Source organism: Coregonus clupeaformis, chromosome 12, assembly GCF_020615455.1.
Source record: "Coregonus clupeaformis isolate EN_2021a chromosome 12, ASM2061545v1, whole genome shotgun sequence".
In the NCBI taxonomy this organism is placed as follows: Eukaryota; Metazoa; Chordata; class Actinopteri; order Salmoniformes; family Salmonidae; genus Coregonus; species Coregonus clupeaformis.
This window is the reverse complement of record NC_059203.1, coordinates 6,957,296-7,101,474: the sequence shown is the minus strand read 5'-3', so window position 1 is coordinate 7,101,474 and position 144,179 is coordinate 6,957,296. Positions and strand designations below refer to the sequence as shown.

Sequence of the window (144,179 nt, the reverse complement as noted above, 5' to 3'; positions counted from 1 at the left end):
ACACTGCTCAAAAAAATAAAGGGAACACTTAAACAACACAATGTAACTCCAAGTCAATCACACTTCTGTGAAATCAAACTGTCCACTTAGGAAGCAACACTGATTGACAATAAAAAAATTATAGGCAATTAGCAAGACACCCCCAATAAAGAAGTGGTTCTGCAGGTGGTGACCAAAGACCACTTCTCAGTTCCTATGCTTCCTGGCTGATGTTTTGGTCACTTTTGAATGCTGGCGGTGCTTTAACTCTAGTGGTAGCATGAGTCTACCATCCAGGATGGCACATCAATGCGAGCTGTGGCAAGAAGGTTTGCTGTGTCTGTCAGCGTAGTGTCCAGAGCATGGAGGTGCTACCAGGAGACAGGCCAGTACATCAGGAGACGTGGAGGAGGCTGTAGGAGGGCAACAACCCAGCAGCAGGACTGCTACCTCCGCCTTTATGCAAGGAGCAGCAGGAGGAGCACTGCCAGAGCCCTGCAAAATGACCTCCAGCAGGCCACAAATGTGCATGTGTCTGCTCAAACGGTCAGAAATAGACTCCATGAGGGTGGTATGAGGGCCCGACGTCCACAGGTGGGGGTTGTGCTTACAGCCCAACACCGTGCAGGACGTTTGGCATTTGCCAGAGAACACCAAGATTGGCAAATTCGCCACTGGCGCCCTGTGCTCTTCACAGATGAAAGCAGTCTGGAGACGCCGTGGAGAACGTTCTGCTGCCTGCAACATCCTCCAGCATGACCGGTTTGGCGGTGGGTCAGTCATGGTGTGGGGTGGCATTTCTTTGGGGGGCCGCACAACCCTCCATGTGATCGCCAGAGGTAGCCTGACTGCCATTAGGTACCGAGATGAGATCCTCAGACCCCTTGTGAGACCATATGCTGGTGCGGTTGGCCCTGGGTTCCTCCTAATGCAAGACAATGCTAGACCTCATGTGGCTGGAGTGTGTCAAAAGTTCCTGCAAGAGTAAGGCATTGATGCTATGGACTGGCCCGCCCGTTCCCCAGACCTGAATCCAATTGAGCACATCTGGGACATCATGTCTCGCTCCATCCACCAACGCCACGTTGCACCACAGACTGTCCAGGAGTTGGCGGATGCTTTAGTCCAGGTCTGGGAGGAGATCCCTCAGGAGACCATCCGCCACCTCATCAGGAGCATGCCCAGGCGTTGTAAGGAGGTCATACAGGGACGTGGAGGCCACACACACTACTGAGCCTCATTTTGACTTGTTTTAAGGACATTACATCAAAGTTGGATCAGCCTGTAGTGTGGTTTTCCACTTTAATTTTGAGGGTGACTCCAAATCCAGACCTCCATGGTTTGATACATTTGATTTCCATTGATAATGTTTGTGTGATTTTGTTGTCAGCACATTCAACTATGTAAAGAAAAAAGTATTTAATAAGATTATTTCATTCATTCAGATCTAGGATGTGTTGTTTAAGTGTTCCCTTTATTTTTTTGAGCAGTGTATATTTCCACATTATGAGGTTGGAATAATACTTATGATAAAAATTATGATAATGCCCTTTTAGTGTAAGAGCTGTTTGAAATTTTGGTGGGATGGAGTTTTGGCCTCCCCAGGGGGTAAATTAGGTCCATTAAGGTAGGCTACTTAATTGTTACCCAGAAATTATTTTTTATTAAGATAGAAACGTCTGCATTGGACCTTTAAGTTTTTTGTTTCTGTGGTTTAATATACAGTGGGGGAAAAAAGTATTTAGTCAGCCACCAATTGTGCAAGTTCTCCCACTTAAAAAGATGAGAGGCCTATAATTTTCATCATAGGTACACGTCAACTATGACAGAGAAAATGAGAAGAAAAAATCCAGAAAATCACATTGTAGGATTTTTAATGAATTTATTTGCAAATTATGGTGGAAAATAAGTATTTGGTCAATAACAAAAGTTTCTCAATACTTTGTTATATACCCTTTGTTGGCAATGACACAGGTCAAACGTTTTCTGTAAGTCTTCACAAGGTTTTCACACACTGTTGCTGGTATTTTAGCTCATTCCTCTATGCAGATCTCCTCTAGAGCAGTGATGTTTTGGGTCTGTCGCTGGGCAACACGGACTTTCAACTCCCTCCAAAGATTTTCTATGGGGTTGAGATCTGGAGACTGGCTAGGCCACTCCAGGACCTTGAAATGCTTCTTACGAAGCCACTCCTTCGTTGCCCGGGCAGTGTGTTTGGGATTATTGTCATGCTGAAAGACCCAGCCATGTTTCATCTTCAATGCCCTTGCTGATGGAAGGAGGTTTTCACTCAAAATCTCATGATACATGGCCCCATTCATTCTTTCCTTTACACGGATCAGTCGTCCTGGTCCCTTTGCAGAAAAACAGCCCCAAAGCATGATGTTTCCACCCCCATGCTTCACATAAGGTATGGTGTTATTTGGATGCAACTCAGCATTCTTTGTCCTCCAAACACGACGAGTTGAGTTTTTACCAAAAAGTTATATTTTGGTTTCATCTGACCATATGACATTCTCCCAATCCTCTTCTGGATCATCCAAATGCACTCTAGCAAACTTCAGACGGGCCTGGACATGTACTGGCTTAAGCAGGGGGACACGTCTGGCACTGCAGGATTTGAGTCCCTGGCGGCGTAGTGTGTTACTGATGGTAGGCTTTGTTACTTTGGTCCTAGCTCTCTGCAGGTCATTCACTAGGTCCCCCCGTGTGGTTCTGGGATTTTTGCTCACCGTTCTTGTGACATTTTTGACCCCACGGGGTGAGATCTTGCGTGGAGCCCCAGATCGAGGGAGATTATCAGTGGTCTTGTATGTCTTCCATCTCCTAATAATTGCTCCCACAGTTGATTTCTTCAAACCAAGCTGCTTACATATTGCAGATGATTCAGTCTTCCCAGCCTGGTGCAGGTCTACAATTTTGTTTCTGGTGTCCTTTGACAGCTCTTTGGTCTTGGCCATAGTGGAGTTTGGAGTGTGACTGTTTGAGGTTGTGGACAGGTGTCTTTTATACTGATAACAAGTTCAAACAGGTGCCATTAATACAGGTAACGAGTGGAGGACAGAGGAGCCACTTAAAGAAGACGTTACAGGTCTGTGAGAGCCAGAAATCTTGCTTGTTTGTAGGTGACCAAATACTTATTTTCCACCATAATTTGCAAATAAATTCATTAAAAATCCTACAATGTGATTTTCTGGATTTCTTTTTCTCAATTAGTCTGTCATAGTTGAGGCCTCTCTCATCTTTTTAAGTGGGAGAACTTGCACAATTGGTGGCTGACTAAATACTTTTTTTCCCCACTGTAAATCACAGTAGTTTCACAGTTCCAGTACATCTCTGATTTTGTGCTGGTTGCTTTGCTTGGAGTGGGCTTTTCAACTATTATTTTCAAGGCGGCTGGTTTACCAACTTTACTGCTGGGAAGTAACGCAGCCCATGGGGGGAGTCACCCCTGGAGCTCCCCCACAGAGGAACATGATCAAATCCATGGTAGGAGGGTGAAGGCAATATAACAGACCCAGAATCAGTGGTGGAGATGTGGGTTGGCAACTTGCTGTGTCTGGCCACTCTGGCTGTGGCCCTCTCCTTACCTACCTTCTCTGATGCAGCTGCACTACATGTGTTGTCAGCTCCTAACCTGCTGCATGTGGGCAGTAATGAGAACATCTTTGTGGAGTCTCAGGACCATACAGGAGATCCCCTGAACGTAAAGTTCATGGTGAAGAACCATCCTACCCAGAACAAACTTCTGGCCTCCAAATGAATAGTTCTGAAAGGAGCAAACAACTTCCAGGCTCTGACAAAACTGTTCATCCCAGAGGGGGACCACTTTGTGTATGACTCCAAGCAGAAGCAGTATGTGGTCCTGCAGGCCCTGTTCCCTGACCACATCCTGGAGAAAGTTGTCCTGGTCTTCTTCCAGTCTGGATACACCTTCATCCAGACTGACAAGACCATTTACACACCAGCCAGCGTCGTCTACAACAGTGTTCTGTATAACTCCTGGCCTGGAGCCTCTGACAAGGGAGATCATTGAGGACAAGGAAGTCGCCAAGAACAAAGAGATCGCTGTCTCTGTGGAGATCATGACTCCTGACAACATCACCATCTTCAGGGAGATCATCAACCCAGACAAGTGAATCAGTTCTGGAAAGTTCCACCTCTCTGAAGTTGTCAGCTTCGGGAAATGGCACGTGGTCACAAGGTTCCAGAGCACTCCTCAGAAGACCTTCTCATCTGACTTTGAGGTCAAGGAGTATGTTCTGGACGGCTTTGAGGTTAGTCTGACCCCAGCTAAAGCCTTCTTCTAAATCGACGACAAAGATCTGACAGTTGACATCACTAACAGGTATATGCTGTATATGGTAAGGAGGTGACAGGCTATGTGGTGTTTGGGGTCATCACAAGAGAGAACAAGAAGATGAGCTTCCCCGGCTCTCGGCAGAGGGTAGAGATCAGAAAAGGTAAAAGAGTGTGTCGTCTGAACAAATACCACATTACACAGACTTTCATAGACATCCATCAACTGGTCAGTCCATCTACGTATCAGTCAGCGTATTAACAGAGAGAAGGGGTGAGATGGGGGAGGCAGAGAAAAGAGGGATCCAGATCCATACCATCCACACCACCATCCTTCGACGTCTCGGTTTATATTACAAATCCTGACAACTCTCCAGCCAGTAGAGTGGAGATCGAGGTGACTCCAGATAATGCTAAAGGGGTGACCAGGGCCGACGGCTTTGCCAAGGTTACACTCAACACCGTAGCATCGGCCACCGTGCTGCCAATCTTTTGAAGACCAAGGACCCGGCTATCCTCCCCACCAGACAGGCTGAGGCCAACATGAAGGCTTTCCCCTACAGGACTTCCACCAAGAACTTCCTCCATGTTGACTCTAATAAGCTGAAGATAGGAGACACCATTAAGATCAACCTGAACCTTGGATGCCTCTCCATATATAACCATGACTTTACATACAGTACCAGTCAAAAGTTTGGACACACCTACTCATTCAAGGGTTTTTCTTTATTTCTACTATTTTCTGCATTGTAGAATAATAGTGAAGACATCAAAACCATGATTTCCACCGGTCTAATGTCCATTGGTGTCCTTTAGTAGTGGACTTGGTATTTTACCAAATAGGGCTATCTTCTGTATACCACCCCTACCTTGTCACGCCCTGACTCAGGGGACTCTTATATGTTGAGTCAGGGTGTGGATATTCTATGTTGTCTATATCTATGTGTAATATCTAGTATGTGTAGATCTATGTTGGCAGGTGTGGTTCCCAATCAGAGGCAGCTGTCGCTCGTTGTCTTTGATTGGGGATCATACTTAGGCAGCCTGTTGGCATGCATTAGTTGTGGGATCTTGTTCCGTGAGTAGGCTTGTTTTGTGTGTAGCCTTAGGACTTCACGTTTTGTTGGTTTGTTGTTTTGTCGTGTGTTTATCATTTAAATAAACATGTACGCATTTCACGCTGCGCCTTGGTCTGACCCGTCCTTAAACGAACGTGACAGAAGATCCCACCAAACACGGACCAAGCAGCATGCCCAGGAGGACCGAACACCCTGGACACAGGTGGGGAAGATTTGGTCTTGGGAGGACATATTTGCAGGAAAAGGACCCTGGGCGAAGAAGGAAGCCCAGGCAGGAGAGGAGCAACGGCAACACAGAAGCCGGCTGAGGAGGAAGCCTGAGAAGCAGCCCCAATAAAAAAAAATGGGGGCTAAAGGGGTGGTCGGGGAGCGAGAGAGAAGAGCCCCGACCACTGCACCCGGTGGGTTTCCAGATTGAGTCCCTACGACCATGGGAAGAAGAGTGGGAACAGTATTATACTGAGGAGTCGGAGGATGATGACGACGATGAGTTTCTGTTCCCTAACTCGTGGGGGCTCCCGGAGGAGTCCTCACTGGAGGAGGAGTGCCGAGAGAGAGAGAAGGATCGGATCGGCAGGGTAAGAGAGGAGGCCACCATATTACAGGGGCTGATAGCTAGAATAGAGCAGGTGGGATCCAGTCACGAGGAGGCACTGCAGGAGGCTCATAGGGAAAAGGAGGAAGTAGAGGCACGGAGAGAGGAGCTGGTTAGGCAATATAAGGAGCGGGGGTTAATAGAGGAACCCAGGTATGCGGAGAAACGCACTGTATCGCCAGTGCGCATGCACAGCCCAGTGCGTTCAGTGCCCGCGCCCCGCACATGTCGTGTGAAAGTGGGCAGCCAGCCAGGACGGGTTGTGCCAGCTCTCTGCTCCAGACCTCCAGTCCGCCTCCACAGTCCGGTCCGGCCCGTTCCTGTTCCTCGCACCAAGCCAGTGGTGCGTGTTCCCAGTCCAGCCCGGCCCGTTCCTGTTCCTCGCACCAAGCCCGTGGTGCGTGTTCCCAGTCCGGCCCGGCCCGTTCCTGCTCCTCGCACCAAGCCAGTGGTGCGTGTTCCCAGTCCGGCCCGGCCTGTTCCTGCTCCTTGCACCAAGCCAGTGGTGCGTGTCGCCAGTCCGGCCCGACCCGTTCCTGCTCCTCGCACCAAGTCAGTGGTGCGTGTTCCCAGTCCGGACTGGCCTGTTCCTGCTCCTCGCACCAAGCCAGTGGTGCGTGTCGCCAGTCCGGCCCGGCCCGTTCCTGCTCCTCGCACCAAGCCACCGGTGCCCAGTCCAGCTCCGGTCAGCGGCTCCAGTCCGGAGCCTGAGCAGTCCGCTCCACCAGTGCCCAGTCCAGCTCCGGTCAGCGGCTCCAGTACAGACCCAGACGTCAGCCCCTCTCCAGGTTTGGGGTCTCCCACACCAGGGTCCAGACAGGGCTTGGAGTATCGTGGGTGGAATTAGAGGGGAAGCAGCGCGCTGAGGTCCAGACCAGACCAGGGGTGCAATAGGGAGGCGGAGAGCATGTGGTCGTCCGCCTCCGAGGCAGAATGCCCACCCGGCCCCTACCCTGTTATGTAAAGGTTGTGCGGTCGGAGTCCACACCTTTGGGGGGGTACTGTCATGCCCTGACTCAGGGGACTCTTATATGTTGAGTCAGGGTATGGATATTCTATGTTGTGTATATCTATGTGTAATATCTAGTATGTGTAGATCTATGTTGGCAGGTGTGGTTCCCAATCAGAGGCAGCTGTCGCTCGTTGTCTTTGATTGGGGATCATACGTAGGCAGCCTGTTGGCATGCATTAGTTGTGGGATCTTGTTCCGTGAGTAGGCTTGTTTTGTGTGTAGCCTTAGGACTTCACGTTTTGTTGGTTTGTTGTTTTGTCGTGTGTTTATCATTTAAATAAACATGTACGCATTTCACGCTGCGCTTTGGTCTGACCCGTCCTTAAACGAACGTGACATACCTTGTCACAACACAACTGATTGGCTCAAACGCATTAAGAAGGAAAGAAATTTCACAAATTAACTTTTAACAAGGCACACCTGTTAATTGAAATGCATTCCAGGTGTCTACCTCATGAAGCTGGTTGAGAGAATGCCAAGAGTGTGCAAAGCTGTCATCAAGGCAAAGGATGGCTACTTTGAAGAATCTCAAATATAAAATATATTTTGATTTGTTTAACACTTTTTGGTTACTACATGATTCCATATGTGTTATTTCATAGTTTTGATGTCTGCACTATTATTCTACAATTTAGAAAATAGTAAAAATTAAGAAAAACCCTAGAATGAGTAGGTGTGTCCAAACCTTTGACTGGTACTGTACATGTTCCTGAGCAGAGTTCAGCTGGTGAAAGCGGCCAGATTCAAGAGACAGGGCAAGGAGATGTTTCCGTCGTTCCATATTGTAGCTTACCACCACGTCGGAAAATCTGACCTGGTGGCAGACTCTGTCTGGGTTGACGTAAAGGTCTCATGCATACACTCGCTGAAAGTGACGTCGACCAGGCCCAATGCGTCCGATATGCCTCGTAGGGCTTTCAGTCTGACCATCACTGGAGACCCGGGAGCTAGAGTACAACTGGTGGCTGTAGACAAGGGAGTCTACATACACAACAACAAACACCATATTACACATACCAAGATCTGGGACACAATAGAAAAGCATGATACAGGCTGTACAGCTGAAGGAGGAGCAGACAGTGTGGAGGTGTTCTACGATGCTGGTCTGGTATTTGAGATGGACACCGTTAAATGGACTAGGATCAGAACAGACCCCAGCTGTCCTGATAGTGACAGGTAGACGAGTGGTGACAATCAGTGACGTCATCACTACTATGGCCAGTAACGAGATGGCCTCCAAGAAGGACTGTTTCAAACACGAAGCACTGCTGCTCCGACGCAGTGTGCGTTCTGAAGACTTTTGATTTATATGTGTGTTCCCTGAGAGCTTTATGTGGAAGGACGTCATACTTACTGAATGACCAGCCCATGACAAGCACTGCAAGACCACATCTGTGATAAATTACAGCTTCCCTTCGGATTCCATCACAACCTGGCAGAAAACAGCCATCAGCCTGTCTAAAACTCACAGGATTCTTCAATGACCTCAAGCTGCCCTACTCTGCCGTCCGCAATGAACAGCTGGAGGTCAAAGCTATCCTCCACAATTACTGCAAAGACCCCATCACTGTGCGTGTGGAGCTGATGGAAAATGGTGAGGTGTGCAGCTCAGCTAGCAAGAAGGGTAATTACAGTCAGGAAGTGAACATGAACCCCATGTCCAGCCGGGTCGTCCCTTATGTCATCATCCCTATGAAGCTAGGCATGCACTCCATCGAGGTCAAGGCTTCTGTGAAAAACTCCTACAACAATGGCGACGGGCTGAAGAGGGACCTGCGCGTAGTGGCTGAGGGAGTGCTGGTCAAGAAGGAAACCACAGTGATCAGTGTGAGGTGGAGAGCAGATCAGTGTGCTGGTGGAGCAGGCCGTCAGTGGAGACTCACTGGGCAATCTGATAGTTCAGCCAGTCGGGGGTGGGGAAGAGAACATGATCTACATGACCCTGCCTGTCATTGCTACACACTACCTGGACAACACCAAAAAGTGGGAGGATATTGGCTTGGACAAATGAAACACAGCCATTAAGTACATCAACATAGGTTATTAACGTGAGCTGGCATGCCGTAAAGACGATGGCTCCTGCGCTGCCTGGGTCAGCATAAAGAGAACCACCTGGCTGACAGTGTATGTAGTGAAGGTGTTTGCCATGTCCAGTACTCTGATCAGTGTTCAGGAGCAAGTGCTCTGTAGTGCAGTCAAGTGGCTGATCCTGCACACACAACAGCCTGACAGCATCTTCAGTGAGTTTGCTCTGGTCATTCATGCAGAGATGACGGGTAACGTGAGGGGTTCGGACAGTGACACCTCAATGACAGCCTTCATTCTCATCGCCATGCAAGAGGCAAGCTCACTGTGTGAGCAGTCTGTCAACAGCCTACCAGGCAGTATGATTAAGGCAGTAACGTACCTGGAGAGGCATCTGCCCACCCTAAATAACCCCTATGCTGTAGCTATGTCCTCCTATGCTCTGGCCAATGCAGGAAAACTCAACAAGGAGACCCTACTGAAGTTCGCATCTCCACAGCTGGACCACTGGCCAGTCCTTGATGGTAATCAGTACACACTGGATGCCACGTCGTATGCTCTGCTGGCCTTGGTCAAGATGAAGGCCTTCGAAGAGGCCGGCCCATCGTCAGGTGGCTCAACAAGCAGAACAAGGTGGGAGGGGGATACGGATCCACACAGTCCACCATTATGGTGTTCCAGGCTGTGGCTGAGTATTGGAGCAACGTGAAGGACCTAAAGGACATTGACCTGAACATCCACATAGAGGTGGCCGATAGGACATCAGATACAAAGTGGTCCATCAACAACAAGAACCAGATCCTCACTCATAAAGACAAGGTCAACTCCATAGACAAGAACTTGACAGCAAAAGCCTCAAGAAATGGTGAGGCGACTGTGTCGGTGGTGAAGCTGTACCATGCCCTGCCAGAGGAGAAGGACAGTAACTGTGTCGGTGGTGAAGCTGTACCATGCCCTGCCAGAGGAGAAGGACAGTAACTGTGAAAGCTTTGACCTCTCTGTCACCCTCACTAAGATGGACAAAACAAGCCACGAGGATGCCAAGGAGTCGTTCACGCTCACTATTCAGATGGTTTATCTTAACTCGGAGAGAGATGCAACCGTTTCTGTCCTGGACATCGGCTTGCTGACAGGCTTCATTGTAGACGCAGACGATCTGAAAAAGTTGTCAGAGAGGAGGGAGCGCTACATAGAGAAGTTTGAAATGGGCAGAGTTCTGTCTGAAAGAGGCTCTCTCATCCTATATCTGGATTAGGTGTCCCATAAGCTAGCAGACAAAACATCCTTTAAGATCCACAGAGTACAGGACATGGGAGTTCTAAAGCCAGCTGCCGTCTCTGTATACGAGTACTACAACCAGAAGGACTGTGTGAAGTTCTACCACCTACAGAGGGAGGGTGGTACCCCGAGCAGACTGTCTCTCTGAGACGTGTGTATGTGTGCTGAAGAGCGCTGCAGTATGCAGAAGAAAGTTGAGTCACAGAGTGGGTGATGACGGACTGCTGCAGTACAAGTATGACCTGGGAGAACAGACATGGATAGATGACTGGCCCTCATAATCAGACTGCCAGTCCAGAGACTACAGAGAAGTCTGTCTAGGTATCGAGGAGTTTCTCAACCAGATCATGACCTTCGGCTGCCCTGTCTAGTTTCTCTCCTTGTTTTGTTATATTTCCATTTTTGTAACATCGCAATCCAAGTTCTTTGTGTTCACCAAACATACAGTAGACACAGTCAGTAGGCTAATAATGTAGTTAGAGGAGTTTGACCACTTGGAATATATTCTGTCAGAAACTGACCAGTTAATTATGTACACTGTGCATTGTGCATAAGAAAACCATTTGGAGAAATAAAAAAATAAACATATAATTCTGTCTCAGCTACAAACACCAACCCAACAGTGATATGTGCAGACTGACTCAATTTAGACTGTTTGTCAAAAGATTGATGATATTTGTACTTTTTGAACTATAACCATTAACATTTGCATAAAAGCTCCATAGATTTCAAAGGCACATTTTGGATTCACCACTGCTCTTGATCCGTTTCAGCTACAAACACCAACCCAACATTGAAATGTGCAGACTGACTAAACATAGATTGCTTCATCACAGCTTTTCGTTGCCATTTATACTTCATAAACAAATTCATTTAAATCACGAAATGCAGGCTTCAACATTTCAAACTGAACTAAAACATTTTGAGAGCTTAGAAACACATTCTATGGCTTATGATGCTATAGTATGCTCTAGACTATTATTCTAGCCCACTAACCCACTATAATAACTCCACACCTACAAACCACCCAAAAATAGGTCACTATGGGCTCTATTTTAATGTTAAATCTAAGCCAGGCGGTAGCGCTATAGGTTCAGTGGTGTGTCAGGAATATTTTTTCTTTCACTATCACAATTATCGGTGCTCTTGCTGGCCTTGGCGTGAAAGGGCTGGGTTTTCATGAATAAACAAGTTATGGGTGTGTCGAGGCTTGACTTCTGGTCGCCACAAGTATAGTTAAACATGTCCACACACAAGCACGCACGCACATACACACACGCACACACACATGCACACACACACACACATACACACACACACACACACACACACACACACACACACACACACACACACACACACACACACACACACACACACACACACACACACACACACAGAGTGACAGGTCATCAGGCCCCATCTCTGCCCATCTTCTGTGTCTCTCTCTACCTGTAGTGTGTGAATACAAAGCAGGCCCGCCTCGTCACCACAGCACAGCAGAATGCCATTATGTTCTTATCCACATTACCTTAACCTTCCTTTACTCCTGTCTGGTGTCAGGCAGGCACAGATGCCAGTTTCTTGCATTTTCTCTCTCTCTCTTTCACTCTCTTTCATTGTCTCTTTGGCTCTCTCTTCCTCCCTCCCTCCTTCTCGCTGATTCTCTGTGAGCAGCTGGCCGCAGGTATGGCCTGACCACGGGACCTTTCACAAACGCCGGAAATTAGGTGTCATTTGGTCGCAGTCAAACCCAAGGGGACTCAATTTTTGTGTTCAGGTTGAAACATGTTGGACTCTGCACAGGTGTAAAGCAATGATGAGCCTCTAACCTCACAATGTGAATAATATTCACTCTGTGATTAAATGCCTAATTTGACACAATCAGAATTAAAGTTTTGTCAGGGATAATCACGATTTGCCACAGAAGATTGTTCTGTAGTTCAAGTTTTGCGATCTACATCATCATGGGGCAAACACGGGTGTTTCTTTCCGAATTACCACAAACACTCTACACACTAGGCCTTCTTGTAGTAGGAAGCAAAGAAAGAAACAGTCAAAGACAGAAAGGAGGAGAGAATGTGAGAGGGGAGAGGAGAAGCTCCAGGTCCATTGTTTTAGTGATTGCAGCGTGACTGTCCTTCCCATAAAGAATGGTGGAGCTGATGGTGTCTGTCAGGGGCTAGCAGGTTGTTATCGAGCCATTATATCAGATTTATCTTCATTCCCATTCACCCGACACATGCCCTGAAAGCTCATTTGTCAAGCGGAGGGAGCGGCTTACTTGCATTTATAAACCCTGTCTCCTGGAGGATGTACTGGAAAATACAGTGTGACATGCAAGGGGGGCGGGACGGGGTGGTACTGGCATCTGGCTGCCACTTAACTTGGCACGGCCTGGAATAATCCATGCATCACCTCCCAGAAGAGAAGAGCCTGTGATTTATTGGCCGTCTTTAACTACAACTTTGTAACGCATTGCCCTCATCTCTCCCTCTTCCTCACCCTTTCACCCTCCCTCCTCACCACTTCTCAACCCGCCTCACCTAGCATCAAATGGAGTTGTGTTTCAAATTGGACGTATGATCAAAATGCGTGGTGTCAGAGGGAGATTGGCTCAGCCATATGTAATATGACTACCCAGCCTGTTCCTGTTGGTCGTCCTGTGTAGAAATTGCCCAGTGTCGTCTCTTACTGATGTGTTTCTGCAGGACTGCTCCCAGGAGGCAGGAGCCTCCTCACAGGTTCAAAAGAAAACAGATCTGTAGGATTTCAGAGCCGAAATGTAGTTATTTATGCAGGCACAGGTATTACTACCCGAAGGAGATGGGCTAAGCTGGATGTTCTGATAGAATTCTGACTTCCTGTGGGAAGCACTGCTGGGCGACTGAGGAGATCAGGGATGCTCCGGAATGTTGTATTGGTTGTCTTCCTGATTCTGAAATAACTTTAGGGGAGACAGACTGTGTGTGCTGATTGCCAGTGATGGTCTTATGAAAATTCGACTGAAATGTGTGTTTGGGGACAGCTAAAGTGAGAGTATGGAAGAAGATAAGCTGCCCTTTATGAACTATTGAACTACAGTGCCTTCAGAAAGTATTCACACCCCTTGACTTTTTCCACATTTGGTTGTGTTACAGCCTGAATAAAAAATGTATTAAATTGAGATTTTGTGTCACTGGCCTACACACAATACCCCATAATGTTCAAGTGGAAATATGTTTTTTGAAATTTTTACCAATTAATAAAAAATGAAAAGCTGAAATGTCTTGAGTTAATAAGTATTCAACCCCTTTGTTATGTCAAGCCTAAATAAATTCAGGAGAGAAATGTGTTTAAAAAGTTGCATGGTCTCACTCTGTGTGCATATAGTCTTTAACATGAATTACTACCTCATCTCTGTTCCCCACACATACAATTGTCTGTAATGTCCCTCAGTCTAGCAGTAAATTTCAAACACAGATTCAACCACAAAGACCAGGGAGGTTTTCCATTGCCTCGCAAAGAAGGGCACCTATTGGTAGATGGGTAAAAATAAAAAGCAAACATTGAATATCCTTTTGAGCATGGTGAAGTTATTAATTACACTTTGGATGGTGTATCAATACACCGTCACTACAGAGATACAGGCGTCCTTCCTAACTCAGTTGCCGGATAGGAAGGAAACCACTTAGGGATTTCACCATGAGGCCAATGGTGACTTTAAAACAGTTACAGAGTTTATTGGCTGTGATAGGATAAAACTAAGGATCAACAGCATTGTAGTTACTCCACAATACTAACCTAATTGTCATAGTGAAAAGAAGGAAGCCTGTACAGAATAAAAATATTCAAATTTTGCAATAAGGCACTAAAGTAAAACTGCAAAGAAAATGTGGTAAAGAAAGCGTTATGTTTAGGGCAAATCCAACACAACACCATCACTGAGTACCACTCTTTATATTTTAAAGCATGGTGGTGGCTGCATCATGTTATGGGTATATTTGTCATCAGCAAGGACTAGGGAGTTTTTTAGGATTAAATAAATGGAATAGAGTTAAGCACAGGCAAAATCCTAAAGGAAAACCTGGTTCAGATACTGGGAGAAAAATTCACCTTTCAGCAGGACAATAACCTAAAACACAAAGGCCAAATATACATTGGAGTTGCTTACCAAGACAACATTGAATGTTCCTGAGTGGCCTAGTTACATTTTGACTTAAATCGGCTTGAATATCTATGGCAAGACTTGAAAATGGCTGACTGGCAATGATCAACAAGAATAATGTGCAAATATTGTACAATCCAGGTGTGCAAAGACTTACCCAGAAAGACTCACAGCTGAAACGGTGTCAAAGTAGATTCTAACATGTATTGACTCAGGGGTTGAATACTTATCTAATCAAGATATATTGTTTTTTATTTTTCATTAATAAAAAAATATATATTCTTTCACGTTGACATTACAGAGTATTTTGTGTGGGGGGAAAAAGTACAATTCAATCCATTTTAATCCCACTTTGTAACACAACAAAATGTGGAAAAAGTCAAGGGGTGTGAATACTTTCTGAAGGCACTGTACTTACAGTGCATTCGGAAAGTATTCAGACCCCTTGATTTTTTCCACATTTTGTTACGTTACAGCCTTATTTTAAAATTGATTTTTTTTTTTTTATCCTCATCATTCTACACACAATACCCCATAATGACAAAGCAAAAACATGTTGTGGGTATTGTGTGTAGATTGATGAGTAAATTGTTTTATTTAATCAATTTTATAATAAGGCTGTAAAGTAACAAAATGTGGAAAAAGTCAAGGGGTCTGAATACTTTCCGAATGCACTGTATATCTTTCACAGGCCAGATGGTCACTGTTTCGGTCTGTGTTTACTGCAAGATCCCCAGTGCTGCAAAATGTACCTTTTAGATGGGCCTGATTAGTTATTCCATCTGTTTGTTATTTCATCCAACATCACATTGAGCCTGTCTCTCTCTGCTCACGCCTGAGGCTGCTCCATATGTGTGGACTCAGCGCTTTTGCTTTCTAGCCAGTTCTCTCTCTGTGAGGTTGAGGAACTTCTTTTAGAAGTGGCAATGCCAAAAACGTTGAATTACAAATGAATCAAAGTGTTCTTATCTGCTGTATGGAGCCTTGCCCATTCCCATTGTCTAAGCCCTCTGTTCTTCTACCTGTGGCTCTTTGTGGAGTGTTTCAGTCATTCTGACTGGCCACAAGACAGTGGGCAGGGGATTGACTGGCCGTGAGTTGGAGAGATAGAGGAAGAAATGAGGGGATAGAGGGAGGTAACGACTTGAATCCTGGATTAATTTGCCTGCATGCTGATTGGTGCTGTGAGACTGCGTTAATTTCCCTTGTTCCTTCCGCAGCCTTTTCCCTGTGATTGAGTATGGGCTCTGTTGTTGTTTGGCGACGGAGTGGAAATGAAAGCAGTCATCATTAGGATTTACAATAGCAGCCAGGCAGGCAGGCAGGCAGGCAGGCAGCCAGTAAGGCAGGGAGGCAGGCAGGGAGGCCAGAGGAAACATGGGTTCCGATCACACGCTGCCTCTAATTAAGGCCACACACTCCAAATTGCTTGTAAATAAAGATAAATGGCGCCGGGAATGTAAAAGATGCTGGCAGTGGATTTATCATACCATTAGCCTACCAAGCCAGTTTGAGGGTGAGGTGGGGAGGGGGAACACATGTCTGTCACAAGCCCACACCCCTCCCTCTAAACGTGAGGTAACAACCCAGTCCCAGACAATCCAGTGGGGGACACCTAAATCTGCCGCCCCCTGTCCCTCCCCCATCACTCATGAGTCTGGTCTCAGATAGTGCTTTCACAAAACCATCCTCTGAAATGGTCTGCTCAGTGCACTCACCCTCTCCTCCTCTCCCCATCTTTCCCCGTAGCAGTCCTTAAATTACTCCCAAATAAACAGTGTCCCTAATTGATTTGGAATAATCTCTGTCTCATTCCGCAGCCTCCCGTAAACTGATGTGAGAGAGCGCACGCCACCATTACCATCCCCCGATTCAATTAAGTCAGGAATTACTTGTCATAGACACTTTTCTATCCATTTAGCAGCATAATTCTGATCCTTTGGAGAATTACGTGGGAGAAACATGATGTACAATGTATGATAAATGTTAACCCAGCCAAAGGGAGAGTAAATGAAATCTTGGAAATGGATCCTGTCAGGTTGGATAGCAGACAGATTGTGGCTGGTGCTCTGTTTCACCACTTGGTGGCACTGTTGCACCATGCTTTGCAGGGAGAACAGAGAAACTGCCCTCTGCATACTGTAGACCAGGGCTCTCCAACCATGTTCCTGGAGAGCTACCATCCTGTAGGTTTTCACTCCAAACCTAATCTAGCACACCCAATTCTAATAATTAGCTGGTTGAATCAGGTTGAACCAGGTTAGTTACAACTGGGGTTGGAGCGAAAACCTACAGGAGGGTAGCTCTCTCTCTCACCTAGGTTGTTCCTGGTTCTGGAACAAGGGTTTGTTGGTTTGTGTCTTGTTTGATATAACATTTCAGAGTCAGAAGCATTATCCATCTAACCTCAATCTAAGATTCAGATGAAGTGAAATAGTTAGTTCACCAGGACCTGTTAGAATAACATCATACCCACCTTCACCACATGCTGGTCTCACATACTTGGTTGACCTTGAAAATCGCCTTACACAAATTGGCAACTGCTGGTCTCAATTCATTCACACATGAACAGTAAAATGACTGGCTGTTCCCAGACAAACTGAATTCTCCATCTCTCAGTCTCCGGTGTTCACCCTCTCTCTACTCTCCATCCCCCTTGTCTAGTCTATACATACATTACATGTAATGACCTGCTCTAGCAGAGGGGTGGAGTGGGGAGGTGGAATATAGAGCAGCAGTAAGTGTGTGTGTGTGCCCACAGTCAGTGTGCCACGATGAGGGCAGAAGAGCAGGGATGTGTCCCAAGGTGCCCCTGGGCTCTATCCCGGGTAGACCCTGCCCTAGACCAGAGAGGGCTGACAGGGCTGAGAGTTGAAGATGTCCTACCAGCCTATCAGTAATCTCCAGGGTGTCACTGCCACCTCAGTGCCACATTTCCCTCTGCGGAGTGAGATTGCCGCAGTGATGGTAACGACAGCCGTCTCACACCCGGGGGAGTCAGGCGTGCGGTGCGGGGGGCTCCTCACCTCCCTCAGTCTGGGAGATTGCTTCCCGTTACCGGTGCTCCCTGGTATTTCCGCCCCATGCAGCATTAATGGGAAATCAATCAGATGAGCCCAGCCTTAACCGAGCAGGAGGCATCAACCATAAATATTCATGTCCATTTTGAGAAGTTGTTTGCACTCCATATTTCTGTTGACATATGGGGGCTGTGTTGGCATTTGTATCTGGAGGTATGAGGGGTGGTGGGCCGGAGGGGTGTGTGTGTTTTGCAGTGAGGGACACAGATGGGAAATGAGGCGGTGACAGTGACCTATTTACCTGCTGCTCAGGTGTCATGTGATTAAGAGTTGGTTTGTCAGTCACACAGGCCAGGGCTGGGTCATTCAATTGGTTCACAGGAGCAGCAGGCCTACACTAAAACAAACACCAGGTGGTCTACTCGCACTGTAATTGCTCTACATAGTTCATTTCCTGCATGGCACCTTTGCTGTCTGGTAGCTTAATGTTTTACAGTTTTATCTTTATCTAAATCAAACATAGGCTACATACAGTGCAGGGGAATAGATAACAATTGTATTTCTCATCTGTTGTCTTATGAATATAACTGTTCTTTACGTGTGTCTCTGTGTTTGTGTGTGTATGATCTGTTCTGGGTGTTGTTATGTCTTATGTTCCTCCCCTTGGTGCCATGCCTGATCAGGGTGCCTACTGAGGTGGTGAAACAGAGGACTCAGGCCATGCTGTCCTCCAACACCTACCAGGTGCTGCTGGCCACCCTCAGAGAACAGGTAGGTCTACACCATGACCCATCAACACTAGCACATTTGTTTTTCCGTTCTCTCCATGTGTTTCATGCATGTGTGTATATCCAGACTGTGTTTGTGTGTGTGCGTGTGTCCTAACTAGATATAACACCTATTTTGTCTCTGTGCAGGGTGTTAGAGGCTTGTACAGGGGCTACAGGAGTACGGTACTCAGAGAGGTAGGTCTGTTCTACCAGACACACCTTCCCTTTTACACTGAATTGAACAAAAGTACATCAAAGCGTTCTCGTTGCATTAGCCTCTATCACACATCATTGGCAGGATCATGGACTCCTCTTGATTGTTTTTTTGGCAGGTGTACCAGTATGCTTGTATGTATGCAGCCTGTACCACCATAACATGTCAGGTACTATACTTGTAAAATGGGACTATTCAGAATTGATTAATTCATGATAAAAGACGGTTGTATTTTCTCCCATTATTGCTCTGAAAGCTTTCTAAATCCCCCTGGGCAGAGAGGGGAGTGGATGGAAACACTTAACTATTGGGTTTTTCTCTGTTTCATTTTGCACAATTACTTAACTGAGACCAGTTCCATGTGTTGGAATCGCTTGATTAATTCAAGTAATTAGAGATGTTATAAATGCAAAACAAAATGAGGAGAAAGAAAGCAGAGATTGAACATTGAACTAGTCCCCTTGATGAAGGCTCACCTTTGTAATGGAGCGCCCGCTCTGCTCCATCCCTCCCGCTCTTTGATTCATTATCTGCTGGTTAATTGCACCTGCAGAGCATGAAAATGTCTAATGGATTCAGGCACGTTGCATTTATTTCCACAATATTTTTTTTCTTTCTCATTTTGAATAGATTGAGAAAGAAACAGAGAGAGGGAAGAAAAGTTATATATGAAGGTGACACTTGTTTTTCTCTCTCCTTTTGGGGTAATATAGTCCCCTACCGCTGTGCTAGCTTGGACTTATTTTCTGCCTCACTAAACCGATGTTATTCACACAAATTCCATCTGGACAGGGAGGGAAAAAAGGACAACAAGGCTCTCTGATTTCTCCAAGGGGCTGTGAATAAATGAATACATTTGGAGGCTGGTGCCCGGCCTGTGTGCATACTAAGGGCCAGATGAAACGGGTGGGGAGAGGGGCAGAGGAGTGCCTAGGATCCTCCTCGCGATTGGCTTTGACGTGTGTCAGGAAGGTAATTCATTTTCTCAGCCGGCTATTCGCTATCTCATCCTGCTCGGCGACCCTGTCAAGATAACTTTGTTTAGCTCGAGCGGCGCTCCCCCAGCACGGCCATCTAATTGGGGTCCTCTCTATGATGTATATTCAATAAGTGATTTCTGATAGCAGAGATCTCACAGGTTACAGCAGGAGGGGAGTGTGGCTGTGTCCAGGATGAGGGGTTAGACAAGTAGGGAGTGGTGGAGGACTGATTCACAACTGACATGATTATGTTAGGAAGCACATCAGCTTTCTGATTTTTATTTATTTTAATTTATATATATATATATATATATATATATATATATTTGATGTATAGTTTCTTAATTAACTATTACATTGTTTATATTTGTAAAGCTGAGGTAGGATTTAAGTTTCAGACAGATCCCGTATGAAATAGCCCTAAATGAGAAATCCAGTGCAAGCAAAGTGATTTTGATTTGTCTGTGCCAAAAGAAAGCACTTACTTGAATCTAAATACATGTTGTAGTGAATAATTAGTTTGGATTCCTATGCACTAGGCTGTTAGCTGCGATTGTTGTCCATTTAGATCAGTGTTTCATTGTAAAGCCCAGTAAATCACCACAATCAGTATTATGTAAATGTGTGTGGTAAATACTTTTAATTAAACCCTTGCTTAGGTCTTTTGTTTATGTACTTTGGCATGTTCCCCAGTTTGGTGGTTTTATGGTTTTCTGTCATCACCACCTTTGCTTCTCTTCACCACTAGATGGCACAATAAGAGTATTCCACTCAGACTCCTCTGTTCCATTTTACATTAACTTTGAGTTATTTAGCAGACACTTTTATCCAGAGCAACTTACAGTTAGAGCATTCATCTTAAGATAGCTAGGTGAGACAACCATATATCACATTTGTACTAAGTACATTTTCCTCAATAAAGACGTTATCAGAAAAGTCAAGTGTTATTTACAGTTGAAGTCGGAAGTTTACATACACTTAGGCTGGAGTCATTAAAACTTGTTTTTCAACCACTGCACAAATATCTTGTTAACAAACTATAGTTTTGGCAAGTCGGTTAGGACATCTACTTTGTGCATGACATTGCACATGACATTATTTCACATATAATTCACTGTATCACAATTCCAGTGGGTCAGAAGTTTACATACACTAAGTTGACTGTGCCTTTAAACAGCTTGGAAAATTCCAGAAAATGATGTCATGGCTTTAGAAGCTTCTGATAGGCTAATTGACATAATTTGAGTCAATTAGAGGTGTACCTGTGGATGTATTTTAAGGCCTACCTTCAAACTCAGTGCCTCTTTGCTTGACATGGGAAAATCAAAAGAAATCAGCCAAGACCTCAGAAAAAAAATGGTAGACCTCCACAAGTCTGGTTCATCCTTGGGAGCAATTTCCAAACGCCTGAAGGTACCACGTTCATCTGTATAAACAATAGTATACAAGTATAAACACCATGGGACCATGCAGCCGTCATACCGCTCAGGAAGAAGATGCGTTCTGTCTCCTAGAGATGAACGTACTTTGGTGCGAAAAGTGCAAATCAATCCCAGAACAACAGCAAAGGACCTTGTGAAGATACTGGAGGAAACAGGTACAAAAGTATCTATATCCACAGTAAAACGAGTCCTATATCGACATAACCTGAAAGGCCACTCAGCAAGGAAGAAGCCACTGCTCCAAAACCGCCATAAAAAAAGATAGACCACGGTTTGCAACTGCACATGGGGACAAAGATCGTACTTTTTGGAGAAATGTCCTCTGGTCTGATTAAACAAAAATAGAACTGTTTGGCCATAATGACCATCGTTATGTTTGTAGGAAAAAGGGGGAGCTTGCAAGCCGAAGAACACCATCCCAACCGTGAAGCACAGGGGTGGCAGCATCATGCTGTGGGGGTGCTTTGCTGCAGGAGGGACTGGTGCACTTCACAAAATAGATGACATCATGAGGAAGGAAAATGATGTGGATATATTAAAGCAACATCTCAAGACATCAGTCAGGAAGGTAAAGCTTGGTCGCAAATGGGTCTTCCAAATGGACAATGACCCCAAGCATACTTCCAAAGTTGTGGCAAAATGGCTTAAGGACAACAAAGTCAAGGTATTGGAGTGACCATCACAAAGCCCTGACCTCAATCCTATAGAACATTTGTGGGCAGAACTGAAAAAGCATGTGCGAGCAAGGAGGCCTACAAACCTGACTCAGTTACAGCAGCTCTGTCAGGAGGAATGGGCCAAAATTCACCCAACTTATTGTGGGAAGCTTGTGGAAGACCACCCGAAATGTTTGACCCAAGTTAAACAATTTAAAGGCAATGCTACCAAATACTAATTGAGTGTATGTAAACTTCTGACCCACTGGGAATGTGATGAAATGAATAAAAGCTTAAATAAATCATTCTCTCTACTATTATTCTGACATTTCACATTCTTAAAATAAAGTGGTGATCCTAACTGACCTAAGACAGGGCATTTTTACTAGGATTAAATGTCAGGAATTGTGAAAAACTGAGTTTAAATGTATTTGGCTAAGGTGTATGTAAACTTCCGACTTCAACTGTATGTATTTTATTTTGGGGGTGGGGGAATAAGACTGAGATGTCTAATTTAAGATACTCTTTTAAGTGGTAGGCTTTCAGATGTTTTCGGAAGATGGGTTGGGACTCTGCTTTCCTAGCATCAGGGGGGAACTGGTTCCACCATTGGGGTGCCAGGACAGAGAAGAGCTTTGACTGGGCTGTGTGGTAGTTGACCTCCGTGGCAAAACGGAGTGCTCGGTTTGAGCATAGCCTGAAGGTAGGGAGGTTCCCCTTTCTGCTCAGGAGACCTCCCTTCCCTCTCCTCTCCTAACTGGCTTGATAGGCTTTTTATTGCATGACAGTAGTGAACATTTTGGATCGAGTGCCTGCAGTATGAAAATGTATGCATTCACTAACTGTAAATCGCTCTTGATAAGAGCGTTTGCTAAATGACTAAAATGTCAAATGTAAAAATGAGTGCCCGTATACTCTGGCCTCAAACATAATATTTGATCTAGGAGTTGATCTAGACTGCTTCTTATTTATTTATTTTTTTGAGTAATGAACGTCACTTATGTTATTTTATATTAATTTAGTCATTTGCTAGTGTGTGTTGAGGAGGGCTGTGTAAGTGAAGCAGACAGTCATTGCTCTGATAAGGTGGATTGATGGAGCTCTCTCTCTCTCTCCCTCTTTCTCTCTCTCTCTCTCTCTCTCTCTCTCTCTCTCTCGCTCTCTCTCCCTCTCTCTCTCTCTCTCGCTCACTCGCTGTCCCGGTCTCTTTCTTTCTTTCTTTCTTTCTTTCTTTCTTTCTTTCTTTCTTTCTTTCTTTCTTTCTTTCTTTCTTTCTTTCTTTCTCTAACCACACTGTGGGCTCTTCTTCTGCCCTAGGGAGTTGCTGTAAGAGAGAAAGAGTGACAGAGAGAGAGAGAATGGGAGAGAGATCCAAAAAGCGAGAGAGTGAGTGACCTGTCTTTGGTGCGTCTGTCTGACAGGAACAAAAGTGGGATGGTTTATGTGTCCTCGGTCCTCCTCCCAATAACACAGGGTTAGAACAGCCGCCTGGAGCACTGAACTGACAGACAACCTGCAGCCAGCCTCTCTCTTTCTCTTTCTCTCTCTGCCTCAGAGAAACCACTCTTAACAAACACCTCCACTCCTCTCTATCCTGTTCCCCTCTCTCCCTTGGGTCCTGTGTCCCTCTGAAAGCACTCATATGTAACTAGAAATTGTCACCAAAGTAAATACAGTATAACTGGCAAAAGGGCAACTTTGACTGTAGAAATAACTCCCCTCTTTTCCCTCTCGCCCTCCCTCCCTCGCTCAAGCCCTCTCCCTCCTTTTCTCCCTCAAACACTGTTGACATGAGAGAGCCTTTGGCCCCTAAGGCCCAGGTCTAACCCCACGCCCAATTTGTTTGAATTACTCTGTTGTTTACCTTCCTGCTCTGCCTTAGTCACACTGGATTGTGCTTCAAACAGGTGGAACGTGTGTGAGTGAGTGTGTGTGTGTACTGATACATGTCGTATGTATGCGTGTGTGCGCACTTGCGTGTCCGATTTGGTACGCTAACAACGGTGTGGTATTTCCACTCCTGTTATGATTGGAATTAAGTCACTAAACAAGCGTATGACAGACATGACCCTTCTGTGGCTCTTTGGAGAGGAACCATGTTTGTCCGTGTGGCACATTTTGAGAAAAGAGGTGAGGAGAACAATGCAAGAAAAGAGAAGCGAGGAGACACTCATCCAGTTTTCTGTTCCTGTGCTCAGTGATCCATAAGGGCTAGTGTTTATATATACCCTCATCCTCATCTAGCACAGAGAGAGACAGGAGAGAGAGAGAATCTTCTTTGCGTATGTGAGACAGGGAAGATTTACTCTGTTTACTACTGGACGGTTGGACTGTATATCTAGTCCAGGGTTCCCCTCACTAACGTCAATATCTACAGTCCAAAATACTCCTCTAACACCCCCAATAAAAGGGAGATAAGACTGGTACACATGTAACTGTGGGGAAATCTAACTTGGTGTTGTTGTTTAGAAGATGGAAACTTATGGTTTCACATCTGCTTGTATATTGCTCTGTTTAGTCACAGAATGGTATCAATGATTAGTATGGGAGGCCTGATGTATATAATAGGCCCTGTTGACCTTTGTGTGCTTGACCTTTGGCCTGACCTGGCTGTGTGTGTAGAGGTCAGTGTTTTGTGTGTGTGTGTGTGTGTGTATGGTGTGTGTGTGAGAGAGAGCGAGAGAGCGAGAGAGCGAGAGAGCGAGAGAGCGAGAGAGAGAGAGAGAGAGAGAGAGAGAGAGAGAGAGAGAGAGAGAGAGAGAGAGAGAGAGAGAGAGAGAGAGAGAGAGAGAGAGAGAGAGAGAGAGAGAGAGAGAGAGAGAGAGAGAGAGAGAGAGAGAGAGAGAGAGAGAGAGAGAGAGAGAGAGAGAGAGAGAGAGAGAGAGAGAGAGAGAGAGAGAATGGAAAGAAGAGGTGTAGGGTGTGTGTGGGGTGAGGCGACCATGTGTGTTTGGGGAGGTATCTGGTGTCAGCACATATTTGGAGCTAGTATTGCCCGTGCAGACAGGCTGAGGGAGAGAAGACAGCTGTTGCATGCTGCTCCTACCAGGCAAGGAGGAACCAACCTTCACACTACAACCTCCTCGTTTCCCTTAGAACCTCCACCCTGCTGGGACCAGCTCCGTTTGATAATCCACCCCACACTGGAGCAGTTGGCCTGAGTTAACCCACCGTCACCACCTGGATTAGCACCCCATGTTTATACCCCACTAACCATGTGTACTGAGGTATTTGTTGAGGGAGTAGACATGAAGGTATCCATGTTGAAAGAGCATCAGAAACCACACATGCCAGTAGCCCTATAGCACTAAGTAGGCCAGTAGAATGAGATCAGAGGCCATAAAAAGGCATCATTGGATAAGGCATAGAATGGAATTGCATGGTCACAATGATGGAATTTGCAAAGCCTTTACTAACTCAATTTCTAGACTGAAAGTAGTACACATTGAAATGAACACATTTCAGGAATACTCATTTTGATTTAACGATTAAATGAATGTCCTGTTTAAACCTTTACTCTTCTGTTGGTAGCCTAACCCATTTAACGGACTCTAGAAGTCTGTGCTAAACTCTTGGATGGTTTTCATGAACATGAAGTCGTCCCTGTCAGTGGATGTGGTTTATTAACTTGACCACACTCATCATGATACAGTCACATTAACTGCTCTCTATGTACATGAGTGGTAGAGCGTGGCTAATTGTGTCTGTCTCAATCAGAACCCTCACATTGGATATTATTGGCCTAGTTTTGCCATGGTTGGAGATGACAGTTTATGATATCTGTTTATGTAGTCCTATCGCTCTCCCCTATCTTTTTGTCATTAATCTCGCTCTGGTTAATGTGTTTGGCAGGACGAGGGTCTATGTGCTATGTGCTGTACACACACACAAACACTCCCCTCACACACACTCCCAGTGGGACGCAGTTTGGCAGGTGCTCCTCTACAGCTCCTGGTGTATATCTGAGAACAAGCCTTGTGTCCTCTGCTAGAACAACAAGCAGAGGTACTGATGACTAATAGACTTGGATGAGGAGGTGGACTCTGGATGAGTACACAGGCAGGATGGAGACAAACAGACACCCCATGTACAGGGCCAAGGCCCAGAGTCTTATCCTTGGCTGAGAGACAGGACACGGCTGTGTTCAGCTGGATGAAGAGAGGAGCATGATGATCCATAGGAGGTCGAGCCACAGGCACCCATGGATCATACATCTCATGGTGTTATGTGTCTATGTCTTTGCTGCAGAGTATTCCCCATCAGGGAAGTGATTCATAAAGCAGTCCCAGATTGGGTCAGGGCATGTCATAAGTGTTTGTGCTCATGTGTTGATATAATGGACTCTCTGAAGGGCTGGGGCTGCTTCAGTATCAGCAGGATTAGTGAATTATGTGGGGTGATTGTGTGAGGACTGACTTGATCAATGTTTCTGTCCTTCTAGAGAGGTACTTTATGTGCTAGGATAACCAAACAGTGATTCATATGTGTATCTATTGCATCACTGCAGTAGTTATGTGCATTGGCAGTGTTCATGTTGTTGTATTTAGATTTATTGACATTCAAAGATGACAGTTGTATTTTACCACAGTGAGAGAGTAAAAAAGTATGTACTTTAAATCTACACTAGCCTACACTATGTGTCTAACTACCCACTCTGATGGGTATTAAACCCAAACCAAAGAGAATGCAGTGATTACAGCTTTTCCTCCATTTATGATTATTGCCCAGAACTGAATGATTTCCCAGGCCTTTGACTTTTCAGAGAAGCTGCAGGGACACCCTAACTGGAAGTCAGTGTTCATTAAACCCAGGCCTTTAGGCCAGAGGGTCTCTGTTTGTAGCAGACACACACAGGAAGCACGGATTCACAACCAATACTCCCACTCTGACAAGGTTTTTTATATCTATTATCCAGGGCTAGGAGACAGTTATGTTTGACAGCATTATTTTTTTTTTTGGGTTCACCTCTGTGTTTACTGTACTGTGAGCTGAGCATTGGTGTCAGGGTCGAGGGTGTGGACGTGACCAACATGGCTGCCGTCAGCGGTCGGTAACAAGCGTATCTCTCCAGGTCCCGAGGCTATGTTTGCTTCCCACAATTTTCTGCGTGATTAGCTCAATCCGAGCAGAAAACGATCCGGGCCCCCACGTGTTTCCAATAAGGACCCTCGGCCTGGCGAGGAACCCAGAGAATCAGAAAGTGGGGGGAGGGATCTAGAAGGGGGGAGAGTAGGAGAGACTGGAGGGCGGTCGAGAGAATGAGAACAGGGGGAGAGGGTAGGAGAGTGGTGGGGGATCTCGAGAAGGAGAGAGGGGAGAGTAGGGGGGAGTAGGAGAGACGGGGGGGTCAAGACAGAAAGAAAGAAAGAAATATGAAATATAAGCTATACATGCATAGAGGCTGAAGAAATCAATTTCCACCATGTCAGGACTTTATCACCTGAGGATGGGGGGATGGGAGAGCAGAGGATAAGTACTGTAAATCTCTATCACTGTAGAGAGACGTCGGGACGGAGCACCCTGTAATTAGAGGTTAACCTCACACTCGTTTAACAGCGCAACCACTCGTTCATGAGGGGAAACTGCTTAGTTACACCCCTCTCTCCTCCCACTCTCATCCTGCTTGCTCTCATCCTTCTCATCATCACATGGCCATCTGTTTCCATTTCAGCCAATTCATGTGTTGAATTGAATGTAATATTAATTAACAGTGTGTTCTGGCCTGGGCACTTTTCAAATAATATTTTCACTGCATGGATTTGAAAATGAATAACATAGAATAACTCAATCTAGAATAGGTCACTCTTTCTTTAGATAGCCTGGATAGTGCATCTGTAGATACTCTACAGATGGTCATACTATCAACAAACTAGCTATTGATAAGCAACTGCTTGGTAAGGTTACGGTTAGGTTTAGGTTTAGAATAAGGTTTAGGTTAAGGTTAGGGCTAAGGTTAGGGTAATATTTTTCTGAAATTATTTTCTGGAAGTAAGCTCCTGTATTTCTGAAGCACGGATGTGTAACCTAGTTCAGGGTTCTCAAACTTTGTGGGGCCGGGGAGACCTTTTGTGATAGCAAATTCATCAGGGACCCCTTATAACTCGAGTGAGAGACATTTTATTGAAGGAGTTTTACTTCGCCAGTGCATGGCCGGAGGAACCAAGTCTCGGGCCCTGGGAAGGAACATTTTAAAGGCCCACCTCTTGGCAGAGAGAAAATGTAGCAGTTTTCAAGCTAATTTCCTGCAATTCTACACTGCTCTGTTTTGGTAAAAAGCTGAAGGAATGGTCCTGGAGAAATATGACCACTCTCAAATTCATAGACAGAGCTATGGATGCAAGGACTGACTATCCATGATATCAAAATGATAGTTTTAACCATTTACATTGTTTACAAACGTTGGAGTAAAACAAGCTTATATTTTGGGTTCTGATGTAAAAACAAATATACAATAAGTATTAAGTTGAAAAATGTATAATTGGTGGAGCACTGTGGATACCAATATCCCAGTGTACCTCGCAGGCCCATGTTGCACAGGGTTAAGAACATAAATTGTAGATTACATTGTATTGTATTGTATTATACCCTCTAAACTTATTCCACGGATCCCTTGGTCAAAATGACTTTAATCTGTTGTACCTCTGCGTACCCCACTTTGAGAACCCGTGGCCTAGTTGTTCCCTGGAGGCTATAGTGCTGTGACGTTGGCCAGATGGTGGCACCTGCTGCAGGCTGCGAGCCCTGGTCCCTGGTCTCTGGCCCTGTAGGACCCCACCAGCCTGGCCTGGCCTGGGAGAGCAGAGCACTGCTGACATGTCTGTTTAGTTTAGCTCAGCTAAAAGCTCAGCTAACAGCTAACCCCCATCTGGAAACATCTGGACCAGCCCACAGGGGTCAGGGGTCAGACAATGATGTAATTTCTTCATGTCGAATGGAGATTTTTTTTTTTTACATTGACTATGTAAGTAAGACAGCACTTTTCACCACACCCCACTGGGTGTGGAACCGGTGAAAGGCTGAGTCATGCCTCCATCTGCTTCCCTGGAGCATGCATAGAGTCCTGTAACATTGTAGCTAAGCTAATAGAGCATCTGCTTCAATACTGAAAGGTAAATGATTGCTCTATCCATCCATCATCCATTCATCCATCCATCTATCCACCTATCCATCCAGTCAGTCAGTCAGTCAGTCAGTCAGTCAGTCAGTGATTGCATCATGCGGCCTGTTTCTGAGGAGTTCTGTACAGGCTTGTTGAGGAGTGATCAGGTCCATACTGTCACTGCCAGTCAGACCTGAGCTCTCCTTCTGATGCTTTGCTATTGCCAGCTGTGCTGAGGTTATCTGATTCTCATAAACTTTGTACTGTAGTGGAGAGTATGTTTAGAGGATCACTATAACAGACACCTGTCCTTTATTAGCGTTGAGATTAATTAAACCTTTCCAGACTGCTCAGGAGTGATGGCTTCTGAGAAGCCCCTGATCCACCGCTGATTTATGCACAGGTTTTACACCTCTGGAAGAGATGCAGCGTGTGTGTGTCTAACAGCTGGATCTCCCTGAAGGCAGTGATTGGTGTGTTGGAATGGTTCTGCTCTGTGTGTCATGGCTCTGGGCTCGGCTCCCACATTGCACTCTGCTGTGTGTTTGAGGGGGATGCGCCAAGCCAGAGGGCTCTGACTGTTGATGTGTAGAGCTGGCAGAGGTGAAATGACTTGTTCTACTGGACTGAGCAGCATAATCTGCTGCGATACTTTGACAACATCTCTCCCTGGCCCCTCACCTCAGTGTCCCTCTACCTGGCACCTATCCCCTCTATCCACTATCTCCTCACCTGTCTCTCCTCTCCCCGAACCCGTCTCCTTCATAACCACTCACTCCCTCACTTTGTAACCCTCCGATTCTCCCTCCGCTCTCTACCCTTCTACTTTCCCTACTCTCCTTGTCTCCAGGCCTTCAGTCCCTCCATTGACATCTTCTCATTCAGCCCCTCACCCCCCTCTCCCTCCAACCTCTCACTCTCTACTCTTCCCCTAGGTCACTCTACCTTATCGCCTAAACCCCTTTCCTACTTACTTTCCTACTTACTTCCCTACTTACTTCCATGCTCTTACCCTTACCCAGCCCCAGTGTCATGCAGCCCCAGCCCCAGCCCTGTATTCTCACCTCCATGCATCCCCAGCCCCATGCAACCCTCTGCAGTCCCATGCAACCTCAGCCCTGTAGCCCCACCCAGGCCTTCAGGCAGCTGTAGATCTCTTCCTAGCTGTCAGCACCTAATTGGTTGGCCCAGAGGGCATCGTGTGTCATACCACAGGATAATTAATTGGCTACCTAACAGACTCCCTCTGACATCATTGGCACTGCAGTGAAAGATGCTTTGCCTGCATGCATAGAAAACTCTTCCATTTATAGTGAGTGTTAGCTTACTGTTATTACTGTCAGTGGTTAAATTGGGCCGGGTACTGCCGGGTCTGAGACTCGGCACATATGATCCAAAATGAGAGCCAGGCAGAGTTGAATACCTTTGGTTATTTGAATTATCTAATGAAATATTGTTGTCCACATTTAATTTTCCACAGCCAAAAACAAGAGTAAGCAACAGCTAAACCAGACAACCCCATAATATAATAGTTTACCTATTCCATTGTTTAGCCTGTAGTATTCTATGCAAGAACATAAGATTACTCTTGAGGCGCATTAAAATTGTGAGTGAATAGGGAGAGAATTATGCTATACATGCCCAGTTATTGTACAACATTCTTAATGCAGTAGCGGGAAAACACACATTTGAAAGCAGTTTTGATACCCACTGTTAAAAGAGGAGGATCACGGAGCTTTCCACATTTACATTTTAGTCATCTAGCAGACGCTTTTAGTGTTACTAGGCTACATTTATTTCTTAAATCCAAGAAATGTGTCAAATATACCATTTTAGAACTGGAGTGTTTACCAGCGGCATGGTTTATGCTCGCTAGTGCCTGCCAATGGCGCCAATGGGGTTGAATGTATAGGGAAGACCTGGGCTTGATGTAGGCTCAAACTGGTCAGGTGTTACATATATACCTACATTATATTCACAGTACATGATCCTTTGCTGGCTGAGTGTCAGTGGAAAGTTTTTTTGAGACATTCAAGTCATTATCAATATTTTGCTACCCACTGGACACACCACGTCATTTCAACGTGGAAATGTGGGTAGTATTTGAGATATAGATCAAGGAGATTTCAACCATTAATCACCCACTCAAAAAGACAGCCAGAAGTTTGTTGAATTCCCAATGTGTTATCACTATGCTTTCAACCATCTAAAAGCACAAAAAAGTGCTTTTAGATGGTTTTTCAAATGGAAATACAATGTCAAATATTTTGTATTTATACAGTACAACAACTTAATGTGTTATCACTGTGCTTCATCCAATAGTACATCCAAATGACCTGGATTGCAGTTGAGATTACATTAAAAGTACAAAGTGCAAGTGATCAATGCTGTTCGAGATTATGTACAGATTATTGTAGCAATTGTGAAGATCTCCACAGACCTGCGACTTTTACATGCTATCTTGAACATGCATACTTTCTATGATTACATAAGTAGACATTTATAGTTACATTAGGCTAACCTCAAAATGTGGCCATGGATGTGCTACTCACTTTAAGGTTGAATAAATACTGTTACATTAGTTTGTAGGATAGCCTAAACTTTAGGCTATTTACTGTATTACAAAAGTAATATTGAATTGTGTTTGGTTGTCAACATAACCAAATATCAACATTTGAAGGAGATGTATCTTTTGTCTCCCATCCAGGGTTGCTGTGGTATGTGCCGAACTAGGGACCCCCCACCTCCCAAATCCCAATTTAACCACTGATTAATGTACTCTATAGGTCACTGTGTGTAACCTAGTTTTCCACCTGCGTTGTGGATTTTTGTCATTGAAAGACATGAATATCCATTGTAGCCCATGTGTATCAGATTCAGAATGTGAGTGTTTCTCCAAGTCTGCCATTAGCAACAACCGACTGCTGACTGCATGGTTCACTGGAGGTTGTGGAGCAACTGCCTCTAACACAGGTGCTTGTTGATAAGGGAGGGGCTTGTCTCTTTCCTCTCCCTTTTTCTGGTGTTGTATCAGGCATCCCCTCAATAGCCTAAGTACACTGCACATGCAAAGAGCCACACAACGTAATTATTATGGGCTGTTTCTGGGAGTCATTTCTCTCATGTCGATAGAATTGCTCTCTTGAACGTTTGCCAGCGTGCTGATTCAAGCCTTCCTCCCCCTCCCTCCCCCTGGCCAGAGCTCACAACAAGTCTTAATTTGTTGGGAATATTATTGTCCTCCAACTTCACTAACACTGGCTGATGGGATGCCGGGCCAGCTGGCTTGTGATTGTCTGGTTGGAACACGGCGTGCTGGAGCGCTTGCCCTTGTTTGGCTTGTTTAAACACACACTCTGTGCCGACGGGCCATGCCATTCAAAGGCTGTCGGGTGGAATTATTCAGGAAGTGCACTCACACTCGTGCCTGGCTGTGTCTGTACAGAACCAGAGAGGGGGGGACAAAGACAACACATGAGAATACTAATGTGTCCTATGATGTTTTATACAGAATTACTAAAAACCTTTCAAACCTACGCAATAGCATTAGTAGATGTGATATTTCTGTCTGCATTTGTGTGTGTGTGTAGGTATGTGTGGTAGTGCAAGCACATGGAGTGCTACAGAAGGTGTGTGTTTGTACAGCGAAGTGTATGGACGTCTGATTTCTGTGGGAGAGAGAGAGCAAGCAGGTTTGGCTTCCCAGCCACTGTGTATATTACTGTCAGGAGAGCAGCCCCCCCACCCCCACTCCCTCCCTTCTCTCTCCCGCTCTTACTCTCTCTCTCTCTCTCTCTCTCTCTCTCTCTCTCTCTCTCTCTCTCTCTCTCTCTCTCTCTCTATCTGCCTCTGGCCTTCGCCCTCTATCCCTCCCTCTCTCCTCCTCCTTCCTCCCAGGCCTCTTTCTTATGAAGTGTTAGGCCAGTCGTAGGCCCAGAGCTCCGGTATCAGACTCCCCCTATTGATTGGCTGTATTTATTGATGTGTTCATTTATTTAGAGGCCCTGTCCCTGAGGGGTGCTTATACGGCCAGGCTCTAGCATGCTCTCCTGGTCCTGGGTCGATGTGCTCATATGTTTGGCCAGCCTGGAGAACGCTTGGTGATTCAGTCCGGGCTTGTTCCTCTCATGGAGGTGTGACATTAGGTCATGTACATTTACATACAGCTACATGCACACAGGAAGTTGTTCAATGTTTGGTGACGTATAAGAGTTTGTTTATTTATTTATAGATAGGGGAGTTGATGACAGAATTATTACCAACAGCCCCTAGGTCTATAGGTAGGTATGTGGTTTTGACTGTGCAGTTCTGTTTATATTCAATAAATTAATCCATTCAGTTACAAAATGTATGGACTACTTTACAGCCATAGCCTGATATAGAGCATTTTTATTCTCAATCTCAAGATCATTCAGATTCGGGTTATTTCAGGTAAATAGCCCCTACTCAACCCCAGAGGTTATTGGCCTATTGTGCGTGCTTTGGAAGGCAGTGTACATTCACCCCCTTATCTTCTTGATGCACTATTAAAATGGCACCAGGAACATGCCTGCACAGCAATGTGTGAGTGTGCATATAAGCGAGAGAGAGAGAGTGAGTGACTCACACTAGGCCTATCTAAAAAGGGCATGAATCAGTTGACAGACAAACTAGTCTGACTTGGTTCTCACTAGGTTTTATTGAGGTTGATCTATATGCACGATAAAAGTGAAAGATGTCCAACGTAATTACCTGCTGGAGTGATTTACACCCTAACAAATTAAAAGCTCTTTATTACAGAGTGATATATCTATCAATCCCTATGACGTCACTACTGTTTCCTTCTGAAGTCTCCTGCTGATGTGTTAGGCATATTGTTGTGTGCATCTGTGCTTGCCAGTGTGTATCCACAGACTTTTATGCAAAACATGGGGGTGTGCCCCATATTATGTTCTTGTTTTTTTATGCATGTGGTCTTGAGTGGGCCACACCCCCACGTTTAGCCTAGCTATTCGTCCAGGCCAGCGGAGGTGTAGTGTGCACACGTGTGTATGGCCATAGTTTTTTGTGTGTGTGTTTAAATATATATATACATATTTAAACTTTATTTAGACCAAAGTCTCTTTTTCAAGGGAGCCCTGCATTACAAGACCAACATAAACTTCAGGAAATTTGACACAACAGAGTGTGTGTGTGTGTGTGTGTGCGTGTGCGCGTGTATGTAGTGTGTAGCCTAGTGTATATGTGGTGTGGCTGGTGGCCAGTGGATCCAGCGTGCAGTCTGGCTGCATTAGCTGGTAATAAATGTGGACATGCACTGGGTCGCTCTCTCTCTCTCTCTCTCTCTCTTTCTCTCTCTCTCTCTCGCCAGTCCCTACCTCACATAGGTCTTCACATGACCCATGGTGCTCTGCTCTCTCTTCCTGCTGATTCAAACCAAGCTGATGGTTAAACCATCTGAGTTCCATCTGTTTCTTGTTGCCTCCCAGACCCTCCCTCTTTCCCTCCCCAGTCCTGCTCTATAACCCCTCCAATATGGCCGCCGTCTGTCTCCTATTCTCTGTTCTCTCTGGACAGCAGACACACCTCTATCCGCTACATAGACAATGGCTCTCACTTCCACGGCCGGCCCGCTCATTAGGCAGGATTAGGACAGATTGACGAGGGCGGTATTTTCCGAACTAAACTGACCTCCAACAACACATAACACCTCACCATTATTCTGCCCAAAAACAATGACAATTTCTCTCAACCATTGGCATAAGGGCTTTTTAGGTGAGTGTTGATGCCGCCCTGTGATAAGCAGTGCAATTTGTCAAAAGCAGGTGTGCAAAATATTTAGCTTGTCCATTCCCAGCGCGCATCTCCAGGGTGCTGTTGGAGAGACGCATCGCTGCGGCACTCCACCAATGTTCCGTCAAATAAATCATCTAACATAAATCATGTAGCAGATAAAGGATATGGTAGAAAGAGTATGTGGCCTTTTCTGTAACCTACAGGCTGGAGATAAAATGACAATGTAATGAGATGGACACTTTTTACATCATGCAGGTTTCTCCGATCAAATAGCCTAACCTAAATGGCACCCAATCAAATAAGAAATGCGCTGTCATGTTAACAAACAACATATCCTAAAAACAGGACAGGTCAAAGTAAAATGGACAATATGGAATGGACAATCACAACTATTGTCCAGGAGTTTCCCCCCATTGTTATGATCAGTGGTTTCAAGTTTGTATCCGTACATTTTTGACAAGCTGATCATAGCGAAAAAGAAAATACTTCTGCATTTCCCGCTGTGTAAACACATAGCAAATAGATTCACGATAACTCCTGTTAAAGTTGGGGAGCTGATATTCAGAGCTTAAATAGCCAAATGTATTAGTTACAGGAATCAGGACTAATAAAGCCAATGCAACGGCCTGTTTTACAAACAGTGGGCCTACCACATGGATGGGCATTCATAAAATTCCATTGTGGCCTACATGGTAGGCTACACCCCAGAAAGCACTAGCCGACGCCTTTTGGACGTCTTTTTTTGGTGGCCTTTATTTCCACATCCACAGGCTTAGACGTCTATGTTTGGTTCAGATTTTGTCCGGTCTGGACCAGCTTTGATTTGGCCCAAACATAGATGGCTATAAATTATGTCTTTTCAACTTTCATTCAGAACTGAAAATGAACCTGACTTCAGCGTCCGTAAAATACGTATTTTTCAACATCCGGAAAATATGCCCTTTCAACGTCCTGGAAAATATGTATTTTAAACATACGGAAAGATGGCTTTTCAACATTATTTTGCTTACTGGGACGATTCTAGTTTTGCGGGGGGCAGCGTTTTTTGGTCTCGTCTAGGGCGGCAGAACGGCAAGGACCGGCCCTGCACACTTCAAGTACCTTTTGAAGTTCGGCCCTATCCTCTTACCAGGAAGTGAAGAACCTCACAGCCTTCTGTCCTGCAGACTATAGTCTGTGTTTGATTCCCTGTCTCTCCTTGAGGTTCTTCTCTCCTCCTTGAAATGTCACAGATTCCCTGACTCGTCTAGCAGTTCCTTTCCCCATCCATCCATCCTGATGAGCACAGCTGCCCACATTCTGCTGGAGATTTCCGCTCTCTTTCCCTCCTTCTCCCTCTCTTTCATGCTCTCCTTCTCTCATGGCACTGGTGTACTGACATCTCTCTATTCCTCTCTTCTCCTTTCTCTCTGAGTCTGAGAGCTTCTGAACCAGCCCGTCAGGCCGTTAGGCCAGCAGTATATGCCCTGCTCCAGTGCTGCTCAGGACAGAGACAGAGACAGAGACAGAGACAGAGACAGAGACAGAGACAGAGACAGAGACAGAGACAGAGACAGAGATAGAGACAGGCCTTAGTCTGAATGGAGCCGTAAAAGGCCCAGCTGTGCAGATGGGTGACAGGTTGTTAAAATGTGCAAAAGGGAGAGTGCTCCAGCACCACCACTCCAGCAGTGTCTGAGCCCAGAGGTGTCTGTCTGTCTGTCTGGATCTGATTGAGGAAAGAGAGGAAAAAGCCCATGCGTCATCTGAAAAGTAAATGTCTGATCCAATAGACTGGAATCGCCTGAGTCCTCAAGAATGCAAAGAGAACATTATCAAATAAAAACAGTTTTCCTACACATTTGGAAAGTTTGTCTACTCTTAGCTACTGTAGTTAGTTACCCATACGTAAAAATGTATGCACACATGACTGTAAGTCGCTTTGGATAAAAGCGTATGCTAAATGGCATATTATTATTATTATTATTATTATTATTATTATTATTATTATTATTATTATTATATTATTAGTGCTGGCTGTTGCTGTCCTATACAGTAGTAGACAGAGATAGTTAGATTCTCCCCCTTTTCTTTCTCCAGCTATCCAGAGGCTCATCAGTATGCAGGGAGTGAAGCCTGACCTATTAAAGTCATTTGTCAAAATGCAGCCAACTGCAGGCCCTGCAATCAGGCTCAATTTAAATGTATTTTGACATGTGTTTTTCCTGCCGTCGAGTGAGTGGCTAAGGGCCTGTGACGGCCTGAAGCATCTCTGAATACTAATACACTTAGGACAACACACACACACACACATATCCTCTAATGGAAAGTAGTGTGACACAGGAAAGGGAATCTCTATCTCTCAATGATAAAGTACCTGACAGTCACTCCAAATGGTAATGTTACAGTCTTAACACACACATACACACACACACCAGCAGGGCCATGTGACTCATTGTCATGTGTTTGGTAACACTAACCCCCCATCCAGTGGAATCCTGTCCCCCGAGGCTGAATGACACAGATGTTTGTGGGGCCTGGGAGTAGAGGTTGGCTCTGAGCTGTCATGCAACGGAATGGTGGTGGGGTTGAGAAATATCACCCACTCTGGTGTCACTCGCATGCATTAAGGGAATGGAAAACATGTTTGCAATGCAAACCATTTAAAAGAGTCAACATGGCTGATCTCTCTCGCTCTCTCCTTTTCTCTCGCTCTATCTCTCTGGTCGGTGGACTCTGTCCTCCAAGTGCAGACCACAAGCCACAATGTGTTCATATGTTTTTTGTCTTAGTCACACTAGTCTTACTGTGACTCAGTGGCTTAGTTCTCCCATGGTTACATGTCATTATGCCCCTTGTGTACTTAACCAAACAAACTCTGGCAGACAGGAGAAGAAAACCTCAATCTGTTTCACTAGGTCCAACAGAGGCCTGCCACATCATCTTATTAAATCTTCGATGCGTTCTGTTCGCCACACTGTCTGCTGTCGATACTCTAATCCCTCTTCTGCCCGTCTCCCTATTTGACGTGTTGAATTAGCTCATGGCTGGGTAGCCTATTTGTTTAAACGCTTGTTTTATGTGTTGGGCAGCGGGCTGTGTCCGGCCCATTCAATGCAGCCCTTTCTCCTGTCTGTTCCTTAGTGGTTTTATTGGGCCTGGCCGTGTGGCGTTGTGTTATCATGCAGGGCCAGAGTCGTGACACGCACTGGGGCCTTCTGACCGAGCAGGTTCCTCTCCGGTCCTCTCTGTCTGGTCCCCTCCGGCCCGGTCTGACCCGACCCGGCCCACTGGCCTCAAAGGCAGGAAGGCTTTACGGAGCTGAACACCCTGATCTCTCTCTGCTGGGCCGTTATACGAGGCGGGGGCCGGAGCTGGGTGCCCTAGGAGCAGAGTAAGCACTGGAGGTATGTGCCTTTTATACGTGCTGGCTCGCCTCTCCCTCCATGTGCCGAGCAGATTTGTGACTGGGCCCTCTGAACTCTGGGAATATTAATATGGCTGCGCTGCCTGGAAGGGACAGGGCTCGCTGCAACAGTCTGAGAGAGAGGGAGGAAAATAGATACTCGCTCTTTCTCAATCTCTCTCTCTTACTCTCTCATTCTCACTTTCTTGGGTTAACTTACTCACCTGCACACCTGTTCAATGCAATACGATGGCATCATGAGTTATGACTGTGTTATGAGCTATCTCAGTTGAGTCAGTTACCTGCCATGCCACTCAGATCATTATCTCCCTCTCAATCACTGGGTTTATCTCCTTATCATCCCACTTCAGCTATCTGCCCCTATATCCACCTTGGCTGATACACAGCTATCTGCCCCTATATCCGCCTTGGCTGATACACAGCTATCTGCCCCTATATCCGCCTTGGCTGATACACAGCTATCTGCCCCTATATCCGCCTTGGCTGATACACAGCTATCTGCCCCTATATCCGCCTTGGCTGATACACAGCTATCTGCCCCTATATCCGCCTTGGCTGATACACAGCTATCTGCCCCTATATCCGCCTTGGCTGATACACAGCTATCTGCCCCTATATCCGCCTTGGCCGATACACAGCTACCTGCCCCTATATCCGCCTTGGCCGATACACAGCTATCTGCCCCTATATCCGCCTTGGCCGATACACAGCTATCTGCCCCTATATCCGCCTTGGCCGATACACAGCTATCTGCCCCTATATCCGCCTTGGCCGATACACAGCTATCTGCCCCTATATCCGCCTTGGCCGATACACAGCTATCTGCAACTATATCCGCCTTGGCCGATACACAGCTATCTGCCCCTATATCCGCCTTGGCCGATACACAGCTATCTGCCCCTATATCCGCCTTGGCCGATACACAGCTATCTGCCCCTATATCCGCCTTGGCTGATACACAGCTATCTGCCCCTATATCCGCCTTGGCTGATACACAGCTATCTGCCCCTATATCCGCCTTGGCTGATACACAGCTATCTGTCCCTATATCCGCCTTGGCCGATACACAGCTATCTGCCCCTATATCCGCCTTGGCCGATACACAGCTATCTGCCCCTATATCCGCCTTGGCCGATACACAGCTATCTGCCCCTATATCCGCCTTGGCCGATACACAGCTATTTGCCCCTATATCCGCCTTGGCCGATACACAGCTATCTGCCCCTATATCCGCCTTGGCCGATACACAGCTATCTGCAACTATATCCGCCTTGGCCGATACACAGCTATCTGCCCCTATATCCGCCTTGGCTGATACACAGCTATCTGCCCCTATATCCGCCTTGGCTGATACACAGCTATCTGCCCCTATATCCGCCTTGGCTGATACACAGCTATCTGCCCCTATATCCGCCTTGGCTGATACACAGCTATCTGCCCCTATATCCGCCTTGGCCGATACACAGCTATCTGCCCCTATATCCGCCTTGGCCGATACACAGCTATCTGCCCCTATATCCGCCTTGGCCGATACACAGCTATCTGCCCCTATATCCGCCTTTGGCCGATACACAGCTATCTGCCCCTATATCCGCCTTGGCCGATACACAGCTATCTGCCCCTATATCCGCCTTGGCCGATACACAGCTATCTGCAACTATATCCGCCTTGGCCGATACACAGCTATCTGCAACTATATCCGCCTTGGCCGATACACAGCTATCTGCCCCTATATCCGCCTTGGCCGATACACAGCTATCTGCCCCTATATCCGCCTTGGCCGATAAACAGCTATCTGCCCCTATATCCGCCTTGGCCGATACACAGCTATCTGCCCCTATATCCGCCTTGGCTGATACACAGCTATCTGCCCCTATATCCGCCTTGGCTGATACACAGCTATCTGCCCCTATATCCGCCTTTGGCTGATACACAGCTATCTGCCCCTATATCCGCCTTGGCTGATACACAGCTATCTGCCCCTATATCCGCCTTGGCTGATACACAGCTATCTGCCCCTATATCCGCCTTGGCCGATACACAGCTATCTGCCCCTATATCCGCCTTGGCCGATACACAGCTATCTGCCCCTATATCCGCCTTGGCCGATACACAGCTATCTGCAACTATATCCGCCTTGGCCGATACACAGCTATCTGCAACTATATCCGCCTTGGCCGATACACAGCTATCTGCCCCTATATCCGCCTTGGCCGATACACAGCTATCTGCCCCTATATCCGCCTTGGCCGATAAACAGCTATCTGCCCCTATATCCGCCTTGGCCGATACACAGCTATCTGCCCCTATATCCGCCTTGGCCGATACACAGCTATCTGCCCCTATATCCGCCTTGGCTGATACACAGCTATCTGCCCCTATATCCGCCTTGGCTGATACACAGCTATCTGCCCCTATATCCGCCTTGGCTGATACACAGCTATCTGCCCCTATATCCGCCTTGGCTGATACACAGCTATCTGCCCCTATATCCGCCTTGGCTGATACACAGCTATCTGCCCCTATATCCGCCTTGGCTGATACACAGCTATCTGCCCCTATATCCGCCTTTGGCCGATACACAGCTATCTGCCCCTATATCCGCCTTGGCCGATACACAGCTATCTGCCCCTATATCCGCCTTGGCCGATACACAGCTATCTGCCCCTATATCCGCCTTGGCCGATACACAGCTATCTGCCCCTATATCCGCCTTGGCCGATACACAGCTATCTGCCCCTATATCCGCCTTGGCTGATACACAGCTATCTGCCCCTATATCCGCCTTGGCTGATACACAGCTATCTGCCCCTATATCCGCCTTGGCTGATACACAGCTATCTGTCCCTATATCCGCCTTGGCCGATACACAGCTATCTGCCCCTATATCCGCCTTGGCCGATACACAGCTATTTGCCCCTATATCCGCCTTGGCCGATACACAGCTATCTGCCCCTATATCCGCCTTGGCCGATACACAGCTATCTGCCCCTATATCCGCCTTGGCAGATACACAGCTATCTGCCCCTATATCCGCCTTGGCCGATACACAGCTATCTGCAACTATATCCGCCTTGGCTGATACACAGCTATCTGCCCCTATACCCGCCTTGGCTGATACACAGCTATCTGCCCCTATATCCGCCTTGGCTGATACACAGCTATCTGCCCCTATATCCGCCTTGGCTGATACACAGCTATCTGCCCCTATATCCTTATTGGCTGATACACAGCTATCTGCCCCTATATCCACCTTGGCTGATACACAGCTATCTGCCCCTATATCCGCCTTGGCCGATACACAGCTATCTGCCCCTATATCCGCCTTGGCCGATACACAGCTATCTGCCCCTATATCCGCCTTGGCCGATACACAGCTATCTGCCCCTATATCCGCCTTGGCCGATACACAGCTATCTGCAACTATATCCGCCTTGGCTGATACACAGCTATCTGCCCCTATATCCGCCTTGGCTGATACACAGCTATCTGCCCCTATCTCCGCCTTGGCTGATACACAGCTATCTGCCACTATATCCGCCTTGGCTGATACACAGCTATCTGCCCCTATATCCGCCTTGGCCGATACACAGCTATCTGCCCCTATATCCGCCTTGGCTGATACACAGCTATCTGCCCCTATATCCGCCTTGGCTGATACACAGCTATCTGCCCCTATATCCGCCTTGGCTGATACACAGCTATCTGCCACTATATCCGCCTTGGCTGATACACAGCTATCTGCCCCTATATCCGCCTTGGCTGATACACAGCTATCTGCCCCTATATCCGCCTTGGCTGATACACAGCTATCTGCCCCTATATCCGCCTTGGCTGATACACAGCTGGATGTGGCCCTATATCAGCGTTAGTTGGAGACACACACACAAACTCACATAAAATCTCTCCCTCCTTCATAGGAGTGTGTCAGTAGTGTGTGAGCAATCTCCTCATTCAGCCCTCCCATCACTATAAATGGCTTATCAATATAAATCTGACCATATGTGGCTTTCAGGCACTCCATCTCTGCCAGATGCACTGACACACACACACACACACACACACACACTGCATCTCTGCCAGAGGTGTAAAACTGATGCATATATCAGCGGTGGATGGATCAGGGGCTTCTCAGAAGCCGTCTCTCTTGCAGCAGTCTGGAAAGGTTGAATTCATCTCAACACTAATAAAAGACAGGTGTCTGTTATTGTGATCCTCTCAACTTGGAAACGCTCTCTGTTTGCCATGAAGCTCACAGCACAGCTTGGGTAAGTATGTTCCTCATAACAAATACTGTCTGCCAAGCTAAGAGGGAAGCAAAGATGGAGAGAGATGTCTGAGAGACATTGGAGTGAGAGAAAAGTGCTGTCTGACAGAGAGAGAACCTATCACTAGGTTAAGCTGTTTTCTATCCAGAAGTAGCCTATAAAGAGTTGTCAGTTAGAGCTAAGTGAGTATGTCATCCAGAGAAGGTTGGTGTACGTCTGCCCAGACCCAGACATTATTAGATTAGGCTGAGTTTGTCTTGGTAATTGAGCTTCAGAGACATGTGAGGCCAACTGAATGAACGCTCCTGTTGTTGCTAGGATCAACGGGGGTGACATTTAGTGTGTCCGCTCCGCTCCCCGTCCATTAGACAGTGACATTGACTTCCTCTCCCTGTAACTTCCTGTGTAAACTGATTGTGCGTTTCCAGTGGCAGCCCTCCGTCACGCTCCCAGACCCTCCTTCTTTCATCCCTCCATTCCTGAGCTCCAGACCACAGCCCTCTCATTTATTCATCATCACTACAGAGGGAGAGATGAGAGATAGAGGGAGAGAGTGTGTGTGTGTATAGGTGAGAGAAAGAGGAGGGGTAGAAGAGAGAATGAGAGAGGGATGGAGGTAAAGGCTCCTCAGGAACCAGGGCCTGGCTATAAATATACACTTTCTCTACCTCCATCTCTCCACCCCTCCATCTCTCCACCCCTCCATCTCTCCACCCCTCCTTCTCTCCACCCCCATTTCTCCACCCCTTCATCTCTCCACCCCTCCATCTCTCCACCCCTCCTTCTCTCAATGGTCCAGATCCAGTAAATCCCGTCCTGTCCGTGTGGATGACATGATGTCATACAGCTGACCTCAGGAGAGAGGGATCACTAGCATGGCTCTGCTGTGAAATAAGGAAATGCTCATGACAGCATTCACTTTTCCAACGTCTTATGTTATGGTTTGCAGCATGAGAATCATTGTGACCTTTGACCATGTAAAGCCACGGAAAAGTCACAACTCCAAAGGAAGGGAAATAGTTCATTTGGTTGTGTACCAGGAATAGTCTTGTGATCCTTACCAAGGCGTTTGATAGAGGCTTTTGGTCTGACATTGTCTTCAAGATAATTTAGAAGGGTTGTTATAAATATGACATATTGATTGATAATGATGTGCTGTATTCTCTATTTTCAGATCCCATTCTCTCTGGTCCAGTTTCCACTTTGGGAGAATTTAAAGGTACAGTGGGGGAAAAAAGTATTTAGTCAGCCACCAATTGTGCAAGTTCTCCCACTTAAAAAGATGAGAGAGGCCTGTAATGTTCATCATAGGTACACGTCAACTATGACAGACAAAATGAGAAAATAAAATCCAGAAAATCACATTGTAGGATTTTTTATGAATTTATTTGCAAATTATGGTGGAAAATAAGTATTTGGTCAATAACAAAAGTTTCTCAATACTTTGTTATATACCCTTTGTTGGCAATGACACAGGTCAAACGTTTTCTGTAAGTCTTCACAAGGTTTTCACACACTGTTGCTGGTATTTTGGCCCATTCCTCCATGCAGATCTCCTCTAGAGCAGTGATGTTTTGGGGCTGTCGCTGGGCAACACGGACTTTCAACTCCCCTCCAAAGATTTTCTATGGGGTTGAGATCTGGAGACTGGCTAGGCCACCCAGGACCTTGAAATGCTTCTTACGAATCCACTCCTTCGTTGCCCGGGCGGTGTGTTTGGGATCATTGTCATGCTGAAAGACCCAGCCACGTTTCATCTTCAATGCCCTTGCTGATGGAAGGAGGTTTTCACTCAAAATCTCACGATACATGGCCCCATTCATTCTTTCCTTAACACGGATCAGTCGTCCTGGTCCCTTTGTAGAAAAACAGCCCCAAAGCATGATGTTTCCACCCCCATGCTTCACAGTAGGTATGGTGTTCTTTGGATGCAACTCAGCATTCTTTGTCCTCCAAACACGACGAGTTGAGTTTTTACCAAAAAGTTATATTTTGGTTTCATCTGACCTTATGACATTCTCCCAATCCTCTTCTGGATCATCCAAATGCACTCTAGCAAACTTCAGACGGGCCTGGACATGTACTGGCTTAAGCAGGGGGACATGTCTGGCACTGCAGGATTTGAGTTCCTAGCGGCGTAGTGTGTTACTGATGGTAGGCTTTGTTACTTTGGTCCCAGCTCTCTGCAGGTCATTCACTAGGTCCCCCGTGTGGTTCTGGGATTTTGCTCACCGTTCTTGTGATCATTTTGACCCCACGGGGTGAGATCTTGCGTGGAGCCCCAGATCGAGGGAGATTATCAGTGGTCTTGTATGTCTTCCATTTCCTAATAATTGCTCACACAGTTGATTTCTTCAAACCAAGCTGCTTACCTATTGCAGATTCAGTCTTCCCAGCCTGGTGCAGGTCTACAATTTTGTTTCTGGTGTCCTTTGACAGCTCTTTGGTCTTGGCCATAGTGGAGTTTGGAGTGTGACTGTTTGAGGTTGTGGACAGGTGTTTTTTATGCTGATAACAAGTTCAAACAGGTGCCATTAATACAGGTAACGAGTGGAGGACAGAGGAGCCTCTTAAAGAAGAAGTTACAGGTCTGTGAGAGCCAGAAATCTTGCTTGTTTGTAGGTGACCAAATACTTATTTTCCACCATAATTTGCAAATCAATTCATTAAAAATCCTACAATGTGATTTTCTGGAGAAAAAAATTCTCAATTTGTCTGTCATAGTTGACGTGTACCTAGGATGAAAATTACAGGCCTCTCTCATCTTTTTAAGTGGGAGAACTTGCACAATTGGTGGCTGACTAAATACTTTTTTTCCCCACTGTATGTATCCTCCCCTCTGTCTTTCTGTGCTTTAATTTGTCCCTGTAATGATGGCGCAGTAAAGTCATAATAGGCTGCTTATGTTCTGACATATTTACAGCTGAGTCGGCCCTACTAGGCCAAATCTCCTCGGCAGTAGAAAATAGGAAATTACACCCTCGTTTAATGGGTCACCACGGCTACCATCAAATGGAGCTGCAATTAGTCATCCTCTTCTAGTATGGTCAACCGTCTCTCTCTCTATCTCTCTCTCTTTAACTCTGTCTCTCTCTCCCTCATTCTCTCCATTGTCTGGCCCTGGACACATAAAAGCCATTTCTCTTTGAAAAGACAGCATTAGTGAGGGTGACATCATGTCTCCGGGTGCGGGATTCAGAACATTCCATTAACATTAGGCCCAAACGGGCAGCACAGCGTGGACGGACCAGGAGGGGAGGGAGGGGGGACAATGGGCCACACAGCTGTGGGGGGAGCGGGGGATGGAACTGCACCACTCTCTCCCCCCTGCTCCAGAGTAAGACGTGTCATTCACAAGCCCCTCTTTGTCACCCACTCAAAGGCCTACACTCCAGGCTATCTGCACACAGTCGTCAGGGAAGAGTTCTACTGGTCAGACCAGCTCTGGAATCTGGCCCTTCTCCCCCTCTCCGCTCTCCCCTCCTCTCTCTACTCCCCTCCTCTCTCTTCTCCCCTCTGCCCCTCTCCCCTCCTCTCTTATCTCCTCTTGCCTCTCACCTCTCTCCTCTCCCCTACCGGCCTGGGTAAATTGCAGTCTCTCCTTGAGATCCCTGGCCTGAAAAAACATAAAAGTGTAGAGGGGACTATAGAGTGAAACTCAAGAAAAATAAAACGAATAGCAAGCTAACATTTATAGGTCTTTTTTGGCTGTTGGGAGAGCCAGGAGACTATGTGAGTTTATGTGTGTGCTTGTGTGCGTCTGTGTGTGGCATTCTCACCCTGAGTTCCACATCTGCTCCGGGGGTAGAAATGTGCTGCGTTACAGCCTTTTATTTCTGTTTCATACGGAGCCAGCATCACAGCCAACACAGAACAGCTGTCAGCAGACTCCAAGAGCTCCTCACACGTCACCCAACCAGTACAGATCAGCAGAGCCGTGATTCATTCCACTTACATACTATGGAATCAATCTATGCTGAGAAATGTACACACAACTCAAACTTTCATGCTAATATCTCACTGACATCATTGCATGATTTTATGTTATACTTGCACACACATTTTCCAAGTTAGGATTTAGCCCCCTGTCAATCGAATTCACTCAGCAAATAAACTAGAGCAATCACCAAATCCACACGGCATGTCCTCTGACCTCCAGATCCACAAAAACATCACCAACACACACATGTCGTATCCCCGTCCCATGGCCCACCAAACCAACACAGCTTATTATCATTGACGTAGTATGTAATCATTACTAAAACCATAAGACTGAAACACACATTTAAACTCTTGAAACCAGAATGTTGTCCATCACCACACCAGATAAGTCTAAGCACCACACACTCACGCAAGCACGTGCACACACACACATAGAGGAGGATGAGGAAAGTGTCACACACTGATCTGTTTCACCTGTCTTTGTGATTGTCTCCACCCCCCTCCAGGTGTCATCATCTTCCCCATTATCCCCAGTGTATTTATACCTGTGTTCTCTGTTTGTCTGTTGCCAGTTCGTTTTGTTTCGTCAAGCCTTCCAGCGGTTTTCCCCTTGCGCCTGTCTTTCTCAAGTTCCTGGTTTCCCGGTTTTGACCTTTCGGCCTGCCCTGACCTTGAGCCTGCCTGCCGTTCTGTACCTTGTCACACCACCCTGGATTATTGATCTCTGCCTGCCATGACCCTGAGACTGCCTGCCGTTCTGTACCTTTTGGACTCTGATCTGGATTACTGACCTCTGCCTGCCCTTGACCTGTTGTTTGCCTGCCCCCTGTTTTTATAATAAACTTTTGTTACTTCGACACTGTCTGCATCTGTGTCTTCTCCTGAAACGTGTCTATTCTCCATTTCTCCATGACCAGGCAGATTTACCTCTAGTAGTTATTCATGAAGGAGAAGTGAGAGGGTGGAGAGGCTTCCCACCACACATACAGGCCTTTGATGTCTCCCTTTTAATCTGCAACCTAATGGAATACACATGACACATCCCAACCCTGTACTGTACCTGACAGCTCTCCCAGCTCTCCACACTGTGCAAGGGTATTTTGGGGTTTCTGAACGTGTGTGTATTTGATTTGAGTGTGTGTGTACTGTATGTGTGTACTTGTGTGTACATGTGCGTGTGTGTGTGTGTGTGTCATAAAGACAGCATGTATGCTAGAGATTAAGTTTGCAGGGGGGTTAATATTTGTAATTATTCCATGCTGTTCCTCAATTGCAGCAATCATCCCTGCTTCATCTATTCTAGGGAAACCAAACTATCACAATGTGTTTTCAAGAAGGACCAGCAATTATCTGTAGTCCTCGGGCAGAACCTGCAGCCCAACTACACCCAGAACTCTACGCCAGAATCCAACACAATCCAACAGCATTCAGTCCTGTCATGCCCACCAACGGTGAGGAGGGAATTATCTTTGTTTTATAGCAACCTCAAACAAGACAAGTATATGTTGTGTAATTAGCTAGGGGTGAGGTATTGTGTAATTAGTTGGGGTTCCAGTCCAACCTGTTTAATATGACGTTGGCCCAGCTAGCGCCTCATGTTACACTATTTGAACATCAACACAGAAATATGGAACACAGAGGCCTGAGCTGGTCCAAATCCATAAGGTGAATATTGAACAAATGTTGTTTCTTCACTCTTTGGCAAGATAGCATAGACTGCAGACAGTTCTCTTCAGCTGGCTCCATTCTGTTCCCTCTTGACTTGGATGAGACTTAACCTCCATAAATATGATAATATAAGTGCTTAGCTTCTCTTCTCCAAATAAATGATTATGTTCTCATATTATGAGTACAGTATAACTTTATCAGCCAGGCCGTTTCTGCTGATCTGAGGAATTGTGGGGACCTTTACTGCACTCCTCGTCTCTGGGACTTTTTTCATGTCTTTCCCTTTCTCCTTCCCCCTCTCTTTCTTGTCCTGTAATGTGCTTGGGAACAAAAGTGAATGACATCACTCCGAAGACGGAGAGGAGAACACAAAAATAGCGGGGCAGTTTGGTTCCCAGCCCCAGGCCGATTCCGATGAGGTTTAAGATGTTTTTAATGCGCCTGATAACTCTTATAACCAACCCTCTCTCTCTTTAACTCTTTCTCCATCTTTAGCTCTCTTTCTCTCTCTCTCTCTCTCTCTCTCTCTCTCTCTCTCTCTCTCTCTCTCTCTCTCTCTCTCTCTCTCTCTCTCTCTCTCTCTCTCTCTCTCTCTCTCTCTCTCTCTCTCTCTCTCTCTCTCTCTCTCTCTCTCTCTCTCTCTCTCTCTCTCGCTCTCAGACGCAGTGGTCATGGAGGCAAGGTCACATGTCCTTTTCTTGGCAGGCTGCAGTGTGCGGAGCTTTTGCAGGTGCAGGGGATTATATGCTGCTTTGGGAAAGGCAGAGAGAGAGGGATGGAGGGGAGGTTGGAGGGTAGAGGGTCAGGAATATAGGAAGTTTACCCAAGCCACATTCCTGAAGAATTCCACACAGGTTGCCTCAGTTGGCACAATCTTTCACCTGCGGCACTGAAAATGAAATACAGAGAATGAAAGACAGAGAGAGTTGGGCCATAACTCTTGAGTACCGGTATGTGTGACAGGCCAGACAGAAAGCAGATTGATGGGAGCTGAGGGTTTGGGCTGAGGACACTGCACCCTGAGGACCAGAGACATGGACATAAGCCACCCCACCTGGTGCTAACACACACTGGGGACAAGGGGGGGGGGGGAGTTGGAGGGCGAGGGAAGAGATGGGGAGGGGGGGGGGGTAGTAGAGGGAGATACTGATTGAGAGGCGAGGAGCAAGCCAGAAGTAGAGAGGGAATAAGAGAAGAGGAGGTAGAAAAGAAGAGGGAGATGGGGGAGAGAGAGGAGAGAGCAAGCCAGGATGGGAGAGGAGGAGAGAGCAAGCCAGGATGAGAGAGGAGGAGAGAGCAAGCCAGGATGAGAGAGGAGGAGAGAGCAAGCCAGGATGGGAGAGGAGGAGAGAGCAAGCCAGGATGAGAGAGGAGGAGAGAGCAAGCCAGGATGAGAGAGGAGGAGAGAGCAAGCCAGGATGAGAGAGGAGGAGAGAGCAAGCCAGGATGAGAGAGGAGGAGACAGCGCAAGCTCTGAGTTGAGTTGATTTCCCTGCACAACAGACAGAGGACCTAGAGGGATGCTCAGGTTTCAGTCCACTTCCCCATATCATGCCTTATAAAGTATGTGTGATCCAGTCAGCATTGGAAATACTCACACTTCATATATTCCACTACTTGTGTCAAAGGGTAAGAGACCCATAACGGCGCTGTCTCTCACCTATGAACCGTCTGTTGAAATGACAGCTTCATTGCCAGACCACTAAGTTGGGTTGAGCTAAAATTACTTCATTGATTGATTTGCATTTAACCTTGATCGTAATGTGGATCATCACATCATGTGATTTTACGCCAGTTCAAGATCCCAAATCCAAAGGGACCCGGTTTATAAGACTGGCATGGATACCATAGGCTTTGAGGGTCCTCCAAGTGTAGTATCCAGTATGTTTTATCAACACAGAGTCTACAGTATCCTTGGTGAGGGTTGGGCAAGTAAAGCTTCCTTACACTGGCGAAATGAAGTCAAAGAAGTCTGCTACATACTCCCAGCTAGTCAAATCCATACTAATTCTCCATACAGTGCTTAAAACAATGGTGAACGTCCCCGAGCATACAGAAATGGTTATTGGAAACCGCCTATAACATTTACACGTATGACATTTAAATGGCCAAGCATCAGCTCCTCTCCCTCACTATTCTTCAGTGGCCCATATGTCCCTGTTTACTGACACCAGTTGCTATGTAGCATAGACTGGAGGATAGTCAGAGAGACACACACTGAGGGGGTAAAGGGGATTTTGCAACTCTCCTCCTCTCCTCTTAATGGGGACATCTTTAGAACCTTCAGCATACAGGGCCTCCAACTTGGCCTGGGTTTGGGTAGAGGGGAGATGAGGGGGGTAATAGCTCCTCTAGCTGTGCATAAAGAAGAGCAGCCATGGATGGGAGGAGAGGGGTGAGACTGTGTGTGTTTAGTGAGGCGTGGGTCTCATTGTGACAGTGGAGCGGGAGGAGAAGTGCATCTGGTCCAGGAATGGGGATGGGCCTGTATTGGAGAAACAGATCTTTTGAGAGTCTCAATGTATCCTATTGAATCATGAAATGTAGCTCAAGATAAGATTGATGTCAATTCTGGTAATATTGCATAGGCAGGCCATAAGAGAGTTTTTATGTATTTGTCATTACAGAACAGAAATGTTTGCAGTGCACTCATTTTGTGTGTATGTATGTGTACGTTTTTCTGGAGTAGCAGCGTTGGTCACCAATCCCCTGGACGTGGCTAAGACCAGGACCATGTTGGCCAAGGTAAGGCCAGCTACAGGACTGGTCAACACCGCTGTCTGTCTGTCTACTGAGTGATGCCTCACAGACGGAAAGCCCCACAGTGAACTGCAGTTCCCTAATGTAGACACATCTCAGCAGAGTAGGGTTACTCAGGGATAGTGGTGACACATACATTCCCTCTGTGTTCTCCGCAGCACAGTGTTGAATGGACAGTGTTCCATGGACATGTTTGTGTGGATAATTTAATGTTAGCTGTAGTACATCTGGACAGGCCAGAGTAGTTTCCATTGGAACGGACAGGACAGACAGGCCTCTCATCTCTCTCCGAGAGAGCAGGAACAGAAGGCTAGTGTCATTGTGTTAGCCTAGTGCTGGGCTCTCTGTGCTGGGCTCTGCTCTGCTTGTCCTGTCCTGGGTTTCTCTCCAGGCGTTTACTCTGCTAGCTCCTGTGTTTGTCTGACTGCCCTGACTGGTTAGTGTTTCTCTGTGTTATGTTAGTGGGGGTGTTGTGAGTTCAGGTGCACCCCCCAGCCTCCACCACCCCATCTGTGTCCTTGGATAAGACAGACTGTTCTGTACTACATTGTTCTCTGTAACACTTCAGTTGGCTTGACGTTGCTCTTGTGTGAAGATGGTGAAAACAATGCTGTATAATGTGTCATAACATTTGTTGTAAACACGTTTTAGCAGGGGTTATAAAGTCAGGGGTGAGGTCAATTTGGCTTTCATTGACGTAATATTAGCTGGTTGTGAGACCAATGCATGTTTTTGACAAGTGCTAAAACACACACACAGTGTAGCATGTTCAGAGCCTCTATAAAAACCCACATAAGATCACCCAAAGTAGTTAATTTCCCTTCTCTCCCTCACCCTGGCCTTGCACGCCTGTTGCACAAGTCCAGACAGGACTGAGGCGTGGCGGGAGAGAGAAGTAGGGAAAGAGGGGAGGAGTGGTGTTGATGGGATATGGCGGTGTTGGAGCTTGTCACATTAGTTTACATTTACATTTTAAATTTTAGTCATTTAGCAGACGCTCTTATCCAGAGGAAAAGTTTATTTCCGTGGCTGGCTGGTTGGTTGGCAGAATGAAAGAGCTGTGTTGTGCAGAGCCAAGGCCAGGCCAGGGGCGATGTTAGCTGGGAAAGGGGTAGGCCTGCTGGATGCTGGCTCAGAGAGACGTCTCGGACTGTTCCTCAGTGGCCAACTGAACCTGTAAAAACACAGAACAGGACTCTTACCACGCTGCACTGCCCACAGCCTGGCACACATAGCACTGTGCCCCCTGACACCTGTACCCACTGCTACAACAGGTCCCCAGTCTGAGCCTGACACATCCCTGCCTCTGGAGCCTACTGCTATAACAGGTCCCACCTTCACCCAGGACTAACTGACTGACTGAACTGTCTATGTCTACTACAGGGATTAGGGAACTGGAGGAGGGGAGAGGAGGAACAACAGAAGCCAGAAAGATGGTACATACCCACCAGTGAACCTCACTGCTACAGCACACTCTTAGAAGAGAAGGTCCTATCTAGAACCTAAAAGGGTTCTTCGGATGTCCCCATAGGAGAACCATTTGAAGAACCCTGTTTGGTTCCAGGTAGAACCCTTTTGAGTTCCATGTAGAACCCTTTACACAGAGGGTTCTACATGGAACCCAAAATAGTTCTACCTGGAACCAAAAAGGGTTATCCTATGGGGACAGTCGAAGGACCCTTTTGGAACCCTTTTTTCTAAGAGTGTACAACAGGTCCCTAGAGACAACAAATACATCTAGTGACAAATGTAATGAGGGGACGTGGGTCAGAGAAATGGAGAGAGGGAATAAGAGCCAAATAGAGAGAGGGAGAATGTACATGTCAGCATAGGCCTGTTCTGAGTGGGCTGTGTGTATTTCGGACACAGATATCCTCTGTTCCTCTCTCCTTTCTGTGACTGAGGGAAAATAAAACTTGTGGGACAAGTAAAGGAGAGAGGGGTTTCGTCTCAGCCCCTCCAATAGAAACAGGGGAGAATGAGACAAATCAGATGTAGGAATCAACAGGATTCCCATGTAATTTCACCAATAATTAGGGTCAAAAGTATTACTGCTGGGCACACCACACACACACACTCACTCCTCTTCTGTCTTCACTTCCTCCCTCCCCTCGCTAGTCCTTCCCCTCCTCACGATTAAAACCACTTCTCACCCTCTCTCCACTCCTCACCCAACTCCCCCAATCAAGACCTCTGGCATAAAACTGCAACAGGTGGAGTGTGGGTGGTGGGTGGTTATGGGTGTCACCTTTGCTGCCACAGATGTCAGTGAAGGGAAACAGGGGAGGGAGGAAGAGGAAAACTACACAGGGTGTCTGTCCAAGCGGCACAAAGTGGAGAAGACAATCCATCCATCATTATGCCTCTATTTGTTCATTCTCTCTCTCACTTTCTCTCTCTCTCTTTCTCCTCTGTCCTCTCTCTCTCAGGCTGGGACTAGTACAGCAAGTAGAAACATCCCACTGGTGCTGTTAGATGTGTGGAAGACTAGGGGCTTGACAGGTTGAGTATGGCCCATCACACGCTGCCAATCTGGGAGAACCTGAGGGCTAGGCTTGGGTAGCCTTCTGTGCCTATGCACACATTTCAAAAAGTGTCTCTATTGTTGAAAGACAAATGTGTTTTTCATTTCTTAAACCATTTATCTTAGCCTGTTTAAAATGTCTGACTTTGCATGATCTGATTTAAAGTCCTACAGTTCCTCGTATAATCAGGTTTGCCTGATGGTAGGAACACTAGTCAGGGGACATAAATTCAGCACAGAAACCTGAAAAAGGAGAAATAAGAGCTTTCCGAGAAACATAACTTGTCTGAATAGTCTTATTGATTAAGACATTAGTGGGGCCAATGGTAAGGTTTATGTGTGGAGCTGAATATGTGATGTGTTTATGACATCTCCTAAAGAAAAGGCCAGGTCAGGAGGGAGTGCTGGGCTGCCAGCCCTAAACCAAACAGCGCTGTGAATAATAGTCTGGTTTGTATATAAGCAGCCACCATTTAGTTAAGATCTACAGGCCTTGATGTTAATAGCAGATTTGGTTTGGGACGGTGCCAAAAACACACTCTCTCTCTCCCTCTCTCACCCCTCCTCTCTCAGGCACTATCAAATATATTTTTTTAATAGGCTGTAGTAATGGAATCTAATCAGAGTGCAATTATGTTGGGAAGAGGTTCTGATTCAACATTAACTGGCTTTTTAATAACCCAAGGGTGGTTCCTTAAACACACACGGCTGGGGAGAGAGAAGATCAGGGATGGGGTGGGCTTACTGCATGGCTCTTCTTATGTTCATGAAGCCGCCATATTTCTCTTCACCTTTGAAGAGCAGATTTCCAGTAGTCGAGAAGGATCCCCTGTAGAAAAGACTCTACCCCAAGCCTCCCAGCTGCCACGATAACCCGCCCCTAATTGAAAGAGTATTCTTTGATGTTCCCCCTCTTCTTTGATATTTTGTTTTTTTCTGGTATTTTTTCCTTCTCTTCTCCTCCAACTGATTATCTTAATTTACTCATAAGCCAGCTGCAGTGGGAGGTTTTCTGTACAGCTGAGGGAGCAAGCACAATAAGCCGTACAACATGAAGGAATTCCCCAAATCCATTACCCTGATAGTGATATACACAGTCTCTTCGGGAAAACCGAAGGGGGGAAAAGCAGAGCCGTGATTCCATAGGGCAAAAGCCTTGGCAGTTTCGCCGGAGCATGCCTGCTACAAATTGCTGGGGCTTTAAAGCTGTAATTATGGTAATAGGCCCAATTGCAGTCTAGTGAAGCCATAAAGTGCTTCCATCTGTCTGCAGTGCCCCAGAGCCCTGCCTGCCTGCCTTACAACTGGGCTAGACCAACGTTACAAACCTCACCACACTAACCAAAACACAACAACAGCCAGGAGCTCCCCACCACAACCAGAATGAAGCCAAAACACAGACAAACAATGGCAACCTGAGTTCACCAAGTCCACTCCTCTTCTCATGACATACAGTGCCTTGAGAATGTATTCATACCCATGACTTATTCCACATTTTGTTGTTACAGCCTGAATTCAAAATTGTTTAAATATACAGTGGGGAAAAAAAGTATTTAGTCAGCCACCAATTGTGCAAGTTCTCCCACTTAAAAAGATGAGAGAGGCCTGTAATGTTCATCATAGGTACACGTCAACTATGACAGACAAAATGAGAATCTTTTTTCCAGAAAATCACATTGTAGGATTTTTAATGAATTTATTTGCAAATTATGGTGGAAAATAAGTATTTGGTCAATAACAAAAGTTTCTCAATACTTTGTTATATACCCTTTGTTGGCAATGACACAGGTCAAACATTTTCTGTATGTCTTCACAAGGTTTTCACACACTGTTGCTGGTATTTTGGCCCATTCTTCCATGCAGATCTCCTCTAGAGCAGTGATGTTTTGGGGCTGTCGCTGGGCAACACAGACTTTCAACTCCCTCCAAAGATTTTCTATGGGGTTGAGATCGGGAGACTGGCTAGGCCACTCCAGGACCTTGAAATGCTTCTTACGAAGCCACTCCTTCGTTGCCCGGGCGGTGTGTTTGGGATCATTGTCATGCTGAAAGACCCAGCCACGTTTCATCTTCAATGCCCTTGCTGATGGAAGGAGGTTTTCACTCAAAATCTCACGATACATGGCCCCATTCATTCTTTCCTTTACATGGATCAGTCATCCTGGTCCCTTTGCAGAAAAACAGCCCCAAAGCATGATGTTTCCACCCCCATGCTTCACAGTAGGTATGGTGTTCTTTGGATGCAACTCAGCATTCTTTGTCCTCCAAACACGACGAGTTGAGTTTTTACCAAAAAGTTATATTTTGGTTTCATATGACCATATGACATTCTCCCAATCCTCTTCTGGATCATCCAAATGCACTCTAGCAAACTTCAGACGGGCCTGGACATGTACTGGCTTAAGCAGGGGGACACGTCTGGCACTGCAGGATTTGAGTCCCTGGCGGCGTAGTGTGTTACTGATGGTAGGCTTCGTTACTTTGGTCCCAGCTCTCTGCAGGTCATTCACTAGGTCCCCCCGTGTGGTTCTGGGATTTTTGCTCACCGTTCTTGTGATCATTTTGACCCCACGGGGTGAGATCTTGCGTGGAGCCCCAGATCGAGGGAGATTATCAGTGGTCTTGTATGTCTTCCATTTCCTAATAATTGCTCCCACAGTTGATTTCTTCAAACCATTGCAGATTCAGTCTTCCCAGCCTGGTGCAGGTCTACAATTTTGTTTCTGGTGTCCTTTGACAGCTCTTTGGTCTTGGCCATAGTGGAGTTTGGAGTGTGACTGTTTGAAGTTGTGGACAGGTGTATTTTATACTGATAACAAGTTCAAACAGGACAGAGGAGCCTCTTAAAGAAGAAGTTACAGGTCTGTGAGAGCCAGAAATCTTGTTTGTTTGTAGGTGACCAAATACTTATTTTCCACCATAATTTGCAAATCAATTCATTAAAAATCCTACAATGTGATTTTCTGGATTTATTTTTCTCAATTTGTCTGTCATAGTTGATATGTACCTATGATGAAAATTACAGGCCTCTCTCATCTTTTTAAGTGGGAGAACTTGCACAATTGGTGGCTGACTAAATACTTTTTTCCCCCACTGTACTTTTTTTTCTCACCCAACTACACACAATACCCCATAATGACAAAGTGAAAAAAATTGTTTAGATATTTTAGCAAATTTATTGTAAATGAAATACAGAAATATCTAATTTACAGTACATAAGTATTCACACCCCTGAGTAAATACTTTGTAGAAGCAACTTTGTCAGCGATTACAGCTTTGAGTCGTCTTGGGTATGTCTGTATCAGCTTTGCACACTTGGATTTGGGGAATTTCTCAAATTTTTCCTTGCAGATTTTCTCAAGCTCTGTTAATTTAGATGGGGAGCTGCGGTGAACAGCAATCTTCAAGTCTTTCCGCAGGTTTTCATTGGGATTCAAATCTGGGCTATGGCTGGACCACTCAAGGACTCACATTCTTGTTCTGAAGCCATTCCAGCAATGCTTTGGCTGTATGGTTGGGGTCATTGTCCTGTTGGAACGTAAATATTCACCCCAGTCTAAGGTCGTTTGCCTGTATTTGGCTCCATTCATTGTTCCCTCTATCTTTACCAGTCTCCCAGTCCCTTCCGCTGAAAAGCATCCCCATAGCATGATGCTGCCACCACCATGCTTCACGGTAGGGATAGTGTTAGATGGGCGATGAGCTGTGCCTGGTTCTCTAGACATAGCGCTTTGCATTCAGGCCAAAGAGTAAAAATGTTGTTTCATCAGACCACAGAATATTTTGCCAATGATGGAGACCACTGTGCTCTTGGAAACTTTCAACACTCTAGAAATTGTTTTATACCCTTCCCCAGATATATGCCTCATCACAATTCTATCTCAGAGATCTAGGGACACTTCCTTGGACTTCATTGTATAGTTTCTGCTCTGACTTGCACTGTCAACTGTGGTACCTTATATAGGCAGGTGTGTTTCTTTCTAAATCATGTCCAAACAATTGAATTGGCCACAGGTGGACTCCAACCAACTTGTAGTGACATCTCAAGGATGACCAAAGGAAATTGGATGCACCTGAGCTCAATCTGGAGTGTCATAGCAAAGGTGGTGTGAATAGTTATGTAGATATTTCTGTATTTCATTTTGCTAAAAATTCAAAAAACATGTTTTCACTTTGTCATTATGGGGTATTGTGTGTAAATGGGTCAGGCTGTAACACAACAAAATGTGGAATAAGTCGACGGGTATGAACACTTTCCGAAGGCACTGTAAGTTTAACTTTCTTAAAGGGATGGTGTGAGATTTTAGCAATTAAACCCCTAGAGTCGATTGACGCACCGGTGCGTCAATCTAAGTTACATACCATAAATGAATCATAAAAATGTTTGTCAGACCATGAGACATCCCGAAAATCGGTCTTCTGACGGAAACGTCTGTAGCGTCCGAATGGTTTGACCTACAAACGTTTATGACCACTCTATGGAAAGGGGAGCATCTCATAAACACGATGGTGTTCTCCATTTTTCTGTCACGGAACTCGTCTAAAGGTAACTGGTACCGGTAAAAACAAAAATAATGGAAGTATGAAGGTAGTTTTGTGCATACCCAAAAAATGGGGTTAAATATGTGTAATAAAAAAAAAGGAAATAGATTTAGAACAGACACTTCAAAACCTTGTTTCTTATGATTTATTTTTTGACTGTCCTTTTTGCCATTTATGAATATGTTATTCAATGCGTTTCTATGGGCTTTAGTAGTAAAGGCTACATCTATATTTTAACAAATAATTTTTTAATAATTTTTTTATACCTAAAGAGGTCTTACAATTCAAAATCAAATAGCTAAATTATCCATATTATGACCATCTTAAAACAATTCCATATGTCATCTTAGCACCCCCAATGTCTTAGACTCTAAAGGATTAAGCCCTTTTTCTACTTACCCAGAGTCAGCTGAACTCATGGATACCATTTGTATGTCTCTGAGTGTAGTTTCAAGGAAGTTGCTTGCAAACTAGCATTAGCTTAATGGCTCGAAGTCTACAGGTACAGTTAGCTGGTCTGTAGACTTCCAGTCATTGTACCTACGTTAGTTAGCAATGGCTCGCGAAACTACCTTCAACTTCCTTCAAACTGCACACAGAGAGAATGGTATCCATGAGTTCATCTGACTCTTGGTAACTAGAAAAAGGCCTTAATTGCCAAAATCTCACACTTTCACTAAAATAAACCAGAAAATCAATAGTAATTTCTGGTTGTTTATTTAAGTTAGCTGGCTAACTCATTGATCCTGCTTTGTCGTATAGCCTACCTCTCTGTTCTCCTTGATTCCACCATAGTCACCTCATAGAAGGTGAAAGCTCAAATAAATATATGTTTTATTGTCACATAGGTCCAGTGAAATGTGTTTAGTGAATGCCTACTGTCCAGTTATTTCACATTAGTGCAGATGAAGGTGAAATTAATGCACCCCTTTTGAGCAGATAATTAATGAGAAGAAAAGTGGGTCTCTTACATTAGTGCTCCTGATCAAAAGGAGATGAAGAGATGAGGTGTATCTAAGACCACTGGTTCTCAGCATGATTAACACCAAAGCCTTCCTGCTGATCAGCAGCTCTCTCCTGCTGAGGCCTCAGGGTAATTTTAGCCTGCACGGTCAGGAGGCTGAGAGGTGATTGGCCTGTGATCAGGGCATGACTGATCTGTGTGGCTGGCGGGCCGCTGATGTCACAGTGAGTCAGAGAGCCCCAGGGGTAGATTGAAGAAGTTCAGCCATTCTGTTCCACAGGTGGGGCTTCTCCCAGACAGGATGTGACAAACGGTTCTATCTGAGTGAGCCAGAACACATGGAGGTGGTCTGGAGAATTTAGAATCTTGGAACGCTTAAGAACTGTTCTGAACCTGGGCCAATAAAGGCTTTCACATGGGCAGATACTGAAAATGGGACATTATTTTTTTCTGTTGATTTCCTTGGTTTGTTTTTAGGAACAACATTGGCTTCAGGCACTCACTGGCAGCCTACTACATGCACATTTTTAAGAGTACAATATTTTGATATGTAACGCGTGTGATGGAAAAGGTTGAGATTCACAAACAGCGGGCGCTAACTTCTATTTCAGTCAAAGGTGATAACTCTGCAAAGAGCAAACTGAAGGGCAGGATGAGAAATGTCCCCTTCCTCATTTGTTCAAGCTTAAGCATTCTCTCTCTCTCTCTCTCTCTCTCTCTCTCTCTCTCTCTCTCACACACACACACACACACACACACACACACACACACACACACACACACACACACACACACACACACACACACACACACACACGCAGTCTCTCCAAAACACCCAATCCGACTTGGAGCATTCTTAAATGTGGAGTTCCGTGAATGGCTGGGGTAGTTGAGAGATCCCTGACATGCTTGGCACCTTGTACAGATTTGCAGCTGACAAAATTGATGTATTAGTGGTTAGACCATTTGTGACCCCATTTCTAAATGGAGGGCCATAAAACCTCCCCCCAGCCCACCATCCCCCTGGCCCCCACAGGTGTCCCAGGCCTCTGGGGCCTGGTGTGTTACGTAGGCCAGCCCTGGAGCAGCCATGGCACTCAGAGCAGTTAGAGCTGCTAGTGGCGAGAGCAGAGTCAAGTTAGACAGACAGACAGACAGAGGAGTGTGGGGGCGTATTGTCAGGATGGGGTTCCTCAGTAAGCAACAAAACAGTCCAATGGACAGGACCCAATATATGTCCAGTCAGTAGGGGGAGAGGGAGAAGTGGAGAGAGGGGAGAGAGAGTAAATGTTAGTGTGTGTGTACAAGAGTGGGGGAGAGAGAGGAGGAGAAAAAGAGAGAGAGGAATGGCTGTGCTGAACCGGGGTATGTGAGCTGAGCCAGTTGAGGGGGCTGTTGCTGGACGGCCGTACAGATGGTCAGTAGAGGGACGTGTGTGGATGTCATCTGGCCATCAGTCATGCAGAGAGAGAGAGAGCTCCAGCAGGGGTTCAGCAGTAATCCACAAAACAGCTGTGTGGAAAAGGGCCTTGAGAGACTGGGGCACTCTCATGTCCTGTCACATCCCCTGACCCCCACAACGTCAACAGCCTGGAGAGTCATCTAGCTTTCTAAAACGGACTCTAAAACAGCCTCTCCAGTCCACTAGCTTCCGAAACGGACTCTAAAACAGCCTCTCCAGTCCACTAGCTTCCGAAACGGACTCTAAAACAGCCTCTCCAGTCCACTAGCTTCTAAAACTAACTCTAAAACAGCCTATCCAGTCCACTAGCTTCTAAAACTAACTCTAAAACAGCCTCTCCAGTCCCCTAGCTTCCAAAACGGATTCTAAAACAGCCTCTCCAGTCCATTCCACTAGCTTCCAAAACTGACTCTAAAACAGCCTTTCTGTTTCCTACCTTCTAAAACTGACTTTAAAACAGCCTCTCTGTTCCATAGCTTCTAAAACTGATTCTATATCATCTTAGTAAGCTCTTGCTCCCTAAAATAGTCCCTCTCAGAACATACAGGTTAGCAGAGAAACGTGGCGCAAGACCCAGTAAATTAAGAAACGTAACATGTTACTATGTGCATAATTCCAGTCTCTGTCTTTTCAGTCTGTTTTCTGGCAGTATACCTAGATCCACCTAGATCCACGTCCATCAGTCTGGGAGGTTTAATCTTCCTGGGAGCTTATGAAAAGGTCAGACTCACTCAGCTATAAAGACCCTGTCTTTGGCCTGGGGAGAGGAGAGTGGAGGGCAGGTGGGAGAGCAGAGGGTTGTCCCTGGAGGGCCCTGTGCTGTGCTGTCCCAGCCTGAACCAGCCCTTGTCTTGCAGGCCCCGGGATGCGAGGAGGAACACCAGGTGCCTGTGGCGAGTCATCCCTGATCGCATTACCCCGAGGTCTGCATTCCTGCTCATCAGTGCGCTGCAGATTGAGTTTAACTGCCTGAATTCCAGTTATTTAACAACACGGATCGCTTTCAAAAGAAACGTATACCTCCGAGCCAGAGTATCTACACTGTATGACCATGTGTGAGTGGAAATGGTATTAAAAGGTATTAATGGTATTAATCTTTTTATACTATTAACCTTTTTGTGATTATTTTTGTTCTGTGTTCATTGTCTAAAGCTGGGTAATTAAAGGTAAAATGCAGCCATTTTTATCTCACTATCAAATAATTTCTCAGTAACAGTGAAGTACCTTACTTTTTTATTTTATTTTTTATTTCACCTTTATTTAACCAGGTAAGCCAGTTGAGAACAGGTTCTCATTTACAACTGCGACCTGGCCAAGATAAAGCATAGTAGTGCAATAAAACAACAACACAGAGTTACATATGGGGTAAAAAACATAAAGTCAGAAATACAACAGAAAATATATATACAGTGTGTGCAAATGTAGCAAGTTATGGAGGTAAGGCAATAAATAGGCTATAGTGCAGAATAATTACAATAGTATTAACACTGGAATGCTAGATGTGCAAGAGATTATGTGCAAATAGAGATACTGGGGTGCAAATGAGCAAAATAAATAACAATATAGGGATGAGGTAGTTGGGTGGGCTAATTTCAGATGGGCTGTGTACAGGTGCAGTGATCGGTAAGGTGCTCTGACAACTGATGCTTAAAGTTATTGAGGGAGATAAGAGTCTCCAGCTTCAGAGATTTTTGCAATTCGTTCCAGTCATTGGCAGCAGAGAACTGGAAGGAATGGCGGCCAAAGGAGGTGTTGGCTTTGGGAATGACCAGTGAGATATACCTGCTGGAGCGCAGACTACGGGTGGGTGCTGCTATGGTGACCAATGAGCTAAGATAAGGCGGGGATTTGCCTAGCAGTGATTTATAGATGGCCTGGAGCCAGTGGGTTTGACGACGAACATGTAGTGAGGACCAGCCAACAAGAGCGTACAGGTCACAGTGGTGGGTAGTGTATGGGGCTTTGGAGACAAAACGGATGGTACTGTGATAGACTACATCCAATTTGCTGAGTAGAGTGTTGGAGGCTATTTTGTAAATGACATCGCCGAAGTCAAGGATCGGTAGGATAGTCAGTTTTACGAGGGCATGTTTGGCAGCATGAGTGAAGGAGGCTTTGTTGCGAAATAGGAAGCCGATTCTAGATTTAACTTTGGATTGGAGATTCTTTATGTGAGTCTGGAAGTTGAGTTTACAGTCTAACCAGACACCTAGGTATTTGTAGTTGTCCACATACTCTAGGTCAGACCCGTCGAGAGTGGTGATTCTAGTCGGGTGGGCGGGTGCCAGCAGCGTTCGATTGAAAAGCATGCATTTAGTTTTACTAGTGTTTAAGAGCAGTTGGAGGCTACTGAAGGATTGTTGTATGGCATTGAAGCTCGTTTGGAGGTTTGTTAACACAGTGTCCAATGAAGGGCCAGATGTATACAAAATGGTGTCGTCTGCGTAGAGGTGGATCTGAGAGTCACCAGCAGCAAGAGCGACATCATTGATATACACGGAGAAAAGTGTCGGCCCAAGAATTGAACCCTGTGGCACCCCCATAGAGACTGCCATAGGTCCAGACAACAGGCACTCCGATTTGACACACTGAACTCTATCTGAGAAGTAGTTGGTGAACCAGGCGAGGCAGTCATTTGAGAAACCAAGGCTATTTAGTCTGCCAATAAGAATGCGGTGGTTGACAGAGTCGAAAGCCTTGGCCAGGTCGATGAAGACGGCTGCACAGTACTGTCTATTATCAATCGCGGTTATAATATCGTTTAGGACCTTGAGCGTGGCTGAAGTGCACCCGTGACCAGCTCGGAAACCGGATTGCATAGCGGAGAAGGTACGGTGGTATTCGAAATGGTCAATTATCTGTTTGTTAACTTGGCTTTCGAATACTTTCGAAAAGGCAGGGCAGGATGGATATAGGTCTGTAGCAATTTGGATCTAGAGTGTCACCCCTTTGAAGAGGGGGATGACCGCGGCAGCTTTCCAATCTCTGGGGATCTCAGACGTTATGAAAGAGAGGTTGAACAGACTAGTAATAGGGGTAGCGACAATTTCGGCGGCTAGTTTTAGAAAGAAAGGGTCCAGATTGTCTAGCCCAGCTGATTTGTAGGGGTCCAGATTTTGCAGCGCTTTCAAAACATCAGCTGTCTGAATTTGTGTGAAGGAGAAGCGGGGGGGGCATGGGCAAGTTGCAGCAGAGGGTGCAGAGTTGGTGGCCGGGTTAGTGGTAGCCAGATGGAAAGCATGGCCAGCTGTAGCAAAATGCTTGTTGAAATTCTTGATTATTGTAGATTTATCGGTGGTGATAGTGTTTCCTAGCCTCAGTGCAGTGGGCAGCTGGGAGGAAGTGCTCTTATTCTCCATGGACTTTACAGTGTCCCAAAACTTTTTGGAGTTAGTGCTACAGGATGCAAATTTCTGTTTGAAAAAGTTAGCCTTTGCTTTCCTGACTGCTTGTGTATATTGGTTCCTAACTTCCCTGAAAAGTTGCATATCGCGGGGGCTATTTGATGCTAATGCTGTACGCCACAGGATGTTTTTGTGCTGGTCAAGGGCAGTCAAGTCTGAGGAGAACCAGGGGCTATATCGGTTCTTAGTTCTGTATTTTTTTGAATGGGGCATGTTTATTTAAGATTGAGAGGAAATTACTTTTAAGGAACAACCAGGCATCCTCTACTGACGGAATGAGATCTATATCCATCCAGGATACCTGGGCCAGGTCAATTAGGAAGGCCTCCTCGCTAAAGTGTTTTAGGGAGCGTTTGACAGTGATGAGGGGTGGTCGTTTGACCGCGGACCCGCTACGGACGCAGGCAATAAGGCAGTGATCGCTGAGATCCTGGTTGAAGACAGCTGAGGTGTATTTAGAGGGTATGTTAGTCAGGATGATATCTATGAGGGTACCCATGTTTACGGATTTAGGGTTGTACCTGGTAGGTTCGTTGATAATTTGCGTGAGGTTGAGGGCATCTAGCTTGGATTGTAGGATGGCTGGGGTATTAAGCATATCCCAATTTAGGTCACCAAGCAGTACAAACTCTGAGGATAAATGGGGGGCAATCAATTCACATATGGTGTCCAGGGCACAGCTGGGGGCTGAGGGGGGTCTGTAGCAAGCGGCAACAGTGAGAGACTTATTTCTGGAAAGGTGGATTTTTAGAAGTAGAAGCTCAAACTGTTGGGGCACAGACCTGGATAGTATGATAGAGCTCTGCAGGCTATCTCTACAGTAGATTGCAACTCCACCCCCTTTGGCAGTTCTATCTAGACGGAAAATGTTATAGTTGGGGATGGAAATTTCAGAATTTTTGGTGGCCTTCCTGAGCCAGGATTCAGACACTGCTAGAACATCAGGGTTGGCAGAGTGTGCTAACGCAGTGAATAACTCAAACTTAGGAAGTAGACTTCTGATATTTATGTGCAAGAAACCAAGACTTTTGCGATTACAGAAGTCATCAAATGATAGCGCCTGGGGAGTAGGAGTGATACTGAGGACTGCAGGGCCTGGGTTAGCCTCTACATCACCAGAGGAACAGAGGAGGACTAGAATAAGGATACGGCTAAAGGCTTTAAGAACTGGTCTTCTAGTGCGTTGGGTACATAGAATAAAGGGGGCAGATTTCCGGGTGTTATAGAAAAGATTCAGGGCATTATGTACAGACAAGGATATGGAAGGATATGAGTAAAGTGGAGGTAACCCTAAGCGTTGGGTAACAATGAAAGAGATAGCATCGCTAGAGTCATCAATTGAGTCGGTCTCCGCGTGTATAGGGGGAGGTGCAAAGGAGCTATCTAATGCAGGTTTAGCTAGGCTGGGGGTCTACAGTGATATAGTACAATTAGAAATAACCGAAACAACAATAAACTAACCATGTTTGGGCTGAGGCTAAACATAAACAGGATGTAGTACCGTAAAAAGGAACAGTCCAGCAGATATCAGCTGTATAGCTGAGTTATCATAAGGTCCGGTGGTGAAGCACTAGTAAGAGGCCACGGCTAGCGGGCCAGGGCTAGCAGATGGATGGAATCTTCGTGGTTAACGTCGTAACCACATCAGACGATTTCGTCCGCAGACCAGTCGTGTAGGATCGGCGGGGCTCCGTGTCAACACTAGGTGGTCCCGTCCGGTTGACAGAGAGGTAGATAGCCGGGAGATGGGCGATGGGCCTAGCTCAGGATGATTTGATTAGCCAGACCACAGCGTCCGTTTTGTTGTAGCTGGCTGGTGGTAGCTAGCTGGTAGCGATGAAATCCGGAGTTAAAGGTCCAGTGATTCAGTGATTCCGGCGGAAAAACTGATATGTTCTGGGTCGATAACGCTGCTGTGCAGACTGGCCGAATATCCGGTGATCAATGTCCAGTGATTAAAATTAATCCCGCAGAAAAAAATCCAATGTCCTGGGTGAAACACCGCTAGCTGTGGCTAATAGCAAATAGCAAGTAGCTAGTTAGCTGGCTAGCTAGTTTCAACTGGAGATTCTAGATTCTAGATAAAGGTAAGTCAAGGTAAGTCAATAATAGAATCCGTTCCACATTGAGTGAGGCGGGTTGCAGGAAAGTATATCTTGTAGAAGGATGAAAAGTCTGATAGGGAAATATGTACGAAAAATAGGGTATTTACAGGCTATTTACAGACAGACGATAAAAACACAACTGCACTACTACGCCATCTCTTACTGTCATTGTTTTCAATTAAAATGGTCAAAAATAAACAAAAATAGCTTTGTAGCAAAGGAAGAATTTGACAGTCCTAAAATTTAGCTAGGACTGTCTGGGAGTGGTCTGGGTGGGAGGGAAAAACGGAAAACTAGCTGCTATTGTTTAGAACTCTCTTTCTTATTGGTCTATTAACTAATATACCGCCTAGTGACGTCACCAGTGGTCTTTTCAAACTGAGCATTATCATCATTTTCACAATTTCACACTATTATTACAACCTCATAGTGTGGAAATGTATACAAAATCACATTTTTAAATGGTATAATAATGGCAGAATAATCACCTCAACATCCAAGGTCCTCTCTGGTATTCAGTATGGGGATACGGTGAACAAAACCACCTGCATTGAAGAGCCCCAAGGGAGCCATTCAGGCATACTGTATCACACCCCAGAAATAGCCTATTAGAGAAGCATCATGGGCTCATCCACCTGCAGGCTAATCTAAAGTAGCAGGCGTAAAAGAAACGCATGAGCGGGGTCAGCAGAAACCGGAACCATCCAGTTTTCAGGCTTTGCCTCTTCTGTGCTTTTCCCCTGAAAACCGTATGGTTCCAGTTTCTTTTAACCACGCAGAGGGTGCCTGCAGGCTGTGTGTCATTGGTGCTAGATGGGACTTGGGGCCTAGGGCCTGTGATTCTGGTGGATTATACACTAATTTGCTAGAGGAATTGTGTCACCACAACTGTCATCACATGAATGCAGATGGATGGACAAACTACAATAATGGACTTTTAGCCAACTCCAATTGAAGGGGTTGTATTAAACGTATACCACAATTTAACTGACCACCTGCTTTACCCAGTATTAAAAACTGGTCAATACTCAATGACATCCTGAATAGATATCAACCTTTAACTCTCTATTGCCTTGGTGAACATCCAGAGTATGGAGCAAGCATAAAAATGAAATTGTTTTTCCAAAAACAGGTGCTACATTTACTACGGGGGCCATGTTTTGTGAATAAACCCCCCAGCTTGTTGTCCTAAAACCCGAAAATGAGTTTCCTCTGGTTCGTTCCGCCATCCCTATGGGGTAAATGAATGGGCAAAAAATAGGGTTTTGGAATAAAGGCTGAAAATCGTATCCGTTTTGTTCTATGAGATATCAAGTAAAATTGTATTTGTCACATACGTCGAATACAACAGGTGTAGCCCTTACCGTGAAATGTTTACTTACCCCTTAACCAACAATGCAGAGTTTTAAACAAGTAAATAAGAAACATTTGCTAAACTAAAGGAAAAATAGTAACATAATAAAATAGCAATAACGAGGCTATATAATAAAATATATCATTTAGCAGACGCTTTTATCCAAAGCAACTTACAGTCATCTGTGCATACATTTTCCCTAGCGGGAATCAAACTCAAGAACCCTTGGCGTTGCAAGCACCATGCTCTACAGTCTGAGGCACACAGGACCCATATACAGGGCTACCGGTACTAAGTTCATATACAGGGCTACCGGTACTAAGTTCATGTGCAGGGGTACAAGTTCGTCGAGGTAATTAATGTAATATGTACATGTAGGTAGGGGCGTGTGTGTGAGTGTGTTTGTGTGTGTGTGTTGGAACATCAGTGTAGTATGTGTGAGTGTGTGGTTAGAGTCCAGTGAGTGTACATTGAACCTGTGCAAGAGAGTCAGTGCAAAAAAAAAAAGAATCAAATAAGGGGGTCAATGCAAATAGACCGGGTAGCCATTTGATTAACTGCTCAGCGGGTCTTAAGGGTTGGGGGTAGAAGCTGTTAAGGAGCCTTTTGGTCCCAGACTTGGTGCTCCAGTACCGTTTGCCGTGCGATAGCAGAGAGAACAGTCTATGACTTGGGTGGCTGGAGTCTTTGACAATTTGTAGGGCCTTCCTCTGACACCGCCTGGTATAGAGGTCCTGGATGGCAGAAAGCTCGGCCCCAGTGATGTACTGGGCCGTACGCACTACCCTCTGTAGCGCCTTGCGGTTGGATGCTGAGCAGTTGCCATACCAAGTGGTGATGCAACCAGTCAGGATGCTCTCGATGGTGCAGCTGTATAACTTTTTGAGGAACTTGAAGCTCTCGGCCCACTCCACTACAGCCCCGTCGATGTGAATGGGGGCATGCTCGGTCCTCCTTTTCCTGTAGTCCACGATCAGCTCCATTGTCTTGCTCACATTGAGGGAGAGGTTGTTGTTCTGGCACCACACTGCCAGGTCTCTGACCTCTTCCCTATAGGCTGTCTTATCAGTCAGTTAACACTTTATGAATTATGAAGCCTTTGTTCTTTTTTTTATTACATAAATACTTAAAAATTCACAAAAAGTGATATTAGCTGATGTAGAGTATCTCATAGAACAAAACATATAAGATCTCCTACAGACCTTATTTTTGGCATTTATCCAAAAATGCCATTCATTTCCCCATAGGCTTTGTCCACAAAAAGACGCCATTACTATTTCTCTCTATTGAGTCCTTCATATGTCTGTTGGAGGGAAGGTAAAAACCATTAAAGCCTGGGAGGGCACGGCGCTTGTAACGCCAATGTAGTGGGTTCGATCACCCGGGACCACCCATACAAAAAAAATTATAATGGTATGCACGCATGACTAAGTCGCTTTGGATAAAAGCGTCTACTAAATGGCATATTATTATGAATGTTACACAGGTGGGAGTGTTTGTCACACAGCCTGTCACTAAGCTGTTGGGGAACAATGCCATGCATTTGATTGGTGCACCAGAGGACCAACTCCTGTCCTGGAGGCTGTCAGTCAACAACTGACGGACGTCCATCTGGATAGACCTCCTATGGATATACATTGAGGCAGAAACAACAAGAATGAGTTCTCTATACTTTTAACAAAGTAGTCTAGACCAATGCTTTTGCTTTGCCTGGCCCATTTGAGACCACATTATTGAACCACAAAGACAAGGAAAAACACACTCCACATATATAATAGCAAAATGTGATTTTATTAGACAATTCAATGTTTAAGCTTTGACATTGGTACAATGGTTTCAGACAGTTTATTTCAATAAATTACTGCACGTCAACCCCGCATCCATTCAGGCCTTGACATAGTGGGACGACATTCTACTGACAACTTCTGACTGACCATCTAGAATTCCTGCTCTCTGAAGAATATGCTCATATGTCAAACAATTTGAGCCTTTTGTTTATAAAGTAAATAGCAAAACAAGTGTTTACAGACAATTAGCCTATACAATGGCTAAACATATGCATACATTAGAAAATGTAATTCTGTTTAAACTGAGATTCACAGTATCTGGTTTTGTCAGCCCAGTTTACCCAGGCCTGTAGACAGGGGGCATTTATCCTAAGGTTGGAAGGGGTACATTTCACAAGTTTCCCAACAGTAAGCTGTTGACAGAATGAAGAGGTGTTCAGTTTGTACCAGTCAATAGTTCCTCAATGATAAAACATGTTTTTGTACAATTACCATAATGATGACAAAATTATTATCAATATTATTATTATATGTGGTGCTCTGACAAAGGCTAAATTCTGGCCATTCCCTGTGTGAACACATAACAGTGAGACAGAGAGACACGACAGCAATCAAACAGTATGACAACTGTCTCAAAATGCCCTCCTGGTAAGAATTCCCCATTCCCTTTTAGTGCGTGGCAGGTTCATGGTATAGCTCAACATATTGGGATGGAAGTGGGGATAACAAATGATTCTAGGAGTTGGACCACATTCATAACAAATGTGTATTCAAAGGATCTGGACCTTTAGTTGGACAAATAAAGAATAATGATAACAAATGGAGCTGAGGCACAGTGGGGGATCTAGTCCCTAAACCAGAAAATAACAAATTTTCAAGGAACAGAATCAGAACCGGGAATGAAAGTGATCTATACTGTTCCTGAACAGAACCATTATTTTAAAAGCATGGGAATCGGTTAATAACATTATTTTACGTTCCAGCAAAAAATGCAACTATGCAAAGCCCTCACTCTGTCACTCAGAAACGTATTCCATTGTCTGCCTGCCAGCTGAAAATCTTTACCAGTGTGTGTGCGCGTGTGTAGGCTACCTGCCCCTCCCCCTCCGAAGCATAGGCTACTGTAGCCTACAGAAATTACACGCATGATTCAGAAATTAGGAAGAGATTTTTAAATTAGAGAAGAATGTATAAACTTTTTTAATGTTAGTTAAGGATACTATAGTTATCACATTTCAAATTGGATTTATTAACTACAAATAGGTTAGACGTGTTTTAATTTTAATTCTGGTGCCGCTCTGCACAGCTTGTTAGCTAGCTAGCTCTGGTCCAACGTTAAGACAACTCTCAGAAGTTCAAAGACATTCAAAGTTCCTCCATAGAAGCCACTCCTCCGTAGGTTTAATTTTGTGGGCCTAATTCATATAATGCATGTAATAAACAAGATGCCCAGCACTTCAAGCCAAGCCTCCTCCTCTGCTCTCTCGCTCTCCCCACACACACACATTTTCAGTCGCATCTCGCGCCTTACATTTCTGTCCAATGCATGTAAAAAACTATAGCTTGGCCACTCCATAGCAAGCTGCTCTATCCGCACAAATTGGTGAAGTAATTTAATGTCTGAGGTTTATAAGGGAACAGTAAGGAACGATATAAATCAGTATTTTTTGGGATTCAAACCGGTTTAAAACTTTATTTGTTGGTTGGAACAGCAAAAAATTACAAAAATGGTTCCGTTCAGAACTAAACAAATGGAAAATGATTTCGGTTCTAACCCCTGGTTGGTACATTGCCATCAGAAAGTATTCACAGCCCTTGACTTTTTACACATTTGGTTGAGTTACAGCATGAATTTAAAATTGATTAAATTGAAATGTTTTGTCACTGGTCTACACACAATACTCCATAATGTCAAAGTGGACATATGTTTTCTGAAATTTTTACAAATTAATTAAAAATAAAAAGCTGAAATGTCTTGAGTCAATAAGTATTGAACCCCTTTGTTATGGCCTAAATACCTTCAGGAGTATACATTTGCTTAACAAGTCGCATAATAAGTTGCATGGACTGTGTACAGTAATCGTGTTTATCATGATTTTTGAATGGCATACAGTGGGGGAAAAAAGTATTTAGTCAGCCACCAATTGTGCATGTTCTCCCACTTAAAAAGATGAGAGAGGCCTGTAATTTTCATCATAGGTACACGTCAACTATGACAGACAAATTGAGAAAAATAAACCCAGAAAATCACATTGTAGGATTTTTAATGAATTTATTTGCAAATTATGGTGGAAAATAAGTATTTGGTCACCTACAAACAAGCAAGATTTCTGGCTCTCACAGACCTGTAACTTCTTCTTTAAGAGGCTCCTCTGTCCTCCACTCGTTACCTGTATTAATGGCACCTGTTTGAACTTGTTATCAGTATAAAAAGACACCTGTCCACAACCTCAAACAGTCACACTCCAAACTCCACTATGGCCAAGACCAAAGAGCTGTCAAAGGACACCAGAAACAAAATTGTAGACCTGCACCAGGCTGGGAAGACTGAATCTGCAATAGGTAAGCAGCTTGGTATGAAGAAATCAACTGTGGGAGCAATTATTAGGAAATGGAAGACATACAAGACCACTGATAATCTCCCTCGATCTGGGGCTCCACGCAAGATCTCACCCCGTGGGGTCAAAATGATCACAAGAACGGTGAGCAAAAATCCCAGAACCACACGGGGGAACCTAGTGAATGACCTGCGGAGAGCTGGGACCAAAGTAACAAAGCCTACCATCAGTAACACACTACGCCGCCAGGGACTCAAATCCTGCAGTGCCAGACGTGTCCCCCTGCTTAAGCCAGTACATGTCCAGGCCCGTCTGAAGTTTGCTAGAGTGCATTTGGATGATCCAGAAGAGGATTGGGAGAATGTCATATGGTCAGATGAAACCAAAATATAACTTTTTGGTAAAAACTCAACTCGTCGTGTTTGGAGGACAAAGAATGCTGAGTTGCATCCAAAGAACACCATACCTACTGTGAAGCATGGGGGTGGAAACATCATGCTTTGGGGCTGTTTTTCTGCAAAGGGACCAAGACGACTGATCCGTGTAAAGGAAAGAATTAATGGGGCCATGTATCGTGAGATTTTGAGTGAAAACCTCCTTCCATCAGCAAGGGCATTGAAGATGAAACGTGGCTGGGTCTTTCAGCATGACAATGATCCCAAACACACCGCCTGGGCAACAAAGGAGTGGCTTCGTAAGACGCATTTCAAGGTCCTGGAGTGGCCTAGCCAGTCTCCAGATCTCAACCCCATAGAAAATCTTTGGAGGGAGTTGAAAGTCCGTGTTGCCCAGCGACAGCCCCAAAACATCACTGCTCTAGAGGAGATCTGCATGGAGGAATGGGCCAAAATACCAGCAACAGTGTGTGAAAACCTTGTGAAGACTTACAGAAAACGTTTGACCTGTGTCATTGCCAACAAAGGGTATATAACAAAGTATTGAGAAACTTTTGTTATTGACCAAATACTTATTTTCCACCATAATATGCAAATAAATTCATTAAAAATCCTACAATGTGATTTTCTGGATTTTTTTTCCTAATTTTGTCTGTCATAGTTGACGTGTACCTATGATGAAAATTACAGGCCTCTCTCATCTTTTTAAGTGGGAGAACTTGCACAATTGGTGGCTGACTAAATACTTTTTTTCCCCACTGTACCTCATCTCATCCACACATACAATTATCTGTAAGGTCCCTCAATCAAGCAGTGAATTTCAAACAGAAATTCAACCACAAAGACCAGGGAGGTTTTCCAATGCCTCACAAAGAAGGCCACCTATTGGTAGATGGGTAAAGAAAAAGCAGACATTGAATATCCTTTTGAGCATGGTCAAATTATTCATTACACTTTGAATGGTGTATTAATACATCCAGTCACTACAAAAATACAGGCGTCATTCCTAACTCAGTTGCCGGAGAGGAAGGAAACCCCTATGGGATTTCACCATGAGGCCAATTGCGACTTTAAAACAGTTACATAATTTAATGGCTGTGATGGAAGAAAACTGAGGATGGCGCAACAACATTGTAGTTACTCCACAATACTAACCTAATTGACTGAGTGAAAAGAAGGAACCCTGTAAAGAACACAAATGTTCCAAAACATGCATCATGTTTTCAACAAGGCACTAAAGTAACACTGCAACGAATGTGGCAAACCAATTAACTTTTAATCCTGAATACAAAGTGCTATGTTTGGGGCAAATCCAATACAACACATTACTGAGTACTTCCATATTTTCAAGCATAATGGTGGCTGCATCATGTTATGGGTATGCTTGTAATCATTAATAATAATTAGTCATTTAGCAGACGCTCTTATCCAGAACGACTTACAGGAGCAATTAGGGTTAAGTGCCTTGCTCAAGGGCACATCGACAGATTTTTCAACTAGTCGGCTCGGGGATTAGAACCAGCGACCTTTCGGTTACTGGCACAACGCTCTTAACCACTAAGCTACCTGCCGCCCGTTAAGGATTGGGGAGTTTTTCAGGATAAAAAATAAACGGAATGGAGCTAGGCACAGGCAACATTCTAGAGGAAAACCTGGTTCAGTCTGCTTTCCACCAGACACTGGGAGATGAATTCACCTTTCAGCAGGACAGTAACCTAAAACACAAGGCCAAATTTACACTGGAGTTGCTTACGAAGAAGACAGTGAATGTTCCTGAGTGGCCGAGTTACAGTTTGGACCTAAATCTACTTGAAAGTAATTTTCCATATATTTGCTAACATTTCTAAAAACACGTTTTCACTTTGTCATTATGGGGTATTGTGTGTAGATGGGTGAAAATCTATTTAATCAATTTTGAATTCAGGCTGTTACACAACAAAAATGTGGAATAAGTCAAGGGGTATGAATACTTTCTGATGGCACTATAGTTAGTACCTTGACAGGTGGAAGAGACTTGACATTCCATGGCTATGTCAGAAATGTGTCGCGTTTCCTGACTAGGATTTCTTACATTCCTATTGGGTTACATGTACCGAGTCTGCGTTTCCAGAGGTCATTTATGATGAATACCAAAGTGCTTAAACATCAATAACCTAGATTCATATCCCAAACACTCCCTTGTCCTAGGTTGTACCATATCACGTACCAAAATAAATTAAATCAAAGCTTCCTTCATAAAATACCAGTAAATATGAGTTATGGTTTAAGGCCATGACGGGCAGCGTTTGTGTTTGTCAAACAACATTCAAGTGCAATAAAGTGTTCCATGATATGACAAAGAGTGTACGATAGCTCTCAGAAATCTCTGCTATACTACGAGTCCGGTTCGTGGTTTCTTTGATCATGCAATAAGGCACCGCAGTTGAAGCTGGTAAGTAGAGGCTGACAAGGCTTGTTAAAGAGACAAAAGAATACCATCACTCCGTTCTTTGTCATGCACAGAATAAATTCAAATACTCTTTGTAAAAGTTATATAATATATATATGAAAACTCTTATGTACAGTTAATTGTCAAATGGTATATCTCTTTCGCACATTACTGTAAAATATTCCCTACATTTGCATGCTTCAAATGCAAGTCACATTTGGAGCTAGGATTGGTTGACACCTCCCAGGGGAAGGTTTTAAGTATGTACAGCTGATACGCTCAGATGGGACGCCACCCACACAAGCTCCGCCTTCAAAACTCTGGATGCCACCCCCCTCCCTGCTCCCGCCCTGTTAGGGGAGGGGATCAGATCTTGGCCTCTCTGTTTGAGGTAGCAGTTCCCAGTGCAAAGAACAAGTCCTCTCAGGGCTAGTGAGTCTGTTAGTGTCAGGGTGGGGAGAGCCTGCTAGTCGCTGGCGCTCCTGAGGGGGGTGCTGTCACTCTGGGAGGCTCTGGGAGTGTGTCCGTTGGACAGTAGAGTCTGTCTGAGCTCTGGCTCACAATCCGTGTCCAGTGTGTATTGGTGTGTTACGGGGGCGAGTTTCACCGGCTTGTGGAAGGCCTCCTCTTGGGATGGGGAGCACACTAGCATTGTGTGTCCTGTCCTGTTCACTGAGGAACCTGGGAGAGAAAAAAAGAGAGAGAAGAGAACGCCACGTCAGCCAGTCACTGCACATACACTTATCAAGACATCTATCTGTACAGAACTCAAGGCTATTGGCTATGGAATGCATCCATATTGCTACGTTTACATTATGAAGCGGAGATCGACATTCGACCACCAATTCATCCCAGATGGTTCCTTGCCAAAGGGTACAGCATCCCAGGACAAGACCCGACCTGCTCCCCTGTGAGTGTGGCAGCGATGGGAACTCAGTGCTGCTTTTCATGTTACTTAAGGTGAGAGGTATCCTTAGCATGTTCAGCCTCCCAACTACAGTAGAATACACTGTCAAATATAGGCCACAGACTATCCACCATACTCCCTTCATGGTGATTCGTCATGGCAGGGTCATCTACACAACTAAGGGCTCAAACGACAACAGATTCTCCAGCATTCCCCATCCTGTCCTCAACAGTGTGGAATAGGAATATCACTCTACCTTTTCTGTTGTGTTTTCTCTGTGATGACACTGTGTTGTGGTTGCTGGGAAATTCAGGTGGCGGGGCATCCCTTCTGACTCCATTGGGGGTCCCGTTGCAGAGGGGGGCCGTGTAGGGTCCCGTGTCCACCCCTAGGGGTACAGGTACACTGTAGTCCATGTGCTGGGGGTGAGCGCGTTGTTGGTACTCCAGGCCTGCAGGTCCAAGCCCCTGGGGGAGGTATTCTGAGTCTGACTTGGAGTAGCTGTTCCCATTCTCCATACACTCTGTACAAACTACAGCCCCATTGTAACCTACACCAGCACATAGACAGAGAGAATATAGTTATTAAGACGCCTACACTTTTCCACAATTCCATGAATTTAGAGGAGACGTAAAGCAAACATTCCGTGAAGTTAGATACAAAAGGACCTTGAGCGGTCCAGCAGTTCAGTCATGGAGGAGAATTGGAGGTTCATATGGGAACCAAGCTGAAGACTTTACCTGTGTTGTCTATGTGTCCGTTGGGCTGAGGTCCAACGCTAGCCTCCACGCGGATACACACGTCCTGGCGCTCCGAGAGGGTCCCCTGGGAGGACAGGTAGCTGGGGACGTCCGGGGGCACGATTGTCTCATCTGGGAAGGGAGGAGAGGGGACAGATAACATTAGCACCAGCACAAACTACGGTCAACACCATGACATGGATGGTGAACAGCCATTTCCTGTGATAAGTATGAAAATGTATGCACTCACTAACTGTAAGTCACTCTGGATAAGAGTGTCTGCTAAATGACTAAAATGTAAATGTAAATAAGTATAACTATATGAGTGCCCTCTCACCCGTGTTGGTTACGCTGCACTCCTCGCTCTTCTTGCGCGTCTGGTAGATGATGCACACCCACACCAGCGAGGTCACCACGATGCTGGTCACCACGGCAATTACGATGATGCCCATGGTGACGGTGCTGGGGCCGGACGGAGCGGAGCAGCCGGTCTGCCGCTGACGGACACTCAGCTGGCTGTGGCCGCGCTCCGTGCCCAGCGTGTTGGACATGACGCACGTGTACCTCCCAGCGTCCTCTAGGGCGGCGCTGCCGATCACCAGCAGCTGGTTGCCGGGGGTGAAGTGGTGTCGGTCAGAGGAGTGGAGGGGCTCGTCGTTCCTCAGCCAAGTGATTTTGGGTGGGGGGCTGCCCTGGGCCTTACACTGCAGGGCTACAGTCTCCCCCACCACCACACTACGGTCCTCCAGCTCTTGGTCCAGGTGGGGCGTCTCTGTAGACAGGAGGGAAAGGTCAAAGTCTAGTAATCCCACTAGCGCAGACAGGTCATTCCCAACTCTACTCTCATTACTTCTCAAACTAAATTGACACAACTGGTGCGTTTTGCAACTACTTAGCATGTTAGCTAACCTATCCCCTAATATTTTTCCTAACCTTAACCAAAGTAGGTTAACTATGTAAATTCTCCTAACCGCTGCGTCAATTCTCCTAACCGCTACGTTAATTATCCTAACCGCTACGTTCATTCTCCTAACTGCTACGTTCATTCTCCTAACTGCTACGTTCATTCTCCTAACTGCTACGTTCATTCTCCTAACTGCTACGTTCATTCTCCTAACCGCTACGTTAATTATCCTAACCGCTACGTTCATTCTCCTAACCGCTACGTTCATTCTCCTAACCGCTACGTTCATTATCCTAACCGCTACGTTCATTCTCCTAACTGCTACGTTAATTATCCTAACCACTACGTTCATTCTCCTAACTGCTACGTTAATTATCCTAACCGCTACGTTCATTCTCCTAACTGCTACGTTCATTCTCCTAACTGCTACGTTCATTCTCCTAACTGCTACGTTCATTCTCCTAACTGCTACGTTCATTCTCCTAACTGCTACGTTCATTCTCCTAACTGCTACGTTCATTCTCCTAACTGCTACGTTCATTCTCCTAACCGCTACGTTCATTCTCCTAACCGCTACGTTCATTCTCCTAACTGCTACGTTAATTATCCTAACCACTACGTTCATTCTCCTAACTGCTACGTTCATTCTCCTAACTGCTACGTTCATTCTCCTAACTGCTACGTTCATTCTCCTAACTGCTACGTTCATTCTCCTAACTGCTACGTTCATTCTCCTAACTGCTACGTTCATTCTCCTAACTGCTACGTTAATTATCCTAACCTCTACGTTAATTATCCTAACCGCTACGTTCATTCTCCTAACTGGTACGTTAATTCTCCTAACCACTACGTTAATTATCCTAACCGCTACGTTAATTATCCTAACCACTGCGTTAATTCTCACAAATTCTAATGACGCAACAGTGGGCATATTGTGTACATAATTCTAATGAGCCTTTTGTGTAGGCGCGTTCCAAAAGCAACACTGTTTTGTCAATCACTCCTATCGATTATCACGTCGGAATCAATTGCGTGAGGTTGCACGTCCTGTTAAAACTAACACAGCTCAAAAACCACATGGAATATGGGAATAATGTGTACATCACTGGTTAGAGGACAATTTGTAGAAGACAGCTAGCTACATTTTGAAGTGTTGCATTTTGATTCAAGTGGGTCACCAACGCAGTAAGTGTAAAGCAACACCTTTTTTTTATAAAATCACTTCCATCAATATCACTTTGAAATCAATAGAACAGGGGGAAAATGTTTGGGGTGTAGCGCTGTTTAAACTAACACTATTCAAAGGCCACAAGGAAACTTGGAATAACCTATACATGGTTGGTTAAATGAGAATTTGTAGAAGGCTTCTATCTATATTTTGGAATGGCAGATGTTGATTTTGGGAGGCTGCCATCACGGAAAAGAAAACAACACTTTTTCTGTTAGTTAATTTCAACTAATCATGACCCGCTATAGGATACCAACAGTGACAACGGTTGGCTGTTATTTAAGTGATCATTTGACTTTCAAATCCGTGTATTGATGTGTGGCCAGCAATTTTTATAGAGAAACCGCCCAAAATGATCTGTTCCATTTGAGAAAGAAAATGATAGCTGCGTTCTAAGACCTACGATCTTCTGTTATCGTGTTGACTATAAACTTTTATAGCCTTTATAACCAATCTGAGGTAAAAAGGGATGTGTAATTCCCCCCCAATTAGATGTGGTCAAACCGTCAGCTTGTGTAATGTAGTAACACATACTGTCCACATCATGGAAAGTAGCGTAATATATACTGAACAAAAACATAAACGCAACATGTAAAGTATTGGTCCAATGTTTCATGAGCTGAAATAAAATATCTCAGAAATGTTCCATATGCACAAAATATGCATACATTTTTGACATCCCTGTTAGTGAGCATTTCTCTTATACCAATATAATCCATCCACCTGAAAGGTGTGGCATATCAAGAAGCTGATTAAACAGAATGATCATTACACAGGTGCACCTTGTGCTGGGGACAATAAAAGGCCACTCTAAAATGTACAGTTTTGTCACACAACACAATGCCACAGATGTCTCAGGTTTTGAGGTAGCGTGCAACTGGCATGCTGACTGCAGGAATGTCCACCAGAGCTGTTGCCAGATAATTGAATGTTAATTTCTCTACCATAAGCCGCATCCAACGTCGTTTTAGAGAATTTGGCAGTACATCCAATCAGCCTCACAACCGCAGACCACGTGTAGCCAGCCCAGGACCTCCACATCCGGCTTCTTCACCTGCGGGATTGTCCGAGACCAGCCACCCGGACAGCTGATGAAACTGAGGAGTATTTCTGTCTGTAATAAACTAATTCTGATTGGCTGGGCCTGGCTCCCCAGTGAGTGGGCCTATGCCCTCCCCAACCATGGCTGCGCCGCTGCCCAGTCATGTGAATTCCATAGATTAGGGCATAATTTATTTATTTCAATTGACTGATTTCCTTATATGAACTGTAACTCAGTAAAATCGTTGACATTGTTGCATGTCACAATGGTGTCGGAGAGGATGGCTGCCGTTTTACGGGCTACTAACCAACGGTGCTATTTTGTGTGTTTTTTCACATTGTTTGTAACTTATTTTGTACATAATGTTTCTGCTACTGTCTCTTATGACCGAAAAGAGCTTCTGGATATCAGAACAGTGATTACTCACCTCAAAAATAACAAAGATTTTTTATTTAATGAGTCCGACGCGAAGGATATACTGTTTCTCCGAGACGTGGCCCAAATCCCCGTCATTCGCGTGAAGAAAAGACAGAGGTACAGGGGGCGGAGATCGGGGTGCCTTGTGAGAATTCGTAGGCGAGTGGTTAACACGCCTCTACCATCCGTTCTATTTGCCAACGTGCAATCACTGGAGAATAAACTGGATGAGCTCCGTTCCAGACTATCCTACCAACTGGACATTAAAAACTGTAATATCTTATGTTTCACCGAGTCGTGGCTGAATGACGACATGGATAATATACAGTTGGCTGGGTTTTCCGTCCATCGGCAGTACAGAACTGCTACGTCCGGTGGTGTGTGTGTTTATTTGTCAATAACAGCTGCTGCGCGATATCTAATATTAAGAAAGTCTCAAGGTATTGCTCGCCTGAGGTAGAGTACCTGATGATAAGCTGTAGACCACACTATCTACCAAGAGATTTGTATCTATATTTTTCGTAGCCGTCTATTTACCACCACAAACCGATGCTGGCAGTAAGACCGCACTCATCGAGCTGTATATGGCCATAAGCAAACAAGAAAATGCTCATCCAGAAGCGGCGCTCCTAGTGGCCAGGGACTTTAAAGCAGGCAATCTTAAATCCGTTTTACCTCATTTCTACCAGCATGTCACATGTGCAACCAGAGGTGAAAAAAAACTCTGGGCAGGGCTTGCAAACTACTACGGACTACAAAGGGAAAACCAGCCGCGAGCTGCCCAGTGACGCAAGCCTACCAGACAGGCTAAATGCCTTTTATGCTCGCATCGAGGCAAGCAACACTGAAGCATGCATGAGAGCACCAGCTGTTCCGGACGACTATGTGATCATGCTCTCCGTAGCCGATGTGAGTAAGACCTTTAAACAGGTCAACACTCACAAGGCCGCGGGGCCAGACGGATACTCAGAGCATGCGTGGACCAACTGGCAAATGTCTTCACTGACATTTTCAACCTCACCCTGACCGAGTCTGTATTAACTACATTTCAAGCAGACCACCATAGTCCCTGTGCCCAAGAAAGAGAAGGTACCCTGCCTAAATGACTACCGCCCTGTTGCACTCACGTCAGTAGCCATAAAGTGCTTTGAAAGGCTGGTCATGGCTCAAATCAACACCATCATCCGGGAAACCCTAGACCCACTCCAATTCGCATACCGCCCCAACAGATCCACAGATGACGCAATCTCAATCGCACTCCAAACTGCCCTTTCCAACCTGGACAAAAGGAACACCTATGTGAGAACGCTGTTCATTAACTACAGCTCATTGTTCCACACCATAGTGCCCACAAAGCTCATCACTAAGCTAAGGACCCTGTGACTAAACACCTCCCTCTGCAACTGGATCCTGGACTTCCTGACGGGCTGCACCTAGGTGGTAAGAGTAGGCAACAACACATCTGCCACGCTGATCCTCAACACAGGGGCCCCTCAGGGTTGTGTGCTTAGTCCCCTTCTGTACTCCCTGTTCACCCACGACTGCATGGCCAAGCACGACTCCAACACGATCATTAAGTTTGCTAACGACACAACGGTGGCAAGCCTGATCACCGACAATGATGAGAGCCTGTAGGGAGGAGTTTAGAGACCTGGAAGTGTGGTGCCAGGACAACAACCTCTCCCTCAATGTGAGCAAGACAAAGATGATAATCGTGGACTACAGGAAAAGGAGGGCCAAACACACCCCCATTCACATCGACGGGGCTGTAGTGGAGCGGGTAGAGAGTTTCAAGTTCCTTGGTGTCCACATCAACAACAATATATCACGGTCTAAACACACCAAGAAAGTTGTGAAGAGGGCACAACAACGCCCTTTCCCCCTCAGGAGACTAAAAAGATTTGGCATGGTTCCCCAGAGCCTCAAAACATTCTACAGCTGCACCATTGAGAGCATCCTGACCGGTTGCATCACCGCCTGGTATGGCAACTGCTCAGCATCCGACTGTAAGGCGCTACAGAGGGTTGTGTGTACAGCCCAGTACATCACTGGGGCCAAGCTTCCTGCCATCCAGGACCTATATACTAGGCGGTGTCAGAGGAAGTTCCATAAAATTGTTAAAGACTCCAGTCACCCAAGTCATAGACTGTTCTCTCTGCTACCGCACGGCAAGCGGTACCGTAGCACCAAGTCTAGGTCCAAAAGGCTCCTTAACAGCTTCTACCCCCAAGCCACAAGGCTGCTGAACAATTCATCAAATGGCCACCCAGACTATTTATATTGACCCCCTTTGTTTTTACACTGCTGGTACTTGCTGTTTATTATCTATGCATAGTGACTTTACCCCTACCAATGTACAAATTACCTTGACTAACCTGTACCCCCGCACATTGACACGGTACCGGTACCCCCTGTATATAGCCTCGTTATTGTTATTTTATTGTGTTACTTTTGATTACATTTTTTACTTTAGTTTATTAAGTAAATATCTAAATTTCTTGAACTGAATTGTTGGTTAAGGGCTTGTAAAGTAAGCATTTCACGGTAAGGTCTACACCTGTTGTATTCGGTACATGTGACAAATACAATTTGATTTGATGTTGCATTTATATTTTTGTTCATTATACATTAATTAGATATGGCAAAATATTTATCTCTTAATTTAGGATGATAGTAAATGAAGAAAACATTTAACCATTTAGAGATTCAAAAAATGCTCCTAAGCACAATTTAACTAGGGGCTCTAGACTAGTGTCCATAGGGTCTCCGCAGCAGGCTGAACGTTTGACGCCCCTACTCTTAGACAGAACCCTTTCCCTCTCAGCAGGAAACACAAAGATTAAGAGATTTCACTTACCCCTTTCCCACCCTCCTTCCCCCTCTGTCTCCTCCACCTCTTCAGACAAGGCCTCAGCTCTGAGCTTTCCTCATGCATGACTAAACATTACAAAGCCACTCCTGAGGGCTATTGCTATCTCATATCCCTGCGAGGAGTTGTTCTGCACTACTACAGTCTACATACAGTGGAGTAGACCAAGCCCTTACACATTACAGTACTTGACAATATGTGATCTCATCAACTAGCCTCAGTCCTCACACTATCAATAGAAGCCCCTCCAGGAGAACTGAGGCCTCCACCCTGAGAGGAGAGGGGTGAGAAGTAACAAACACCCCTCTGTGAAGTCCCCCTATCTCACCCTCCCCCATCTAACCCCTACCCTGACCTCTGACTCAGAGGAAGGCCACAGCTGCCAGAAGCATTTCATTCTATGACCAAGGCGACCAGTTCACAACTGGCTTTAGAGCCGTTTACAAGTGTACATATTTTGTCGGAAGTAGTATCAATAATGGTCACCTGAACCATAAATCCTCAAACATTGTAGAGGGGTGTGGGTGAGTGTGTCAGTAGGTGTAGAGCATTGCCAGCAGTCAAGTCTTACTCAGCACGGTGAGAGAGGCATTGGCAGACACGGTGCCCGCTGTGTTCTTGGCGGTGCAGCTGTACACGCCCATGTCCTCCAGCTTGACGTCCATGATGAAGAACACGTCATCGTCAGGCATCACGTGCATCCGCCGCTCGCGTGCCGCCGGGAAGTCCGTGCCTCCGTCCTTTTGCCAGGCGATCTCGGGGGTGGGGTGCCCCTCGGCCGCACACTCCAGCTTGGCAGTGGTGCCCGTACGGATGGTGTTGTCTCGAGGGGTCTTCACAAACGTAGGCATGACTGTGTGGGAATGGAGGAGATGAGACACTGGGTTAGCCACAACAGAGATATACTGAGGTTAACACCACAGCTACATAACAGTCCCTCCCATTTTGCAATGGAGTGTAGAGAAAGTATGGCAGTTTTAAAAAGGTAATTTCCTGCAATTCTACACATTTTGTAATGACTTATGCCATGTTTATATGATATCTGTGAGAGCGACTAACAAAATCAATGAGCACTGAATGCGTGCCCAGTCAGTAATTTGGTGATGATTAGGCCTACTACAAGGATTAGATAGCTGGCTAAACTACTTTACCTAACAATCTAAAACAATATTAGCTGACATGGCCTAATTGAGTGACTAACAAGTGGAAAACTGTTGATGCACTACTACAATTTGAAATTGCACCTTGTGTATTCTACTTTTCTACCTCAACAGTAAGTTGAGACCCTGACTTAGTTCCAAAATCTGTATTTTAAGGTCGGGGTGCCCTAGCAGCCGCAGTGCCCTACGCACAGCGCGTAGTCTGCGTATAGGAAGAGGCGGTTCTGCTATCATTGTTTAGAAGTTGAATTGGGTTGGGGAGATGGCTAGGGAGACGGTTTCATTTGGGTGGGCAGGGCAGCCAGGAAACCAAACTACAGTCTGCCAGCAAACAATCAGTCAGCATCGGTTGGCCTAACTGAAAGGACGTGTAATATATGGGCACTGTCAGCACCACAACAAGCCTAAATCAATTTGTTCCAAATTCCACCCAGAGAAACTCACAGAGAGAGATGCAGAGGGACAGAGAGAGAGAGATACTTTGTTTAAGCTAAGAATTACCACTAATCTCATTCTGCCCTGTTATGGAGTTTAAATGGGGAAAATATCTACTAAATCAGCATATTACAGAGGGAAAATTATCCAACCACACGCACACAAACAAACAAACTAGGGCTGTCCCCGACTAAAAAAAATCTTGGTTGACCGAGAGTCGTCCTTTTCTTTCGACTAACCTGTACCCCCGCACATTGACTCGGTACCGGTACCCCCTGTATATTGCCTCATTATTGTTATTTTATTGTGTTACTTTTTATTTTCATAATTAACTTTAGTTTATTTAGTAAATATTTTCTTAACTCTATTTTCTTAAACTGCATCGTTGGTTAAGTGCTTGTAAATAAGCATTTCACGGTAAGGTGTTGTATTCGGCGCATGTAACAAATAGCATTAGATTTTGTATAAACCAGTCATACTGGGAGACAGTTAACACTTCAGGGCCTGGCAGCGTACCGTTGACAGTGAGGCGGGCCTTGGTGGAGTAGGAGGAGCCAAAGTGGTTGGTGATGATGCATTGGTATCGGCCCTCGTGGGCGAAGGTCACATGGCGCAGGTGCAAAATGGTGGTGTACTCCATCACCCCCCCGGCCTCATGCACCCCCCCGTGGTGAGCGCGCACGTGGGCAAAGTTCTCCACCTCAGCATGGCGGAGCAGCTCCTGGTCTTTGCGCCAGGCGAAGGTCATAGGTGAGCTGCTGCTGCTGGCCGCCGTGCACGTGAGGCGCACGTCACTACCCAGAACCGTCACTGTGGTCTCTGGCTGCACCGTGATCTGGGGCATAGGCAGGTCATCTACAGGAGAGAGACGGAGGGAGGGAGGAGAGAGACGGAGGGAGGACAAGAAAATGAGATAAGCATTATTCTTTGTAACCAAATGTTTTATCTCAGTGACAGAAGATATGTATACAAAAGTCTTGTTTAACACAAACATAAAGACAAACAAGGATTAGCACATCGCAGCTCAAACAAAGACACAAAATCAGACATTTGAACAAAATCACACAAACATAAACAAATACACACATATACTGTAAACAACCCTGAGCTGGAATCTAAAACACCATCTGGTCTTAGCTGCTGCCTGCGCTGTCTCAGGCAGAAAGCAACTGTACTGCCCCCCACCACACACACACCCACTACTCACCACAGACAAATCTCTCTGGTGGAGCCTGGAAGATGCTAGTACCCTTCAGGGTTTCGGGGTGGGCACAGGTAGCCTCTACGCCAGTCTGTAGCCCCCGGGTCATCAGCCACTCAGGGAACCAGTGGAGCTGACAGTCACACAGGAAACTGTCACTCTGGACGAGCCTGGGAGAGGAGGGACACTGTTAGGGCTAAATACATATATTCACTCTCTTTTATAGACTAGCTTTGATCTGAAAATAATGAACTTATTCCATGACTACAGCTGTATGGTGTAGCCATATCATAACATTGTGAAGATAATCACATTTTCCAGAGACGAGGTGTGAGGTGTGTGTGGGCGTGTGTGTGTACGTACGTGTGTGCATGTGTGTATGGTGTGTGTGTGTATTCATCATTGCGGACTCACAGGTTCCTGAGGCTCCTCATCTTGCTGAAGGCCTCTGACTGGATGGAGCGGATGGCGTTCTCTCCCAGGTTCCTGTTGTGACATTAAACAGAGGGCTGCCCGTCAGCACTGACAGAAAGGGGACATGGGTACACACATGCACATGCATGCACACACACACACACACAGCTGTGTCCCCGCCAGCCAAGGATCGCTGTGCCTTTATTTATAAGGGCTTATTTTAAACAAGGTGGAAAGATTCAGGCATCACAGACCAAGGATACTCAACTTTTCAATCACTTTTTTCCTAATGGCCAGAGTCTGTTTAAAGTAACGGCCAGAGCCTGTGAAGGGGCTTATATAAATTCCATTTATTCTACGAAACTGACCATATGCTCAATAACTTTGTTCCCCTGCACCAGGAAAAAAGGCCAAAGTTGAAGCTGCCTCTAACGAGAGGGAAGCAGCTGGCCCCACAAACTGCCCGTCTTCTCCTTTTCCAAAGACGCTATTAAATTGCTAGCAGCACTCTCAGGCAGCTACTTTTGGCAGCCGATCTCGGGGTCGCGCAGTGCATTGTGGGATACTCACAGGTACTCCAGGGCCTCCAGTCCTGAGAAGGCTTTCTTGGCCACCGACTTGATCTTATTTCCAAACAGAGTTCTGCAATTTCCAAACATGAAGGGTGCCGATAAACGGGAGAGAACACGGGGGAGAGAGAGGGAGGGGACGGGGGACGGACAAAAAACAGACACAGAGAGAGAAAGAGAGAGGAGGAACGGGGTGAGGGGAGGAGAAGAGAGAGAGAAAGGCACAATTAGTGGGGCTGAATCTGATAAGAGCAGAGGATTGAGGTATTGGAAATCCGAACTGTGTGGAGATTAGGAGGGTGAGGGACTCGGCCCTGCTCTGCTCTTCAAAGACCACTTATCTTTATTTGAATTTAATAGCGATGACGGGGGGCACATGAAAAGCAGGTTGTCTCACTGAGGGACAACACAGCTTGTAGAGAAATAAAAGTAGCCTTGTCAAGGCCCAGTTCAAGCAAGGAACACGCAGCTTGCCCCCTTCTGGGGGTGTAATCTGGGTCGCTCTTCAAAATACACCCCTCTACCCTCCCTCCCTCTCCTCCCCTTCCGTCCCTCCATCCATCCTTCCTCTCCTCTATCCGCCTTCCTTCCCAGGAGAAGCGGATGGACACAGGAGGCTGTTTCAGAGTTAAGACCCCTGCATCGGAACACTTCAATCCAGTCCCGCCTCCTCCACTCTCTTCTCTCCCCCTCTATATGGACCCACTGAAAATCGACACTGTGCAATGTAAATACAAATAGTGTTTTAACAACCATTGGGCGTGCATCAGCTTGGTTACCATTACAATAGGGGTTGCATCTTCTTAAATTCTATCAGAAAATGTCAAAGCTGAACAACCTCAGATTCATTTGTCAAGAGGTATTCATCAGGTGTTCTATAAGACAGCCAGGGACCCAGGGTCTTGGGGTCCTCCAGGCAGACGACTGGTCATGGACAGGACCTGTCAACTCCTGACAGAGAGGTCACACCTCCGCTCAGCCCTCTATTGACCGCCACATCAGCCAGAGCCCTGTGGTTCTCGACCCTACACAGGGAGACTGGCTGAACAACAGGCCTCAGCACAGAGGAGAACCACTCCTCACTGGAAGTCACTGCATTGCCATCCAATTTATTTATTTATCTTCTCTTATTTCCACCATCATTTTGCACATCTAGCCATTTACATGGCCTTTCATTCCAACCATATTGTCTTCAAGTAATCACATTTTGGAATGAATAAATACAATACTATAATGATATCACCCCAACTAACATATCTACATTCAATACATTAATGTATTTTACCTCCTAAAACAACAATGGGAAAATAGTGGTTGTTGTGAGAGCACAAGTTAACCAGAAAAAGCCAAGAGCACAAGTTCTCCCATGTGGGGATATTCACAATTCGATTTGGAGGGACATAAAGCGTGTGGAGGACACTGATGTCCCTCGCACTCTCTCTCTGTTTTTTCCCAGGGTTGGTGAGTGTTGTTTTCCGGCGGGATGGAGGGATTGTGCCAGCGCTGGGCTGCAGAGGGCCGCTTCCACTCCACCACTCACTACTGGACAAAAGGGGTGGGGAGACGGGGCCAATGTGGTATTTGATGTTGATGACCGAGCCCGCCCCCCAATTTCACCCTCTCTCAGTCCCTAACAACAGGCAGGCAGGGCCATGTTGCAGAGAGAGAGGAGCAGGGCTAGAGACGGAAAGACCTTCTGAGGCTCATCTCCAGCAGGCCAATAGAAAAGCCCTTTCAATAGGCTAGCACTCACGCAGGGAACGGCCTTAGTTGGACACCTGCTTTTCTCCTATATAGGATTGTTTAGGCCCCATTATGTTCGACTCTATGTTTATTGTGGTATGGTTGAATTTCTTAACCCTTTAACTAACATTTGACATTGCACTAGTCTAGATTCTGTGATAAAAAGGTTATATGAGAGATCACAACAAATTGGCATAGTTTAACCAACAAGTCAAGGCAGTTCAGCTCCCACCAACAGACAACCTCTGAACTTGGACACAAAGCAGTTTAGAGTCTGGTAAACAGAGATGAAAACCAGAATCAGGCTCATTTCAAGTTTCAAGCCAATTGCCGTTAAAATATTAATCTGCAAGCTTCATGAAAAAGCCTAATAAAACTCAGAGCAGCTCTTAAAGTAATCTCTCAGTGTTATACTTCCAAATGACATGTGGGGCCTGGAGGGGAGAGATAGACTGGAGCTGGAGCTGGTCCTGTCTAAAGCCAGGTCTGGGAAAACTACATATAGACTATAGGCAGTGGACAGGCCTCAGAAGGGAACTATGGGATTGTAGTAAAAAACCCTTCCCCCTGGACTGAAGGAGCTGTCCACAGAGCTGTATAGAATCACCTACCAGTGGCAGGTCAGCCAGCTCAAAGGGACCGATTCTGGGGAGAGGGGAGTGGGGGATGAGAGAAGGAGGGGGGTACTCACAGCTTGTTGAGGCTGTCCAGTCCAGAGAAGGCCCCATTGGTGTCCTCTATTGTGCCTGAGATGTCGTTATGGTCCAGTTCCCTGTGGAGAGAGAGAGAAAATAAGGGATAAGAAAGGTGGAGAGGAGGAGGAGAGCAAAACGAGAGCTGAAGCACTGTGTAGCCTTGGCAGAGACGGGGCTGGAAGTCACGGGTTACCACTCCACCCCCCACCCCCTTAACACCCCCCTGCACCTGGTCTAAAGAGCTAGCCTCTCTCCTGCTCTGCTCTGCCAGCCAAGCACATTCTTTCCTTTGTGAGGAGGAGGGGGGTGAAGGCACAAAACCCAACGCAGGCAAACACATGTATAATTCATGACAGCATGGAGGGATTGGCGGGCACACAATGCCTTTGGATACAGACAGTCAGTGCCTGAGTGTGGTGGCAGGTATGGCAGTCCCAACAGAGACTCAGAGCCTAATGAGTATAAAGAAAGACGTTAGCCATGTCCACGCCGAGCCGAGCCAGAATGAGATTCAATAAAACAACAGCTTTCAGTTTGAGTCTGCCGGGAAGTTTCCTAACACATGTTGAATGCAATTAATGAGCTTTTCCGACACACTACCTCGAACGGCTGAAGTCATCTGGGCAAAACAACAGCGGAACAAAGACATGAGTTGCCGCTCTATCGCATGCTTTGTTCCCTGTGCCGTTAAAATACTTTATTTCAAACTGAAAATCCTGTGAGTCTGATGGTCACCCATACCCCCTCCCAACACCTCCACCCTTCCCTAATCCCCTTTGGTTCCCTTTCCTCCATGGCCGGACTAGGCTGCCAATTTCCTATTCTTTCTGGCTGGCTGAGCGTGAAAGGCCGGTGCCTTCTTAATGCAGGCAGTGGCTGCGGGCCCCTGAGGACTGACCCCCCGGCTGAAATGCTCGACGTTTCTGGGCTTTCGCACCCACTGTGAACCTCCAGCCCCACGCCTCTACGGCCAGCAGCGCTACCCAATTAAAGCTGCCCCAGCTCCCTTACAGCCAGGGCCCGAGCCTACCCAGCGCTTCACTGATTAGATTAGAACTGCCTCAGAGAGAGAGAGAGAAGGGAGGAAAGCGAGGGAAGGAGAGCGAGGAAGAAAAAGGGTGAGCATAAAGGGAATAGGAAGTAAAATCTAAAGGAGAAAGCGAAAAGAGGAAAAAGGATGGGTGGAAAGAGTACGAACAGGCGAAACAAAGCAACCAAGTAAGAAAGAAAAGAAAGAGACCAAGAAAGAAAGAAAGAAAGAGTGGTTGGGAGAGGGGAGCCAAACAGAGGGCCTCTCACACAGCTGAACCCCCTCCCTCCAGCCCAACGCTCCCTCTGCGCCAGCAGAGAAAGACCTGTATATGCCTTGGCTTGTCACCCCACTGTGAGAAAGCAAAGGCCTGACTCTTTTCTCTGACTCTCTGGGAAGATCCCGGGCCAAAAAGACGTTAGTAGAAGGACCCACCCCCCAGCCTCCCTCTGCCTCTCTTTCTGCCTGTTCAAAGTCTGTGTAGAGGGTGGGGGGAGAGAAGTCACTCTCCCATACTGCTTTTCACTGCTCCGTTTAAAAAGGGCAAGAATCTCCAAGGAGGCAAATGACAGGGAACACATGTGCGTCCAATATCGATGGGAACCAACTACCAAACAAAGACAGAAGACGAAAACAGACGCACAAAAATAAAAGTTCTCACAGAATGAAACCATGACAATAGTGACGCATGCACACCTGGTAAACAGATACACATTAATATACATGGACGCAAACTAGATCTGTTTTGAAGCAATGGTCTAAAAACCAAACAGCAGCTAACCTCACTTGCTAAATGGCTCCTGAGGGGCTTAATAAAGCTATACTGAATATTGAATCCACATGAATAAAACGCAGACGCCAATATTGTATTGTTCTTAAATGAGTCACTTAAGATGAGTCTACAGAGTGGAACCATAGTTGTGTGTGCTCTGGGAGCAGTCAGGAGGACTTACAGGAGGCGCAGGGCCTTGAGGCCTCTGAAGGCACCCTCGGTGATGTGGCTGATGGCGTTGTGCCCCAGACGGAGTGTGTGGAGGTCCCCCAGCACCGCCAGGCTGCCCTCATCCAGACGACTCAGGTTGTTGTAGGACAGATTCCTGCAGGAGGTGAGAAGAGAGAAATGCATACGGTTTCAGGCTTGGACCAGAAGGACAAGTTTGCACAGCACTAAGGTATCCTAACCTACCTGACGTCATTATTCTCTACTTTATGTGCCTCTGGATGGATGTTGTATTTTTCCACTGTGGTGTCAGTTCAATATATGTTCATCCACAGCAGTTTCCTATCATGCTTGATTAGGAGTCGGGACACAAACCATTTAAAATTCATGTACATTTCCGGTTGGACAAATACACACTTCTCAAGACATATTTTCCCAGAGTTATGGTCCTGTCTAAGTAGGTACACGGTGTATCAGTGGTCGTAAATATGTCTTGTTTATCAGTGAGCGTGTTCAAAGGGTCTGTTGTGTGAGTGGCTGGGCTTTGCCTCTCTGAGGGGGGCTAGGATGGTCAGTCATGTGTGGTCAGTCTCTGTGATGCCCCGTCAGGCAGGCTGCCGTCTCATCCGGAATGTAATAACAGGCAGGTCATAAAGACAGCTTCTCTGCTACACCAGAGGGCTAACCAAGCCACTATCCTCCAGTATCCCACTGATATCACAGTCATCATGGCCCCGCTAATAAAATCATATAACCCCGGACTCGCAATGAGTGCAGTGAGTCGGCAACACAGATACACAGAGCAATCTGTCTCTCTCACACACACAGTGACACTGTGCGCAGACACACAGGAGCCTGACAGACAGCCTTACGGTACAGTTAGCGACGCCTGACCAGAGCTGAGCTCTACAGTAGTACAGTACAGTGGTGTAAGTATGTCAACCAGCCACAGGTTGTCGTAGTAATAATATATCCTTCATTAGACAGGGAGATCCCCCTGCAATTACCCTGTATCCCTACCAACAGAGGGTTACACACTCTTTACCAACCTGACAGAGATGTGAATACAGAGAGGGCTTAAGTACTGTCAATTTTCGCTTATTATGGGATAAACAGGCTTATAGTGAGAAGAGTGTGTGGTATTGAGCGCTAAGTGAGTCATGTAGCTCTGGTGAAGGTAAACGGATGGGCGCAACAGGGAACAGATTTAGGGTTAGTTTGTGGTAGGGGATCAACAAGAAGAGACAGGTGGTTGATGGTTGGAGGCTGGGGTAAGACGTTGTGGTCCGGAGCTGAAGGCTAGGGGATGAATACTGTAGTTTGTTTCTCAGGGGATGGGGATGAGGTAGGGATTGGTGCTGTAGTTACAAGGGTTGGGAGGTTTTTGGTGCTATGGTTAACCTGGGTTTGGAGGTTTTTGATGTGGTACTCAGAATACTTACAGCTCCCGTAGCCTCTGGCAGAACCTCCAGCCATCTGGGTTGATGTGGGAGATTGAATTGTTACTGAGGAAGAGCTGCAGCAAAGACGACAGGCCGTACAGGGAGCCACTGTTCACTTCCCTCAGGCTGTTGTAGTCCAGGTGACTGCAGGGGAGGAGGTGGTCACAGAAACAGGTTCGGACTAGGCATTAGGGGTAATGTAGTTTGGTACCAAACAAGAGATAGAACATTAGAGGTTGTCCAGTCACGTTTTTATAGTTTAGCTCATAAGAATAGAGCATAGAGTTGCTTGTGAAACAATTGTTAAGAGTGGAAACTCATGAGTGGAGCAGGAGAAAGTGGTCCTACAAGTTCTTGAGAGCAACTGATCTGAATTAGTCCTCAAGGCTAGGCAGGGAGTTAGGAGCAGTATGTTTGTATGTTACTTACAGCACTTTCATCTTGGCCAGGCCCCAAAAGGCTCCGTCGGTGAGCTTGCTGATGTTGTTCCTCTGTAGCTTGAGGACCTCCAGACTGGCCAGACCCTGGAAGGTCAGCCCCTCCACCTGCCTCACACGGTTCCTGTTCAGCTCACTGGAGGACAGGAAAACACAACACAGCAAGGAGTTAGAGAGAGATGCAATAATGAGCAGAGAAATTAGAGAGAAATATGGACTTACAGGTAGGTCAAAAAACCCTGAAGTAATACTGTAACACTTAGCAACACCATTCGGCCCCACAAAAACATAAGTGGCATTCCACGGTGGTATCTATTCCACCTGTGGCCAGCGATGTGTACCCCTGACAGCTGAGGTGAGGGTTTATAGACTAGGGTCACGTTCTGACCTGGGCACCCCAACACATGATCACAAACCTTCATTAACCATGCTAGGGTTAACTAGAGGAGCAAACTAAGTCATCAAAAAACATTAAAACAGCACCGACTTGTAGGGCAGGGCATCTGCATTCACTTCTCCAACTAAAAGAGGACTACATCTGTTGAGAATGTACTGTAAACAGTTAACCTCTCAATGTACTTCTTAGAGTAATCTCACAGGGACACGCAAAGGGAAAAATACTAATTATCCTGCGAGATAAAAAACCCTTTGCCTTCTGTATCAAAAGAGTTCTGCGATAGCTTTGTACCAGTGGATCTGTGCCCCTGGCGTGTGAGGTTTAACATCACAGCCCAGGAGCGCAGCTGAACAATAAACATCCACACAGCGTCTTTGTGTGTCCTCCATGTTGCCACAAGCATTCTCAGATACAGTGTCACCAGGAACACCTGTTTGAACAATACCCACCTGGTAAAACTGGGAGGGCTGTGGAGAGAAGGGAGCCATGTCTACAATAGAGTAGACTCCCGTTACATGTGTCTTTTCTCCCCAGAGTGGGAGTGTTGAGGTATGGATGGGTCTGACCTAGCCCCATGCTGCAGGGGAGGGAAGACAATGACAGAGAGCAGGGCTCTGGGAGAGGAGAGAGCTAGCCTACCACGGGCACAGGACATAAATCAGCCATGGTATCGGTCTGATGTTGACCAATGCTGCTACCCTGGAGGGGAGAGGTTCACACTCTCCACAACAAATGTGACTGTATCAAACGAGCCTCCTTAGATGTTTCCAACTTTCCAGTGTTCTTTTCCCTCCAACATCTGTGTGGGTACTATACACTATCTCTTTAACAACTGGCCCAGGGTCCGTTTTGTTGTTTATCTCATGATGGTTGAGGATAGGCTAGGAGGCGAATAGGGAGAGTTTACAAACATGTTTTTCAGTTAGCTGCGAGGTGTCTGTAGAGGTGGTATGGAACAGTACTCACAGTTGGGTGAGCTTGGGGAGCTGGAAGCCTTTGACAGGGACCTGAGAGATGCGGTTCCGGCTCAGTCTCAGAACCTGCAGGGACGAGGAGAGCTGGTCCAGAGCACCAGCCTCCAGGAACTGGATCTTGTTGTTGCTCAGGTACCTGGAAGACAACATAGCACATTGTCAGGGATCCTCAATGGACAAGAATACACTGCCGATTTTGCAGGTTTTCCTACTTACAAAGCATGTAGAGGTCTGTAATTTTTATCATAGGTACACTTCAACTGTGAGAGACAGAATCTAAAACAAAAATCCAGAAAATCACATTGTATGATTTTTAAGTAATTAATTTGCATTTTATTGCATGACATAAGTATTTGATCACCTACCAACCAGTAAGAATTCCGGCTCTCACAGACCTGTTCGTTTTTCTTTAAGAAGCCCTCCTGTTCTCCACTCATTACCTGTATTAACTGTACCTGTTTGAACTCGTTACCTGTATAAAAAGACACCTGTCCACACACTCAATCAAACAGACTCCAACCTCTCCACAATGGCCAAGACCAGAGAGCTGTGTAAGGACATCAGGGATAAAATTGTAGACCTGCACAAGGCTGGGATGGGCTACAGGACAATAGGCAAGCAGCTCGGTGAGAAGGCAACAACTGTTGGCGCAATTATTAGAAAATGGAAGAAGTTCAAGATGACGGTCAATCACCCTCGGTCTGGGGCTCCATGCAAGATCTCACCTCGTGAGGCATCAATGATCATGAGGAAGAACAGGGATCAGCCCAGAACTACACGGCAGGACCTGGTCAATGACCTGAAGAGAGCTGGGACCACAGTCTCAAAGAAAACCATTAGTAACACACTATGCCGTCATGGATTAAAATCCTGCAGCGCAAGCAAGGTCCCCCTGCTCAAGCCAGCGCATGTCCAGGCCCGTCTGAAGTTTGCCAATGACCATCTGGATGATCCAGAGGAGGAATGGGAGAAGGTCATGTGGTGTGATGAGACAAAAATAGAGCTTTTTGGTCTAAACTCCACTCGCCGTGTTTGGAGGAAGAAGAAGGATGAGTACAACCCCAAGAACACCATCCCAACCGTGAAGCATGGAGGTGGAAACATCATTCTTTGGGGATGCTTTTCTGCAAAGGGGACAGGACGACTGCACCGTATTGAGGGGAGAATGGATGGGGCCATGTATCGCGAGATCTTGGCCAACAACCTCCTTCCCTCAGTAAGAGCATTGAAGATGGGTCGTGGCTGGGTCTTCCAGCATGACAACGACCCGAAACACACAGCCAGGGCAACTAAGGAGTGGCTCCGTAAGAAGCATCTCAAGGTCCTGGAGTGGCCTAGCCAGTCTCTAGACCTGAACCCAATAGAAAATATTTGGAGGGAGCTGAAAGTCCGTATTGTCCAGCGACAGCCCCGAAACCTGAAGGATCTGGAGAAGGTCTGTATGGAGTGGGCCAAAATCCCTGCTGCAGTGTGTGCAAACCTGGTCAAGACCTACAGGAAACGTATGATCTCTGTAATTGCAAACAAAGGTTTCTGTACCAAATATTAAGTTCTGCTTTTCTGATGTATCAAATACTTATGTCATGCAATAAAATGCAAATGAGTTACTTAAAAATCATACAATGTGGTTTTCTTGATTTTTGTTTTAGATTCCGTCTCTCACAGTTGAAGTGTACCTATGATAAAAATTACAGACCTCTACATGCTTTGTAAGTAGGAAAACCTGCAAAATCGGCAGTGTATCAAATACTTGTTCTCCCCACTGTATGCTGATAACGTTGGCACAGCATTTCCTATAGGAGAAATGTAGAGAGAAGGTTTGACATGAGAGCTAAGAGGATGATCTTACAGGTCTTTGATCTGGAGACCTGCTGGGAAACCTTGAACTCTGACTTCTGTGATGTCATTGTTGCTCAGGTCCAGTGTTTCCACGGAGACCAGGTCTCTCATCCGCCTCCCATCAATGGTGCGGATCCTATTGTGGTGTCTGGAAATAAAACATCATAACGAACTGTTAGGAGAAAACTATACTGAACAGAAATATAAACGCAACATGCAACAATTTCAAAGATTTTACTGAGTTACAGCTCATATAAGGAATATTCAGTCAACTGAAATCAATAAATTAGGCCCTAATCTATGTATTTCACATGACTGGGCAGGGGCACAGCCATGGGTGGGCCTGGGAGGGCATAGGCGCACAATTGGCCCAGCGTTGTCCAGGTTTGGCCGGGGTAGGCCGTCATTGTAAATAAGAATTTGTTCTTAACTGACTTGCCTAGGTAAATAAAGGTGCAATAAAAATAAAATAAAATAGGCCCACCTACTGGGGAGCCAGGCCTAGCCAATCAGAATGTTTTCCCCCCACAAAAGGGCTTTATTACAGACCAAAATACTCCTCAGAACATCTGTGGCATTGTGTTGTGTGACAAAACTGCACATTTTAGAGTGGCTTTTTATTGTCCCCAGCACAAGGTGCACCTGTGTAATGATCATGCCGTTTAATCAGCTTCTTGATATACCACACCTGTCAGGTGGATGGATTATCTTGGCAAATGAGAAATGATCACTAACAGCGATGTAAACAAATTTGTGCACAACATTTGAGAGAAATTTTTTTTTGTGAAATTTGGAAAATTTCTGGGATCTTTCATTTCAGCTCATGAAACATGGGACCAACACTTTACATGTTGCGTTTATATTTTTGTTCAGTATATCTTCAGAGGATAAGATGTGTTCAGAACCTGAGGAGAGGAACACCAGGAGAAGAAGAACAAAGCTTATACCCTTCTCAATCAACTTCAGATGCTTGTTTTAGAAGCAGTTGTAAAGCACACACAAACCCTCCTCTTCTCCAAACCCACTCAGGAACAGAGTTCACAGAGTATCCCTGCTTCAGGGGCAAACGTGTATTTTGAGAGTCTACAAAGAAACCCCGGTCCTCTCCAAATACTCCCAAGGGCACCTGCAGACTGACACCAACAGCCAAGTCATGGAACATTCTGGATTGATGAGTCCATTATTCTCTCAGAGCACTTGGATAAAGCAAAGTTTTAGCCACTTGAGAGTGTGATGAGTCAGAGGTCAACATACACTGATACTGATGCTTGGGCTCAAGTAAAGGTAATCAACAGACACCCACCCAACCAACAGACACCAACCCCAACCAGCAGACACCAACCCCAACCCTAACCAACAGACACCAACCCAACCCTAACCAACAGACACCAACCCAACCCTAACCAACAGACACCAACCCAACCCTAACCAACAGACACAGACACTAACCCCAACACTAACCAACAGACAACAACTCAACCCTGAGCAACACAGTGTCTTACTACAACAAACATAGATCCAAGCAAAGCTTCATCAGAGAAGGTCTTATTCGTGACTATGATGTTTATGGCTTGTTTATTGGTGTTAAATGTAACCGACTACTTTCAAATCAAATGGAGGAAGACTTGGCTATACGAAAGGACTTACATTTTAAGCATTGTCCAACTCTGTCCCTCCTGACAGTCCAGTTAAGCCTGCAGTAGGTGGCCTGAGAAAGAGGGCGAGTTTTTAAAAAGCTCATTTTTATTTTGGCCTGCTCTCTGCTCTGCAGGAATGGTGGGTCACAGTCTCTCTCCACATCTGTGGTTTATTTTGGTGTTGGCTGGAAGGGATGGGAAAAATCCACCTCTGAGCTGCAGAAAGACAGATGGACAGCAACAGAGCTGCACAGGAATCCCAGTCACTTCCCCCTGTGTACCTATACCCAGTACTGGCACAGGGGTAAATAACAAAAGACACACATGTGCATACAGACCCCCCCCCACACACACTAACAGAAGGACATACACACAGACGGTACACAAACACAAAACTCCCACACAGATGTATATAGGCCTATACACACATAAACATGTGAACAGACAGATACAAACACAGACAAATCCACACGGACAGAGACAGGAAACAGACACAGACTTCTTTTAGGTGTCCAAATGGTTGACTCTTCCTCAGCCTGCCATTGTGTGTGTGTGTGTGTGTGTGTGTGTGTGTGGAGGGAGGGAGGTGGAGCCAGTGAAGGCCAGTGTTACCCGAGCAGGGATGAAAGACTGTGCTCAATGACACACCACAGTAGGGCGGGGCGATATCACCAGAATATCAACAGGGAGGGGTTATTGTGACAGGGCAAGAACCAAAGTGTTGGTCAGTGTTTTCCAGTGGACCCTAATTAGTTGTTACATTAAATGCTTTCTCTTACTTGATGTAGCTAAAATATGCATGCTTACCCTATTCTTCTCTGATTTAGAATATAGCTACCGTTGCACAAGCAACATGCTGATCTAGGCCTACACCAGCACTGGTATCAGGCTGTATTAGCTAGCTAACTTTGCTCAGACTAAGTACATTTAGCTAGTTAACTAGCTGGTGATTAGCATTAGCGGCTGACACAATTGATTTTTGCCACAAATTGCTAAGAAAAGACAAACTAGCTGTTTGCAGACAGTAAGATCCACAAACTAATAGGGTCATTACAGAACGCTTGTGGATTTATATTAAGCAAAGTGGAAAGCAGCATCATTTTTACCAACATCTTGTTGCATCTGCAGCATTGACCATGCAGACTGTCACTCTGCGTGAACTGCAAGTGGTTGTGACTCGTGGTAGAGCAAAAACTGCTCTCCATGAGTGACGAGGGCGGGACTTGGTGTGTGGAAGGAGAGTGGGAGAGACGACGCAAGTAGCAAACAGAGTAAACTATAAAAATGGACATTACACACAGTGTAGCAGTGTAACACATTTAACAAACCAAACATCTATATACTGTTATACAAGGTAAAGTAAAAACCCCAACCTGTACCTATATCAACACCGTTATATACTAAAATACGGTATACCGCCCAGCCCTATACCACAGCCCCGGTAGCACCTCCCTGACACTCCGGCTAGTGTTACTGACCCCCTTCTCTCACACACCACACCACACCCTCCATGTGAACTGAACCCAACAGCACGCACACACGTACTGCTGATCCCTGCCTGGAATTCCTGTCACCCCAAGAGGATCAGGGTCAGTTCCATTCCAACACTAGTCTCTTCACTAACTGAAATTAACATGACACTTGACTTAAAATAACGCCATGAGTAAAACAAAGTCAACACAAGGAACCTAATTTAGAGTCGACTCCCAGACCCCGCATCAAACAGTGTTTGGTAAAATTGTACGTTGGTCCTACGGTGTCTCCAGACAGGTGTTCCACCAGTCAAACTGCATCAAAACACACACACACAACACACACACAGATGGTCAAATAAGACTCCCTGTAGGCCCTTTACTCTGGGCCATGAGGGGAGGTGGGTCCCACTGCAGCCCAGAGCCCAACTGAATAAACAGTGGTGTAAAGCGTTAAGGATGAGTCTCAGGCCCTCACTCTCCTCCCTGACCTACATGAAGCCCCTGGGAAGCCCAGAGGCAGAGAGGATTGAGGCTCTACTGAACAGGGAAGGAGGGGTGAGGAGGGAGGGGTGGGGGAGGGGTGAGGAGGGAGGGGGTGGGGGGGTGAGGAAGGGTCAACAGCTGCTGACCCTTGCTGGGAAAAACTAGGCAGTCTTGGCTCAAGCAGGAGGGCGAGGCTGGCCTGGATCTCTCGGTCTCTCAGATGCTGACTGCAACGTCCAGCTCTCCCTTCCCCTCTCTTCTCCCTCTTCCTCCCAGTACAGTCCCTCATTCTTTCTCTTCTCAACCCCATCCTCCCACAGCCAGAATAGTCCAGCTGTGTAACACTCAGTGGATGGGTGAGGGGAGGGATGGGGACGGGGGCTGTGTTTATCTCATTGCCAATGCAATTTTGGGGGTTGGCTTTCCCCCTCTCTTTGATGTCTGGGGTAGATTCAACAGATCCCTTTATTCCAAATCTCATCATCCATTTAGCCAGTTGATTTCCTAGGGTCGGTTTTGACACCGCTTTTAATGTTGAGGGTGCTGATAATAAAAGCGTTTACACTACTGCCCTTTCTCCCATTTCCACAGTGATCTTTGTGGATTCTACCTCGTTTTGATGTTGGGAATGAAGACAATAGAACAGTTATTTTAAATCATTTCATCCCATTAACCATGTGATTTTCATGGAGTTGTTTTGACACCTCTTTGAAGTTGGAAAGGCGGATGCCGGACAATGGAGAAGTCTCACTCTCCCCTGGCCCATGTGATTCTAAGGGGGTTTGGTGGCCTGCTGTGGCATTGTTGGAGCGTGGGAGCCCTGCTGCATTCTGGGAGAGCAGGATGCCAGGTGCATTGTGGGAGTGTGGGAGCTCCAGGCTGGGGTGGGGCCACGGTTGATCTGAATGGCTGATCTGAGAGCAGTGATTAATCCAAGCCAAAGCCCTGCGGCCACACAGATTAGCTGGTTAGGGCCACTGAGTGGCTTATCTGCATGATGAACTCCACAAGCTAGAGATCAAAAGAACCGCTGGGCGTGTGGGAGAGAGAACGAGTGAGATGGGGAGAGAGAGAGAGGTAGCGAGGCAAAGAGAAAACAAGAAAGTGCCTGGTCTTGTCAGGGAGAATCACCATACGCTGCTTCAGAAACACTGTTGGAGGCCAGCTGTTTGAAGGGCTGACATAATAGAGTGGAGCACAGAGGCTGGTCTCACTGTGGCCATCAGCTCTTCCTCTCCTCTCAGCCAAGAGGGAAGCCAGCGCAGGTCAGGGGATGGTGACAGACAACCCTCTGTTCTAGCACCCTTTCTCTCTCCTTCCTCTCCCTCCCTCTCTCTGCGGCTGCAGTCTCACACAGCACTGCTGTCTGACAGCATTCCTGTCGCTCTCCACCACGGGCAGAGGAATTTAGTCCGCACTTCCATCCAGCCAGGATCTGCCATGGCAAACAGACCAGAAGGTGGGGGGTTGATGGTGGGGGGCGGACAGGGAGCTGTTGAGGTGGGGTTACTCGTGGGCAAAACCTGAGCTCCATTACTTCCCCCCTCGAAATGGCCGCCTTGTGGCGGTAACAGTGATGTCATCCTGAGCCAGCCCTTTTCCCATCCCCCAACACTTCCTGTCACCTTCTTACAGTAAGCCCTGTGAGTGACAGCTCCAGCTGCAGGTTCTACTCCTTTCAGCTGTGCAGCTTTGGAAAGATATGCCTCTTCCCGTCATGCACTGAGCTTCCCATAGCAACAGGCTGAGAATCAGGCCAAAAAAAGAAGCTTGTCCCGAGCAGAGAGTAGAGCTATGCACCGCACAGTCTCCTGAACTAGTGTTCATTTCAAACACGTAGCCTAACTGAAAACCTTGTTGAGGCTTTAGAGTGACCTAGAATCAGGCAGAATATTGTAAAAGGCAATGAAAACAACTCACAAAAAACAAAGCAGATTTTTTTTCTTCAAACTCAAACATTTCCTAATGAAGTTTCACATATCGCTGAATTAGAACTTTGTCAGAAATCTGATGGAAAGTGAGACAGTTACAGTGAGAACACTACACAGCCTATTTTGAGGGACCGATGGATGATCCATAGGGAGAGGCAGGGATGACTATTACAAACACTGAAAGTGATGCATAGTGATGGTCCGTTTAACAGGAACCTGATGGACTGTTACAACCACCAGAGTGAGTGCATTAAAGTGGGTGTTACAGACGTGTGATACCAACAGACAAGCAGGCTACAAACTGCCTTTAACAGTAACAGTTGTGACAGAGCCTATGGGCTTTCTCTCCTGTTACAGGTTGAGTGAGAAGATGTAATGTTCCTTAGCCACAATGAGAGGTGAACTGTTGGAGTATGGAAAACAACAAGTACTTACTTACTCTGTAGGCCAAGCAAGCAGGACAGTGTCACAATTGTGTGTCTGTTTGTTAAGGGGGCCACTAGGCTCACAGCTGTGACACACACACACAGCGGCTCTTTCCAAATAGGGCAGTAAATCTCCTGTGAGATGCCAGCGTAGGCAGTCCCTCCAGGCAGTTTCACAACTTTAACCAGGATAGAACTCTGGAGCACTTTCTTAGTGCTCCGCATAGTCAACATTACACCTCCATTCAACAGAGGCAATCATTGCATCTCTGATATACTACCGTCATAGCATAGCAATTCAAATAGAAAGTGTGTCTCACTAGTATTCTTGGTCATACCTAAACTTGCCCTCAAACAAACATTGATAATTCGGTGAGGGACAGTGTGATGCCAGCTTGACATCCCCATGGCGGTAAATGAAATGTGTACTCACAGGTAGAGGGAAGCGATCTTAGACGCAGCCGGTCCTAGATCAGGGATGGACGTCAGCTCATTATGGTCCAGGCGCCTGAGGGAAACATAGAAGCAATGATGTTAGAGGACATTATGGATTGAAAGGAGAAAGTAACTGAACACTGTATTGAGATAACACTGCTGTGAATTGACTGATCAAGTTTTATTTGGAACTGAACTTGAGGACACAAGGTGTCCTCATAGTGTAGTAGTCTAGTAAGGAAGTGGATCAATATGGTGCCAGAGTATCTGAAGTGCATTAGAATAATTCCTATAACAACAGAATTGTATGCGAGTAAAAACATAAATGGATAAAGCGGTGTCAGGCTAGTGTGTGCTTGGCCTCTGACAGGTGTCAGAGTGTCTGTGCCCTCCCTGCCTGGGTTGAGATAGACCCTCTTGAGCGTATCAAATATTCATAAGCCAGGGTTCGGCCTGCCTGGTGTCAGGTGATGGAGAAAGCTTAATATCCTCAATTGGACTCATTTCAAGACAATACATACAAGGATAAGATAATGTGGAGTGCATGTGACTGAGAATAAATGTCAATTAAGACTGCTATACCATATATCAGTAAGGGGCCTGACTATTATGGTGAGTGTAAGTGATTGTGTGAGATGCCGAACTACTGCAGTGTTTGTTCAGGGTACTGTCCAGTAAGGATATCATTGATGCCACCTCTAACGCTAGCATTGGGAAGCCTGCTAGGCCTATTGCTAAAAGAAAGCATTTTTTTTGCCTAAACACACATACACTGCATAGAGACACACAGCAAGGCGTGCGCATGCCAGCACACACACACATCCACTAGGAAGTGAAGGTGAAGCACATTGTGAGGAGTTGCATTCATAGATTAGCTGTCTGCTTGCCAATCGATCCTATTCTGTTCTGATTGACAGCCATTGAAAAGGCTGAGCCCAGTCCCCACACACACAGCCAAGGGGAACTCCTGGTTGAGAGAAGATGAACAGACAGACAGAGACAGAGACAGAGAGAGAGAGAGAGAGAGAGAGAGAGAGAGAGAGAGAGAGAGAGAGAGAGAGAAAATCAGGTCTGAGGTACTTACAGCTCTCGTAGGTTTGGGAGGTTTGAGAAGACTTCGGCGTCAACGGCTGTCAGCTTGTTGTGGCCAAGATTTCTGTGAGGAACAAAACAAGCGAATTAGTATTGCTGACACACTCACCACCACCAGAACCTCCATTTCACATGTGTTTTTTCAACTGTGCCACCTCCCTATAACATTGTGACAAACCTGTATTCCCATTTGAGTTCTGATTCAGGGGTTCCCAATCAATAGTGAGTCTGGCTTGGTTTACACCAGGGATGGGCAACTGGCAGCCCTCTGATCAATAAAAAAAAAGATATAATAATAATAATATTTGAAACTCAGTCGGGGTCTCAACTTACTGTTACAAATTAAAATAGAATACAAGGTGCAATTTTGAAATTTGGTTGTGCATCAGCAGTTTTTGTTATGCAAGTCACTGATAGTCACTCAATTAGACCATGTCAGCTAACATGTTTTAGATTGGTAAATTAGTCTAGCGGCCTGCTATCGAATTACCAGCTGGGGGGGCATTGATTTTGTTAGTCAGTCTCACTCAGATTTCATATTTAAAAAACTGCTAACAATTCTTTCCACCCTATGGCATATTTTTTTTTATTTTACCTTTATTTAACTAGGCAAGTCAGTTAAGAACAAATTCTTATTTACAATGACGGTCTACACCGGCCAAACCCGGACGACGCTGGGCCAATTGTGCGCCGCCCTATGGGACTCCCAATCACGGCCGGTTGTGATACAGCCTGGAATCGAACCAGGGGGTCTGTAGTGACGCCTCAAGCACTGAGATGCAGTGCCTTAGACCACTGCGCCACTCGGGAGCCCAATATAATGTGTAGAATTGCAGGAGATTAGCTGTAAATCAGCAAATTTCTCTCAGCCCCATGACAAAATGTGTACAATTGCAGCAAACTCGCTTTAAAACTGCAACATTTTCTCTATGCCCCATTGCAAAATGTGTAAAATTGAACAAATTGAACTTTGCACATGTGGGAACGCATACCCGCGAGCAACTGCGGCCCCTCATGATGACTTCAGATTTTTTGTGGCCCCCACCACCATCAAAGTTGCCCATCCAAGGTTTACACAATGTAGCCCACAGCCATCAATCTGTGTACAAGTCAATTTTCAGTTTAGAGTAAACATGCAATAAAGTAAACATGCATTAAATAGCCACCACTTCACTTGCACGGTGACTAACATTAAATAGTGATTTGTTCAGAGATATTGTGCGTAATTTGGTCAGATGCTCGATTAAGTGTGTTAGAAATGGAGATTTCCGGATTGTGAAGTCTCACAAAGGATGGTGACAGATTCTATGGTAGCCTGTCAGTTATGTTCACAAAGACCTGTCCACGACAGATTACTAGTAGCCAGACAGAGTTCATCAAACCGTAGAAAATCCTGTGAGCCAAATACACTCATAAACAAATGTCTCTCACAAACAAATGGGCGTACACACACATATGCACACACACACACACACACGTTTAATCTAATACTTCTCGTCAGCAGACACTGGGGGCTGCAGTCTACTAGTGAAAGCAGTGTTTCAGTGAGGTCTGCTCTGAGACAAAAGGAGCCCAAATCCCTGGCTGCCTCCAGACATGAGAGATGGGCTAGGAATGTTTCACAAGCCTGTGGAGAAATGGTGCTTGTTCCCAGAGTCTGGGGACAGATTTACCTGACACACCACATTCCTGCTCCTTCCTCTGGTGGCAGGCAGCCTGCACAGCCTCAGCAGACCGCTCTGCTCTGAACAGGGTCTGGGTCTGGGAGAACTGCTCTTTCCTACACACTTTCACTACAGGTTACGAGGTTAAATAAACCCATCAGACTTGAGAGAAACTTGGAATTATAATAAAAAGGCCTTCTTCAATAGTCACAGATCCCATGTGTTGCACATCTGCCTCTCTTTCCAGCTTTCTGCACCCTCTTTACCTCTCTCTCTCTATTCCAACACCTTTCCTGCTCTCTAGCTCCCTCTCCCAGTGTCTGTGGAGAGAAGTCACTCTCTCTACAGTATGCGTGTGTGAGGGGATAAATGGTAACGTGTGCCCCGCAGGCAGAGCTCTGACAGGGCGGTGTGTTATGATCATTGGCTGGTCCCTCCCGCCACCATTGTGCCACAGATTGCAAAATTGCTGTCCCTGCTACAGGAGGCAATTACCTCATTATACTGAAGCAAAGTGAAAAATCACAGGGTTTCCTCCGCCCGGCTGGGCCGGGGGGTACGAATACAGTTGAGAACACCGCCGCAGGTCAGCAAGCAACACCGACCGCAGTTATCTTCCACAGAAATCAGCGCCAGCCTTTAACAAGGCCCCGGTTGCTACAAACTGAGGATAATGAAGCTTAGGCCTTACTGGAGAGCTCCTCATTACAAAACAACCAATAAAACAACACAACTCAGAAAGTAAGGCTGCTGTCATGCCCCCGAAACAGGTTTCAGGAGAAAGAACAGGCTCAGCGCTATATTGGTATAGGATACTACAGAAATGTAAAGCATGTAATTGTTTGCTGTTGTCCATTTAGAGTAGAGTGAAGAAAGGTCACATTTGAGAGCAAAACCTGCCGTACTGGTGCCAGAGGCGACAATAACAAACAAACTGTGTGTGTGTATTCCCAGTCTACTGATAGGCCAAGGGGAAGGGAGTGTTTACGCAACTTCAGATTTGTCTTCTCTCTTTATTGAGCTTCATTTTCTTGCCTATCTGATCTGATAAGTTTCACTGTGTTTTAACACCTACTGTATGAGCAGCCGGTGATAATGCCACTGTTTCCTTCTACTCTACGGTTACGAGTAGAGGGGGTGGGGTTACGCCCCACTGACTGGAGCTAACGCTCTCTAAAGCCTGCCATACCATATCATACCATTCTGCCTCTCAGGGGCAAAACTCAATATACTGGGCACAGCTAGGGCTGTTGCGGTGACCGTATTACCACCACACCTGCGGTTACGAGTCATGAAGGCAGTCAAATTCCACGTGACCGTTTAGTCACGGTAATTAGGCTTCTCTAAGTTCTGATGCTGCTGCTGGTCATTAGTAGCCTAACAAACTTGCTAACTGCCTGGTACTCAGCACTCTATTGTCCCTCTAATCACTCTGACATCAATGTATTCGAAAATCTAATCAAACACTTCATGAGAGCCCATGAGCGCATGTTTCGCAACATTTCTATAGACTATTTAATTGCGCGAGAAAACAGAGTGATGGCCTCTACTAAAAAGAGGAGGATCCCATCAGCTTTTCTATAGGCAAGGCCTACTATATTTATTTTTCAACTTTCCTAATATTAAGCACATTGCTTATATTTACAGCAGGAGTATAGTCTACCTGGCTGGCATGAAAATGAACCACGCGAAAAGCGTCCTCTATTCGCTATTTAAGTGCATAAACAACATGTATTTTTTCCGCTGCCCGTTTCGATACAGGTGCATGATAATGGTCCATTCTCAATCAAAATACATTTCACACATATATTATTTAGTATTTGTAAAGACAAGATTAAATCAAGAATAGTCTGATGGGTTAGCATATCACTTGTGAATTATATATTATCACTTGTGAATGATGCCCAGCATAAGAAACAAAGCCTTTTTTTGTGTGATTTTTTTCGAATCATAGTCGCACACCTCATGTAGCCTAGCCAATACGCCTATATGTTTTGATACGGTTTGTATCACAACAAAAGTGGCCAAATAACTTCTTAAAATTAAGCACATTATTCTGCTTTACAAGGGGTGTAGAGCCTAATTGGCATACATAAGCAGCACGTGAGTGTAAAAATGCACATTTATAATAATAGCATTACATGCATAATTGCATTTGCGGTCACTTTTGATAATGGTGTTTTCAGCTAATGGAACATTCGCACTTATACAGTGGGGAGAACAAGTATTTGATACACTGCCGATTTTGCAGGTTTTCCTACTTACAAAGCATGTAGAGGTCTGTAATTTTTATCATAGGTACACTTCAACTGTGAGAGACGGAATCTAAAACATAAATCCAGAAAATCACATTGTATGATTTTTAAGTAATTAATTTGCATTTTATTGCATGACATAAGTATTTGATCACCTACCAACCAGTAAGAATTCCAGCTCTCACAGACCTGTTCGTTTTTCTTTAAGAAGCCCTCCTGTTCTCCACTCATTACCTGTATTAACTGTACCTGTTTGAACTCGTTACCTGTATAAAAGACACCTGTCCATACACTCAAACAGACTCCAACCTCTCCACAATGGCCAAGACCAGAGAGCTGTGTAAGGACATCAGGGATAAAATTGTAGACCTGCACAAGGCTGGGATGGGCTACAGGACAATAGGCAAGCAGCTTGGTGAGAAGGCAACAACTGTTGGCGCAATTATTAGAAAATGGAAGAAGTTCAAGATGACAGTCAATCACCCTCGGTCTGGGGCTCCATGCAAGATCTCACCTCGTGGGGCATCAATGATCATGAGGAAGGTGAGGGATCAGCCCAGAACTACACGGCAGGACCTGGTCAGCCTACTGCCATGTGCGCATTGCTGCGCTTATAATGTGAAGAAATAATAAGTTATCAACATTTTAAGCTAAACGTTCTGATCAGTTGCGTCAGCCATATTGCATAAAAAAGGTTTATTGATGCTAGTGGTTGTATTAATTTGGAATCTATCGCATTCCCCAACTGTCCCAGACTATGTATGGAATATTTATTTGTCGCACAGAATTGAACAAGTCGACTTTTGTACTATGGGAGACAGTAGATTGACATAGGCTAGTGCTTTTGCTGCTTGTTAGGCCTACTCATCCTGTTGGCTGACGAAAAGTAAATGTGGACAATTCTTCCAATATCTTCAATATGCACCTCGGAATTGGATAAGGACGCACGCAGTTGCGTCCCCGGTGTGTCTGTCTTCACTAGTAGCCTGTGAAAAAGACCCGACCACGTGATTTAGTGCCATGTGAGTGAGAGGTGATTCGGAGGGCTCAGCACTCAGGGAGAAGGGCACAACGGCCACTGGCTGCAAAAGGCATGGATATTTTTAGGGTGCACTATGGCCACACAAAGTGGATGCCGCCATGAAATTCTAGGCATGATCAAGTGCTTGTCAAATTGTGAATAAGTGACTGATGTAGTGTGTACAGGCTGCGCAAAAAACAAATCAGAGCTCATGCCTTTCAAGTGACTTTTTTCAAATCATCATTAGAGTCACATCATGTAGCCTTAGAATGTATTAAAAATCTAAACATATAGCCCAATGTTTGTAAAGCAACTAAAGTTACATTAATAACTCTAAATTAAGCATATAGGAATACCTATTTCTTTGTTAACCGCTCTACACAGAATAGTCTCATGTGCGCACTTCCTCAAATCGTTCCGTGAATATATCCTTTCTATTTTATTCAGCTTTGTTCAATTGTATTCTTCATACTATAAAATAATTCAATGGAATTCTATGCAAATCTTGTCTGCTAAATGAACTAGTGTAGCCCTAAGCCATTTTGCATAGCCAGATCAGGACCTAACATCAGGACAACTCAGAGTATGCTATTCTGTTCTTCTGAAATAGACTACATTTTCTTCATATCATGCTTCTTTAGACCTGTCTAAAATAAATACATGTATTCATTGTGAAGGTGTAGGCTATATTACATGGATTTATTAGACTTTTAAAAATGTAGATGTTCAAAAGGTCTGCATCAGTTGGTTGTAGGCTATGTGTGGAAGCCAGGAGATGCTAAATTTGTTTATGTTAACTAACGGTCAATTACCGTGAGACCGACAGTTATTTGCTTGACAATCACCGGCTGACAATGTTGTGACCTCCACAGCCCTAGGCACAGCGAAACAGAGTGGAAGGCTAGGGGGCAGATTAAAAGGCCTTAAGCAACTCAGCAAACAGATCTAGAGATTAAAAACTAAGCATGTGTAAGGGATGTAAAAAAGTTTTTTTATCAATTATCTCCATGGTCAATTTAACAGTCTAAAAAAAAAAACATTATTTTGAAAGCTAGGATAAATCTGAGTGTGGCGAATGCTATAAATGTATTCCTCTGCTGAAACTCAGGAATGGTGCATTCCATTGCATGGCACTGTTTATCTAAATGAGTGGGCTTGTTTAACATTAGTCTGCCTGATCAAGACCACAGCCCTATGTACTTAGAAAGATAATTCATGCCTAGCTTTCAACAAAATACTGAAAGACTTGACCTGCTCTAGTATAATGTAGCCAAGTTCTGGCCTTAGGACTCTCAGAGGTTCTCACCCTCATCGCCACAAGTCATCCAATGACCCCGAGTTAAACATGACCCAGCTCCTGTCCACCTAAAGCATTTAACGAGTTGTGCAAACAGGATCAACTGAGGTGAAGGTGGGAGTGGAGGATGGAGAGGCCCTGAAGTTAAGAATAGAGTGCATTCAGAAAGTATTCAGAACCTTGACCTTTACCACATTTTGTTACGTTACAGCCTTATACTAAAATGGATTACATAGTTTTTTCCCCATCATCAATCTATACACAATACCCCATAATGAAAAAGTAAAAACAGGTTTTAGAATTTTGTGCAAATGTATAAAAAATTTAAAACGGAAATATTATATTTACATAAGTATTCAGACCCTTTACTCAGTACTTTGTTGAAGCACCTTTGGCAGCGATTACAGCCTCGAGTCTTCTTGGGTATGACGCTACAAGCTTCACACACCTGTATTTGGGGAGTTTCTCCCATTCTTCTCTGCAGATCCTCTCAACCTCTGTCAGGTTGGATGGGGAGCGTCGCTGCACAGCTATTTTCAGGTCTCTCCAGAGATGTTCAAATCGGGTTCAATTCCGGGCTCTGGCTGGGCCACTCAAGGACATTCAGAGACTTGTCCAGAAGCCACTCCTGCGTTGTCTTGGCTGTGTGCTTAGGGTCGTTGTCCTGTTGGAAGGTGAACCGTCGCCCCAGTCTGAGGTCCAGAGCGCTCTAGAGCAGGTTTTCATCAAGGATCTCTGTACTTTGCTCCGTTCATCTTTCCCTCAAGCCTGACTAGTGCTTCACCGTAGGGATGGTGCCAGGTTTCCTCCAGACGTGACGCCTGGCATTCAGGCCAAAGAGTTCAAACTTGGCTTCATCAGACCAGAGAATCTTGTTTCTCATGGTCTGAGAGTCCTTTAGGTGCATTTTGGCAAACTCCAAGCGGGCTGTCATGTGCCTTTTACTGAGGAGTTGCTTCCGTCTGGCCACTCTACCATAAAGGCCTAATTGGTGGAGTGCTGCAGAGATGGTTGTCGTTCTGGAAGGTTCTCCCATCTCTACAGAGGTACTCTGGAGCTCTGTCAGAGTGACCATCGGGTACTTGGTCACCTCCCTGACCAAGGCCCTTCACCCCTGATTGCGGTTTGGCTGGGCGGCCAGCTCTAGGAAGGGTCTTGGTGGTTCCAAACTTCTTCCATTCAAGAATGATGGAGGCTACTGTGTTTTTGGGGACCTACAATGCTGCAGACATTTTTGGTTAGCCTTCCCCAGATCTGTGCTTCGACACAATCCTGTCTCGGAGCTCTAGGGACAATTCCTTCGACCTCATGGCTTGGTTTTTGCTCTGACATGCACTGTCAACTGTGGGACCTCATATAGACAGGTGTGTGCCTTTCCAAATGAATTTACCTCAGGTGGACTCCAATCAAGTTGTAGAAACATCTCAAGGATGATCAATGGAAACAGGATGCACCTCAGCTCAATTTCGAGTCCCATAGCAAAGGGTCTGAATATTTAGGTAAATAAGGTATCTGTTTTTTTTTTTTATACATTTGCAAAAATGCCTATAACCTGTTTTTGCTTTGTCATTATGGGGTATTGTGTGTAGATTGATGAGAACATTTTTTATTAAATCCATTTTAGAATAAGGCTGTAACGTAACAAAATGTGGAAAAAGTGAAGGGGTCTGAATACTTTCCGAATGCATTGTACATACAGGGCCTGGCCATTTTAGCCACTGTCACTTCCCAGTCCACCTGTTGCCCTAAAGCACAGTCTACTCTAAAGAGCTCAGATAAATGTTAGGCTGAGCTCAGAAGTGTAGAGGTCAGCTAAAGCAACATTAGCTTAGACACTCTGTGAGACAGCATTAAAACCAGCGATAAAACTATAAAACCTGTGTGACGAAGTATACTGACCTGCCTAGAAAACCTCTGAAAATACTTTAAGCCTCCCACCGCACTAGACTTAAGCCTTTACACTACTACTGTTGGAGCAACATAAACCCATCATCACTACCTAAAAAAAGAACAGAGAAAAATCTCCTTGTTTCGTATTCCGTCAAAGAGCAGGGGAGTGATATAATTTCTTATGACAATGCCTTTATAATCCAAGGCAGAATGCAGAAAGGAAGGGGGGTGGAGTTTGTAGACTGGGATCGTCTTTATCTGCCCATCTCTATCGCTGATAAGATGAGTGTGAACTTCGCTCTTTGGAAGTGTGAAGTGATGTCAGCGATAGGGCCTTTGTGGTGCAGCTGGGAAACAGCGGAGCTTTAATGTGGTCCGTTTTCTAACAGTCATAAAATAGTCAAAGAATAACCTTCTGTCTGATAGAGAGAGCTCCCATAGGCCAAACAGAGGGCAAGCCAGACGGAGGCGTAGAGAACACAACACAACAGTGTGCTGTTCCCTCCCCCCCGCCACACACACACACACACACACTCGCCTTCCTGTCATAAAGGCCCTTTTACAGGCAGGCAATGCCAGTAAGAGTGTACACAGGAATAACACCACGCCACCATTTTACACTTCAGCAAAACATAGGCAAGAGAGAGAGGGACAATACTGTGAAAGCAGCCACAAACAAAAATGTAAAAAGTTATTTAAAAAGTGGCACAATATGCCTGTGTAGTGTCTATGATCACAATTCAGCCTGGTGCAAACACCTACTAGATGTGCTGTAGTCGGCACATTTCTACAGAGCACATTTGAGAGCAGCAGATATGTGGGCTGATGGGATCAGCAGATTTCAACAGCATGGCTTGCAATGTAGATTTTCCAGCAGCAATTCCAGGCAACAAAAAAGGTCTGCTAGCTAGGTTACAGCCTGTGAGCAGAGATCAGTCAGAGGGAGAATGGCTCTGTTTTCTGAAGTCTGAGGCAGGCACACATCTTGGAGCCATGTGCAGGGCCTTTCCCAGGGTGCTCCTGGTTCGGTACGGAGCAGGCAGTCCAAACAAACAGGGGATGGGGCATGGGGCTGCAGCACAGTCCACACTAGCATGAACTCAGGCCCGAAGACGCCAGCCAAGACGCATGAGGGGGGAGCACACAACACACATACATAGTCTCATGCACACACACACGGATTGGAGTTTTATAGCAAATCCTAATTTGTTATATGGTTAGCCTTACCAATGAATCTGAAAGAACATAAATAAGTCAAATTTTGAGGGGCTATTGTTTCAGTTCTCTTCCACAGGCCGCTGATCTTATGTACTGTACTTCAAAGTGAAGAAAATGACTGATCATTAGACTATGGAGTTCATTAGACTATGGGCCAAACTTTATAAACAAGCGTATGTAGGCCTATATGTGTGTGGATGTATGTGCAGGTACTGAAACCCTCTGTTTCCTACTAAATCAGTGGACACAGGCCATTGCAGGTTTTTTGAAAGGTAAGAATGCTTGGCTGTGGTGAGCACACAGCACTCAGCTCTTGGTTGCCAGACAGCCAGTTTTGGGGGTTCTCCACATCGCAGTACCTCTCCAAGTCACTCTCTTTTTTCTAATGTCTTCTCCAGATTTCCTAACTCTTACCAGATGTACAGAATTCACAGATGATTCATCTATCAAACCCACTTTGTAGACAGCGGCTTAAACAAAAAGAAAAGAGAACATGGCGCCCCAGTGTGTCTTAACAAAAAGGCCATCTATTCTGTTGACTGGATTCCTGTGGAATGACTTCTGGCAGCAGCTGTTCAACTGTCATTACAGTGAACACTGCGATGAGCACACTTCATAACTTCATGTAAATGTAAACTTTTATCTATAATTATGAAAGGTCTTCTTTACTCACTTATTGCTGCTAATTTGTTTCTGTCTAAAGCTATGTATACACATGTAATTTGAAACCGGCGGCAGGTAGCCTAGCGGTTGAGAGCGTTGGGCCAGTAACCGAAATGTAGCTGGTTCGAATCCCCCGACTAGGTGAAAATAATCTGTCAATGTGCACTTGAGCAAGGCACTTAACCCTAATTGCTCCTGTAAGTCTCTCTGGATAATAGCATTTGCTAAATTGTAAAGCGTAGTATAAAAGTTGACATTTACAATAAATTAATGAGATACACAATCAGTGCTTGCTTGGAATAGTATCTATCTATCATAAATATCAAACATTAGCACTAAGGGGAAATCATTATTTTTGGGGGGCAATGATAAAATCTTAAACCCAGGAAATAATGAGAATCCTGTGGCTTTATAAAACTCAGCCTAGGGACATTAGTCTCAAGAATTCATGACAATAAACCAATTCAGCAAAATCATTCTCAATACCACAAGATTACAAGACCGCTTAGTAAGAATTGCCATTGAAACCACAAGGGCCTCAGTCCTACGGTCAGTGTACACTGTGGAAATGTCCATATGGGGTTAAGGAAATGGAGGAAACCGGTTTGGTTTTTGCTTTTATTTCATTTCATTAGGGCAGTTTCATCCGCCATCAATCATTCCTTCATTCATACCACATGGCTGATAATACATGGTAACCATGGATAGACACACAATGGCAACAATGTTGATTACCAGACAACAGCAATCTCAACGTTTTATTAGTGTTCATTTGCATGTTGGTTGTGGTTCGTTTCGGTCAGACCACAGAACTTTTACCCAATGGAACCAGACACGCACTAGACCGTGACAAAACATTTCCATCCCAACACCCCTTCAGTACACACCCTCAGGCCATGTGATCTGCACCCAGGACCAGAGGAACCACCAGACCAGAGCTGGTCAAGAAACCACCAAAACAAACCAATTTCCTGTGGGCAAAAGCCAAAACCAACCTCTGGGGGTGTTTACCAATACCACTGTATTACGTGGTTGAAGGCGGAGGTGTATGATGCAGTAACAGAACGTTTGTCAAAATCAAAGAGGCAGTGCGTGGTTTGTTGTCTGTCGGGGCTTGACATTTCTTGCCCATATAGGAAACCACTCAGGAAAAGCTTTTTTATAAAGGGATCAATCCAGAGACTGGATTCCTGTTAGAGTGAATATAGCTAGGTGACACTGTAGACAACAGCAGGGGAAATGACAGACGAAGCAGGAAATATTTCTTTCAGACACAGGGTCTCTGCTTTCTCTCAATATCCAAACACATCGATCAAAGCCAACATTAAATGTTTATGCTTTTATTTACTTGTAAAACCCATTACATGGATGGCACTGCAGGCAAAGACACTCTTTACACACATTACGGTGACCACAAACAAGATAAACCACCACTAAGAGAGATTATCTGACTGAGTGAGAGATAACCTGCACTCGATATCATTAGGCTATTCATCAATCAGAATACAACAAAAGTACTAATGTAGGGACCCATCTAGGTGATTTGTTAACAGCCTTATGAGTATGCATAATCACCAATATATCCCAATACGTTTAATAAAAGGCAACAGGAAAAATACGGAATACCTTTGAAAATCTCAATTTGCTTTGAATTACTCTATATATACAAAAGTATGTGGGCACCCCTTCAAATGAGTGGATTTGGCTATTTCAACCACACCTGTTGCTGACAGGTATATAATATCGAGCACACAGCAATGCAATATCCATAGACAAACATTGGCAGTAGAATGGTCTTACTGAAGAGCTCAGTGACTTTCAACGTGGCACCGTCATAGGATGCCACCTTTCCAACAAGTCAGATAGTCAAATGTCTGCCCTGCTAGAGCTGCCCCGGTCAACTGTAAGTGCTGTCATTGTGAAGTGGAAACGGCTCAGCCGCGAAATGGTAGGCCACACAAGCTCACAGAACAGGACCGTTGAGTGCTGAAGCACGTAGCACGTAAAAATAGTCTGTCATCGGTTGCAACACTCACTACCGAGTTCTAAACTGCCTCTGGAAGCAACGTCAGCACAATAACTGTTCGTCGGGAGCTTCATGAAATGGGTTTCCATGGCCGAGCAGCCGCACACAAGACTAAGATCACCATGCGCAATGCCAAGCATCGGCTGGAGTGTTGTAAAGCTCGCCGCCATTGGAATCTGGAGCAGTGGAATCGCGCTCTCTGGAGTGATGAAGTACGCTTCACCATCTGGCAGTCCAACGGACGAATCTGGGTTTGGCAGTTGCCAGGAGAATGCTACCTGCCCCAATGCATATTGCCAACTGTAAAGTTTGGTGGATGAGGAATAATGGTCTGGGGCTGTTTTTCATGGTTCGGGCTAAGCCCCTTAGTTCCAGTGACGGGAAATCTTAACGCTACAGCATACAATGACATTCTAGACGATTCAGTGCTTCCAACTTTTTGGCAACAGTTTGGGGAAGGCCCTTTCCTGTTTCAGCATGACAATACCCCTGTGCACAAAGAAAGGTCCATACAGAAATGGTTTGTCGAGATCGGTGTGGAAGAACTTGACTGGCCTGCACAGAGCCCTGACCTCAACCCCATCAAACACCTTTGGGATGAATTGGAAAGCCTACTGCAAGCCAGGCCTAATCGCCCAACATCAGTGCCCGACCTCACTAATGCTCGTGGCTGAATGGAAGCAAGTCCCTGCAGCAATGTTCCAACATCTAGTGGAAAGCCTTCCCAGAAGAGTGGAGGCTGGTATAGCAGCAAACGGGGGACCAACTCTATATTAATGCTCATGATTATGGAACGAGATGTTCGACGAGCAGGTGTCTACATACTTTTGGTCATGTAGTGTATATTAGCCATTTAACATTCTCCCTAAATATCCTGACTGGTCACACTCTCCAATTTCCCCATCTAATTCTCTAAATTCTTCATCTCTCCATTAGCTCAATCTCCTCAAAATATCTGAAGTCATCATAAGGGGCCGCAGTGTCTCCCAGATCTGCATACCCACATCCATACCCAAACATGCAGTCAGAGCTAGCACTAGCCTTTTAGGGGCCCAAAGTTACATTTTGTTGGCCCCCAACCTTGCGAGCAAAACATTATAGCGGCCCCCCTCTTGACAGCGGAGAAAAAAAATAAACATTTTAGAGTTAATTTCCTGCAATTCGACACAAACATTTTCATAAGGCGTAGAGAAAATGTTGACGTTTTAAAGGAAGTTTTCTGCAATTTTGCCTTGGGGTGGAGAGAAATGTTTGTAGTTTTAATATGACATCTGAGTGAAGGGGACTAACAAAATCAATGGGGCCCCCCTCGGTCGGTAATTTGACCATGATTACTACAAGTTTAGATAGCTGGCTAGACTAATTTACCAATCTAACAAAACTGTTAGCTGGCATGGGCTAATTGAGTGACTGTCAGTGAGAACGAGAAAAATTGCTGATGCACAACCAAATGTATAAAATGCACCTTGTGTATTCTACTATTCTAACTCTCAAGAAAGTGGAGACCCCGACTGAGTTATTTTTTTTCCTCCATTTTTGTAAATCGATCCGCGGGCCTACAAAAGGGGGGCCGCCAATTGCCCATTCCTGCTCTAGCTGAATATGCCAACACCCGCTTGTTTCCTACTATCCCCATCAAGGCTGAGTGTCACAGGGGAGCTGTAAAAACAGGGCAGAACATGGAAACTATTTTGACAACTGGAAGGCATTAATGCTTGATTTTTCGCACAGGCCGTGTCCAGAGTTTCCTCAGAAAACTCCCTCTTACTGATGGATATACTACAGACAAGCACCCAGTCTCTGCCATGTCTCCCCCTTACAAAACCAAGCTACTGTAGGAGTTGTCAGCACTATACTCACAATATATAGGCACATATAAAGATAACCACAACAGCAACTCGAGGTCATCATCTTTTTCCATTAGCACATACATGGAGAATGTGAGAGAAACGTAATTATCTTAGTTATTTTATACATTTAAAGATATTTTTAATAACAGCCTTAGATTTATTTTAAAATACTGCTATCTGGGGGCTCACCAATTTTGAAAACTCAAGCCATCATGACAAGCTGACACTTGTCCATCGTGTCCTAACCAACACTGAGGGGATGTTAGAAGAAACCAACACTGAGGGGATGTTAGCGTTCTTCTAATGAAGAGCCAGTTCAGAGCTACAGCAGCTCACGGTGAGAGTGGACAAGCCTGTTTTTATAGACAACCAACAGTAATGTCCGCTCAGCCACCACATTGACTGAACGACCGACCGCTACTGCCGCTAGCTTCCACACAAGTAAGGGCTAAACATAACAGGGTCACTTTATTGCCCCCACTAATCCACTTGGCGCAGGGTCCAGGAGGTTCAGAGACAAACACATTTGGTGTGAAACCCAGCATGGCCTGACTGGACAGGACACACATAGGTCCAGAACTAGGATCTCTATGAATCCTAGTAAGGTTTTATTTAAAAAATCATATCATCCTATATATATATACAGTCTACTGTCTCAAATTAACAAACCAAAAAACATAGGCTTAACTTTTTTTAAATGATCATTATAATGTCTTATAGCTCACTCCATCGTAAAAGGATTAAGATTATGGTATTTGTTAATCAAATGTTAACGTTTAATCCTCTTCATCCTTATGTGATGCATTCAATGAGTCTCTGCGGACCTTCCTCCAGACCAAACCTAACAATGGGGCATATATTCGTTTGATCAGAAATTATAGGAGGTAGCTCCAGCTGACAAGTGAGCCGTCCACAGTGATCTCCACCCCTCTCCCTACACAATGTGAGCAGTAAACAGGCCCCAGATATCAAACCACAATGTTCGCATTTAGACATTTCAGATGAGAAATGTGTCCCCGCTGCCTAACTGTGTGTTGTAGTTGTGTTTTTGTTTAAGTACTGTATACCATTACCTACATGAGTATTACGTTATGCCATAAACAGCACTTGCACATGGCAAAGGGGTGTTTAAGGTCAATAAGGCACCCTGGACACAGGTATCATTATTAAAGTTTTAAATGACTTTTTAAAAGTTGCATTCGCCACTTCCCAGGGGTCCAGAGGCCTTCGCTCTTTAACCCCCCAGCCAAAAAAAAAAGCCTGTTGTACAAAGAGTCCCCCCTTCCCCTCTCTCTCGATCTAAAATTGACCATTTGGTGATTTAGGTAAATTATTCCTGTTAATTAAACAGTTGAATTGTCCTTGATGTTTGACATTTGTCCAAGTCTCTCTTGAAAAATAGATGTTTATCTCTAGAGACTAACCTGGTTAAATAAAGGTTAAATAAAACAACGGCCATTGAAACAGTGGTCGCACTGCTGGTTGAGCCAAAATGATGATTGAGAAAAAAAAGCTGTGTTGTCTATAAAACAAACCGTGCCATTCAATGGGATGAGGACTGAAATGTTCTCAATTTAAATAAAAATCTCAATTGGCGCACTTCCTAAACGAACCTGCAGACAGTGTCCCCATTGTGGCTAACGTTGTCTTGAGAATCCATGCTTAATTTACTAGAAATCCAATTTGTGGGCCACGGCCACAGAACCAAATAGGGGATTAAGGACTAATATGTGTCATACATCTAATTGAATTAAGTGATGTTTAGACACAATGCAGAGTTTAAATCCAATTAGATTTAGTCAATTTCTTGGGGAAATATACCTAAGTAGATAGTTTTGATTGACTGTTTTGGTCTTTGAAAAAGTTCCCATCTGAATTTGTTCCCATCTTTAATCGTATCTTTCTAATTGACATCATGTACGCCTAGTTATAGTTTAGGTTATTAAGGTGATTTAGGCTATTTCCTCCCAAATGTATATATTTTTGGTCACCTTTGAAGTTGTGTACACAGGTTGGAAGTAATAGGTCAATAGTAAGCCTATTATTGAAAGGGTTTTAACAACTTAAAGCAACTTGTTAAGCAGTTTCAGATTAATTGCAAATGACAAATCTATAGAGACATTTAGTAGGCTGTAACCCTATACCATAGTGTGAGAACTGTCAAACAGTAATTACTGTTTTGACATTATCCATTGCTGTTCCTCGGGATGGACTGGACGTCTGGCATGTCAGCCAATTGCCAGATGGGCTAGTCCATTTTTACACCAGCTGTCTACCTTGGGCTTTTTTGGCGCAAATTTAGAATGATCCATCACAAAATGGGGGCCCCAAGGAAAATAATGGGCCAGTGTAGGGGCCTCGAGGAAGAAATTGGGCAGGTGTGGTCCCAGTCCGCCCCTGTTGTCCATGCATGAATAACCTATTAGGTTATGGTGTTCTGCAATGCTTTAAATGTGAGGCATAAGCTACAAAATAATAAGACAACCATGCAATCAAGAAAGTTACAACTCCATAAAAGCAAATTGATACATTCGCTTATGACCTTGCAACAAAGGCTAAACGAGGTGGTGTGGGCTACTTCGGAAACATTGTCTCTTATCCTGATATGGTTTGAATCTCATCCTCATTTGGGGTGGTCAATTAATAAGGCGGCTTGAGGGTACTTACAGGGAAACTGTCTGAATTGGCAGGTCCAACGGTGTATCTGTCAAATCCAAATGACTACAGTCCACAGAATCTCCAGTGCAGGTACAGTTCTGAGCACATGGTAAATCTGAACTCAAGCCGTAATTGATTAACAGTTCCAGCGACAAAACTAAATAAAAACCATAGTGAGAAACCGATCCAATTCGTCCCAGGGACGCCGCCATTTTGTATCAAGTTTAATCGCGCGCTGGCCACTGATCTCTCGTCGTCTCCACAAATTGGAAATCTGGTAGTTTTAGAGATAGTGCGGACTATTATATCACATCAATTGCGTTGTGGTAAAATGAAGAAAAACAAACACTTGTGGTGTGTACAACTGGTCTACTCTTCCAAATAACCGAGTCATTTAAACGCAAGTTCCCAGTCCAACTTTTGTCCAATGTGGGCTGAAATCAAAGGTGTATCACGGTTTACGAAGCAAGACGGCTACAATAAACTTGTCAAGCAGCCAGAATTAAATAACCAACAAGAAAGTTGAACTTGTCCATAAAAGGTTGAAAACGAGTATAATTTCTTGGCAAAGCGATTCGTTTTGGGGAAACATCGAGATAGCCTAAAAAGAATGCCAGAGAAAAAATATGACAAACATCAACAGGGGCTCTTAATTTTTAAGATTACTTTCATCATGTCAAATATACATGTGACACTCATTTTCCTAGACCAAATGTACACATTTTCCAAATACTAGACTATGCGGATTGCCTCGGCAGTGGCACTCAAAACAAACTTTAAAACTTATCTTCTCTTCATCGCACGCTTGGAATGTTAGCTAAAACTTTGAAGGCGTTACACTGCTACGCAAATGAAGCACTCGAAAGAGGTGAGTTCGGTGCCGAAAACGAGTTATCGTTGACTTCTCGTTTATGGCGCTGCAAAACACCCCAAAAATAAAACACTTTGTGCGGATTGATCCCAACTTCGCCGCACACTCGACGGGTTACTGTAGTGAAGGTCCTAGTAAATGCTTATCAGATGCGGTCAGAAAACCTCAGCGTTCCGAGCCTGGTTCAGTCCCAACTTCAGACCCTATCCACCATGAGTTTTTTTGTACACATTTTTTTTCAGTCTTCGTTCCATAGTCCCACGTTGGATGCCCAACAGCACTTGGGAACCTCCCATTTCCCCTTGCAATTGGCTCAAATTTGAAGAACGAGTAAACTCCTAATCTCACTGGTTGTTGTGGATTCTACAGGCGTCGCAAAATCCGACTGCCAGTCAACCAGTCGTTGACCCCACCCATGTTTCCCACCCCGGGTGTGAAACCGCACCACCTCCTTTCACTCTCACTGCGTTTTAAAGGGACAATGACCAGGTTAAAGCTCTATAATCGGATAATGATAGCCTTCCATAATAGATAGCAGGTAGCCTAGCGGTGTTGAGTGTTGGGCCAGTAACCGGAAGGTCACTGTTTCGAATCCCAGAGCCTGCAAGGTGGAAAAATCGGCCTACCCTTGAGCAAACCCTCAACAACAACTGCTCCCCAGGTGCTGTGGACATCGTTCCTCTCTGATTCAGAGGGGTTGGGTTAAATGCAGAGACACATTTAGGTTGAATGCGTTCAGTTGTGCAACTGACTAGGTATCCCCTTTCCCAGAGTGAAAATTCTGTAAATATATCATTCGGATACTATGAATAATGTATTTTTCAACCCTAAAAAAGTTAAAATAAATCTGACATCCTCATACCCAAGTAATCTAGGTTGTTGTATTCAGTATGCAAACTTACATAGTAGGCTAATGGAGTTGAGCTTTGTTTGTCACTAACAAGTGGCATAGGGACTGACCTATAGTAATTGCATTGTTATTATACAGGTATAAGTAGTGCTACCATTTAGTTTACAAACAACATTTTTAAACCATTAGTTGCGAAGGTGTTGATCTTTTCCTAATTTAAACACGAAAAAGTATCTTAGTTGAGTTGTGACTGTGTATTCAGAATGATCTTTACGCGAATTAGGGGTGCCCTATAATGGGTCTCATGATAGCACATAATTTTTCCCAAATGGTGAAGTCATGTCCACCAATAAATTGGTGGAGTTGTCAGCCTTTTGGCCCTGTGAACAGTTTTTTCCCTTCACATTTTTGTGTGGCTATGACAGGTCCTATTGATTGACTCTGTATGAGCTATTGTAATTGCTTCGTGTTAGGATAAGACCTGAATTTTCATGCAATTAATCACTACACTGGGGACATGGATATTCACACCTGCAGCACCGCAGGCGGTTCTGTGAGTTCCTCCTTCCTTTTGCAATAATAGTTATAGGTTTCGCATTGCATCAGAAGTGTTGGCCTAAGCATAGACAGTAGCCCACAGGTGGGGTGAGACATGAATAAATTACATTTAAAAAAGTGATACTGTTGAATAAAAGGTTTGTTGCTGAATGTTAAGCCCCACTTTATTCGGACAGTCACTTATGGACAGTCAGGCTGTTTAATAAAGCATAATCAACTGCAACTCAGTTGATAATGCAACAATTTTAGAGTTAGGGCTGCAGAGGTACGATCACATTTATGCATGATAAGACACCTGATGTTTCCTTGACTGCAACTATTGGTGGTTGAGGGGATACAATCATAGCCATCTGAAATATGTGGCTCTGCATTTTCATGTTCTTTTAACAGATATGACATTTGGATCAGGTATTTTGGTGGTCTATTTTGAGAATCCTGTTGACATGTCTTCTAATATGATTTATCTGGTGCTATGGCTTCTTTCAATGATTTGGTGCGCAAATTACTTTTGTGTGACTTGTGGAGTCAAATGCTGCTCTACCAGCTGTGAATGTGCATGAGGATCTGTCAAAAGAAACCTTCAAATTAATCAAGTTGATAACAAGCATAAGGTTAATTAATTCACATAATTAAAAGATACCTTTGTCCAATGAAGGTCTATATGTCATCAAAATGAAATGTTAATTATATTACAAAGAATGTAACACTCAATAGATACAGTCGTGGCCAAAAATATTGGGACCCTTGCACTTTTTTTTTATAAGGGAAAGGGAAAGGGCAGATACCTAGTCAGTTTTACAACTGAATGCATTCAACGGAAATGTGTCTTCCACATTTAACCCAACCCCTCTGAATCAGAGAGGACATCCATAATGCACCATTTCTTCCAGAAAACTGTTGAAATGTAAAAATATTTTGGTATCCACACATGTATTGCAGTTGAACAAAACATACACATCTGAATAATTTACTAAATGTTTGCTTATTCCACAAAGAAGTCCTAAAATGGCCCGGACAATATTATTGGCACCTTCTAGAAGTAGTTAGAAATAATTAGATTTCAAGCATGTGATTCTCCTTTACTTTGGAATTGAGGTGCCTGCAATATAAAAATCACTAATTCAACCAGTTTGAATAGCGAGAAGGACTCATTCTGCTGTTTTGTGTCACTGTGTGTACCACAATGTGCATGGAGAAAATAAATAAAACCAGAGAATTATCTGAGGAGGTCAGACACAAGATTGTAGCCAAGCATGGACAATCTCAAGGCTACAAGTCCATCTCCAGAGACCTTGATGTTCCTGTTTCCACCATATGTAATGTTATCAAGAAGTTTAAGGCCCATGCCACTGTAGCCAACCTCCCTGGACGTGGCCGTAAGAGAAACTTGATAGAAGATTGCAGCGAAGGATTGTTTGAAAGGTGGAGAAAGCACCTCGATCAACTGCCACACAGATTCCAGCTGACCTTCAGACACAAGGTACGACAGTTTCAACTTGCACCGTCCGTCGCCAACTCAATGAAATGGGGTTATTTGGTACGAGACCCAGGAGGACCCCACTGCTGAGAGAGAGACATAAGAAAGCCCGACTGCAATTTGCCAAAACAAACCTAACATGGCAAAATCCTTCTGGGAGAATGTAAAGTATACCATCAAGAATAGAATACCTTCCCTACAGTCAAACATGGAGAAGGTTCAGGGATGTTTTGGGGTTGCTTTACTGTCTCTGGCACTGGGTGCCTTAAACATGTGCATCGCATCATGAAATCAGGAGAATACCAAGGCATTTTGGAGCGCAATGTCAGACCCAGTGTCAGAAAGCTGGGTCTCCGTCGAAGGTGATGGGTCTTTCAGCATGACAATGACCACAAACACACTTCAAAAAGCACCCAGGAATGGTTCAAGAAAAAACACTGGACTGTTCTGAAGTGGCCAGCAATTAGTCCAGATCTAAATCCCATTAAAAACTTGTGGAGAGATCTGAAAGCAGCAGTAGGGAGAAGGCACCCTTCAAATCTGGGAGAACGGGGGCAGTTTTCACAAGAGGAGTGGGCCAAACTGCCAGTACAGAGGTGCGGGAAGCTCATTGATGGCTATAGGAAGCGCTTGATTGCAGTTATTTTGACCAAAGGCTGTGCTACCAAATATTAAGTCTAGGGTGTCGATAATTTTGTCAAAGCCAATTCTGTTTATTTTCTGATTTAAATTGATATACACTGCTCAAAAAAATATAGGGAACACTTAAACAACACAATGTAACTCCAAGTCAATCACACTTCTGTGAAATCAAACTGTCCACTTAGGAAGCAACACTGATTGACAATACATTTCACATGCTGTTGTGCAAATGGAATAGACAACAGGTGGAAATTATAGGCAATTAGCAAGACACCCCCAAAAAAGAAGTGGTTCTGCAGGTGGTGACCACAGACCACTTCTCAGTTCCTATGCTTCCTGGCTGATGTTTTGGTCACTTTTGAATGCTGGCGGTGCTTTCACTCTAGTGGTAGCATGAGACGGAGTCTACAACCCACACAAGTGGCTCAGGTAGTGCAGCTCACCCAGGATGGCACATCAATGCGAGCTGTGGCAAGAAGGTTTGCTGTGTCTGTCAGCGTAGTGTCCAGAGCATGGAGGCGCTACCAGGAGACAGGCCAGTACATCAGGAGACGTGGAGGAGGCCGTAGGAGGGCAACAACCCAGCAGCAGGACCGCTACCTCCGCCTTTGTGCAAGGAGGAGCAGGAGGAGCACTGCCAGAGCCCTGCAAAATGACCTCCAGCAGGCCACAAATGTGCATGTTTCTGCTCAAACGGTCAGAAACAGACTCCATGAGGGTGGTATGAGGGCCCGACGTCCACAGGTGGGGGTTGTACTTACAGCCCAACGCCGTGCAGGACGTTTGGCATTTGCCAGAGAACACCAAGATTGGCAAATTCGCCACTGGCGCCCTGTGCTCTTCACAGATGAAAGCAGGTTCACACTGAGCACGTGACAGACGTGACAGAGTCTGGAGACGCCGTGGAGAACGTTCTGCTGCCTGCAACATCCTCCAGCATGACCGGTTTGGCGGTGGGTCAGTCATGGTGTGGGGTGGCATTTCTTTGGGGGGCCACACAGCCCTCCATGTGCTCGCCAGAGGTAGCCTGACTTCCATTAGGTACCGAGATGAGATCCTCAGACCCCTTGTGAGACCATATGCTGGTGCGGTTGGCCCTGGGTTCCTCCTAATGCAAGACAATGCTAGACCTCATGTGGCTGGAGTGTGTCAGCAGTTCCTGCAAAAGGAAGGCATTGATGCTATGGACTGGCCCGCCCGTTCCCCAGACCTGAATCCAATTGAGCACATCTGGGACATCATGTCTCGCTCCATCCACCAACGCCACGTTGCACCACAGACTGTCCAGGAGTTGGCGGATGCTTTAGTCCAGGTCTGGGAGGAGATCCCTCAGGAGACCATCCGCCACCTCATCAGGAGCATGCCCAGGCGTTGTAGGGAGGTCATACAGGCACGTGGAGGCCACACACACTACTGAGCCTCATTTTGACTTGTTTTAAGGACATTACATCAAAGTTGGATCAGCCTGTAGTGTGGTTTTCCACTTTAATTTTGAGGGTGACTCCAAATCCAGACCTCCATGGGTTGATAAATTTGATTTCCATTGATCATTTTTGTGTGATTTTTTTGTCAGCACATTCAACTATGTAAAGAAAAAAGTATTTAATAAGATTATTTCATTCATTCAGATCTAGGATGTGTTGTTTAAGTGTTCCCTTTATTTTTTTGAGCAGTGTATTAAGTTCTGAATCAAAAACAAAGGTTCTGTAACATTAACAGTGAAATAAAAAATTGTGGAGACCAAATACTTTGGTAAATGTCAACTTATTTTTAGGGAAAATTGTGAGTTACTTGAAAAAAGTGTAAGGGTGCCAATATTTTTGCCCAAGACTGTAATGTTAAAGAGATTCTCCAGTACTTTTGTATACTTTTTAGCCAGTAGTTCTAAAAGTAGCTCTCACGAGCCAAAGGTGGTCCCCGAAAAGTGCGTACTACGTCACATGTGCAGATAGAGTTGAAGTCGGAAGTTTACATACACTTAGGTTGGAGTCATTAAAACTCGTTTTTCAACCACACATACTTTTGGCAAGTCGGTTAAGTCATTTTTCCAACAATTGTTTACAGACAGATTATTTCACTTATAATTCACTGTATCACAATTCCAGTGGGTCAGAAGTTTACAAACACTAAGTTGATGGTGCCTTTAAACAGCTTGGAAAATTCCAGAAAATTATGTCATGGCTTTAGAATCTGATAGGCTAATTGACATAATTTGAGTCAATTGGAGGTGTTCCTGTAGATGTATTTCAAGGCCTACCTTCAAATTCAGTGCCTCTTTGCTTGACATCATGGGAAAATGAAAAGAAATCAGCCAAGACCTCAGAAAAAAATTTGTAGACCTCCACAAGTCTGGTTCATCCTTGGGAGCAATTTCCAAATGCCTGAAGGTACCACGTTCATCTGTACAAACAATAGTACGCAAGTATAAACACCATGGGACCACGCAGCCATCATACCGCTCAGGATGGAGACGTGTTCTGTCTCCTAGAGATTAACGTACTTTGGTGCGAATAGTGCAAATCAATCCCAGGACAACAGCAAAGGACCATGTGAAGATGCTGGAGGAAACAGGTACAAAAGTATCTATATCCACAGTAAAACAAGTCCTATATCGACATAACCTGAAAGGCCGCTCAGCAAGGAAGAAGCCACTGCTCCAAAACCGCCATAAAAAAGCCAGACTACGGTTTGCAACTGCACATGGGGACAAATATCTTACTTTTTGGAGAAATGTCCTCTGGTCTGATTAAACAAAAATAAAACTGTTTGCCCATAATCACCATCGTTGTGTTTGGAGGAAAAAGGGGGTTGCTTGCAAGCCGAAGAACACCATCCCAACCGTGAAGCACAGGGGTGGCAGCATCATGCTGTGGGGGTGCTTTGCTGCAGGGGGGACTGGTGCACTTCACAAAATAGATTGCATCATGAGGAAGGAAAATTATGTGGCTATATTGAAACAACATCTCAAGACATCAGTCAGGATGTTAAAGCTTGGTCGCAAATGGATCTTCCAAATAGACAATGACCCCAAGCATACTTCCAAAGTTGTGCCAAAATGGCTTAAGGACAACAAAGTCAAGGTATTGGAGTGGCCATCACAAAGCCCTGACCTCAATCCTATAGAAGATTTGTGGGCAGAACTGAAAAAGCGTGTTTGAGCAAGGAAGCCTACAAACCTGACTCAGTTACACCAGCTCTGTCAGGAGGAATGGGCCAAAATTCACCCAACTTATTGTGGGAAGCTTGTAGACGGCTACCCGAAACGTTTGACCCAAGTTAAACAATTTAAAGGCAATCCTACCAAATACTAATTGAGTGTATGTAAACTTCTGACCCACTGGGAATGTGATGAAAGAAACAAAAGCTTAAATAAATCATTCTCTATACTATTATTCTGACATTTCACATTCTTAAAATAAAGTGGTGATCCTAACTGACAGGGAATTTTTACTAGGATTAAATGTCAGGAATTGTGAAAAACTGAGTTTAAATGTATTTGGCTAAGGTGTATGTAAACTTCCGACATCAACTGTATGTGCACCACGTCATTGCTCTCTCTTGCTCTGCTGATGCTCATTGTCTAGAACTCGAATTGCTAGGGGGCTGGCCCACATGGGGGAAAATGTAGGGAAAATGGTGCCGCACAGCTTCCAGAAAAGAGTTGATTGCAAACTAGGGATTTTGTGGCTAATTGAGTTAAGACAGTAATTCTGCTATTATATTATGCATGTATGAACTTCACATTGACACATACAGCCCAAAGCAGGAGGTTGAAAAAATATTTACTAGTCGCCAAAGTTCGGGAGCATGTCTTTAAACTCTTACTTGGGCTAGAGAAAGATAGCTCACCAAAATTACAGGCAAATGGTCTTTCTTACCTATAATACAAAGTTTTGCCCTTTGTTGAATGTCCATACTTGAAGCTTCTCTGGATAAGGGCAGTGGTGTAAAGTACTTAAGTAAAAATACTTTAAAGTACTACTTAAGTCGTTTTTTTGGGTATCTGTACTTTACTTTACTATTTATGTGTTTGACAACTTTTACTTTTACTTCACTACATTCCTAAAGAAAATAGTGTACTTTTTACTCCATGCATTATCCCTGACCCCTCAAAATTACTCGTTACATTTTGAATGCTTAGCAGGACAGAAAAATGGTCCAATTCACACACTTATCAAGAGAACATCCTACTGCCTCTGGTCTGGCGGATTCACTAAACACGAATGCTTCGTTTGTAAGAGAGTGTTGGAGAGTGCCCCTGGCTACCTGTACATTTTTTAAACAAGAAAATTGTGCCGCCTGGTTTGCTTAATGTAAGGAATTTGAAATGATTTATACTTTTACTTTTGATACTTAAGTATATTTTAACGATTACATTTACTCTTGATACTGAAGTATATTACAAAGTAAATACTTTTAGACTTTTACTCAAGTATTATTTTACTGGGTGACTTTCACTTTTACTTGAGTCTATTAAGGTATCTTTACTTTTACTCAAGTATGACAATTGCTGTGAAGAAAGGAATGTGAAAGTCACTCCATCACATCACAATTCAATGGCACCATCCTGCACCACATGTGTGCATTATGTGTATGTAGCCTGATTCCTGGCTGGCACTGAAGACACATGCAGACGTTAGACATATTTCAACAGCTTTGAAGGGTGTTTTCTCCTGCATGGACGGGTTGATTTATGAGTGTGGCTGCACGGTCTGAAGGAGAGAAGATCCACAGTGTGAGGAAGGCATTAACAGCTATGGCTACCACAACTGGACCTCTGATTACCCTGTGGCTCCCATCCGTGTCTGACTCTGTGCATGGTAATGAGCGCAACAGATGAGTGAAGCTCCCCCTCTCTCTGTGCATGGATGTTTTTAACACCTACCATGCATTTGTACAGCTGGAACAGGATCAAAGCGGGAAGTGCAGGCAGTTAAAAGGAAGGTGCAATGCATAAAGACATTTGGGCTTGGTATGAAGGGGATGGTGCTGAGGTGAATTGTGTTGGTGTGTTAAATACATATTTTTCACATTGTCTGATTATTCTGGAGTTTTTTGAGGGATGGAGGCTGGAAGAGGGGATTGTGAGGCCCAGAACAATTTATCATGCTTGTCTTACTGGAATCTTCAAAGATAACGAGCCATCTGCTTGAGCCATTCATCAACAATAAAACGGAGAGGCGTGAAACAAGACCAACCCATCATACTCTCACTGGATGGCTAACGGGTGTGCGTGAGCGTGGAAATGCCTTGCTAATGGGAAGCAGAGACAGTTGGACATCTCCTGAGATACAAGGCTATTTGCTAAGTGGTGTGATGCGTGATCTGAGAGACAACAGGGTAAAACAAAGGTACACTGATGTAGGTGGACCAAGTCCAAGTTCCACTTGCACACTCTTCTGAGCTCTGCTAAGGGGACTATTATATCTTTCACTTATCCCTTTTAATCTCTTGTATACACTCTAAACTTGTCCAATTTGGGTCAGTGTATTGAGAACTCTGCACTGTCACCATTTCTGAGAAAGATTGAGATTTGTGGGCCATGAAAACCTGTTTGTAGAAAACCAGGAACAATTATTCCACAAAGGTCATAACTAAACACCTGTTGCTAGAGGAGGGTGAAAACAAAGTGTACTGAATAAAGAAGGCTTTAGTGTGGTGCAATGTGCCTGTTGAGTTCCACAGAACCAACCCCTCCCCCACCAGGAGTCTAAACAAGATGGCCTGGATAAAAAATATATATATATATATATATATTATTGAAAGTGTGTACTAACATTTACATTTCTCATCATTGTTTGTTTAATGAAGTGAATGAATCTCGCCCAGTTCTGCCAAGTTGCTGTCATTGGCCAGGGTTTGCCGCTCAGCGGCCCAACGCAGGGTGATGAGAGATGCCTCCTCCTCTCTGAAATGCTCCGCTGAAAGGTAGGCGCGGCATACACTCCAATGCAGTCTATTGCGCATGTACCTCAGTCAATGTCAACTACAGTGAAGGCATGCATTGTTGAAAACAGGGCCATGTCTACAGTTTGTTTCCATTTATTTTCAACAGGTGTTTACCTGTTTACCTATGTCTTACATCCCTCATGTCCTCAGCCTCTAAGACAAAGTTGAACACAGTGCGCTGATTGAGTCAAGCATTCAGTTGGGATGAAAACGGTGACTTTTTTGTTTATTTGGCTGTGATTGTTTTAATACGCCTTGACTATAGAATATTTCATAAAAGAAGCAATGGCCTGGGAAAGTTTTCGTTCTGCCCCAGGAAAGGAATGCAATGTGTTGGAGCTTTGAAAGGTGACTTCTGTGTAGCGTGGCCGCACTGGTGAAGGAGCTTTTGTCTGGCAGCATTCTTTGTTCTGTGTTTTTAGTGTGAATGCGTTAGTGCCAAGACTATCCCTCTCCTTTTCCACTTCATTGTGCCCAAGAAAGGGTTTAGCCTTTATTTTGTGGAAAACATGTTGTTCACTAGGGCAATATATTTTTACCTCAACATCTAGAGGTGTTTTATGTTAAAGCTAGGTTCGATAGATTGCAGGTACCTCTGCACTAGCCTTCTATAAGTAGAGAAAGTAATACATTTATACAATAAACACCTAAGAATAAGTATACACTGAGCGTACAAAACATTAAGAACACCTTCAAAATATTGAGTTGCACCCCCTTTTGCCCTCAAAACAGCCTAATTTCGTCTGGGCCTGGACTCTACAATGTGTCAAGCGCTCCACAGGGATGCTGGCCCATGTTGACTCCAATGCATCCCACAGTTGTGTCAAGTTGGCTGGATGTCCTTTGGGTGGTGGACCATTCTTGATACACAAGGGAAACTGTTGACTGTGAAAAACCCAGCAGCGTCGCAGTTCTTGACACACTCCAACCGGTGCAGCTGGCACCTACTACCATACCCCCCGCTCAAAGGCACTTAAATATTTTGTCTTGCCCATTAAACCTCTGAATGGCATACATACACAATCCATGTCTCAATTGTCTCAAAGCTTAAAAATCCTTGTTTAACCTGTCTCGTCCCCTTCATCTACAGTGATTGAAGTGGATTTAACAAGTGACATCAATAAGGGATCATAGCTTTCACCTGGATTCACCTGGTCAGTCTATGTAATGGAAAGAGCAGGTGTTCTGAATGTCTTATACACTCAGTGTATATTCTAATTGTGTGTCACCATTGACTGGATATGGGTAGAGCATTTACAAATCCACTGAGTAGTTTAATAAGCCAGCTAAATCAGAATGACCCCTGGTTTTACATTCAATTATGCCTTCAAACGTGCTCAATGAAAGTACAGGCCAGAGGTGGAAAATCCTATTTATTTGAAGTAACATGATCTACATTTACCTCCACAAAGGAACATATGGCATCTCCCTCTGTGTGTGTCATATATGTTTACAAGCAATAAATCTGATATCATTACATTATTTTAAGTGTATCATTAACTGTGAAGAAATTGCAATTAGTGCGTGTGTTAGCTCTAGCAGTAGGGTGGTCTGCCTTGCCTGTGCTGTTTGTGTGTTCCACCCCAATCTGATAGGATGGAGATCTTGCACATACAAATTGAGATTCTCACTCCTCTTTACTGAACCAATTACAGTAATTTGCTGGAAAATGTTTACATACTACTGAGTTTATGAATGCTATGTTTCACCATCAATCATAATGTTCCAACTACTAATTGAAGGGTAGGCTTTGACAATCTCAGATTCTCAAACTGAATATTCCATAGCCATTATTTCTATGTTTGTCTAAATTTAAATGAACATAAAGCAATATGGTATTTTATGCTAAAGAAGGACCCAATAACATGCTATCAGTGAAATTAATCACTGTGAATAAACCAAAACAAAATTCCTATGAACACTATGCAGAAGGGAGACTCATTAGGAAGGCTTTAGGAGGAACGGTTATCGCTCCATTCTACTCATTCCCTTACTCTGACAAAGTGGGACTGGTGAATAGGAAGGCTCTGGCACTGTTCAATGGGACTGGAGGACTGTGGCTCGCTCATGCAGAGAGCTGCCAGCCCCTCTTTACCTGAAGCAAAGAACAGCCAGCTGCTGCTATACAGGCTTTTTTCCTGGGCTGAATAGAGCCACTCTGAATGGAGCGGGGGACAGGGAAGTTGAATAAGGAGAGAGTGAGGGATGGAAGGAAGGAGGGAGGGAGGAGGAGGATAGGGGGCTGCCCAAATCCATCGTTACCAATCCAGTGCAGCACTCATTGGGCCAGTTATGACAACGAGGAGGGGGGCTTGGTTTAATCGATCATAATAGAAATGATCATGGTGTAATGAACTCGCTGGAAAAGTCAATTATTTACGGAGATCAAAGGGGAAAGTGACTTTGGAGTGCAGAATCTGTTGCCTCCAGCCAAATCTGAATTGGCAGGGCCTTTGCTTCTATTCATTTAACTCTACAAAAGCCAAAATGAAAAGTGTGTTCAAAAGTGACATACTGTAGACTTAAGAAAAACATACACTACCGTTCAAAAGTTTTGGGTCAGAGATGGTTGTCCTTCTGGAAGGTTCTCCCATCTCCACAGAGGAATTCTGGAGCTCTGTCAGAGTGACCATTGGGTTCTTGGTTACCTCCCTGACCAAGGCACTTCTCCCCCGATTGCTCATTTTGGCCAGGCGGCCAGCTCTAGGAAGAGTCTTGTTGGTTCCAAACTTCTTCCATTTAAGAATGATGGAGGCCACTGTGTTCTTGGGGACCTTCAATGCTGCAGACATTTTTTGGTACCCTTCCCCAGAATCCTGTCTCGGAGCTCTACGGACAAGTCCTTCGACCTCATGGGTTGGTTTTGCTCTGACATGCACTGTCAACTGTGGGACCTTATATAGACAGGTGTGTGCCTTTCCAAATCATGTCCAATCAATTGAATTTACCACAGGTGGACGCCAATCAAAATGTGGAAAAGGGGAAGGGGTCTGAATACTTTTCGAATGCACTGTATGATATTATAAATACCTCACATGTGACTCGTAATAAGACTAAGCAATTAGCCTATTAAAATGTTTATCGGACTCATAAAGATAATTAAATATACACACAAGCATTAGGCAATGAGTTTACATAGACTAACAAGAATTGGTCTGAGAATGGTCTATATCAAAGGCGGATAGTTAATTAACATTGTACAATGAATGGATTCACATAAAAGGCATAGTTACAAGTAGGTCTGTTGCGGTGACCGTATTACCGCCACACCGGCAGTCACGAGTCATAAAGGCAGTCAAATTCCACGTGACCATTTAGTCACGGTAATTAGGCTTCTCCAAGCTCTGATGCTACTGATGGTCATTAGTAGCTTACCAAACTTGCTAACTGCCTGGTACTCAGCACTCTATTGTTCCTCTAATCACTCTGACATCAATGCAAATGTATTCGAAAATCTAAACAGACGCTTCATGAGAGCCCATGAACTCATTTAGCGCAACATTTCAATAGGCTATGCAATAGCGTGAGAAAACAGAGTGATGGCCTCTATTAAAAAGAGGAGGATCAGCTTTCTATAGGCTAGGCCTACTATATTTATTTCTCAACTTTCCTACAATTAAGCACATTGCTTATATTTACAGCAGGAGTATAGCCTACCTGGCTGGCATGAAAATAAACCACATGGAAAAGCATCCTCCATTCGCTATTTAAGTGCATAGATGACATGTATTTTTTCCCGCTGCCCCTGTTTCGATACAGGTGCATGATAATGGTCCATTCTAAATCAAAACAAATTTCACACATATATTATTTAGTATCAAGGCTCAGGATAAGACCCAGATGCAGACAGTTCGAAATAGCAAAACGTTTTTTTACAAAAACAGGGGGCAGGCAAACGACAGGTCAAGGGCAGGCAGAGGTCAGTAATCCAGAGCAGAGTCCGAAAGGTACAGAAACGGCAGGCAGGCTCAGGGTCGGAGCAGGCAGAGGTCAGTAATCGATAACAATGTCACAAGGTACAGAATGGCAGGCAGGCTCAGGGTCAGGGCAGGCAGAATGGTCAAAACAGGGAAAAACTGGAAAACAGGGACTAGAGGAAAAATGTGGGTAAGCTTGACGAGACAAGACAAACTGGCAACAGACAAACAGAAAACACTGGTATAAATTCACATGGGATAATGGGGACAAATGGGAGACACCTGGTGGGAGGTGGAGACAAGCACAAGACAGGTGAAACCGATCAGAGTGTGACAGTACCCACCCTCTAGTGACGCCACCTGGCGTCTTACCTGGGCGCATACCTGGTTGACCGGGGTGACGGCGGTGGAACTCAGCGATGAGGCCTGGGTCCAGGATGTCCCTAGCGGGGACACAGCACCTCTCCTCCGGGCCATAACCCTCCCAGTCAACCAGGTACTGGAATCTCCTGCCCCGCACCTCACCGTGTATGCCGGTTGTCCGTCAATGAGAGGGGGGAGAGGGGTGGGCCTGGAAACAGGAGACAAAGGGCTGTGAGACATAGGTTTAATTCTAGACACATGAAAAGTGGGATGTATGCGTAGGTTACGGGGCAACAGAAGACGAACAGCAGAGGGGCTAAGGATCTTGGAGATGGGGAAAGGCCGATAAAACGGGGGGAAAGTTTGCGGGACTCCACCCGGAGTGGCAGATCCTGAGTGGACATCCATACCCTCTGCCCGAGACGATACCAGGGAGCCGGGGTCTGGTGGTGGTCTGCCTGTCGTTGATACCTGGAGGTGGTCTTGAGAAGAGCCGACCGGGCTCTCTTCCAGGTACGGCGACAGCGGCGGATTAACTTCTGTGCCGAAGGTATGCCGACCTCTTCCTCTTGCTCCGGGAAGAACGGGGGCTGATATCCCAGGGAACACTCAAAAGGCGAGAGACCAGTGGCAGAGCAGGGAAGGGTCTTGTGGGCGTACTCAACCCACACGAGTTGCTGGCTCCAGGTGGTGGGGTTGGTGGGGGCAGCGAAGAGTCGTCTCCAGGTCCTGATTTGCTTGCTCCGACTGGCCGTTATACTAGGGGTGGAACCCGGAGGTCAGGGTGGCCGACGACCCAATGAGCGTGCAGAACACCTTCCAGAACTGGGACGAGAACGGAGTCCATGGATCCGGAAGACGCGCTGCACCATGAGCTGGGCCATCTCTTTTGTAGAGGGTAGTTTGGGGAGAGGAATGAAATGGGTGGCTTTGGAAAATCGGTCCACCACAGTAAGGATGACTGTGTTGCCATCAGATGGGGGAGACCAGTGATGAAGTCCAGGGATATGTGTGACCAGGGACGGTGAGGGACAGGAAATGGTTGAAGGAGACCAGCCGGAGCTTGCCGAGGAGTCTTATTCTGCGTGCAGATCGTGCTGGCGGTGACGAACGTGGAGATGTCAGGGACCATGGTAGACCACCAAAAGCGTTGTCGCACAAAGGCCAGGGTCTGACGGGAACCCGGGTGGCAGGTAAGCCTGCAGGAGTGGGCCCACTCCAGGACCGAGGGTTGGACAGCGTCAGGAACAAACATCCGGTTATCTGGGCCCTCCCTGGGGTTCGGATGGGAACGCTGCGCCTGTTAGGCCTACTGCTGCTAGGTAGCTCTCTCTCTGCTCTTCCCCTCCCCTCTGTTTGTCCTTGATTGCAGGAGTGAAGTCTGGTGTGCGGGAGTCAGGGTTCCAGCTGCAGCTCATTCACCATAATCACCTCAGCCTTTAAGACCCGGTCAAACTTGCCACTCATCGTCAGATCATAGTCAAGACAACCATGTTAGTCTCGCTGTCGACTCAACCTGTTTGTTTTCGCTCTTTGTGTTTTTGGCCTGTTCTATTTACTTTTCTCCTGTGCCACAGATTATTGGAACCTGACTCCTGCCTCCGCTTCACTCCTGCCACCACCATCCTGCTTTCCACTACCGGACCTCCCTTTTGGACTCACCACGGACTCTAGGACATTACGGTACCACACCTGCCCTGACCTGGATCTGTTACCCTTCCTGTAACCTGGACTTGCTCTTCCCCTATTATTGGGAACCTGGACTATTGACCATTGTAAATAAACCTGTTAAACCTTCTCTGGCTTGGTGTAGTTGTCTGCATTTGGGTTCAAATCCAGTTAATCATGACAGTATGATCTGACCAACATGAACCCAGCAGACAGTAGCTCGGATACCACCCCAGAGTGCACTCAAATTTGGACTGCCATAGCCAATCAGGGCATTTTACTTGGCCAACATGATACTTTGTTTAAGACTATTTCTGAGAACAGTCAGATGCAGTTTAATCAGATTCAATTACTCACCCATCAAGTGTCTGTCCTTACTACCCAAATTAATAATGCACCCCTCGTTCATGGCATACAAACTGCTCCTCCAGCCCAGATCAGAGAGCCTTTTGTTCCTGCTCCAGAGCGCTATGACGGGAACATGGGAACCTGTGGTGATTTTTTGACTCAATGCTCGCTAGTGTTTGAACAACAGCCCCTCACCTACGCCTCAGAGAGAGCCCGTATTGCCTACCTTATCAACTCTACTAGCGGTTCCGCTCGTTCCTGGGGATCCGCGGTCTGGGAGAGTCAGTCGGACATTTGCAACGCTTACGTTGCCTTCACCACTGAGATGAGGAAGGTTTAATGCTTTGTCTGAGACTTTGAAGGATGAATTGGTGTCATATGATGAATCGCCTACGCTGGATAACCTTATTTCACTCACCATCCGGTTGGATAATCGGATTCGGGAGCGCCGCCGGGAGAGGGCCGAGTCTTCCCGAGTCGATACGAGGAGCACTGAACCCGAAGCCATGGAGGTGGGTCGTGCACTGTTGTCCTCAGAGGAGCGTGCACGTCATATTCAGGTTCGGGCCTGCCTGTATTGTGGAGAAGCTGGTCATTTCGTTCCTTCCTGCCCAGTTCGTCCGGGAAAAGGGCCGGCTCATCATTAATGGGAGAAGTTTTGGTGAGCCGAACAGCGGATTCTTCCTCTTCTCCCCGCATTCTGCTCCAGGCATCCCTCCAGTGGCAGGTCCAGGATTTCCCTGTTAGTGCGCTGGTTGACTCTGGTGCCGATGAAAGCTTTTTGGATCGAGAGTTGGCTCAACAAATGGAGTTAGAGACTGTTCCTATGGACCGTCCGCTGCAGGCTAAGGGTCTAAATGGACAATTGTTGACCCGTATTACTCATCAGACTGTCCCTGTTCGTCTCAGAGTGTCAGGTAATCATCAGGAGAGCATTCAATTTCACATAATTGACTGCCCACAGACCCCCCTGGTCCTTGGTATCCCCTGGCTCATAAGACACAATCCACACATTGATTGGGTGACAGGTAGAATTGTTTCATGGAGCACATTTTGTCATGTGAACTGTTTGTGTTCTGCTCAAACCCTGCCAGCACTGTGCCTCAACCTCCACTGGAGTCCATGGATCTCTCTGCTGTTCCTGACGTGTATCATGACCTGGCATCCGTTTTCTGCAAACACAGGGCTACTTCTCTTCCACCTCACCGGCCATACGACTGCGCCATTGACCTCCAGCCAGGAGCCCCTCTCCCTAACAGTCGCCTGTACAATCTCTCCCGCCCGGAGACGGAGGCTATGGAGAACTACATGCGGGACTCCTTGGCGGCAGGTATTATTCGTCCTTCCTCGTCACCTGTAGGAGCGGGATTCTTTTTTGTGGGAAAGAAGGATAAGACCCTCAGACCCTGTATTGATTACCGTGGACTTAACAACATCACCATTAAGAACAAGTATTCTCTGCCTTTGATTAATTCTGCTTTTCCCCTCCTTCATGGTGCTACCATCTTTACGAAACTGGATCTACGAAATGCGTATCACCTGGTGCGCATTCGTAAAGGTGATGAATGGAAGACTGCCTTCAACACACCCTTGGGACATTTTGAGTATCTGGTCATGCCTTTTGGTTTGTCTAATGCCCCTGCTGTTTTTCAGGCACTCGTGAATGATGTCCTTCGGGACATGTTGAATCGTTTTGTTTTTGTCTATCTGGATGATATCCTGATTTTCTCAGAGTCCTCCCAGGAACATGAACTGCATGTGCGCCAGGTGTTGCAAAAGGTTGTTGGAGAACAAACTATTTGTGAAGATGGAGAAATGTGAATTTCATGTGTCTGAGACCTCTTTTTGGGTTACATAATCGCTCAGGGGGAGTTGCGGATGGACCCAGCTAAGATCTCTGCAGTCACGGACTGGCCAGCCCCTCCACCCGCAAAACAACTTCAACGATTCCTGGGGTTTGCGAACTTCTACAGGACGTTCATCAAGGACTACAGCCGCATTGCGGCACCACTCACCGCTCTCACCTCCATCTCACTACCGTTCGCTTGGAATGAAGGGGCCGAATCAGCGTTCGAAGAACTGAGACATCGCTTCGCCTCGGCTCCCATTCTGATGCAGCCGGACCCAGACCGCCAGTTTGTCGTGGAGGTGGATGCATCCGACACTGGGGTAGGTGCGGTGTTGTCACAACGTTCTCCTGAAGATAACAAACTGCATCCCTGTGCTTTTCTTTCACGGAAGCTTTCTCAGGCAGAGATGAATTATGATGTTGGCAATCGTGAACTGCTCGCCGTTAAGCTGGCTCTCGAGGAGTGGCGGCATTGGTTGGAGGGGGCTGAACAACCCTTCATCGTTTGGACGGATCACAAGAATCTGGCATACATCCAGTCAGCTAAGCAGCTCAATCCCCGTCAAGCCAGGTGGGCACTATTTTTTGGGAGATTCAATTTTTCTCTGTCTTACCGTCCTGGGTCACGCAACGTCAAGCCTGACGCCCTGTCTCGTGTTCATTCTGCTGTTGATACTGGTAGTAACCCTGAACCCATCTTGCCTCCTACCTGCAGTATTGCGGCCTTACATGTGACATCGAAGGGATTGTTAGACAGGCTCAACATCATCAAGCTGACCCTGGGAGCGGTCCTCCTAACCGGTTGTTTGTCCCTGAGTCTGTTCGCTCCCAGGTACTTCAGTGGGCTCACTCGTCTCCCCTTACCTGTCACCCTGGAGTTACTCGGACCCTTGACTTTGTGCGACGGAAGTTCTGGTGGCCCAGGATGGAGGCGGACACTCGAGCCTTCATTGCTGCTTGTACGGTATGTGCACGAAGTAAGAACTCCACCCAGGCCAGCACTGGTCATCTACGACCTCTGCCAATACCCAGCCGGCCCTGGTCCCACATTGCTTTGGATTTTGTCACTGGACTTCTCCCCTCGTCTGGAAAGACTGTCATTCTTACTGTGATTGATCGTTTTTCTAAGTTTGCTCATTTTTTGGCCCTACCTAAACTGCCCACTGCCAGAGAGACGGCTGATATTTTGGTTGAACATGTGTTCCGCTCTCATGGTCTGCCCACTGATATGGTCTCTGACAGGGGTCCCCAGTTTGTCTCCCAGGTATGGAAAGCTTTCTGTAAAGCTTTGGGCATCACATCCAGCCTGTCCTCTGGATATCACCCCCAGACCAACGGGCAAGCCGAGAGAGCGAACCAGGAGATGGAGACCGCTCTCCGCTGTGTCACAGGGTCTAACCCTGGGTCTTGGAGCTCCATGCTCCCCTGGGTGGAATATGCTCATAACACCTTGACTAATGCTTCCTCTGGTTTGTCTCCCTTTCTGTGTGCTCTGGGTTATCAACCTCCCCTGTTCCCTTCTCAAGAGAGGGAACTGGCGGTACCTCGGTGCAGTCCCACATGCGCCGCTGCTTCAAGGTCTGGAGGAAGGCCAGGGTAGCTCTGTCCCGAGCTTCGTCGTACATGCAGAGGCAAGCCAACCGTCACCGGTCCCAGGCTCCCGGTTACTCTCCTGGTCAAGAGGTATGGCTTAAGTCACGTGATCTTCCATTGAAAGTAGAATCTAAGAAGATGGCGCCGCGTTTTATAGGACCGTTCAAGATACTGTCTATTGTTAACCCCTGCGCGGTTAAACTACAGCTTCCTGCCTCCCTACGGGTTCATTCCACTTTTCATGTGTCCCAGATCAAGCCTGTGTCTGTCAGCCCTCTGTGCCCGCCCTCTCGTCCCCTCCTCCGCCCAGGATCGTGGGTGGGGGTCCTGTCTACACTGTCCGGCGACTTCTGGATGTTCGCCGCCGGGTCGTGGTTTCCATTACCTGGTGGATTGGGAGGGTTATGGTCCTGAGGAACGTTCCTGGGTGCCCAGGAGCTTCATTGTGGATCCTGCTCTGGTCCGTGAATTTCACCGGTTACATCCCGATAAACCCTGTCGGCCGCCAGGTGGCGTCCGTGAGAGGGGGACTGTTAGGCCTACTGCTGCTAGGTAGCTCTCTCTCTGCTCTTCCCCTCCCCTCTATTTGTCCTTGATTGCAGGAGTGAAGTCTGGTGTGCGGGAGTCAGGGTTCCAGCTGCAGCTCATTCACCATAATCACCTCAGCCTTTAAGACCCGGTCAAACTTGCCACTCATCGTCAGATCATAGTCAAGACAACCATGTTAGTCTCGCTGTCGACTCAACCTGTTTGTTTTCGCTCTTTGTGTTTTTGGTCTGTTCTATTTACTTTTCTCCTGTGCCACAGATTATTGGAACCTGACTCCTGCCTCCGCTTCACTCCTGCCACCACCATCCTGCTTTCCACTACCGGACCTCCCTTTTGGACTCACCACGGACTCTAGGACATTACGGTACCACACCTGCCCTGACCTGGATCTGTTACCCTTCCTGTAACCTGGACTTGCTCTTCCCCTATTATTGGGAACCTGGACTATTGACCATTGTAAATAAACCTGTTAAACCTTCTCTGGCTTGGTGTAGTTGTCTGCATTTGGGTTCAAATCCAGTTAATCATGACAGCGCCTCACGGGCCTGCTTCTCAAATCCCCAGCTGAGAGCCGCCACCAGACACGAGGTGGGGAGGATGGTCTCGGGGTCCGATGGGGTAGCCGCGGGGCTATAGCGGCGTGAGAGCGTATCTGGCTTAATATTCTTGAAACCTGGGCGGTAGGAGAGGGAGAAGTTAAACCGGGTGAAAAGCAGGGCCCACCTAGCTTGCCTGGAATTTATACGCTTGGCGGTGCGGAGATATTCCAGGTTCTTATGATCCGTCCATACAATGAAAGGATGTTCCGCCCCCTCCATAGAGTGCCTCCACTCCTCCAACGTCATTTTCGCCGCGAGAAGTTCATGATTCCCCACATCGTAATTCCTCACCATGGTTTTAAGACGATGGGAGAAGAAGGCACAGGGATGCAGCTTGAGGTCCAGGGCAGAACGCTGGGACAGGACAGCCCCTACTCCGACATCCGAAGCGTCGGCCTCCACCACGAACTGACGGGACGTGTCAGGATGAACTAATATGGGAGCTGAGGTGGTGTTTGAGGTCCCGGGAACGCCCGGTCTGCAGCTGGGGACCACATGAACGGAACCTTGGGAGAGGTGAGTGCAGACAGGGGGAAGCCAGGGTGCTGTAACCCCGGATAAAGCGGCGATAAAAATTGACAAATCCCAGGAAGCATTGCAGCTGCACTCTGGACGTAGGTTGGGGCCAATCCACCACTGCTCTCACCTTTCCGGGATCCATCTATACATTCCCCGCAGTGATGATGTAACCAAGGAAGGGGATGGTGGAGCGATGGAATTCGCATTTTTCCTCTTTCACAAAAAGCTGGTTCTCCAGGAGGCGCTGGAGGACCTGTCGGACATGGAGCACGTGTTCTTGGGCTGAGCGGGAGAAAACAAGGATGTCGTCGAGGTAGACGAAGACAAACCAGTTCAACATGTCGCGGAGAACATCATTAACCAGGGCCTGGAACACAGCTGGAGCATTGGTAAGACCAAATGGCATGACCAGATATTCGTAGTGACCGCTGGCCGTGTTGAAGGCAGTCTTCCACTTGTCCCCTTCCCGTATCCGCACCAGGTGGTAGGCGTTCTGCAGGTCCAACTTGGAGAAAACGGTGGCCCCCTGGAGCGGCTCAAAGGCCGAGGCGATGAGTGGTAGTGGGAAGCAGTTCTTAACCGTGATGTATTTGAGGCCCAGATAGTCGATGCACGGGCGCAGGGTTTTGTCCTTCTTCTCCACAAAGAAGAACCCTGTGCCGGCGGGGGAGGCAGAAGGTCGGATACACCCTGCAGCCACGGAGTCCTAAATGTAGGTCTCCATAGCCTTGGTCTCCGGACCCAACAGTGAATACAGTCGTCCCCGGGGTGGTGTGGTGTTCGGGAGAAGATCGATCCTGCAGTCATAGGGTCGGTGCGGAGAAAGCGAAGTGGCCCGGGCTTTACTAAAAACCTCCCGGAGGTCCTGGTACTCTGCGGGAATGGCGGAGAGGTCCAGGGCAACTTCCGAGCCCACAGGAAGACATCCCGGGACAGGCTGCGCCAACCGGCAATCAAATCAAATCTAATTTTATTGGTCACATACACGTGTTTAGCAGATGTTATTGCGGGTGTAGTGAAATGCTTGTGCTTCTAGCTCTGACAGTGCAGTAATATCTAACAAGTAATATCTAACAATTTCAGAACATATACCCAAAACAATCAAATCTAAGGAATGAATTAAGAATATATACATATATAGACGAGCGATGTCAGAGCGGCATGGACTAAAATACAGAAGAATAGTATAGAATACAGTATATACATATGAGATGAGTAATGCAAGATATGTAAACATGATTAAAGTGACTAAGATACCGTTGAATAGTATAGAATACAGTATATACATATGAGATGAGTAATGCAAGATATGTAAACATTATTAAAGTGGCTAGTGTTCCATATCTTAAAGTGGCCAGTGATTTCTAGTCTATGTCTATAGGCAGCAGCCTCTAATGTGCTAGTGATGGGCGTGGCAATGGGCGTGGCAGAACGGGCTCCAGCCCATGATGGCACCAGCAGTCCAGCTGATGAGGGGATTGTGTCGCTGGAGCCAAGATAATTCCAATGCCACAGGAACCTGAGGGGATTTAAGAAGCAGGAATTGGAAAGCCTCGCTGTGGTTCTCTGACACTCGTAGGTTGATGGGAGTGGTATTGTGGGTGACCCTGCCTATAGAGCGCCTGTCCAGCGCTCTAACATCCATGGGAATGGAGAGGGGCTGAGTGGGGATGTCCAGCTCGGACACCAGGGTAGTGTCCATAAAACTCTCATCGGCCCCTGAGTCGATGAGTCCCCGCAGAGATTTTGACTGGTTCCCCCACAGCAGGGTGGCATGGAGAGGGGTGCGAGTAAGGGGAGAGGGAAAATTCTCTGTATGGCCCACCAGAATACTCGCCCCTACCGGTGAGCCTGGTCTTTTAGTGGACAGTAGGACACGAAATGACCAGTAGTCCCGCAATACAGACAACTCTTAGAGTTAAGCCTGCGTAAGCGTTCAGTTGGAGACAACCTAGCTCTGCCTAGTTGCATCGGCTCGGGAAGAGGCAAATCGGCAGACTTCGGAAACTCTCGAGGAAACTCGGGTAGCCTCGGATTCTCTCGGAGACGGAGACGTCGGGGACTTCCGGGATGCCTCAGAGGCGTTGTGGAATCCTTGGGCGGGAGAGTGGAATCGGACCTCCTCTCCTTCCTACGTTCCCACAGTCGCCCATCGATCCGGATAGTCAAGGCGATAAGCGAGTCGAGATCCGTATGTAGTTCCCAGGTTGCTAGCTCGTCCTTAACTTCCTCCGATAACCCGTGCAGGATCGTGTGGAACAGCGATTACGGGTTCCATGCACTCTTAGCCGCCAACGTGCGGAAATCCACCGCATAGTCTGCCACACTGCGGGAGTCTTGCTGGAGTAACTTCTGGGCAGCCTCTCTCCCAGACAATGGAGAATCGAAAACCTTCTTCACCTCATCCACAAACTCCTCCAGACTGAAGCACAAGACAAACTATTGTTCCCACACTGCCGTAGCCCAGGCAAGAGCCCTCCTGGACATCAGCGTGATGATGTACGCTATCTTCGAGCGGTCCGAGGGGAAGGAGGAGGGCTGCAGCTCAAAGATGAGGGAAAACTGAGCGAGAAATGCCGGACAGGTTCCCGACTCGCCAGCGAAGCGTTCCAGTGGAGGTAAGCGGGGTTCTCTGGAAGCCGGGGTGGCCGGGAGAGACGCACTGTTGACAGCCGGGTTACTGAGGGGCTGGGAGGATACCGTCGTGGTAGGCTGCCTAACAGACAACCCGCGGAATTGTTCCAGCAATGTATTCAATGCAATGGCCAAGGTCTGGAAACCCTCCATAAGACCACGCAACAACTCCTCGTGCCTTCCAATGGTGGCTCCTTGGGAGGAGACGGCATTGCTGAGCTGGTCCGAGTCTGCTAGGTCAGTCATGGCCAGTTCGTACTATCAAGGCTCCGGATAAGACCCAGATGCAGACAGTTAGAAATAGCAAAAACTTTATTTACACAAACAGGGGGCAGGCAAACGACAAGTCAAGGGCAAGCAGAGGTCAGTAATCCAGAGCAGAGTCCAAAAGTTACAGAAATGGAAGGCAGCCTCAGGGTCGGGGCAGGCAGAGGTCTATAATCCAGAACAGTG

The 144,179-nt window shown here is 45.6% G+C and overlaps 1 protein-coding gene and 1 pseudogene across 2 annotated transcripts; one reads left to right on the top strand and one right to left on the bottom strand.

Moving 5' to 3' along the window:
- The first annotated feature begins 3,514 nt into the window (after positions 1-3,514).
- LOC121585831 lies at positions 3,515-10,481 on the top strand (annotated as a pseudogene).
- A 62,935-nt stretch (positions 10,482-73,416) lies between these two features.
- LOC123492029 (leucine-rich repeats and immunoglobulin-like domains protein 1) lies at positions 73,417-120,527 on the bottom strand. Of its 2 annotated transcripts, XM_045223670.1 has the most exons (18): positions 119,350-120,527; positions 102,791-102,862; positions 101,705-101,779; positions 95,331-95,468; positions 93,474-93,617; positions 92,103-92,246; positions 91,674-91,817; positions 90,245-90,388; positions 88,258-88,338; positions 85,825-85,896; positions 85,255-85,326; positions 84,847-85,010; positions 84,156-84,494; positions 82,616-82,897; positions 75,922-76,356; positions 75,585-75,716; positions 75,101-75,394; positions 73,417-74,618 (listed from the first exon to the last, which is right to left on the bottom strand). In XM_045223670.1, exons 1-18 carry the CDS (start codon positions 119,550-119,552, stop codon positions 74,404-74,406), a joined length of 3,150 nt encoding a protein of 1,049 aa, XP_045079605.1. In that variant the 5' UTR covers positions 119,553-120,527; the 3' UTR covers positions 73,417-74,403. The 2 variants fall into 2 exon arrangements, with proteins under 2 accessions (XP_045079605.1, XP_045079606.1); XM_045223671.1 differs by lacking the exons at positions 101,705-101,779; positions 102,791-102,862; positions 119,350-120,527 and adding an exon at positions 96,968-97,214.
- Between the last annotated feature and the right edge of the window lie 23,652 nt (positions 120,528-144,179).

Bases quoted from the DNA above. Each gene is read 5' to 3' on its own strand.
- LOC123492029 (XM_045223670.1), bottom strand. From the start codon at position 119,552: ATGGCGGCGTCCCTGGGACGAATTGGATCGGTTTCTCACTATGGTTTT. The intron at 88,339-90,244 runs GTAAGTCCTCCT...CTCTCTCCACAG, and splicing joins CTCAAGGCCCTGCGCCTCCT to GGAACTGGACCATAACGACA. The intron at 76,357-82,615 runs GTAAGACTTGAC...TCCTGTCTACAG, and splicing joins TGCCTCTCTCACCGTGCTGA to AGACGCCCCACCTGGACCAA.